The sequence below is a fragment of the Manacus candei genome, unplaced genomic scaffold (genome assembly GCF_025592945.1).
Source record: "Manacus candei isolate 608988 ecotype Guabito, Panama unplaced genomic scaffold, ASM2559294v1 h1tg000049l, whole genome shotgun sequence".
Taxonomy (NCBI): Eukaryota; Metazoa; Chordata; class Aves; order Passeriformes; family Pipridae; genus Manacus; species Manacus candei.
The window spans coordinates 16,863,484-17,007,662 of NW_026138097.1; the positions used below are offsets into that span (position 1 = coordinate 16,863,484).

Consider the following 144,179-nt stretch of genomic DNA (forward strand, 5'->3'; position numbering starts at 1 on the left):
CAGTAAACAGATGATTGGGATGGGTTGTGTGTGCTTGACAGAAGCTACTCCGTGAAGCAATAAAGGAATACTAGGCAACTAGTTGATCTGCTGGTGGGTTTGGATGGCAGAGATCTGTATGCAACCAATGTGGCACTTTATGGGAAGGAAAATGTACAAATTCTCTGAAGAAGAGGAATATAGACAAACATTGCATGACAAGCTTCCCCACTGCCACAGAATTATGCAGCTCCTTGTTTCCCAGGCTGTTACAGTGGAAACTGTATTGATATATATATATGTATTTTTAAATCAAACATTTAGTATTTCTCTCAGTTCTGCTTGTTACATCTCATCAATTACATTACTTCTTTCTGCTTCTTCTTTTGATCATATTTCTTACATTGTTTCCTCTAAGCATTCTTCTAGAGACAATTTCTTCATCGGGGCCCAACAAACATCTGCCTGATTTGCAGAAGTGTCATCTGTATTTACATACATGTTCCCGGGTCAAAACCCAAGCTCCGAATCACTTCAGCATTTGCCGGCAAGGCTTTGGTGATATCGACATACACCAGGGTTGGGCCGTGCACAGAAAGCATAACGTAGAGCTCCATCTGCTGCTGGAGGGGCCTCTCGCTTGGATCGTCACCGCACAGATTCTTCCCAATGCATTTAGGGAAGGCACAAATCTCATGCCACTGAATGGTTTTTGGCAATTCTACACAGTCTGCTGTTCATATAGGCTTCCAGCTGAGCCTATCTGCTTTGCTCTCATGCCCAGGACACTTGGGTACATCAAAAATACCCTCGATGAAATCAGCCTCTGCCAAATGAAATCTTCGGAATCACAGAATTGTTATTTTCTGCAAGGAAACAACTGCACTACTGGAAGATTTCTCATTCATTTTAACCAAAACTTTGGGGTGTTTTGGTGACAAAAGTCATCTGAATCCTCTGAAATGTGATATAAGAAAATGGTTCCCACTCTTCCAAGTGTCTTTGGAAGAAAAAGAATCATGCAGGCAAAAGCAAAACTGGTAACTAGATATTAGAGACTCACAAAATATTACAGTGGGAGCATGAATAATACAAGACAAAGCTAACCAAAAATTTAAAATATAATTTTTCTCTGTTAAAAAATTGTCTTTCTTTACAAGACTGTTCCCATTGTGTTACAGATGTCTGAAGTGAAATAAAAATAAAGCTATAGAAGTTAAAAGCATAGATTTGGGAGCAAGGTTTTTGTAGTCTAACTGGTCAAAGCAATATTATTGAGGGAACTAGATAAAGTTTTTCTAGGAGAACTGGCATTTTGCAAGGCTTATTAAGAACTGTGCTTTATAAATTATAGTAATAATAAAGACATACACCATACCTAAGCAGAATATTGTCTTCCTAGTTTGAAAATAATTGCAGTGTGAAACAATGATTTCAATATAGCTGAAACAATCTGTTGTCCTCCATGACAGTGTTCCAGATAATCAGGTAAACTTAAGATAATGTCAGGTTTGGATGAAAACTAACATTTCCGGCAGGTTTGACCCGATATAGAATGTATAAAGGGCTGCATATTCAGGCCATGTATTGAAAAATATGCATTTAAGCTATCTCATTTTGCAGTTAAGTTCCAAAACATCATTTCCCATACAACAGGATCAGGACACAGTAAGACCTCTTGTGTAGCACACAGACAGTCACTATCATAACGCAGGAATCTGCAGCAGAAGCTTGTGCAATACACCAAGAAAGGTAATAAAAAGAGGAGAAAGACCTACTAAGCTGAAATAAATGGGATAAGTACATAAATCAAATGCTCATTGATTATCTAGTTTGACCAAATCCAGGAAAGATGGAAACAGTTTTGCAAATGGCAAACCTCCAAAACAGTGATGCCTTACATAAGGTTCAGAGAATGTTTCCTTTGAAGATAAAAGTCACCAAAGTGTGAAATCTGTGATCAATATAGGAAGCAGAAGGAAAAAGCAAACCAGACACAAGCAAAAATTACTCATGGCATTTTCACTCATTCACATGCAATGGACAGCTCCAGGGGAAAAGACCAATAACTGTATGTACTTTAAATAAACTGCATGTAAAATATACAGTGTTCATCCTTGACAGAATACATGTGTCCCTTGTCAGTCAGGGACTACATTTGCATTTTCTCTTTATTCTCTGAAGTCTTGATAGAATGAGATTTTATAAAATTAAATAAATTTACTCTTCTTTGCTAAGGAGTGTCACTGATCTTTTTAAAGAACATTCAGGAGCTTCACGTAGCATTTAGCATGTGCATTTAGCATTAGCATGTGCATTAGCATGTTCATTTAGCAAGAAACATGTATTCAATTTTGAATTAGATGGAATAAAACTTCATACTACTCCTGCTGAAATTTCTTGGGTGAAATATTGGTTATGTGATTTCAAGAAGGCCTGGCTCTCACTCATACAAATAATCCAGGTAGGGTAAGCTTGGTGGATTATCTGAAGCTGCTTAAAACTAATTTTCCCACTGCTCTATCTTCCAGAAATGAAGTATTACCAATCTTGACTAGGGACAGACCTGAGGAACAAAGCCTGGCTCCAAAGATCAATTCTCCTCAAAACATGGCAAACATTTGTGTTTGTTTCTCTGATTTGTTTTCCAATAAATGAGATACAAAATTAAATGTCTGAATATGATATCTTCTAGCTAATGCCTGTTGTGTTGGCATTTAGAAATGTGAGTGCTTCAGCACCTCAACTGAACACATATTTAATATTCTGTCCATTTTTAAGCAGGTGAACAGTCTCATTGGTTTCAGTAGGACTACAGTCAAAATAGTATCTCTTGTGTCTTTTAACAAGACAAAGAGCAGAAGACTGGCTGATCTCCCAGGGCAAACTCAAAACATAGACAGCAGTCCTTTCCAATATGCAGGAAGTTGAGTAGGCATGGCAGGAGGCTGTTTTGGCAAATGTCACTCCCATTTGATGAAGAAAGATCTGGGAAGTTACGGTTCTTGAGAAGAAAACGCAGCAAATCTTCCTGAACATCATTGTTGGACAAATGAAGGAGACAAAGGTGATGAGATGACTGGTTCAGTAAATAAGGGTATGAAAGTGGATGTCATTCACCTTGACTAAAAGGCTTTTGACACAGTCTTGCAAAGTATCTTTTCAACCTATCTGGGAAAGTATGGTTTGTGCACGTGTAAAACTAGATGGACGACCAGCCTCAAAGGACTGAAAATTTGAAGGGTAGTTGATTACTAGTGATGTTTCTAAGTGTTGATCTTGGCATCAGTATTTCTTAACATCTGCCTTAACAAACAGGACACAACCAATCACTGTCTGTTACCAACACACTACTGGCAATAGGAACGGTCTTGGCTATAGGGATGGACACCATCCTAGTATAATGCTATTGACAGTGCCACCAGAGAGCACACACAATAATTGCATAAAGAAACACAACAGCACACATCCAATATGTAAAAAATGAACTTACTCAATATTGACTTCAATTTATTTGCTGTTCATCTGCCTAGACACTTCAGAGCAGGAAACAAATGTACTTTTCAGGTTTTTTTGAGAACCATGTCAGTTGTGACTAGGACCTCAGGGAACTATCAGGTGGAGCACATTAAAGTACTTACAACCACAGATTAGGAAACCTTTCTCATTTCCATAAAATGGCCTCCTTGTATATAAAATTGGGAATCCAGGATGGGATTTTTTATGGCTAGGCAGACTCATCAAAAATGTTTCCGATTTCTCATATTTTTAATATGTTATTAAATTTCCATTGTTTTAATACACTGTTTTGATATGTTTCTATTGCGGAAGTAAATCCTGAATAAGGTAGATGAAAATTATCACTTTCCCTTTGTCTTCCTTCCTCTATTCCAGACTTTTGGGTAACTATAGGTGTCCTGAAACTTTTCTAAATATGATTTGGCACTGTGCTGTGCAAGTCAGGGCATCATATTGAGTTCTTTCAAAATTTTTATTCCCAAGTTACCAAACATATTTGTCTAAGAATATATACTGTATATATGAAAATATATATGAAAACACAATGGATTTATTGCCATTTATCCAATTCTTTAAACAGTATTCTGAGAGGTCCTATCAAATATTAATGTAAGTGTTGGGAAATCTCTTTAGCAAAGTTCTTTTTTTAAAAATTAGAAAACAATTTGTCTGGGAATACTCTTTATTATTCATATGGAAGTATAAAACATTTATAAAAAACAGCCAAACAAACAATACCAAAAGACACTTCAGGCCTCCTGCTGTGTCTGCCATGACTGAATGGAAGTTGTATGAGACAGTCCTGCATGACAGATGGTGTTGGGCATCCGTCTTGACACATACCTCTTCAGTTTCTGACTACTGTAAGAAACCTAACTATACAAGGGTTTGTACCCTAATAATTAGTGTATGTCTGTGTGATGGTACAGGAGCACTGCAAGTTTTGGCTGTTCTCCTTGTTTCTGCCCTAAGCCTTCATGAAAGAACACATTGTGGGCATCAGATTAGCAGCTCTCCTATGCTATATGTATCCAGAAAGCCTTGAGGTGTGTGCAACTCCTCCCAAAGGCCTCCTTCAAGCCAAATACAGTCATCTACAATAACACAACAAATATCTTTTGATGATTTGAAGCTGGTGGAAGACTACAGCAGAGGCACTGTGGATGAGAAGTCTGGCATTCATATCTAGTTTTAGGTCTGCTTGCTGACTTTGTATCTCAGGTATGCACTAATGCCCTTATTGATGAGAAAAACCTTGGCCGCAAAACATAAAGCATCTGCTGCTGGATTCTACTGGAATGGAGCTCCCTTAAAATATAAAAAACCACTCCTCCTAATTTTTCTATCCTTTTTTAACTTGAATTCGTTCCTTAAGGATGAAATTGAGTCTGATCATCCTAAATGCAAATAAGACTCCTGCAACTTACCACTAACAGCAAAACAAAAGCAATAGTAAACTGCCCAGAAAAAGCAATTGTACCAATCTTGTGGTGCATTGACTAATACATATACTGTAAAATACAGATTACCAAGCTTGTGCAATGAATTTTCAGATCCTTTCCAACAACTGTCAAAAGCAGTTGCTAATACCACAAACTTCCATTGACTTTAGCAAAAGTGTAACCAGGAGAAAATGAAGCACATCTAAGTAAGTGTATGTTGTCTATCAGGAGCATGACTACATCAAGACTGGAAACAGTGCACTGAACTTCTAATCAAAGTATAACTTGTTACTGTTTTGTCCTTTTCTAGTATATGTTAAGTATAAACACAAATGGTTAAACAACAATATATACAACAACGTACACTAAATAGTTTTTCAAGAGTTCCCCTTAAAATATAACTCTACATTTTTATGCATGTAAACAATATCTTATTACCAAACTTACTATTTTAAGTGGGGTTCCTTCAGAAAGAACACCTAGACTTCAGTTGACAGAGTAAAATTTCCTGTAGAACTGAGGAGTATTGAATTTTGGATCCTGTACAAGGCTATGGATTTTTCTTTTAAAAATACTCAAAGGACTGACTGAAGTCACCGCCTTATTAATGAACATTAGGTTTTGTAATTACAGGTCAGAGATTCATTTTATCCTGTGAAGTCTGTTTTCAGAACAATGTCCTCTCAAATTAGTCCTGCAGTTTACCAACATTAGTACACTTGACCTTTAGCAGCTGAAGCTTGTGGCTTTTCTTAAAGGCCTTTCCTGTCAGCTAATGACTGGGGAGACAACATGCATTTGAATTTTACCATACTTTAAATATATTCTTTAAACTTAAGGCACAAATACCTTATAATTTGAAATATTGTCTTTCTCGCTTGCTCAAAAAGGATGCAAGGGCACAAATTGTGTTATGATTTGTTCATAAAACTATTCATATAAAATACAGTTATTACTCGTTTCAATAGCTGAGCTGGGTACAAGCCAAATTCTATTTAGTTGCATTTATGTAATCCTTTCAGAGTCAAGGGGAAGTTAAAGAATTGGGAAAGCCAACGAACTGGGCCTTAAATTTTTCAAAAATATTAACACTCCTGGAAAGATAAACAATAAAGTAATCTGATTGAATCCATGGGATCATTTATAATAAAGTCTGCTGGCTCTCAAGATCTTGGCTCTGATACACTTCTACCAGCACCAGTGATGAGTAATTCAACCGAAGGCAGTGTAAAATGGGCAAGAGAGACCACAATCATGCCTCTTGAGTTCAGTATCAACCTCTTCAATCTTTTATTTAAAACAAAAGTTTTTCCCCTTGATTCATATTACAGTTTTCTTCCTAGATATCCTGGCAGAAAACCAGTCTCTCTTACTCTTTCTTTCTCTTTTACTCTTTTTCCTTAGAGGTATATGGAAATTACATAGCACTTAGAAAAGCTGCCAAGGACAGTTCAGCTCTTAGTGTCTCAACAAGCATCACATTTCACACGTTTCTTAACCAGCCTTGATGTAATGCAGGAAAAATCAGATGATCTTTGGCATGTGCAAGTGAAGGACAGACCAATCTATCAGGTCAAAGCTACAGCAGAGGGAAGCTAGTGTGAACGCAAGGAGTTTACTTTCCTGGAAATATTTCAGCCTTGAATTTCACCAAAAGCACTCAGAAAGAATTTCAAATCTCAGAAAACCAGACAGGAAGCTGAATACTTACCTCTTTTGCACCTTCTGAATCTCTCTGTGGGCAGTGGTCTCTTCCAACCTTAACCATTCTGTGTGATTTACTGCCAAACTGGTACTGACTGGATTACTACACATCAGATTGGCTCCTCATTTCTGCCTCTTACCTTCTCATGTACAGGTACTGAATAAACAAGGGGCTCCAGGAATCAGGAGGCCTGCAAAGAGGACAAGTCTATTAAAGGCCAGGCTGCTGGGAATCCAGATCGGGACAACAGAGAACCATGGTCAGCAACAAAAAGGAAAGAGGGAAATGCCTGTGACCTCCATTACAACAAAGAGCAACTTCAACCTCCATAATGCTGCATTAGTGACAGCTAAAGGTAAGCATTTGCACCTGGAGGAATCCTAGTTAAAATAAAATACAAACCAGCTGAGCCCAGTCTTTTTTCTCATCACGCTCAGAAAACTGGACTGGATCCCTTACCCCATCACTTCCTCTGTGCCTGTCAGGCAGAGCTCCATCATCAGGCTGTACCTGCTGTAAAAGTGGATGAATCCTACATTTAAGATCAGCATCAGTTTGTATTGCTGTATTTAGGAGACCTCCTTGTCATTCCAGGAAGTGGCAATTACTACTTGCATGAAGACAACCTAAACAATTTTTCAGAAAATTTGGAAGGAGGGTAAAAAAATTAAGAAAGGACATTTTTAACTTTGATCTGTAAAAACCTGAGCCAAAGACCACCAAAGACAGCAAGCAAAACCTGATGCAGAACCTCTGCTGGTGCAGCTAAACAGTTAACATCTGTACTCTAGGCAGAGCTGCAGCCTGCAGACAAGAGTGGCTCAAAGGACTAATTTGGAGTTATCTGTGCTATCAGCAAGCTACAGATACAGATAGATTTTCAAACAGGGTTTTTCCTCTACAGTGGTCGTTAGTTGACAACAGCAGTTTTTTCCAGGAAACTGTATGAAAATTCAGGATAAAATAGGAGTGTCCTTACATTGATCTATTTGCAACATATGTCCCACAGCTTTTTTAGCATCTCCTCCCACTATAGATCTTACTTATTCATGTATCCAGTCTCATTATACTGCATCTCAGACTCCTATAAAGGCTTGTGCACCTTCTTAAATTTCATCATTCTAAACCCAGATTTTAGGAAAAAATAAGGTTTTGGTCTGCTTGCAAGGGTCTTCCTACACGAACTGAGATTTTTAAAGTACTAAAAGTTCTGCAAATTTTATTCAAGTAAAATGTTGAGCCACCCACAATGAGTTCAGAGGTAGCCAGTTTCTGTTGTGACTTACTCCTTTGCACAATGGTTGAGATGGATTGAGACAGAAAGGGCAAGTTCTTACTGCACCAGTTGGAGCAGCAGAGAGGCTTTGGAGCATGTACAAAGGGAGGGAAGGAAGGCAATTAAGAAGGAGTACAGTTTTTCAAGATGGGAGAAGGATAATAAACTCTCATCTCCTTTAGCAGAGAAACAGAGGACCAGATGGAACATTGTAAGTTAATGTATTCGAGTGCCCTGCTAAGGCATTCCTGCTAACATCAAGGTTATTCTATTGATGACCAACATATGCATTTGTTCCTGGGGCAAGACTGGGAAGGTACATATGCCTTTCCCTTATTTAAAGCAACAAAGTGATTGCTTGTTGATAAAAAAGGCAGATAAAACAAGATGTCTGTTTCATTCTTTTCTAAGCAACCCTTTTATCTAATTAAATCCAGTTCATGTGCTTTTCTTCCTCCCTCCCCCAAAATCTTAAGACAAAACCAATGTAGTCAAGACCTTCTTTTCATCTTCCCTTTATTAAAAATGTTGATTTAAAAAAAATTGGGATTTCCTTAAAATATCACTGAAAGTTAAAAATAGGAAGATACCAAAAAGCCTTTTATAGTGCAATCATAGCAGTACCACATCATTGTTGGGCACCACAATTAAAGTGATCCATTACGACAGTGATGTGATACATCCCTTCATTTGGTCTTTTGAGACATAGAAAAAAAACTAGTACAATTTTTGTTCTGTCAATCATTTTTTCAAAAGCGGTACTCATACACTTTGAGATGGTAAAGTATTCTTTTCCTTAGATGTTGTGATATGAGTATTTTTTAAACACATTTTGAGGTGGTGAAGTAACATTATTGTATAGCCACTAAATCTGCTAAGACAAGAAAAGGAAGACTAAGAGAGACTCTAGGATATATAATACTTCTAGCTGGGTCCAAGAACCACAGTTTGTTTGGAAGACTGTGGCCAGGATAGTTATGTTGCCTTCCGTGAATTACATAAGAGTTGCAGGTGTGAAATTACTTTTGATATTTAGATAATTAAATTAATTTAGGAGACAAATTCACGTTGACATTTGTGAATGTGGCTGCTGCTACCGTTCAGACTGATAACTAAATGTGAAAGCCCATTAAAGCTGAAGCATCTCAAGAGGCATTCCTGAATTATATGAATACTGTGTTTTCTTTACAGTGAAGGGCCATCACAAGAGAACTGTTTTCTTCAAAAACCAATCCTGTTACATGATGCATAAATGATTATAGGAGTCCACCGTACACTAACATCTAAGTAAGTTAATCTCAATTTATAATCAGCCTAATTAAGATATTCATGAATACTTTGTTCCTTTATTCTATGTGAATTAAGATCAAGGAAAATTTCAAAGTTAAAGGAATTTTCAGATGCATTTATTAGGTAGATAAAAGGCAAAAAATTTACAATTGCACCAAATCTTGAATACGCAATGAATTACGCTTGTGAATATGAACCTAAGTTCAAGCACTTACAGGTATTTGAAGTACTGTGTTAAAAATCAGCAAGAACCCTGGTGGCCAGCTGGTAAGACACATGCTCATGAAGCTCCTCTCCAAGTTGATTTGGCCATGGAGAGACCAAAATTGTGATGTTAATTGTAGTGGTAGGAATGACTGGAATACAGGACAGTATAAAGGCCATTTGTAGAAGGTGTACTACTGAAAACACACAAAAATTGACTGAAGAATAAACTAAAACTAGTAGAATTTGCAGTTTTTCTAACACCTAGACTCTGACATCCTGACCTGGACAGAAGATTGCTGTGCAAGACCTTGTCCTCCTGCTAAATTCAAAGTTGACAACATCCATTGCTCCTTCCTCATCCATAGATCTAGTCATTTCATTATGACAAGAATCGGGTTGATCAAGCATATCACCTTTGGCAAATCCACACTGTCTGTTCTCAGTGACCTTCTTCTCCTTCATGTGCTGAGAACTGGCTTCCAAGAGGACTTGTGCCGTAGTTTCCAAAGGACATAAGCAAGCTTGAGCCGTCTGGTCCCATGTATTTGTACAGGTTGAGATTTCTCAAGTGAATCTTGGCTTGATCCTCCAACACTACCTCTCCTATTTGAACCTGTCTCTGGGCAAAAACGCTTGGGAAATGCTGGTAAAGGCAAAGGCATTTTTTAATCTGCTGGCACCCTGCACATTCAGCCATGGGGCTACATTTTCATCATTTGTTCTTTTTGCAGCTTATGTAGCAGTAAGCGTGCCCTTGATGTCTATTGTCTGTTTCAGCTCTAGTTGAATTTTCGCTATCCTACTATGACCCACGCTATCGTGGGCAACTTCTAACTTCTCCCTGCTTCTAGCCTGCTTCTCTCTCTTGCATATGTTCTTTTTGCATTGGAGCTCAGGCACATGTTCCCTATTTTGTCAAGCCAGTCTTGTGATATGCATACTCATTTTCCCGAGTCCTGATATGGCCAACACTTTACTCCTCACGAACAATATCCTGAACTCCTTTGCTCTTCGGTGGTGCCTTCTACAGGATCCCACTTACCAGCTCCTCCTGAACAAGCCAAAAATCTGCTCTAATGAAGTCTGTGTTCTGCCCCTTGTTCTTTGCCTACCTCACCCCCTCAGGATCTTGAACATCGCTGCTCCATGGTAATGGGGGACAAGGCTACCATTGATCCCATTAAGAAACTATATGATCTCAGTTAATAGCATTCAAAGGGCTAAGGTACTCAATCCTACAACAGAGGTAGTAAAGATTACTCCTGTAAGGCTGAAGTCCCAGGACTCAGCATACTTGCAAAAGAAGGTTTACTGTGCAGCAGAAAATGTGTTAATTTTCTTTTTCTTCTTAAAAAATATAAGAAATAGCAAAGGCTGTACAGCGTGTTTGTATGGATTTCATTATTTAGGGGAATTTATTTCACCTTTTGCAAGATACAGTTATCAATTCTGCCATGCCACATAAATACATTTATTCTTTATAGAGTAGGGTACTGGAGGATTTTGAAGTCATGCTCTTATCCACTTTCCTTTAAATGCCCAGCCATGACAACTGTACCAGTCTCCTATGAATTCACTGGCAGCTGTTTATTTCTTTATCCCTCACTGTCTTTCTCCACCCCGTTGCCTCTTAAATTGTAAGCTCTTTGTGTCAGAAAAGCCTTTTGTTCATTGTTTAGTGGTGGGTTTTTCTGGACGTCACCCAGCACAATGAGGAATGAGGTTCCTAAGCTTTACCGTAATACTAAGCAACACGTTCATAATTTTTTCCCCATTTTTATATCTATATATGTGACATTTTAGACCCTTTTTACCCAGCTCAGCCAGATTCCAGAAGCTGTTATCTTCCCAAAGATAGCAGTTTCACCTACAGTGAGGAGATTGTTCCAAATACTCTTCTTCAAATAACATGTAACGTAAATGCTGACTGATATGTCATCTACAGATACAATCAACTTTCTGAGGAGAGACAGAGGCACAAAACGATGACCATGCTATGGGCTGCTTTTGCCAGAGAAAGAAAACTGATCTTTGTTACAGTGAGTGGTTTTGTTCAAAAATAACAGAAAGTCTAAAATAATACGATGTTGTTCTTCATGATAGAGGAAGACAGTTCTTATTAACTGCCACTGAAGTATTGACATATTTGTGCTTAAGTTTTTACAGCATGCAGTTAGGCCCAAAGAAAAGTTACTTTTCATTTTTGAAAGCTTTGGAACACCAGAACAACAGTGTTTCATCATGCCTTCAGTGGCACACAATCATGAAGAATAAGCTTCACCTTTAAAAAAATTACATACTCACCACAAACATAGGTGCACAATTTCATGGATGATGAAGAAAGTAAAAACAGTTTGTCTCTGAAGGCTTTGTTTCCTCTTTTCACAGGTTTTCATGAACTATTTCTTCTACAATTATTTAGTTAGTTGACTTCCTTCCAAAGCTTATCAAGTGCTACCTAAAATGCCACTGAAGTTAGAGGCATTTTAGAAGAGAAATAAACATATAACTCTTGCCTCTGGAAATGACACTACTCAGGCCAACAGAGAGGTGGTCCAACAGTACTGACAGTTACTCTCATGCCAAATGCTTCAGTGTTTAAGAATATGGTCTACAGCTACATAGTATGTTCAAGCACAATCAAAATCATGCAGGATTTCAGGAACACTGATGAATGACTCTATATTCTCATTTGTGCCTATATGTCAGACCTCTTTTGTTGGGCTGGTACTTTGAGTGGAACATCTTTTTGTTTCAGCGGTGACTATCTATTCTGAGCAAGATTTAAATAAATTAGTCTCTACTTTCACCTATGTGAATAAATTTGCCAACCCTTCTAAGCGTCTGTAAGTAAAAATTAAAAAAAATAATTTCATCTTTCGTGAAGCCTGACTTGCATAATATTTTTTACTTTGTGTGTATTTTTCTTGAGAGAACATCTTATGCTCTGAAACATGGATCTATGCCACATGAATCTGTCAAAATTTCAACTATTTAGTCCTGTAAAATGTATTAAATATGTCTGTAATAAACTTCAGAAGCAAATTCACCATGTTCACCTTACACTATGGTATTTTTTCAGAAATAGAAGAACTAAGAAACAAATATTATGTCTGAAGTGCAACTTTAAAACTCTTGTGGCTTACACATGCAAAACATTTAAGGTGTACGTCTCAGAATTTTTTTCTTTTATCATTTAATGTTTTTTTCCCAAGTCTGCTAGTTTTTCTGAGATGCTCATAATAACCACTTTACTTTAAGACACGGCTTCTTTTTATTGCATGTGAAAAAGAAATAGCTAGATAATTTGAGTTCATTTTTAGGGAATTCTGCAAATGGCAAAGGATTCTCGTGTATAATCTTACAAGGCTGGCTTTTCTTGTTTGTTTTAAAATGAGAAAGGGTCCCTCACATCTCTAGTACTTTGCAGTAGCTATTTCAGCTGATGACTCACAAGGGGAAAGAGACTAATGAAGCAACAGTTTTCTACCTCACCTCATCAGTACTGGCTGTACCAGGACATCATGTGAGACAGAAGACTATGCTGCCTTTTTACAGCCAAGATCAAGTCCCTTAGACTGATAAAAATACAATTAATCACCAGGGGTGACAAGTCAATTTATACGGGTGATCAGAGGCTTATGGTGGCTTTTCCATATGAACAGCTTCTCGGAGATGGTCACCAAAATCAATAGAATGTGGTAAAGTTAGTGTTTTTTCTGCACCTACTGTTATTTCCATAACACTAACAAGTAATTGATGCTGTTTACAATAATACTGAATGCAGGTTTGAAGGGTAAGTGCCAAAGGTATGAAAATAGCAATGAAAACCTAGTGCATACCATTCTAAATGTGAACATGTAACAGCTTCAGAAGATCCAGGTGTCCACCTAGTGTTACTCCAAAGCATTAATTTATGGGCTATTCTCCTAAGAGCTCCCAGAGCTCCAATCGCATTGTAAATCCACATTTTGCCTGAACATCTGAACTAGACTTAAATAAAACAGATTCAATAAAGTGCTGCATCCCTGTTCTTGGTGAAAAGGTGTTAAAATATTATTGTGTCAGAAGAGCAAGACAGTTGCAATTCCAGTTAAGAATAAATTTTTAGGAAGTGACAAATTTCATGTGAAACAACAACACGGAGACAAAATATTTCTTTTCTCAGACAAGAAACAAAAAAATTCAAGGTGCAAAGGAATCATGAAGAATTAATTACTTCACTGTTATAGTCTCCCTGAAGTGGACACTTCAATGAAGCAGCTGTACTTATGATGACATGTACCAAGAAAAATGTAATACTATATTTCAGAATTATTCATTTTCACAGATCACATGTTTACTGAAGCATTCCTTGCTTACCCATGAGATTGTAACACTGGAAACCTAATATTTTTTTGATGTTTCTTCTCGGGATAATGCCCATCATGACCGTATAAGTAGAGGCATTTAATAAAAAGAACTGGATGCTACAAGTGTAATTACTGAGAGGGCCAGACAAGCTGAACTATCCATGATATCTGTTTGTCTACAATGTACATGCAATATCTTTGTCAGCTAGTGATTTGGTTGCCTACCTGCATTGAAATAAAAGATTTCTGTTCAGACTGTATTTCAAAGCCCTTTTGAAAGTACTTTCTTAGTCCAAGTTCTAAATAATGCTTCTCAGACTTTAGGGGTATTAAAAGGGTTTATTTTTATGAGAGGAGTAAGTATTTCACAGAGTTGCTGACACCAGAGTACTTGTATATAGACATTTGGATAAACACAATACAATTGAATAATTATTCCGAACTCTTGCAGATGACAGAGGCTTGGGATTCAAAGAGACCAAGAGAACGTTGGAATCTTGTTACAAAATACTCAAGAAAAACTGGATGGATCCAGCAAGCAGTGATTAGGCAGCTAATCACTATTAGCCTGTGAAATTAGTCCTGCCATATTTTCCTCAGAGCAAAGAGACAGCTTCCAATACTGCCTAGGAAGAAAAGAGAAATGTTGTACTAAAACACCTACTAGAACTTTACATGGGCTTGAATCTCACCTGAGAGAAAAGGGTGCAGGGCTTTCAGGAAGTAATGCCATAGTCAAACAGGACAGGTTTGTTTGGATATGTTAAGTGTTGCTCTAGTGTTCTATTTATTGCTCCAAGAACCTCCTCCCAGTGTAGGTTCAACTTCTATAGATAGGGATTAAAAGCCCAGAATGAAGCAACCTCGGGAAAAGGAGCAGCAAAGAATGCAAGTTGTGCTAAAACCAGCCCCAGGCCAGGTTGGTATTATTGCTGGCATAAGTTTGAGCCAAAGAATAAACATTGCTAATACTAATTTGCAGTTTGTGGAAAGGGCCTGGTCACCGGCAAAGCAAAACAGTGCAAAAACCTAGAATTGATGTGGTAATCCATACATGCTGGGACACAGCAACAAAATGTGCTGACAGGTACAACAGAGGCTTACGAAAATGTTTGTTTTAAGAACACATATGCAGATCGCAATATGATAGACTAATACTTTCTTGCAGAACTTCATCAATAAACTGCATTTCATTAAATGCTTGACTAAAAAGGACAGTTTAGAAGATATTAAAAGCATAAGCATCACAGAGGTATCTGTAAGTATTTTATAGTACTTATAAAGTACTTAAAGCAGCTACTCTCTTTATGCTAGCCAAAGATCACTGTGAGGAAGCCTATCTCCTCAAATTATCTGTGGAGGAGAGATATATTCCTGTTATTTTGTTCTCAGTAGGTATAAACAAATCAGTCACTTCTGAAGACACAAATATCCCTGTACTCCAACCAGGAGAGTGCAGCAATGAAATCTTGTATAAAATACCAGAAAAAGAGGAAGCAAGGGAAAAAAGAAACCAAAGTTTAATAAGAGAGTATGCTCCCTTGTAATCAATACCTGCGAAGCAGTGATCAGCCTTTGCAGGATTCCTGTTTACAAGTTGCATCAGCAGTGCAAAGGAAAAATGAAAATGGTGTAGTTTTCGAAAGCAGGCAAATTTATCAGCAGGACTCTTATGAGCTTGAGGAAGTCTGGAGTTTACCCAGCTCTGTCTCAAAATTTGCAAGATTTCAAATGGTATCTGTATCATAGAACTATAGAATGGTTTAGGCTGGAAGGGATTTTAACTTCCAATCCCTCTGCCATGAGCAGAGACACCTTCTACTAGACCAGGTTGCTCAAAGCCCCATACAACCTGGCCTTGAACACTTTCAGGGATGAGGCATCCACAGCTTCTCTGGGCAACCTATTCCAGTGCCTCTCCACCCTCACAGTAAAGAATTTATATCTAATATGTAATCTAAACCCACCCTTTTTCAGTTTAAACCCATTTCACTTAAAGTGCAACAGTTTATATTAGTGAAAGCCATTAGCAACTCTTCCGCTGCAGAAAGTTTCTAGTTCACTCAAGACAGCTCCTGCTGTGAAAAACCTACCTTGTATCACCTTGCAGTCTATGCAAAGGTAAAGCTGGACTTAGGAGATTTCTGCAGTATTGGCCCATGGTATCAGTTCCAGACAACTAAGTGGCTGGCTTGCAGCAAATGGCCTAGAAGACTGAGCTGTATTAATGATAAACTTACACTGTTCAAATAAACAATGAAGTAAAAGGTGCTAAAGATCACTTTAAGGTGGACTGGTGGGAAGAGAATTAGTAGGTTGTCTCAAATTTACATTTAATTCCTTATAATTAACTTACAGTACATCTAGTGGCCTTTCTCCAAGAAGACAGATACATGTTTATTTATAAAACAACGGGCATGTGTCATATTTCTTAAATTGTGTTAAGAATCTCTAGTCACTAAAGAAGCATGGTTTAAGCATTTCATCTTGTGTTTGCCAGTAGGGAGGAGGGGAATGTCATTAAAAATACACATCAATGCTGCTATGTTCCAGGTTACCAAAGGCTACTAAATCCTGGAGGTAGAGTTGTATTTTCAGAGAGCATCATTAAATTTATGATTCAGATGTGACCGATTGCTAATGTTTCTGATTTTACTTCATTTACTCCCTGGGGTTGCATTGCATCTTGCAATGTGAAAATTATTCTACGGGAAAGCAAGCATGTACAACACTCTTATTTATCTCCATTCTGTTACTTTAAGTATTTGACAGACCATGAGTCGTTTGATTAGGTTGGTTTGGTTGGGTTTTACATTGTATTTGATTATCTGTGCTGCTCTAGTATAAAGGATACCACCTTATTATCTTCCTTGTCCTCATTTTCCAATGCTTTACCACCAGGAGGAGCTGTAAGGTGCCTCGTAATGAGATGGAAAACTCCCGGAAAATTTATCTTTGAACAGACCCGCAGCAAGCATTTGATCCAAACTCGGCCACTACAGATACAAGCATTTCACCAACTGCTTACAATTGCTTTTATGATCAGAATAAAAGCTGCTAGACTCTTGTCCTCTAAAATTATCCAGTGCAATTTCTGTCCCTTAAAAAAAATAATTTTAAGTTACTAGTAAAAAGATTTAGCTATTATTCCTAGCTTCCAATTCTACTCCCAAATGCAGGATTAGTGGAACTGACTGTTAGTGTCACAGAGTCACAAAATATGCTGAGTTGGAAGGGATCCACAAGGACTGTGAGTCCAATTCCTAGCCCTGCACAGGACCATCCCCAAGAGTCACATCATGTGCCTGAGAGCATTGTCCAAATGCTTCTTGAACTCTGTCAGGCTTGGTGCTGTGACCACTTCCCTGGGGAGCCTGTTCCTGTGCCCAACCACCCTCTGGGTGAAGAACCTTTTTCTAATATCCAGCCTAAATGTCCCCTGGCACAACTTCAGGCCGTTCCCTCATATCCTGTTGGGATTCATGCATAGTCACATGTGTGTGTTCATGCAAAGATCCCTTCTGTGTGGAAGGTGAGGTTTTTTTCATGCAGGGAAGTCTACTACAAGGTGAAGACTATACTTGAACTGGCTGAGTTCTCTCCAGAGAGAGGGAAAATGGATTAGTGTATATTACATTCTAATGTCTTTTAAAATTTATTTTACACATTATTTATAAATCTCATAGGAGAAATTAATCAAGAATTTTGTTTGAAGCCTATGGAATTTTGTTATTTCCTGCTCAGCTTTACAGTAGCTTTACTATTTAGTTATAGAGATGCAGAACACCAATAGCATACTGTGAACATGTTCTTCAAAGCAATAGTCATGACAAATATTTTACAAGCCAACTATACTCCAAAATGTTTTAACTATTTTTCCTAACTCAGGTTAATGGCACATTTCTTTATGAAGCAGAAAAGGATGAGAAAATTACTACAAATTTTTCACCCACTAACAGGAAATAAATATATAGATGAAATAAAGCCCCTCTATCCTTCTTAGTTTCATTCTATTTTCAGTGTTTCAACATCTAGCCTTCTCTATCACAGAATAAGATACTTCAGTCATTTGCTGATATTTCTTCTCTCCCTGCTATTTTCTTCATTCATATTTTTCCCAATGTATGAGCTGTAGAAATCATCTCACTCTTCAGGTCTGTTCATCCTTTTGCTTCTCCACTGCATGCTGCTGCCTATCAGCATGACAACCAGCACTAGTGACTGGTATGACCTGGACAGCTATTTGCTTGGAATTAGAAGTGAGCTTGATCCAATTCCATTGTAGGCCTCTTTAGATTTGCATTTTACTTTGCAAAAGAAATCCCTATTTTATATGTTGTTCAAATACATCATCCCAGGATATTCAGTCACAAGTAAACTTTCATTTTAATTGCAGGATCTTGACAGTTTTGCTTTCAGTGATATAGTAAACAGGATATTTTGGAGCACTGAGGTGTTTCACTAATAGCTTTCATTACTGAAATCAATGAATCACTTTCATCACTGAGGCTCTCTAGCCTGTCATAGGAATTGGAGCTATACATAAAAAAGCTTTTGTCATGACTATAACTGCATATACCATGTATTCTTTCAATAAACTAGCACTCTATTTTTGTGTGTGTGTGTATTGCCAAAACAGATCCAAAATCCACAACAGACAAATTTAGCATCTCCAAAAATAAACCAGTTCCAGTATTCTGAGAAGCAAACTATGGCTCTGCACCTTCCAAATAAATAATAGTTCAGTGTTAAGGCAAATAGCTGCAAAACATTTTCCACATATGACTAAAAGCACCTTTTGATTATGGACAATTAAAGGGTATTCACTGCATATTGGAGAAAAAGCACCATTATCCTTTCCTCAACTAAGCATTTCCACCATGACACAGAAAGAATAAAGTTCTACTGACTTACTGCAACAACTCTAAATTCTTTGTCAGGCGCAGTTTGCCCCTTTAAGCATGAGGCAATGCAGGTGGCTCACAGCATTTATAACACTGTTGGGATGCACAGATTAAATGTATATGTGTAGGAAGGAGGCATCATGTTTTTCAGCAAACTTTACCTTGTTGTTCAAGAAACATTCTTACTTATTGCAAGAAAATAGGTGCTATTAGACTGAAGGATGCTACCAACTTCTACTCCCAGCTATGCCAAATCCATTTTATGCAGCTTGGGTTTCTCCTTTGTGCAGAAATAGTCTTGACTTTCATTTCACCTGCAACTCAAGTCCATTTACTGGTGATGTTCATGTTCTCTCAATGAGAAGTACAGTGTCCCAGGATTGCCCCAGTTCATTCTGTAATCAAGTTGGTGCCCAAGTTTTCACTTCATTCATAATCATGAGATTCCTGATTCCTTAATGGTGCTTCCATGCAATGGAAAGGAAAGTAGCAAGGGACAGCCAGACCATTGCCAAATGGATAAATGCAGGTAAATGCTGTAGTGTCCATTACAGCTGCATGATTTAAAGGTTTTCCCTGTGATCTTGGCAGCCAGAGATTTGCACAAAACCCAAAACATTCCAAAACCTAATCGGCAAAAATCACATCCATAAATACTCGCCTCCATGTGGATAAACCTGCCTTAGATAAACATTGAATTAATTGATTTAAAACAGCTAGTAACACAGGGACAAGTCTGAGGTCAAGGAGTGGGGGGCAGATGGGAGAGGGGAGGGCAGGAGAATATAGACTGTGAGGGTTATTTGAGAAATGGAAACAAGATAAAAGGAAGAAAAGTCTACAGATAAAAAAGGAGATAATTTATGTAAGAAAAAGTGAAGGGAGACTGGATTTTAAGTATCAAGATTTGACATTTTTGACCAAGTATAGTAACTTTTTACTTAAACTGACTCTCAAGTTACAGAACTCTTTAAGGTGTATGGGGGGGGGGGAATTTCCTCTAAGAAAATACTCCTATTATTCTAATTATTAATAGATTCCTTGATATGAGCTGCTTATCAACCCAACTTAAAACAGAAATGATAACTTCAAAACAAATTAAATAAAACAGTAAGACAATTTACACATCATTTCAGAGTAATATATCCCTAGTAGCAGAGCGTCTAGGTTGCAGGTTAACTTCCTTAATCTCCGAAGATTCACATGATGTAAAGGCATTTTGATCCAAGATGCTAAGAGATTCTAGAGAAAATAAGCCTTGAGAAATCTTATCAAGGTGTATAAATGCCTGATATGGGATGTAAAAACAATTAAGCCAGACCCTTCTCAGTGCTGCTAAGTGATAGGACAAGTGGCAATAGACACAAATTGAAATACAGGAAATTCTATTTAAACATAAGAAAATATTTTTTTACTGCTACAGTGGTCAAACCTGGCACAAGCAGCCCAGAGATACTCAAAACCCAATTGGACATGGTCCTGAGCAACCTACTCTGAATTTACTCTGCACTGATCAGGGCACTCTGACTAGATGATCTCCAGAGGCCCTTTTCAACCTTAACAATTCTGTGACTCTTCAGAAAGAAATCTGCCAAAAGAATAGATTGTATTTATCTGTCTTTACAAATTCTATTTTTTTTAATAATTTCTATCAATCTCCCATAGTTAAGAGGTTTTTTTAATATGTTGTCCTAGTTTCAGCTCGGATAGAGTTAATTTTCTTGCTAGTGGCTGGTGCAGGGCTGTGTTTCAGATTTAGGATGAGAATAATGTTTATAACACGCTGATGTTTTAGTTGTTGCTAAATAGCGCTTACTCAAAGTCAAGGACTTTTCAGTTTCCTGTGTTCTGCCAGAGAGCAGGTGCACAAGAATCCAGGAGGAAGCACAGCTGGGACAGGTGACCTGAACTGGCCAAGGGGATATTCCACACCCCAGAATGTCATGCTCAGTATATAAACTGGGGGAAATTGGCCAGGAGAGGCCGATGGCCGCTTTGGGCTGGGTATTGGTCAGTGAGTGGTGAGCAATTTTCTTGTGCATCACTTGGGGCTTTGGGGTTTTACTTCTCTCCCTTTTTGTTTTCTCTGTTTTCCCCATTATCATTATTGTTATTATATTTAGTTTCAATTATTAAACTGTTCTTACTGTTCTTATCTCAGCCAAGGGCTTTTACCTTTTTTCCAGTTCTCCTCCCCATCCCATCAGCATGTGTGTGTGTGGGGCATACCTGTGTATAGAGTGAAAGGCTTCGTGTTGCTTAGTTGCCAGCTGGGGTTAAATCAAGACATACCTCCTGACTAAAATTGCATTTCAAAACCAAACTTGCCTTAAAGCAAAGAGACAAGGCAAAGAAGAATTACAAAGGAAAAATGCTGTGTGTTAGGGCAGCTTCCAAGAACATCATCAACACAGAAAAACATCACTAGTACACATTTAAGAAGGTATGACTAGCCTCTGACACCTGAGCTTTGCAGCCAGTTCAAGCACAGCTCCTGACATGGACCTACACCATACCCTCGTCAACAGGCTTGTAGTGGCTAGAGCCTGCTAGGTCATCTAAGCCCTGGGCTGTGGGAGGAAATTAATTAGCAGGACCCAGTCTTCAAATTACACTGGGTACCAGCTGAATGCCCCGTTGCACTTATCTCCAGCCCAGCTGTGATTTACTGCTAAAACTCCTTCTTTCCCTAACATGCTCTTAACTGTGTTCTAAGTTTTAGCTATATGAAGATTTTGATACATGGCTATAGTCTGGGAAGATCAATTATACTTATACTAGAAGGCAATTCTTTCACTTTTGGATAAATGTATAGGAAATGTCGATATTAATATAAACATCAAGAGTGAGAGAACATGATGGCAAATCAGCACTCAAATAAACCTAAATCAAGGCTGCTATGCTGCCATCAGACATGTATTTTATTTCGCTCTGCTGAACAATCCCACTAAGATCAGCAAAACTAGAGACCATGTTACAGCACCATATCTTACAAAATTGATGACTTCAGAAAATTAATCGATTAGGAAATGAGCTATACAACATAATTATGACCAAAATAAAAGACTGGTGTCTTTCAGTGAAAAAGGCTTAACCAAGATCTAGTGGCAATTTTGAGTTTTTAATGAATATTGAAATCCTTACCAAGAAGAAAAACAAATAACATTTGTCTTCTCTTGAGCTTGCAATCCAGGCCAAATCTAAACCAGCTATCACTGCCTGAGACCCTGTTGCCATGGCCACCAGCCAGAGGTCCTTTCCAACCCAGCTGATTCTACGATTCCTTTAACTTATCACAAGGGCAGCAGTAACTGGCCGGCAGGAGACAGGGCAGCAGCCACAGGCATCCTGCAGAAACCAGCTGTGCACTGCAAGCAGGGAGCTTGAGGGAGTCAAGGCTGAGAAGACAGCTCAGAACACAATTGCAGCTACCTCAAGACGTGAAGTTGCCCCATTCTCTTTTCCACCCACCTTATGCTATTTTTATTGCCATTAAAATCAGTGTAAGAGGACAGCTGGTACATGATTTAGGAGCTGTGGAAACTGCAGAATGCTTGCAAAGCAATTCTTAAATAAATTTAAGGGTCTTTTGTAAGAGACGCAGCTTGAACCTAAGCCTATCAAAACCTGGTTGGGTGCTTTCATATGTAAGTTACGTGTCAAATTTGGGCAAAGCCTACTTTTCCTGCTGTATCCCTTTCCATGCCATTTCCTTCACTTGGATGTTAAAATAAGAACAAGCTCTTTAAAACTGTCTCAAGAAATGAGGATGAGTACGTACCCTTGGGGGAATCCTACGGACACCATCCCTCATTGAGAGGTTATCCTGTCTGCAATATGTGTCACCTCTAAAGAGAAAAGGGACTGAAATGATTCCTCTAAACTTTGCAATTTGTACTGGTGAGATTTAGGCAACTCCCTAAAGAGCAGATACATTTTAATGTTGTCCTTCTGAGGTCTTATTCTCTTGGAAATTAAAAGCTGGGAAACAATAGGAGGTATCTCAATCCTTTTGAGGCATAGATTTCTCAAATGACAGCAAGTTATATGCCACTTTTGGATGCTGAGCCAAGCAGTATCAGCAGGTACATAGACTCATATGCTACTCTGACTGTAGTTATAGATGCTTTTCTATTAAGAATGTTTTAAAAGACCAGGGCCTAGAAGTTAATTTGTTGGGCGGTTTATTTTTCCATCTGGTGAAAAAAATAATTGTGACCATGCAGGCCTATCTGCCACCACTTCCTCAAAACCACTGTTTTACTAACTTTTCCTAGTATCATCACCAGAACACCTCAGAACGGATTCAGTTCTCAATGCAAAATAAACTGAGACTACAAAAATTATAAAATAGAAGTATTTCAATGCTCTGTTTCATGCCTGACAAATACGAAGTGCCTGACATGCTGAGACCATAGCCAGCTCCTTTGACTAATGTTGTCACTGCTATGTCGTTTCACTCATTAATAACTGTATGTAGTATATTGATTTACAGTTGTACAAGACATTTACTCCTTTTGACATGGAAAGTCTTCTTGCCTTGTGGCTGTACGAAACCTAACACTATGGGGAGGAGGCCTAGGACTCACACTACCACAAGGTAAGCATCAAACAATGAAAAACAAAGCTTGGGCTTAACTACCCTCCAGAAGAGATGAATGCTCCACATAGTTATATATTCATTATTATATATTATTATGTATTTAAAAAAATAAAAATAAAAAAATCCTTAACCAGAAATTCACTACCATTCAAGGCCGTTGCTAAGCACTAAATATCAAATTGGGAGGAATCTAGTAAGCTACAGTGCAGCGGATGAGACCAGAACATTCTGACAAACATTTTTTCAGAAAAAAAAATCCCAAATAACACACACTAATAATCATTATTTGTCACACACATTGTGTGTGATTACTTTGGCTACCAAAATTAACCAAAGACTTTTCTACAAGTAAGCAAGAGAGATGCTATCAAGGAATGTGAACATACTGGTGATACTCTGGTCTAGACAAAAGCAGAGAGAGACTAAGGGTTGTGGAGGTGCATTGTAGATATCAATGAATAACCATCAGAGGATAGTATGAAACCTGTTTACTGAAGTGACATTATTTTATAGTTTATTTAAAACTTTTTGGTTTTCACCTTAGATTAATTGTCTGAGTGTATTACCCAAGCCTTATGTCAGGAAAGGAGAGAAATGGTAGGAAAGCTTTGTAGCAGGTCTAGTAGAGTAATTATCCATCAGATAAAATGGGATAGTGGCATACACTAAAGATCAAAGCAATACAGATACATTTTGCTAGACTATGAAGTTACAGCTTGAAAGAATACCAACACTTAAACTTTGTTGGGAGACTGTGATTACCTGACTTCCTCAAAGCTAATGCAGATAGAGATGGAAAGGAGTCTGTGCTCCTTCAGATGAGAAGGCCATTACTATCTCAAAGAGACCCATGAGAGAAGTTTGGAGGTGAATTTTGCCTTTACTGGAACAGAATTGCCCTACATGAAGAAAATCAGACCAGAAATCTTCCCTTAACAGAGGGATATATTAAGTACATGCTGAAGCATTTGGGGAATGTGCAGACAAAAACCATGTTGAATTATTCAGCAATCTAATTGAGACCATCCTGCAAATGGTGCAGGATGCAGTCTGCAAAGCAAATTACACACTGAGCAAACAAAAGGCAGCATGTACCAGACTGTAGTCTGGATGCTCACTGGGTGAAACTGGGATTCTTGAAGTGCTGGAGCTGTAGGAGGTGCAGTCCAACACTGGCAAACCCGAGTCTTAGATAGTTTAACTGCTCTAAATTTATCCTGCCCTGAATTCAGCAGCTTGGTAGGAGTTATTAGATAATTGATATGTTTTCACTAATGTTCATGCTAATAAAGCCAGGAAGAGATCTACCATAGTTAGACGGGTCACCACGTGGAAAGTGAGATACATTAACCTACTGAGGAAACTAAGTCTTTCTAACATAGGACGAAGTCCAAATATAACTGTTTCAGCAATCATGGCATCTCAGACAGTAACTACACTCTGAGCTGTGTCAGCTTCACTATTTTTGTAGAGAGAGTAAATCAAAATGGGAAACTGGTCCAGCTGATGGGTTTTCTTGTGTGAGTTATTTTTTAACTGGATCAGTTCTCTGATCTGGTTCACTGCATGCCCACACAAATACTGATGTCAGCACTGCACAATGGGCTGTGCAACAGTGAACACAAACAAGCAGAAGTAGAGAATGCTGCCACTTAAAATACATCAAGGCCCAAAGAATCCCACACATGAGAAAAATGTTTACTACAACAATTGTTTGATAGAGGGTGAAGCTCATGATGCAGTCTTTTGCTTACTGGGACCATTAACAGTTTCACTTTGTCAACCAAAAAAAGTGTAGGGATTTAATATCTTCCCCAACCCCTCTCTCAACTTTCATTTTTACATGCTAATTGATGTAGATTACTATCGCTTTATAACATGCTTCCTAGAGGAGCAAGGTAACAGCCCCATTTATACCTACTTATAGATATACTTTCTGCAAAATAAAACATTTTAGCAACATAAACAGCCCAAGGGAGAAGGCATATCAAATCCCTCAAGGCTGTGACAGAAACTGAAACAAATCCCTCAGAGGTGGTGTGTTAATGCATTAATGTCATAAGCTGACATCTCAGCACTGCTGCTGAGAGAAGCAATCATGTTGCCTGTCAGGCTCCCTTACATCTCCGTCCGTGGCACCAGCAGGTGCATGCATTTATCTTTGTAATGAAAAGGATAAGGAGGTTGTTTGATCTGGGTCACAATTAACCTTTATTCATTTACTTACTGGTTTTTCCCTGGTTAATTGTAACTCAGATCAATTCCCTGAACAGGGTCAATGCTTGGTCATGAAAACAGCCATGTCAGCAGAAAAGAAGGTATGGGAGTGAACCAGGAGGGACTGAGGAAAACAGAAAAACTGCTCCTTTTAGTAGCACTGTTTGCTTATCCTGGTGTAAAGTTTAAACCAAGAAGTGATGGCTCAAAATACTTTTTTCATTTCAAGCGAAAGCAGAAAAATAGGAGTACCAGTTCTGTGGCAAAAGGGTCGGCCAAGCTCACAACCAACACCTGCATCATTTAATGGTTAAGGAAACTAAAAGGGACTCCAGCTTAGGAAGATTTCAATTCCTTTAATTAACAGCAATTCTGTCATTTGTTGATACATATGTAAAATAAGACTTCTTTAACTACATGTCCTTATTGAATTCCTTCCAATAATGTTTCTTTTCCAGGTGCTGTTAGAGTGAAAACCCAATGCAACCCAACATACTACTTTAGATGCATTCAAACAGAATTTTCTCATTTCCTGCATTCCACAGATTATTTTTAATGAATATCTTTCCACTATTGACAAATAGGATATGATATGTAACCTTTCACAAATAGTTGTAGCACTTCAGAATAAGAGGATGAGAATGTACACATTCCACAGCTTGCTAATAGGGGTTGCAAATCTACAACATTTTAAAACATATAGATCTTTCAAAAGCTAAATACACAGGTTTGCTGGTTACCATATAAACCTCTACCAAATATCTTTGAGATTGTTTTGTACGTTATTTCCTAAAAAACCATTTTTTGTAATTCTATTTTTGCTTCTGTTCTGGTTAAGTATCTTTAGAATTATATTCCTGTGTAGTTTAAATGTTCAGTCAATAAACAGAGCAACCTGCTGAGGAAAGGGTAGCAACACCAACACACTAATTACAGAGAGAAGTCTCACAACAAGATTACTAAATGGTTTATTTAAACATGCAACTATGACTTGTAAGAGCAGCCAACTGCTGGTAATAAGAAGCAGAAAAGTTACTGTGATGACTACAGAGTATATAGCCTTCTTCTGTGTCTGAATACTGAAAGTAAATAGTGAACGACCAAAGTAAATAGGAATCTGCCCATGTTCTACTTAAGGAAAATTGTACTATCCAACTACCCTGCCCAACACAGACACCTCCTGCAACTGTATTGTAAAGGGATCACAAAGACTGTACAGTGAAACACTGAGAGAAAATATTGAGAGACATTACAGCACATAAGAGAAGTACTAAGCAATAAAAATACAATCTGACAGCTGACTTGATGGCACACTTGAGGCAAGCCCTTCAAGAGCGGCAAAGTGCCTAAATAATTATAGTACTTCTCAGATAGGAGGCTTAGCCCCTCAGAACCTCATTTGTGAAAACATTTCAGTGAGGTAGGCCTAAACTTGTAGTCCAATACACAGGATTTTAATCAAAATTATATGTGTTGTCCAACTTAACTGAATGCTGAGAGTTTTGGAAAGATTCATGATTCGAGATAGAACAGATTATGTTTTTATTACATAAGAATGATCTGCAGCTAGATGGGATAAATTAATTTGCGTTCATGGTAAAAGAACTGCAATGGTTTGGAGTAACAAAGATGTTTTTGGATGGGACATTAGTACAGAGAGCTCAAAGCATGTACCAAGTGGTGAGTGGAGATGACTACTAAGAACTCTGTGTTAAGAACTTGGTATTTTAGATCCAGACTAAGCACAGTGGTGCAAAAAGGCTATTCCTCCAGAATTACTGATTGCCTGAGAATGAACCAGCAATCCAGCCAAGAAAAGTGGAGTAGAGCACTGTAAAATTTGTTAGCTCCTGATCAGAGCTCATGTTTGTATTTATTTGTTGGTAAAAATCTCTGCTTAAGTAAATAGGTCCAAGGCTAATTTCCTTTTGAGTTTCAAGAACTGAGCATACCTTTCATACTGAGGAAAGAACAGGACCCACATAAACAGAAGGTTCCAAAGTCAGACTTACAAAGATGTCAATGATTAATACCCTTTGCTAACATTGTAGTTTTCTACACTACAGCAGCAAAACTAGGAAAACCCCCTCTCATGTTTGTCATAATCAATACAAAAACTATGCTAACATCATCACAAGTAAGTCCTGCAGGATTTATTGAACTGATTTTCAAGAGGAAGGTGAACAAATCATCAAGCAATCTTTCTGCTAAATATGTATTAAAGTTCCCAGTAGTGATAATGCAAACCAATTTGTCATGGAAATCAAATTCTGAATAATAAAGTACATGACACATCTGCTTCCTGGATAAACAAGTTTTATTAAAGAGAGAACAGCTGCCTTGTCATGGTAAAGGATGGCAAATATTGAACTCCTTAATGCTGAGTTCAGTTCTGTGACATTACCAAAAGCATAATTCAGAAAATTTACAGGAAAAACTGTTAAACACCCAACACAAAGACTACAGAAATTATTGCAAAGATGCAAGAATTATCATTACAGAACAAAAAACAGAAAATACGATTGTACTGGTCAACTGTAGAATATTGTGCAATCTTGAAAAATGTGGAGATGCAAATGATACAGTTGTCATCTCAATGTATCAAAATCAGCTCTGATTATGTCAGTGTGGTTCCTCCTTTTCACCACAAAGTTACACAAAACACTTTTTGTTCAGGCTTGTATCAACATATCAGAGAACCTGCAATTATGTGAAACACATAGCACATTAGTATAGATTACAACAGCCAATCATTCTGCAACCAAAATATCAGGATCCAGTGGTCTGAACACTTACTGTATGATTTTGTGTTTCATAATAAGGGCACAATATTTTATCTAGCACACACATACCTCATATTTATTATGACAGGACATATATGGCAAAATGCACTTGCGCACATTTATAAAGGGACAGAAAAAAAGTGTGTAACATTGAGACACATTGAAAGCCCATCCTGTGAGGTTTGTGACTTTGCTCTCCCAAGATCACACTTTTATGAGTAATAATACATTGCAAAGAAGAAATAGTTAAAAACATGCTAAGAAAATAAGTCATATCACCTATGTGAGGAAACAGTAACACCACCAATAGAATAGAAAGAGGTTTATGTGACGTATTCAGAAAATGGAGGGTTTTATGTTTTAGCTCACCTGAGCAGCCAGATGAATCCTAAGTAGTTTAAAGGAAGACAAGAGAAGAAAAAAGAGAAAAGAGAAAAGAAAAAAGGAAGGGGTTATCTGGAGGTATAGGTTTCTAGAGACAGACACATACAGCAAATTGCACTCTTGTAGATACAATACATGGATTATGATATGTATCTTAGAGAGATGATGAGAAAAAAAATCACTGAGGTTACTATTTCTCTATGTCCCTCTCTGGTGAGCATTGAATACTGTTGGTGTCTGTATTTAATCCTAGAGCATACAATCCATCTTTGAACGCAGAGATGCCTCTTTTGCTGTCCTCAGGTAAAACTGAAAAATGCTGATGCTTTCTCGGAAGTTCCAGTGTGATTTTATTAAAAAGGCTGGCCTATTTAACCATCATACATTCAGCATAAAGAAAGCAGGCAAACTAAAATCTAAGTTATTTAATGTCAGATATTTAACAGCAAAAGCTTTCTGCAAGTGAGATTGGGTGAGAAGGAATCTCTCAAATAAAGCACAGCTGCTAAGCCTGGTATTGACCTGCATAGAGACAATAGAAAACACACTTCAGGAGACTATTTTTCCTTGGCATTTAAATGGGTGAGCTGCGTCTAATGGGTCTCTTTCATTACTGTTAGTTGTCTTCAACTAAGCAAATATAGAAAAGGCTTTTATGTTTTTAAAAGGATAATAATTTAAAGGCAAAGAAAATTCAGGAGAAGCACACTTTTTTTCCCCCCCTCTTGTAGCTTCTAGACAGTAGCATAAAAAAAAAAAGCATTACTATTTTGAACTAAAGGAAAGAATATGAGAATTTTACCCAAGGATAAAAGTGCAAGGAAAAACCTTCATTTTACCATTAATAACAAAATGCTAGAGAGAGCTTTGCCATTGGGATTTGTTGGTCAAACAATAAATCTGAAGCAACTTACTGAGTTCTCTAGGGAGCCCTCTCTAGATTCAGTACTTTAGTGCTAACAAGATTACTACAGTAATCTTTCAACTGATATTCATTACATTACATTTCTGCAATGATTTTTCTGGCCTTTTCAAATGACAGGACTAAAATCGTTGTGTGCATAGGGTTTCAGTAGAAAAAAAAAGTGCTATTTGACAAAACAAATGCTAGCATTACAGAGCTAAATTCTCCTCTTATTCACAGAAAACCTTGTTCCTATAACTCAGAGCAAAATTTAGCCTTTAGTTTGGCTTTACGCATTCAAAATACTGTCTCTAACAAGTTACGTACTTGTAAGACATGAGTTTTGCTTGATTTGGGGTAAATAAGGATATAGATCAACAAGAGCATTTCCTACAAGACTTTTGGGAGGGTGCTTTTAAAATCTTCTACAAATGTGAATGAATTTCACCTCACAGCCCTGTGTAGCAGAAAGGAAATTGCCACCAAGAGGCTAAAACACAATTAAATACCTCCTTTAAGCAGGTCTGCTAGAAGTGCAAACCAGTAAAGGTTTTAGGGTGAGTTTAGGGTCTTCAGCAGTTCCTGAAGTGCATTTGGACACTCACAAGTTTATGGGACTGGAAGGGATTCATTCAGGGGAGCTGGAGCTGAGGGAGCTGGCAGAACAGCTTACTAAGCCGCTCTCCATCATTTATTATCAGTACTCAAGGAGCTGGGACTTTTTAGCCCGGAGAAAAGGAGGCTCAGGGGTGACCTTATTCCTCTCTACTGCTACCTGAAAGAAGGGTGTAGCCAGGTGGGGGTCGGTCTCTTCTCCCAGTGACAGGATGAGAGGACATAGCTGGAAGGTGCACCAGGGGAGGTTCAGGTTGGACATAAGGCGGAATTTCTTCACGGAAAGGGCTGTCAAACATCGGAACAGGCTGCCTAGGGAGGTGGTGGAGTCACCGTCCCTGGAGGTGTTCAAGAAACGACTGGACGTGGCACTTAAGTGCCATGGTGTAGTCGACAGGGTGGTGTTCGGTCACACGCTGGACTCGGTGACCTCAGAGGTCTTTTCCGACTTCAGCGATTCTGTGATTCTGCGATTTCGGGCATGGCTCCGGAGCGCTGCCACACACCTCAGTGCCCAGCCGCTCGTACCGACGGACCACGACTTCACCGCCCACCCGGCCTCGCCTTCCCTCGGCGGCTCCCGTCGCAGCCCCGCCCTCCCAGTGTGGTGGAGGCGGTGATCCCCGAGGAAGGAGGGGGCGGCTGCCACTGCCCCAGCAGATGGCGCGGCGGCTCCGGCGGGGCGGGGTTTGCCGTCTCCTCCTCCTCCTCCTCCTCCTCCTCTTCTTCCCTTCCCTCCGGTTATGGCGTTCCCGGTCCTGACCTTCGTCCCGAGTCTGTGCTGGCGGTCGCCGTGCGGGATAAGGTGAGTCCCGATGGCTCCAGGGGTGCCCCGCGGAGCCCCTCCCGGGGGTGGCGCGGCCGGGGCGGGCAGCGCTGGGGCCGGGGCTGTCCGTACCGTGGGACTGGGCAGCCCCGTCTCCCCGCCGCCGGGGATCGGCGGGGAGACCTGGTGCTGCCCTGCCTGTGCCGCTGGATCAGCCGGGTTGACGTTCCCTGCATGACCCCTGCCTTAGTGCGCTGGGCCAGACGTCGCTTTCATCCTAAAAAACTGATGGGGAGATAGCTTTCTGCCTGAGCTGGGGACACCTCCAGCTGTACCAACCAGCTGTAACACCCCGCGTAACCTTCTCCTGTGGAGGGGAATGTCTGCTCTTGCTGCCGGCTGATCTTGGTTAATCACATTCCTGACCAAATTTACAGTTCCTAAACACTGGGAAAAATTGTAACTCAGTTCCTTCCTTCAACTACAATTTAAGCAATGCTAAGGACATTATTTTTAGAAAATGGTCAAAAATTAGATAGGCAAGCACGAAAATAATTCATGAAGAAAATTGTGTTAACATGTTTTTACATATTTTCAAGCTTACCTTATTAAGAAAAAAAGAAAAAACAAACAAACAAACAAAAACCAAACCAAACAAACAAAAAACAAAAACAAAACCCAAAAAAACCACCAAGGTCCAAAACTTTATTATTAGGCACACTGTTAAAACAATAAAGGCATGGATGAGGGGCAACGTTTCTTGTTTTCCGAAGCTTATTCAGTTACAGAAATCTTCCAGTCTGTGAGATTTTTTTATTTTTTTTTAATCTCACAGTAGTTTACTGAACTATTACACTTTTTGTAAGTGATCTTCTGATTTAAAAAATAATTGCAATTGAGGTCTAGTACTTCCCATTAACATGCACCCAAGCTCTGCATGTTCCAGATATTACAACTGAGGTGGTAAAAAGTTTTCCCTCTCTTGGGGGAACGACTGAATACTGGTGTGTTGTGGTTTGTCAGCCAGCATCTTTGAGTAGTGGTGTAGTAGCTTGTGTGCCAGCACCTTTGAAGAGTTTGTTTTGGGAGTTGTGAACTTATTGCTGTGTACTGTACTGTACAAAATTAAGGGCTTGTTAGCCATCACTCTTGTGGAAGTGTGCTGTAAGAATTTAAGGGCTTGTTGGCCAACACCTTTCCAGTATAAATAGTGGGCTGGTTGCCAGAGTTATGGGGGCTGTACAATAAGTTCCCAGATATGTGTCCAGTGTCTTTGCTCAGCCTGACAAGGATTTATAATGAACATCATGCCCCTGACCAGTGGGTCAGATCAGCTACCCCTGTCAGCAGCAACATGGTGGCAGAGGCCCATCCTCTGATATGGTGGCGGTGAATGGGAATGTGGGAATGTGCCTGTTCAGGCTTTGGTGGTCACAGGCTGCTGACAAGACCTACTGGAACCATAGGGCAGGTGTTGGAAATGGCTTCTCCATCCCTGCTCATACTGGTTCTGTGGGGACCTTTCCCACAGGTTGTGCTGGGAAGGGCTGCCCACTGCCAGCAGCCCTTGCCCTGCTGCCTGGGCCCCCCAGGGAGGGTCAGCCCACCCCTCTCTGTGACAGTGCTCAGCCTTGAAATCTGTATCTTGGCCTCCCTGGAGGGCTGGCTGCTCATGTGAAAGAGCAGCAGGACTACTGCACTCCATATACAGTTCTTCAGTCTCTTCTTGTTCCTCACCACTGCTGACCTCACGTGGTCTCTGAAGAGGCAGATTGAGAACTCTCGGATCTCGCTGCTTTCCTGGCAGGAAGGAGGAAAGGTGAGCTTCAGAAACCCAAGAGTGTGCTCAGGGCTGTATCCCTGGTGAGTCCAAGCTTTGCAGGGCCCTGTGGCCCTGTCTCCTGGAGCAGTCATCTGGGCAGCAGCCCTGCCAGGGAGAGCGGCAGGGAGAGGGGCACAGCATGGCTAGAGGGTTCCTAGGCTTACCTGCTATTCGGAATAGCTGTCCATCCGTTTGCTCAGTGTGCAAATCCTCTCCGTGGCTGCACCCTGCACCTCAGTTCTCTCATACCTTGTGAAGTCCAGCAGCACTTGAGCAAAGAGAAGCTGCTGCTGAGCCCCGGGAGCAGATACTCACTCCAACAGCAGCAGCACAGCTCTGCTCCTGGGTGGGACTTGCACTGTCCCTCAAGGCTTTCTCTGACCTTGAGCAAAGCCTGTAGTGGGACTCCTGCTTCTGGGGTCCCTTGTGGGCCCAGAACAAAGGTCCTGGGCCAAGCTTTGGCTCACCCACACAGGGTGAGGAACAGCCCTGGGACTCCCACTCTTTGCACAGGCCAGACCTGCAAGATGTTCTGCAGCTCCTTGTCAATTCTTGAGGGAGGAGTGTTCCACACTATTGCCTTCAGCATGGAGTCCGTGGCTGTCAGGGTCTGCAAGGAGGACAGAGAGCGGTGGCAGTGATTCTTCACCCCCAGGAGACTGATCTGAGCTCTCAGTGCCAGGGAAGGAGAGGTGCCTGTGCTGCCCTGGCGACACCTAGGAGCAGGCAGTCTACTGCAGGTAGAGCAGCCTGCAGGACTGGATGTGGCTGGGCCCTGGGAAAGGGATGACAGGATGAGGGCAGGAAAGCAAAGCTGAGACCCTGCCCTGCCTTGGACCTCTGGTCATGGGGCAGTGCAGGATGGCCAGAGAGCAGCCCAGAGGGACTGGTGGCTCCTGCAGCTCACCCAGAACTTACCTCCTTCCTAGGCTTCTGTGTCCTCCTTACTGATATGTTTTCTTTAGGAAGGAAGAGAACAGCTCTGAAGCAGGCTTCTAGGAGTCTTCTCTTTTTGCCCTCCAGCACCTTTTCCACTGGGCTGCAAAGAGAAAGGGCCCAACTGGACAATAGTGCCGGGGGAAGCGCCTTGAGGCCTTGTGCAGGGGGATGCAGTCCTCTGGGGAAGGGCTCCCTGGGAGTGATGAGTGTGTCCCTCAATCCTTCAATGGCTTCCACACCTCTGTGTGCATCTTCTTACGGGACTGGGCATCCAGTAGCATCTGCAGAGCACAACTGAGCTGGGACCTGGCAGCTGCCAGCACCCAGTGCCACCAGACCCTAGTCCTGCCCAAGTGCTGCCCTCACAGGGTGCCAGTGCCAGGAGGCTTTGCCCCCTTCCCCAGAGCACCAAGTGTCCCCTGACCTGTATCCTCTCTACCATCTCATATCTGCAGCAGAAGTGGACCAAGTGCTGTGATGAGCCGCAGACTGTGGTGTGTATGCACAGATCCACGATTTTCTGAAGAAAGGTGACCTTGCGGCCCACATTCTGGCAGCCAGGGGACAGAGAGACAAACAGGAGTATGAGTGGGGGGAAACATGGCCAGTGAGACTGGAACCCTGCGGTGCAGTGCCCTGAGGGAGCAGCAGCTCTGCCCAGCCAGCAGAGCCCCTCCCAGCAGATGCTGGCACAGCCACCATCCAACTTGCTATAGTTATCTCTTTGGGGCTGTCAAGGGCCTGGATAGAGTCCGTGACTTCCTGTTCTTCTCTGTACAGGGGTAACAAGCTGACATCTAACAGAGGGATAGAGCAGGTAGGGCTGCAGAGGGTCCAGTGACAGGAGAGAGGAGAGGAAGATCTGCCCTCTACCCAGCCCCATGCCCGCTGCCCTGGCATGGCCTTTCCTTGTGGCTCCTGGCTGGAGGGTGCCCAGCAGAGGAGCTGCCATGCTGGAGCACATCATGGCAGGGAAAGCCCCAGTGCCCCAGGCTGAGGAATGTGCTAGCGGGCAGACAGGAAAGGTCCAGCATCCCACTGCATCGCTGCCTCCAGCCAGCCGAATGCGTCTTTCTGCCCACACCCTGTAGCAGGAGCTGAGGCCTCTCTGCTCTCTCCCTCCTCCTTAGCAGAGGCTGTGCAGGGGCTGGTGTCCAGCCCTGAGCAGCCTCAGCTTTCAGGGATCACATCTACCCCCAGGATCTTTTTGGTGCCAGCATGCCGGGCAAACATGATCCTGGCATCATTGCAGGATGTCTGGAGAGCCCCAGCCCTGCCCAGTCCAACAGGGCCTCTCACCTGTCTGCATCCGTGGTGGTTTCACCAGGATCACCTGGTAGAGTTCTGATGGAGATCTGCTTTCCTGGGGACCCCCATCCTCCGTCCAGGCCACCTCATGGGGTTCTTCTGGAGAGCTGCTTTCCTGGGCAGCACTCTCCTCCACTCAGACCACCCTGGGCTTGCTGGGGGGTCTCTTCTCCATCCTGCTAGAAAATGACTAGGAATAGGAAAGGGGGAAGTGGGAAGCTTTGGGAAAATAGCTCAGCACTACAGAGCAACAGGGAAAGTCTTGGGGTGTGGTCAGAAGATCCACAGGGCAACAGGGAAAGCCTTGGGCTGTGCTCAGAATATCCTTGCGAGCTCTGCGCTCCTGTCTTGTTGCGTCACTGTCCTGCTGGACACTGTGGCTGGCACTGCAGCTGTGCCGACCGCATGTGGGGTTTGTAGTTGATTGCTTTGTATTGTACCTAAAAAAAAAGTAAAACAAAACAACATAAACCAACTCACGCAACTCTTTCTACAATAGCAGCAGCAAAACAGTATTTTGTTTAATTTTCTTCTAAATTGGAAGGAATGTGAGCAGAAGGATTGCCACTTTATGATCTTGTAATACCATTTCTGTGTGTGAAATGGCAAGGGATGGTTACTGTGCCCATCACTGTTCTGCATGAGGAATGTATGAAAAGAGCAACGCAAAAGATGAGAGCACCTTGAGATAGCGATCATGTCACAGAAGAGCTGTTATACATGTTATCTGAAGTATTACACATAATGGACAAAAGGTGCTCCAGGAGTCACTGAGTGACAGTTCATGTACTGCTTGCTTCTGTCTGACAACACTTCCCATTCTTTTTCTTCCTTATCTCTCTAAAGCTACTTAAAATAATGTAAAATGAGCATTTTCCATTTCCGTCAGGAGTTTTAAAACCACGTTTCTAGCACCACCCACTGCTTTTAATCCTAATAGGATTTTTAACTGCTTTTGTGTGTGCTTTATTTCCCCAGGCTCTACTAATGTTTTAAAGAAAACCTGTATTAAGTAAATGGAAGATGGATTTCAGGTATATCCATCCTTTCTTTTGCTAAGTGTGTCTGATGTTTTGTGTGCAAAGAGATCTTCTGGCTTCTGTTTAGTCTTGAGAAAACTGCTATGTTGCTTTAAAAGTTAGGAAGTGAGCAGTCAATATTTTACAAAATGTTGACATTTTTAACTCTATGAAGTCTTTATGCAAGTGACAGAACTATGTAGTAATTAGAAACCTGTCTTTAACAGGCTTTGCAGTCTTTTTATTAATCACCTAAACAGTGAAAAACTACTTTCAGCGTAACTGACTTTTAAAATCTGAAAATTAGGAGTCTTATGTTTGAATGTTTCTTGGGATAAGAGACATTTATGTGAAGAGCTAGAGTGAGCAGGATGAACGGTGGGCTTCCAAGATATCCTGAACGATTAAATGGCAACAAAGAGATGTCTGAAGTAAGGAAATAAATATGAAATGATTGTCAGCCTGGATGTTTCAGGTTCAGGTAGCGATGACCAGGATTTATTTCTTTTTTCAGAGTGTACAACAGGCGAACTACCCAGTGAATGATCTTGCAGGAGTGCGCAGGCATTTGTCGTGGACTGTCACTGCTCTACCAAGTTGTGACTCCTCTTGCTTCTCGCTCTCTCGTGGGAGCTGGCTTTTTACCCAGCTGGGTGAGGTTGCCGGGCCCTCACCACTTTTCTATGGGTGTCGCTACAGCAAAGGTAATTTGTGGCAGTGGCAGCTAATTGCCCATACAGGGTGCAGGGCAATAAAGAGGAAGGTTTGTGTTATAGTTTCATACTTTTTGGTGAATTTTCCACAGAGAGCCTAGTCTCTGCTAGGGTAAGATAAACATCAGGCTTCATTGTTTTTCTACCTCGGGCCTTAATGATTGTCCTATCGAAAAGCTAACTAACTTCGGCACACTGGCTAAATCGCTTAAGGGAAGCCCCATCCCCGCTGCAGCAGAGGAGCTCTTGTTCGTGTGTCCCCGCCCCTCTCCCCGCTCCAGAGAACTGTGAGAGAATCCTTGCGGTGGTCACCCCGGGAGGGAAGGGGGGCGAGGGCCGTCCCACACCACCTCTGCTGTCACGGAGGCTGCCATTGCCTCGTGGGGCTTTTGGGTCTCCCCGCTCTCCGCCGGCCGGGCCGGCACCTCCATCCCTTGCCAGCTGCCGCCCCCAGAGCTGAAGTGAAGGGGACCCGGCCCGGCGTGGACTGTCTGGAGCGAGCGCTGTGGGAGACGGCCTGCCTGGAGCAGCTCCCTGTGCGCTGTATGGGCAGCCCTGTTTGCCTGGAGCAGCTCCCAGTGCGCTGTGTGGGCAGCCCTGGTTTTCCGCAGCAAGCAGGAGCAGCCCGCGGGCGCCCCGTGCTGGTTGTGGTTATACCTGCGCCGAAAGGCAAAAAATGCTTAATTGTGTTCAGTGAAAGTTTCGGTCACGGTGTAGTTCTGTTTTGTTACATATATATGTGTGTGTGTGTATATATATATATATTTTTTTTTTCAGCAAAGAGCTGTTATTTTCTTTTCCACACCTTTTCGCCTGAAGCCTCTTAATTTCGAAGTTGTAATAACTTAGAGGAAGAGCCTGGTTTTTTCCTATCCCACCCTCCTTAGCAAGCATATTTGTCTTGTTAAATTAAGACACTTTGTGAAGGGAATTATTTAGCTTTGTTGCAGTGAGTAGATGAGAAGGGGTAATACAGAGGGTTTTTTTTGATTGCCTTTCCTAAGCTTCTTTTTTTGCTTAGATTAAAACAAGTGCAAGTTTGACACTGGTGGCTTGTAGGTCAGGTTCCAGGCTCTCTGCCTGCCTTGTGTGGTTTTGGCAAAGTCTTGTATGGCCACTAAAATGGGACATGGATTTGCTCAGGGAGTGACTAAGAAGGATTCAGTGTCACAACAGGGGAGCAGCAAATGGAGGGAGCAAGTCATTCCCATAGTGTACTTGCAGCCTCTCCTCTGTCTTTGGGATTCTGGCATGGCGTCACTGTGTAGTCCCAGAGATGGCAATGCTATTGTGTCTGCTGAGAGGTGTCAAGTCCTCTCCTCCTTGCTCTATGATCTAATTGGGGTGAAGGAGCTCTGTTCCTGCTATTTGTGTATGCCTCTGAAGAATGAAGTCCTGCCCAAGGTGAATAAAATGTGAAATAACTTAATCTTTCTTTTGTGTTTTCATCCTTTGTTAATTTAATAGAGAAATAATAGCATTAGCTTAGCCTTAACATTTTTTAACTAAGTAAAAACCGAACAGCAAAGGAAAGTCACTCTGAATCCGGACTTTCTGAAAGATCATTCCACTTTTCCCCAGCCTGATTTTTTTTATTCACTGAATTGTTTTTTCATCCTCTTCTGACTTGTCCACTTTGTATCCTTAATAAGGAAGAGAACTTGTGACCTGCTAAATGCAAGAAAACCTTTAACCATAAATATATGTGTGTACATACCTTCAGACCAGCTGCTGTGTTGTTCCCCTCTCCTCAACTGCTCATCCTCAACTTTTGTTAATTTTTGGTCATTATCAAATTGTATATAAAGGAGAGTCTTAAAGTCTTTTTATAATATTGACCACAGCCAGGCTGGAGTGAAGTCCACATTGTCAAACATGGTGTAAGCCTATAGATCCATTTTTAAACACTGAATCCACTTTAGTCACTGCCTAGATTGACAGGAAAATTTGTACTAAATACACAGATCATCTTGGGGACAGCAGCATTCAAGTAATTCCAAGAATGAATAGTAAAATTGGAGGAAAACAAAGCAAAACCAAAACAAACCCCTGCCCTTCCTACACTCTCATTTTCTTCTTCCCGTAAATGTGACTTTAAAAACATGTTTGGGAATAGGATCTGAAAGTAAGTGTCATGTTCTGGGCTTCCAGGACAGACCAATCAGAGAAATGCAGTATTAAAAACCTTGTATCTGTATCTGTTTAGGTACACTTCTTCCTGTTGAAGGTCTTTTATCGATCCTGGAAGTGAAGTTTCCAAGTTGGCTACATAGCATCCAAGTTGGTTAAGGGATGAACTTGTTAAACTCTGACACAGTCTTCCAAACACATCAGTTTGAATGTTAATTAAACTGGCAGATGTTTAATCCTGGTTTGTCTGGGTGCACTGCTATCTTAATAATTAAGGCCTACAGCTGATCAACTGAAGTAAAAGGACTTTCTGTTCCTGCAGCCATTTTTGATAGCCTAGTCCACTTTATATTGTTCAGATAGGTTTCTTTTTACAGGCATAAGATTTTGAAGCAGATTTTGGAATTCTTTCATTTTGAAAGAATTTCAAATTCTTTCCATGTCTGCCATTCAAACTTGGTATCTCCGAAATACCAGGAACTCTAGATTTTATTAATGCAGATGAGCTATAATAGGACAAAGACCCAATAGATCTTACAAGCATTTTTACAAGACACCTAGACAAGCTATCTCCATAAAATGAAAGAGGAATAAAAATGATGGCACATAGTTGGCATTCTTCGCACTGTCTGCCTGCAACTTTTAGGCTTGCAACTCATAATAAATTTTCTTTACAAAAAAAGAGCAACGAGGATATTTATGAGTAGGCAGTAGAATTTCTTAAATTCTCGTTAGGTGTGTATAAAAAGGGAGAGTTTTCATGTTAGGTATGATTTTTAAATGATGGCTCTGTAACTGAAATATTAACATTAAATAGATTAAGCATTCTATCAATCTTCATTTGAAGTAATCATTGATTTTTCAAACGTGACTGGTTATGAAATCTATTATATATGATGCTCTAAGACAACAGCTGTATCAGTGAGTTAGGATGGGAAAAGCTGGGCTTTTTTCTTCATTTTTAACTAAAGTGGAGGAATGTTGATACAAAAACTGAGAACATTTTAAAAATAGTAAGAATGCTTGATGTATATTGCAATTTAACCAAAGAAGGCTGTGATGATGTGCTTTTGCCCTCTTGAAATAAGCCAAAGTTATTAGACTTCTTGGCTTTTGATCCCTAACTGTTGAAGTAAACCTGCTTTTACAAAGCATTATAGAGTTGGGTTAGGTTTGGTCCTTTGGAGTGGGATTTGGTGGTTTTGGGGGTGATTTTGATGGAATTACCTTATTCTGATGGAAGGTTGTTCTCCCAGAATGTTTTGACCACCTTTTTTTTCTTAAGTGTCTACAGGCTGTTTTACAGCCAGTCCTTTTCCAAAGTACAGTTTGAAATTAGTCTTCACTTATGCTGCCCTGATTGGAGAACCAGGCTTTCAAATTGAAGTGTTTCTAGATAGAAGCACACACACTCGAAAAGATCACAAAGAACAGACAGGTTGCATACTGTCAATATGTCTATTCATAGGCATATAAAGCTGTTAATTGTAGAATCATTTAGGTTGGAAGGGCGTTTAGGATAACGAGTCCAACTGTTAACCCAGCACTGCTGAGTCCACTGCTAAACCATGTCCCCAGATGCCACATAAACACATCTTTTAAATACCTCCAGGGATGGTGACTCAACCACTTTCCTGGGCAGCAATGCCTGACCACTCATTTGGATATTAGGAAAATTTCTTCACCAGTCTAAACCTCCCCTGGTGTAACTTGAAGCTGTTCCTCTTGTCTTGTCAGTTGTTTTTTGGGAGAAGACACCAAGTGCCAGCTGGCTACAGTCTTCTTTTAGGTAGTTGTAGAAAGGTAGGTCTCCCCCAAGTCTCCTTTTCTGCAGGCTAAAAACCTCTAGCTCCCTCAGCCACTCCTCATCAGACTTGTGCTCCAGACACAGCTCTCTTGCCCTTCTCTGGACGTGCTCCAGCACCTCAGTGTCTGTCTTCTAGTGAGGGGCCCAAAACTGAACACATTCTTGAAGGTGCCAAGTACAGGGGGAATGAAATTTAAATAACTAATAAAAAGTGATAATTTCCAAAGGTTAATTATATTGCATTGAAAGCAGGCTTCTAAAGCAACTTTCTTGTAATTTTTAGTATCTTGCTTGTTGATGTTTTGATTAGTGTGATATGTATGTTTTATGTATATTTTAAATGTCTTAAAAAGCAGCATATTTGCTTCTCCCCTAGCCTTACACAAAAAAACAAGTAATGGGATTTTTTCCCCACTTACCCACAGACGAACACTAGCTGTTTGCGTTCCAGCGGTTCACCTGCACATGACTGCAGCCACCATGCAAGTCAGCCAGAAGGACTTTGAAAAGGCTCAGGAGCAACTGAAGCTTTTGAAAAAGGATCCTGGGAACGAAACTAAGTTGAAACTCTATGCTCTGTTTAAACAGGTAGGCTTGATTTATATCATTTTGTAAGGAGTATTTATAACCTGAGGGGATGGACCTGTAAAATATTTACTTGATTTAGGGACTGTTCAAATGTATTCTGTCTTAACAAGCTCTTCATTTCAAGTGCTTGAATTCTGTTCTTGAAATGCCAGCCCCTTAAACTCTGCCTAAATTCTGAGGGAAGCCAAACCTGTTTTTTCTTATAACTCATGCTTTGAATAGAAACCTGTTTTCAAAGAAATAGAGCCAAATTACATCCATTGTGTGATGCCTTCCATATAATAATATAGATTCAGCTTTGGAAAATGGCTTATGCCTGAGAAAAAAAGAGTATACTTCCTCTTAAATTTGTTGTATCTACAGTTAGCAGTGCTTATAATATAATGGTGCTGACATTTGAAGGTTGATTCCTGATGGTTTCTTCTCTCTTTTTTTTAGTATGGTCATTGTAGGTTTTGTTTGGCTTTTTTTGGTTTTGTTTTTAATTCAAGGAACCATTCCACCACACTTTGAATGAAGGTTATCCTTTATTACAGCATGGAGGGAGACCTTTGTAAAAATAGCTGCAGGTCCTTAGTGGGGTTTGTACTGGTATTTGGGGAGGTATTTGTGGATTAAGGTTGGCTGCAGGGTCACTACAGGCTGTGGCTTGTTATATTGAAGAAGGCAATTGATAGCTTATTTAAATAAAATCTTAAAGACAGGTGATGGTTCCAGGTAGCTTTACTAACTACTAATAGTGAGCTCATAAATGTATTTCTTTCTTTCTTTCCTGCCTCCCACTTGAAATATTTCTCTCCGATAGTGTACTTTTCCTCAGGAAAACAGATCACAGAATACTTCAGGATAGCTCAGAACTCTTGCAGTTCAATTGGTCAAACACCCTTGCTCACAGTAGAGCCAACTTTGAAGTAAGATCCAACTTAATAGATCCTATGCAATGGTTTCTTTGTTCACACAGCTTATGAGGCTGTAATTTTCTTTCTAAGTATAAAACTTCTGCAGTTTTTGAGGTAGGAGAGCTTAAGTGTTTTGGAAACCAGCGTCTCATACTGGGTGGCTACTTGTGAAAGCCCAGCACCAGGTGTCAGAAAATAGCAGACACTGAAAAGTTCATGGTATGTGAACTATCTGAATATTGTCCAACTACTAGGTATTTCTCCTGTCTCAGAGTTAAATTCTGTATCCAGGTCAGATAAATATTCTGAATAGTTATCGTCTTTTCTACCTAGGCATCTGAACTTTAATCATGGGTTTAAGTAAGTTTGTTTTGCTCTCTTTTCAGGCTACTGAAGGTCCCTGCAATGCTCCAAAACCAGGTATGCTGGACTTTGTCAAGAAAGCCAAGTGGGATGCATGGAATTCTCTTGGCAACTTGTCTCAGGTGACAATACCTATAATTTCACTTTGTAGATTACTCTACCTCGAAGTGCCTGATCTGTAAGTGAATGGCTGATGTCTGTTACATGCTAGTTGAGCAACTTTGCTTCAGCCATCAAAATGTTTTTGCACTGTATTCCTCGATCATTTCACTGCTTCAGTGTTTGGAGATTTTTGTTTAGTGTGTAAGCCTAATTCTACTTTATTACTACCAGCTTGTATCAATGTAAGAGATCTTACATAGATCGTGATTTCCAATGAAAATACTTTTTTTCACATTGTGATCTATTCTGCTGTTCTCTTTGAGAAAGATGGATTGAGCTTCTCAGCTCTTACAACAAAACCCAAATCTCTGAATCCAGCATATTAATAACTTTGTCATTTTAAAAAAATCAATCTCTTATGCTGTTGACTAAAAGACTAGAAAAAAGTGGTGTATGGAGAGCCTCTCTTCATTCTTTTTTTCTCAGTATATCTTGACCTCTTTAATACCTTTCATAACCTTTAGAGAAGTCAAGTGAAGCAAGCAGGAAGAATAAAGATGCAGATACACATAAGCATTCCTTTTTCATGCAGACTGTAGTAAGTCTGACATCACATATAGCTACCAAGGTTTCTTCAGTTATTCTTTAATGAAGGAAACAAGCTTTTCAAATCAGCTGTGTTACTGCTACATTAGGCCTGCTGTTCAGCAGTAGTTGTTGAGGTCAGTCAAAGGTATTCCTTAATACAGAGGGGGTTTTTTGCATTTTTTTTTGTTTGTTTTAAAAAAAAATGTATCTTAATATTTTTGTGGGTTTTTTTGATGGCCCTGCTTTTAGGAGTAGTGAAGAAACACTTAAGGAAAAGAATCTGGTCTTGATGTTAGAGTGGAGAGTGGATAGACAATTTCATGTGCTACAGATTATGGATTATAAAATTTTTCAAAGTATATTATGCTTTCAAGAAAATAGGTTGTAACAACCAAGAACTTAAAATTCTTTTAAATCACTGTTTAATGTAGATTCTTTAGGCTTCTGTGTGTCATGCTAGTGCTAAATGAAAACTAGTGTCTTCAAGCAATTTTAAAATTCCATAAGACCCATTTTAGCACTCTGATTTTCAGACCAACATATTCTAAAATAAAAGCTTTGTTGGAAAAGTGTTTCACTGGAAAGAAGAAACAGAAGATCCATGGAAATGTGTAAATTCTGGGAATATGACAAAGGTCATCCTAGATGTGGATGGGAGTACTTCACCAACAAAATAAATCTCATCATCCCAGCATTTATACACTTCTACTTTTGTAGATCTATCGCTGCTGCTTTTCAGATGACTTTAAGCTTGTTGTGCAGTGTTTAAATACAACATGTTCCCCTTGTCACCCCCCTAATTAGAATGCTTTATAGTTGAGATTTTTATTTTCTTTTGTCTTGAAGCACAGTCCCCTTCCCCCTCATTTCCCTCCAGGTACCCATTTTATTAGTACTATAACTGATTTACATTTTAGCCTTTCATAATATTGTGTGTGGGTTTTTTCCTATTCTTTTAATTTTTTTTCTTTATTTCCTTTTTTTCCTTTTATTACAGGATAATGCCAGGCAGAAATATGCCGAACTTGTCTCAAGTCTGGTCTCTGCAGAATCTGCTAGCCAGAAGAAAGATGCTTCTCCGGAAGAGGGCAGGCATGATGGCTATGAAACATTAATAGTTACTACCAAAAACAATATCACAAAGATAATGTTTAACCGACCTGATAGGAAAAATGCCATCAACCATCAGGTAAAGAAGTTAACTTGGGAGGATTAATGATTTTTTCTTTCCCGGGTAAACTATTGAAATTTTAAAGAATCCTCACTACAGGTTAAGAAGAACTGACTGAAACATGGTGGTCTGAATTTTATTAGGGGCTGGTACCCTGACTCCAGTGACAACCTAAGGAATAAATATCCAGTACAAAATGAAATCATTCAGCTAAAATTTTACAGATTAGGCTTTTTTGTGTCTCTTGATTTCATTCAAACTTAATATAGGATTGTGGTCTGCACTAAACTAAAATGGCAAACTGCAGGAAGGCTGGCCTGTTTTGTGCATGCAAGATTTGACTGTAATCTGTGTAATGAAGCATTTGTGCAGCATTTGGCTCTGCACCGTTGCATGCATGTGTAGGTAATCTTCCACTTCCCACAGTTATCTTCATGACTAAGTCCATGTTGGAAGCATAATGATCATGCTGTTTAACAACTGCAAAGATACCAGAACTAGGGTCTTTGCCCTACTGCTGCTAAATTTTTAGTATGTTATTTTACCCACTTAAACTACTTCTCAAGTTTTAAAATTAGCTTCCAGTCAGCATTTGTTTAACAAAGGACTTTATATTGTCCTTTAAATTTGCATTGGAATTTTTCAGTATTGCAAGTGCGTGTCTTTATGGTCAGAAGTACCTCACATGTAATACTTAACTTTCTGTGCATGCAAAATTTTTCAGTACTTTAAAGGACTGTAGCTAATCTGTCTCTTGAGTTCCTTGTTGTCAGTGTCAATCTCATTTTTGTGTTCTTTTGTAGCATCACATTTGTACTTTGTTGATTTTCCTTTTATGCAGATGTACAGAGAAATTATCAAAGCACTTGAAGAAGCTGGAAAAAATGATTCCACCATAGCAGTTATTACTGGTATGTTTTGTATTATACCAAAGTATAGTATTGACATGAACTATCTACATGTATTTAGGCTAAGATTGAACTGTGTGAGGAAATTCTTTCTTCTGTTAGAGATCAAAGATTTTCCAAAGTGCCTTGGCAAAATTACTTCAAGGTGGCATTTTGAATTCTTTAGCAAGCTTGCTGTTACATCAGATGAGAATATGGACATGGAATACTCCTAAGGGCTCTATTACTTTTGAGTAGCTGATATATTTGTTCCACAGCATCTTTGTTACTGCTTTTGGAGTTCATTGGTATGAGTTTAGTCAATTTTCTCTACCTCTGTGATACATTTGGAACACACTTAAAACAAGCATCTGAAATCCTGTACTGGCACAGCCAGTAGAAAGTTTGCACTGCATGTTTACCAATGATCATCAGAAAAAAAGGTATTTTACTTTCCTTCTCTTTTTTTTTTTCTATGGCTGCCGCAGGAAAGGATTGGCCAGGGAAGCTGCAACCTGGCCGAGCTGTGTACATCCCTGTCACCAGATGTATGCAGCTGGATGACTGCAGCACTAGTACTGAAAGGGCAGCCCAAACTCATGCTGCCTGTGAACTCTAGCTACTCTGGGAACACACCCTTTTGGTTCTCTAGAGGACTCTTTTGGTCTGTTTCTTATGCTGACTGAACAGCGTGGTGGCAAGGACAGTCAGCAGCAACAGAAGGACTGAGGGCAGGCACTGCCTGCGTGGCCCATCCTCATTGCACATATGTATGTCTTTTTAGGAAATTAGCCAAAACTTGAGCTTTGGCTGGCAGCTAAGTAGTGTAAATTCAAGGTGAATTTGGTCTTAAACCTGCTTACTCTGAGGTAATTGCATGCATATTTGTCTCCACTGTCTGCTTTACCAGCAGTTGGTTCCCATTCCCAGGCTCCTGGGTTTCCTTTCAGTAGCAATGACTGGGCACCACAGCCCTTACAAAATAAACAGGGTAGTTCGCACAACTGGAGTGTCTGAGTAAATAGCAAACACCTCTGCACAAACCTTTCTATTGCATTTTACATAGTGAATAAGAGCACTGCAGTGTAAAGTAATGGATGTGCCAACGCACGAAAGGTCCCATCCTGTGAATGTCCTCATGAAATATGGGATGATTTAGACAAGTCATGCAGTCTAGCTTTAAAATGCTCCATGCTTTTTTGGTGGCACCTCAAACTGACTTATATATTCACTAACAGGTTATATGTTTCTTGCTGAAGAAACCATCTTCCAGTACAATGATTTCAATGCAGTACTGCCAGTCTTATCCTAAATTGATCACAAATTGATCACCTTTTCCTAAACTGATCACAAAAAATGTGAAACTTCTACCTCGTATGAAGTAGGTTATTCTGTCTACTTTTGATTCCTTCATCAGTTTGAAGGTGGATTAAGGGAGATGCATCAACTTACATTTCCGTTGTCCTGTTCAAAAGAAAAAGATTCCCACATCTAACTGTTAGAATGATTGCGAAATGACAGAAAAAAAATCCCTGAGGAAGTATAGAGGGAAAGAAACAAAATATTTTTCCATCAGATGCTGTTAGAGAAAAAAAAATTAATTTTCTGCCTCAAATATTTCACAGTTAATATTCTTTGGCTTTTTACAGCCAAAGAATTTTTTTTCAGCAAATTGTCAGTCAAAACTCCGTTTTATGCTGCAGATGTCCTTTAAGATAGTGTGTATACTTTGAGAAAATCCCTGCAATTGCTTAATAATGTTAGACGGTTAGTATGAAATTTCTTTTGTAAATCTAATAAATGAAAGCTTCTCTTCTCTTACTTATTCAGAAACCACTGGTGCATTTACTCATATGTGTTCTCTGCAGGAAATGGAGACTACTATAGTAGTGGAAATGACCTGAATAATTTTGCTAATATCCAGCCTGGTGAAATGGAGAAGGCGGCAAAAGATGGAGCAGTATTACTCAAGTAGAACATCTTGGTTTCATATATGTATAAGTTACTGTAATGGGTTAAATATAATTTGCAGGCTTTGTTAGAAAACACAACTGCAGGGACCCAGTTATGCTACTGTTCGTCTATTTAGATGACTGTGTCCAAGAGCTCACCATGTGCATAAACAGAAAGATAATGTGGGAGGAACAAGTATTAATTGTATGAAATAAATGAGATTAATATTAGAAGTCTTTTTAAGTACAGTGATGCTGAAGACTTCATTTCATTTTTTGGTCCCCAAAGTACATCCAGATATAATGACAACATCATTGTTTTAAATTTATATGAAAGAAATTGTGGGTTTTTTGATATCCAACAGTGTCCACACTAGCAGGACATGTCAAATTCCTTCAATGACAGACTTCTTTTGAATAGAGACCAGCTGGAATGAACTTGTTCAAAATTACCCAGTAATTCTGAGATCTTGGCTCCATCTTGAAGTGAATTTATCTGTTTAACTAATTTATTTTCTAAGACCAAGTTGATCAGGGTATCATCTGACACAGAGGTTTTGGAGACAAACAGCATGTTTCTTTTTTCCCTACTTGAGCAGATTTTGTCTTCTCTTTTACTTCTGTATGTGATGATTGCATTTGGGAGATGCTTGCAAGTTTGATTGTTCCCTCAGGCACTTGAATTTGATGGAAAAGCTAAAATACACAGAAACCCAATGCTTTTTATTTATATTTTAAAGATGAACTGCAAGTAAAGTACTCAGCTTTTACTTAGACAAGCTGTCTGTGGATCACACTTACCCCTCGAAGTGATAACGATGCAGTGTGAACCTGTTTTGAAGCTGTTACTCAGTGGTACCTGGCAAGTGTTCCAACCTGCAGTGCTTTATAGGGTGTTCAGCACAATGTAGAGCCTCATGTGTGCTTTATGGTCTTTGATCTTGCTCTTGTGAGAAGCTTGTGTTTGCTGTGCTGTTACTATTACACAAACATAGTGCTTCATTACAGCTGATGCACAGAGATGTCAGGGAACTGGAGTTCTTACAACACTGTTTGCTTTTGGGAAGTGTTTTATTTTGAAACAAAAGGCTCTTTCTCAAACCTATGCAAAAGAGCAGCAGGGAATTCTGTGTTGTGGTAACATCGCAATTTTGGTTCCTCTTGGGGCTTTGCTGCAGAACAGTCTGTGAAGGGAATGGCTATCTCAGGGGTGGATTGGGATGGATGTATAGGCAAAAGAGTGTTCTTGTTAGTGAACTGTATTCAGTAACTGTAGCTGAAGAGGAAAACACTTTCATAACTTGATTGCAGGAACTAGGAAAGCTCTGCTGATATGTACATGTTTGATTCTTAGTTACTAAGGAAATGCAGGTGTTTCAGATAGTTCTTATTTTGTCAGGATTCATTTCTGAAAGGGTCAAAAACATATGCTACATAGTTTCTATCTAGCTCATGGATTTTGTTATGCAGTATCTAATCACGTGTTTTGAAAGTTGTTTATATTGGATGAAAACCACTTGAGATGTCTCTTGCACCTTACATTTTCTCTTTTCCCTTCTCTCTAGAGATTTTGTGGGTCATTTTATTGATTTTCCTAAACCACTGATTGCAGTGGTAAATGGCCCAGCTATTGGAATTTGTGTAACAGTCCTTGGGTTGTGTGACATTGTCTATGCTTCTGACAGGGTAAGTACATTGCATAGCTGATCCCAAGACAGTCTTTAAGCCTCTTTCTCTAGCAAATACTATTTGATTTGGGGTAATCTTGGGAGAAAAGAACACTTTAAAAAAGTCTAAATGCATTTTATGTCACATCAAGAAATGCCTGTATTAATTACCAGCACAGGGGTGCACCAACTAGTAGTTAATATGCATGGAATTTCCCTGCTGTGACTATGGTTATCAAGTTACTGTCTCCAGTTTAAAGGCTCTTTTCTAAGAGCTTCTCTTCTATCATGATGTGAAATGATGCTTGTAAGGTTGCTCTCAGGTGTGGGAGGGGGAGCAAAAGTTTGTTATGGAATAGAAGTTCAGTAGCTGGCTGAAGTGATCCATTACAGGATCACTCACGGCCGATGCACTCCTGACATGCTTGTATAATGTGTGGTTTGTTCAGTCTATTCTGGTCCCCAGATCTCTTTTTTTACTAGAGAATTGTTGGATTCTCCCTCTTTTGCCCCTCCCATCTAGTCTATTTTTGCTACAGGGTGAACCTATTGTTTCTTTTTCCTCAGTTTAAAGAACAGACTGTTTTCATCCTCCCTTACAACAGCTGTAAATATGCTTAGCCACCAGCATACTTAGGCTATTAGATATAACTCAGGTTTATCTTCACTCTCTCTGTCTTTTCTTTTTTTGAGCTAAACAGCTGCAGTTTGTTTAGCTTTTCCTCATGTGGCCTGCAGTCACATTCCTCTGGACTCCTTCCAGTTGTTCTGTGTCTCTTTAAGCACAGTGGTACAAGCTGGACACATCACTCCAGCTCATCTTACTCATGCAAAGTGAAGCAGAAGAATTTCTCCGTATTCTGCAGACCGTATTTCTGCTTTGACATCCCACATTGTTATTTGATTTATGTACTTGTGATCTGATATAACACCTGATATAACAACTGTAAAGTTGCTAGTGAAACAATTGTTCCTGTTGTATAACATATACTATATACTAAGTTATTCCTGACAAACTTTAACTTATCTTACTAAATAGTGTCTTCTGACTTATACCTCTCAATTTTATTAAGACTATTTGGAATTCTAATCACCTCCCCTCAGCATAATATCTCCTTACAGCTGTAAGTTAGTATAGATTTAATTGAAGTTTAATCCAAATAAGCATTAAATGTTTTGTCCTGTTAATATTATCCTTCTTTCTTGAATGGCTTGAAATTCATACTTGAATTAGTACCTTCCTATCTGCACTGGTTCAGCTTTTGCTTGTGCTCTTGGTAATAGTTCTTGGAGTATTTCTGTAGGGTCTAACCTAACCTTTCATTTAGGTTATCCTTCATGGAAATTTTCCAGTTAACCTCAAGTTTATCAAACCTTTCTCCAAGGTGATTGTTCTCTGTTCTTCCCTTTCCAGGATTGTGAACTCCCATGCAGTAAGGTCATTTTCATCCAAATTACTACTTAATTTCACACTCTGCAGTAGTTTCATTGGAGTGCCTTAAGCATTGACTACCCACTCCAGAAATGGCCAGCTTTGCTATGTTCAGGATCTGGTTTTATTCTCAGCCAGGTATTCCCAGAGCAGATCATTACCAGCCACCTTATGGGACACTGCACAGCCCAGTCTGACAACAGATCAGTTAATGTTGCCTTCTGCACTGGGTTTTGCTCCAGTGCGTGGGACACCAGTTTGTCCCCCAGAATATTTAATCTCCCATTGCTTAAGCATGTCTAATACCAGTCTGCATCCTGACAGATGTTGTCTAGTCTTTTTGTACAGTGTTATAAATGTCACTTTCTTGCTAGGAAGTCTGTTGATCTGTCTTACCATGTGGCCTTCTGTAGTATAACAAGGGATTCTTTTTCAATGAAGATTCATGAAGAGGATTCAAAACCTTCTGTTTCAGTGAAAGCTCCATTGGTAACTTTCGCTCTCTTTGTGATCAGTTCATATTTTTAAATGGAAATAAAGGCAAGCATTTTGTCTTTCTTGCCTAAAGTTGATGCGAGTTGTCAAAACATAAAATTCTGCTGTTCAGTTCTAACTTGCCACAAATGGTATTATTTTGTGTGACCCCATGATGCATTTCTGGCACAGGGTCTTTTTAGATTTTCATAAAATTAGAGGAAAGAAGATTCAGTGACTTGAATTCTTCAGGAGCAGAATAAACTTAGTGTGCCTTCAGAAAGGCAAAAATACTTTTTACCTTTTAAGTTATTTGAAATATGTATTTAATGACTTAGGGCAGATGTGTATGAGCATCCTTTCTGTAAAGATTTTGCATGTACATATTAGATTCTCTAAGTGCTGTATTCAGATAATGTAACTTCATCACTGGGGTTGTTATGATAAGGAAATTGAATTATATAGACAAAGCCAACTCTTGCCTGCATTGAGAGCATGAAGCAGTGTTAGCAGATGACATTTAAAGCCTATCATGGTAACAGTTCAAGTGTGGCTTTGATTGACTCTGTCACAATAGAAGCTTTAAAATGAAAACTAAATCCTAGTACTTTAATTCTGTGCTCTGTTGTAAGGTTTGCTTTATTTTGTTCTTTTTTTTTTTTCCCAGGCTACATTTCACAGCCCATTTAGTCAACTTGGACAGAGCCCAGAAGGATGTTCCTCTTACCTGTTTCCAAAAATCATGGGCTTAGCCAAGGTAAGAATATCTGCACTGTCTGTGGGATCATCTGACCTTTGTGTGTTGGTATCTTCTGACTGTAAGAGTAGATGTGGTCTTCTGTCCATACTCTTATTTTCTCTGTCTACTCTAGAAATAAGGAAACTAAATAAGAGTAATTAAAAAAAATGGAAAAAAGACAAGAGAGATGGCAGAATCTAAATTTTCTTTTCTCAGAACAGAGAGAAAACTGCTTCTTTTGATATCCCACAGAAAAAATCTGTATAATTTTAAATACTTATCTGATAATGCATGCATTAATACAGTGTATTTTTGTTGACCAGGGTTTAAATCTGTAAGGAGCAGAGCAAGTGCTTATAAACATCCAAGTATCAAGAGTGGTATGTTCAGTGAGACATAGCCTGCCAGTACATGTTCTAGAAATCTTGGAGTCACTGCAAAAGTGAACAAACACGTTTATGGTGAGGTAATTTCAGATTACATCCTTGGAGCTCTGCTCAGAAAGACATGTACACTCTTAGTGAACATTAGGAACTGTAGGCCAGTCACCAGTGGCATAGCCCAGGGGTTGATACTGGGTGTAATACTTACTTAATCTCTTCATTATGACCTGAATGATGGGACTAAGTCCCCTGCTTGAGCAGGGGCTTTGAAGTAGTCAGTATCTGGAGGTTCCTTCCAACATCATCCATTGTGTTCTTTTCAGAGGGCAGATATTAACGAGCAAGGGAGTAAAATAAATGTGTCATGGAAGTGTGTAGATTTCCTGTCAGATTACTCAAGTTTTGTGTCTTGTTGAATCACACTTTCTACTTTTCTCCACATAGGCAAGTGAGATGTTGCTTTTCAATAAAAAGCTGACTGCAGCAGAAGCCTGTGCCCAGGGACTTGTGACTGAAGTCTTCCCTGACAACAGTTTTCAGAAGGAAGTTTGGGCAAGACTAGAAGCTTATGCAAGCCTCCCCAAAAATGTCAGTATTTTACATTTTTCTCCACCTTGTAAGCCTGTAGCACTCCCAATTCTCCTACCAAATGAAACCACTTGGTTTCATTCCATCCTTAACTGAAATAATGAGGCTCTATATATTTTCCTTCAAGCACAGATCTGTCCCTGTGCTGCTGGGAAACGAATACCTCTCTTCTACTCTGTCTGCATCTAAGACAGTGTACTGTACACAGAGATTCAATGGCTGAAAATCCTTCAAAACGAATTAATTAATCCATCTGTGCAGTCTCTCTATGACTGCCTTCTCTTAGGTTTTTATTTTGGCAATAGTTTTTAAGAACCTTACCACTGGGTCTACAACGTTAACTGTACTGTGTGCACCCTGTGCACTCAAGATGACAGTAGGTGACTTTAGTTTTTGCTGAATTCAGTCATCCTGCTAGCTTAGGTTTTGCAAAACTACTTAAGTCACAATGGTATTAGGTTACATTGGACAAGAGGAGACACCTGTGCCAGCTGCTGATAATGTGGGTTCATTTGACACTGGAGACAGTGGAGTGGGTTTCACTTCTTATGGCATCTACTGTGATTATGAGCACTTAGTGGGCTGCTGTTTTGCTTTCCATAAGCCTCCTCCACCTTATTAGCACTTTTAGTAATTAAATGCAATTAATACTTCCAGTGAAAAGGTTGACTAAAAGCTAAGAGGTGCAATATTAATACAACTGGATTGGGATTCCAGTGTGGGTTTTGTGTTATGTTTCTGAAACTTTAAATTAAAGTATAGAAAAAGTATAGAATACTTAACTTCCTAATGTTCCTCTTTTCCTCCTCCAGTCCTTGGCAGTGTCAAAGCAACTGTTACGAAGTATGGAAAAGGAGAAGCTCCATGCAGTCAACAGTAAAGAGTGTGAAGTCCTGACGGAGAGGTGGTTGTCTGATGAGTGTTTAAATGCTATTGTCAGCTTCTTTCAGAAGAAATCAAAACTCTAATCTTTACCAGTAGAATCTGCACCATCTGGCAATAGCCTAATCTGCCCTTATCATTAATGAACTTTCTCTTCAAATAATAATTCTTAATACCTTTTGATGTGGTATATTTCTGTTCTCAGTACTGGCTTAAAACGGGTTCATAAAATTAATACACTGTTATGTGCCTTGGATCTGTTATGGAAATTCAGGCTGGGGTAGAAAAGGTTCATTGTTCTGTAGGCATCAGTGATGTTTCGGAACAATACTAAAGCAGATTTTCTTCCAAAAGAAGCGACAAATTCAATAGTACCCTATTTTGATAGCTCTTCAATAATTATTAGTGATTCTTTTTATTTATGTATGGGGAAAGAAATACTATATTAATGAAAAAATAAATAGAAGTATTTAATTACTGCTGTGCTTATTTTTATTCCTTTTGTAAAACATCCTCAGTGAGAGGGAAAGTAGTTTCTGGGAGGCATATTAATACAATAGTCTTACAAAAAAGTATTCACATGACAGTGTTCATCGCAAAGATGTTTGTTTTGAGCTTTATGGGTCCAATCTTCAATATATTTTTCCATTAATTCCCTCATATGACCCCTTTTCTGTGAAAAAGTGTGATGTGTTTGCTTTCCTCAAGGAGAAATGCAGCCATTGATAACCTGTTGATGGATGAAATAAGAGAAACAGGGTTTCCTTGACCAGTAGACGCCAACGTGCCTCTTACAGCAATGGGAGATGAACCATTACTCTCCATGAGTAATGGGAATAAAACAACATTACCTCTAAGAAATGGAACTCCTATGTGGTTTTAGTTAACTTTTTGAAAAGTTGAATCATTATCTCATGTCACTTAGGAATTTCACTTCAGAACTGTTATGTTCACATATACATTTTCCATCATTAGTGTAATTTCTTCAGTAGATACTCTGTATACTCTGATGTTGGTTTTTGTTATCAACGAAGTAGTATACAGCAGGGAGGGTGATTTTTGCTTGGCTGGTTTTCTTTTATTGGTACTGGGTCTTCCAATTTAGCACTGCAAGAACCTCATCAGTACTTTCAAGTACAAACAACAATTCTTGCACACCACATATTCTGATCTATAGGAAATATTTATGCAGATTGAAAACTGCAACCTGAACTTTTAAAAATTCACTTCCTTGTTTTCCCTGACTGCATACGCAAATAATGGTATCTCCAGTTTCTATCCCTCATGATAATGAGGGATAAAAAATATGTTCACCTTAAGATTTAGTGATGTGTAGAGTTTTATATTTTTCAGCCAGTAAAATATCTATGGCAAATGTATGTTTTACCTGGTAGTTTATATAAAAGTAGTATAGGTAATCTTACAGATATGAAGTAAGGAATTCTTTACCTACTGATATGAAGGTTAATTTAAAAATCTGCAAAGGATCTGCATAGATTAAAAAAACAAAAATTAAAGTACTTACAGAAATTCCATGGAGTTTGTAACAACATACCTAAAAGTAGATAACAAAACAATTTCTAAGTTACTACAATTTGATTTGAAGGGATATTTTTGTTGTCTCACAGCACTGCTGAATGTTGTGCTATTTCTTTTTGACATTTAAACTTATGAGATTTGTGGAACATTTTAAAACATTTTTAAAAAAAGTATCTGAGCAACAAAAAGGCAGAAGCTAAATTCTGATCTTACTGTTCCATTAGCCCTGATCTTCTAAAACTGTGTGACTTCACAGTTCTTTTGTGACACAAGGACAGAATACTGTTTTTTTAGCAATGTCTACCATTGTAAAAGAAGTAAAAGAAGGTTTCGTTAAGTACATAAAATTCTGCAGTAATAAAACAGAACAAAACACAGTCTGTATTTGTCAAGGACAAACAGTATCAAACCGATCTAATTTCCTTCATTAGTGTGCCTGGCTTGGTTTAGAAGTGGACAGCAGTGAACGTAATTTAACTTTAGTGAGGCTTTTGTGCTGTTCTGCTATGCAGCTGCTGTAAACAATTCCAGTAAATGGGATCTAGATTAAATCACAATTGTAGGGTTGTAGAATTGGCTGAAACACTCTACTAAGAAGTAGTCATCAGGTTATCAGAGTGAGAGGGCATAGACTGGGATCTGACAGGAATCACAGAACAGTTTGGGCAGGAAGGGAGCTTTAAAGATCACCTAGTTCCAGCCTCCCTGCAATGAGTAGGGACACCTTCAACTAGATCAGGTTGCTCAGAGCCTCATATAACACGACCTTGAATTTTGCACCACATCTCTGGGCAACGTGTTCTGGTGTTTCACGACCCTCATTGTAAAAGACTTTGTTTTTATAGCTAATCTAAACCTGCCCTGCTTCAGTTTAAAACCATTAACCCTTGTCATACCGCAGCCGGCCCTGCGCTTAAATCCAAGTGTGATAATGGCATTTATCTTAACATTTTCTGCTGTTCCTTTTTCTGAGTGTGTTTGTGAAGGATTTGGATGTCAGAAGAAAACATTATTTTACAAAATATGTGGCTAACACTAAGTTTTAACAATTATGAGCTGGACTATTCATAATCAAAAGTATGAATTTCAATGAAGAGAAGCACCTTTCCACTCATACTACTATGGCTGCATTTTCTTTCGATGATGCTACTGATGATTAGATTATCTTCTAGCAATGCTGAAATTAGATGCCCCAAGAACTGACATAATTGCTCTAAAATGGTTACTTGAGAACCATTTCAATAATGATTATCTTGTTTTAGCAAAACCTTACATATGTTTGTTTCAAATTTAGTTCTTGCTAATCTACCCATCAAGGACAAACTAATTCTGCCATATGGGGTAAGAACACAAAAATCCCCTTAAATTTAGCACTTCCTTGTCCCAAATCCTCTACTTTCTTCATAGTTCTTCGTCTCTGAGAATGTGCTTTCCCTTTGAGCTTGTTGGAAGAGATAAAGAAAGGCCAGACTAATGGAATGGAGAGGGGAATTGTCCCAAATTTTGGTACTCTGTGCTATAGCTAGCAGAGAGTACATGAGTAAGTTTTGGAAGGGGGTTTTATTGAAGTATGCTTTTGCTTGATTTTTGTAAACTATATATTCCAAAATATTATAAACTATATATTCCAAAATAACAGGAAGAATCTCTGTGAGATTGCTTTTCCTGTTGCAGGACATTCTTGTAGCAGTTGTGCCATCTGCTTCTATAGTAAATCTGGAAAAGGAATGAAAATATGCTTGGTTGTCTCTCTTGGGAGTCAACTGGAAACTGGGAGAACCATGATGGTGGCTTCTGCCAATCTCTTCTCCCCTACTTTGTAAAATCCTGTGGAAGTTCAGTGGCTTAAGCAGTGCTAAGTAAAGGCAGATAATATTTTACCTCTGAGGTAGATATTAAACCAAGAAACCACTAAAAATTTTTTTTAACTTCTTTTGCTTGGATTTGATGCAAAATCAGCTTAAACCAAATAACAGTTTCCCTTGTGCCTTTCAAGCTTCATTTCCTTTTACCATTCCTATTGCAGAGAGACACATTGGTATCAGTTTTCTTCTTCTGGCCAGTATTCTGGCCAATACTTAGGATATTCTTCATGGGGCACTGGGCTTCTCCTGGTTATGGGGAAAAGGAGATTGGAGATAGAATGCTTTTTAGACCAAAACCAGACTGCTGTGTTTGTTGGTTTCAGTTTATATATTTATTTCTTTTTGCCCAGTATCTAGCTGTGTTATGAAAGTTTGGATAGTTTTTAATTCATAACATTGCAGCACATACTCTGAACACGACCGTACTTTGCCACAGTAGAATTTCTCTCATGGAGGGTCAGCTGGGAAAAAGCAAGGAAGCTGGACAGTGACACATTGGCAATAGTTTCTTACCTGTGTTTTGATGTGGTGTGCACCTTCCTGTGGGAGTCCCAAACAAATTTGGAAGTTAGTGGCACACAATTAGGTTCAGTCTTTGGAGCAGAATGTGATAAGCAGATCTTCTGTGAGATGATTTAAATTGCTCCCAGTTGCATATATGCAACTACTATAAAATTTATTACATGGTATGAGAATCTCTGGATTATTTTTAGAGGAAAAAAACCTTAAGGAAAAAAGAAGCGTGATCTAGACATTATTTGGGATTCTTATGTAAACATAGCTGAGTTTTTTATTAAGTCCTTATAAACAGAAACAGATTGCAAATTACTTGCAAATAGGAATGGACTTGGTATATTAGTTTTCATGAGCTAGCAGTGCAATTTGGGTCAAGTTGTGAAACCACCCATTTCCTTCCTTGTCAGAGTGCTTGGATATTCTCTGTAAAAGAGGAAGGTACCTCTATGCCTAAATTTGCTCTGCCAGATTTATTTAAACCTCCTGGGGGGAGAAAACAGATAGGCACTTTGCACATTTCAGATTGAACTTAAGAACTCACAGAAAGAGTAACCAAATTGTCATTATCCTATGGGAAGGAGATAACCAAAGGAAGAGTTGTTGCAGGCAGTCCTCATGTTCAGCCATAATGTGGCATCTTCTTTCAAGAGGCTGAAAGGAAGAGTGCCTTTACTGGATTCATCCAGCTGGCTTAATCTGTCTGAATATGAAATCCAGAGTGAATTTTATCAAATTGTTTACAGAATTCTGTGCATTACCTTTGTAGTTGTTTAGTGGGTACCCAAATAACCATGCTGTGGAAGTCAGCTTGGTTTTAGTTGAGCAAAACTTTGTTCTTTCCCATGGAAAAGCTGCTGCCCAAATGTGGGTTTGTTCTACACTGAGTATCTCATGTGGATGATGTTTTTAGCATGAGCTTTGTTTTAACATAGGAGAAAGATTTGTAGAATGTCTGAGCTTTAGGCGTACTTAGATAAGCTAAAGCTCCTTTTACAGGGAACATGTGAAGTTCAGCTTCCTCATTTGAGAGCAGGGTTTAGGAGCAGAAAGAATACAGTTAATTCACAGACGAGTGAGTGTGACAGCTCAAAGCCACCGTAAATGCTATTTGCAGAAGAAACTCACTTTTGTCAAAAATCAAGAATATTAGTTCTGCTGTTCCTCCTTTTAATGTGTTCAGCACTGTTCTTACTCTTTCCTATAGTACAGCTCAAATTCAATAAATTGCAGGAAGAATATTTTCCCACTATATAACCACTGAGGGTTTTATACATTGGACAAGAATTATGGCAGCAGTGAGGCTGTTACGAAATGAACCTTTACAAATGACAGAAAACAACACCAAATTGTCAGAGTCCTCTCCAAGCTGCAGGTCATCTGTTCTTGCCCTGTGCTCAGAGCATGGCTAACTGCAGAGGGTTACTTGGTATCACATCCTGTTCAATCCTGGCTCCAAGGACAGATGTTTCACTGCCTGAGTAATCTGTTCGGTATGTTCTGCTGGCTTCATATCACATCACCTTCACTTCCAGCAGCCTACAGGACAGGCTGCTTTCCTCAGAGCCTTTTCCTTCCAGTGTTATCTGTAGAAGCTGCACCAATCCATTTTTAGATCCTAATACTCCAGTCAGGGTGCAAGGAATGAAGTGGCTGTATTTCCAGCTTGTGCTAATTACCCCCCTTCCACTTCCCATTTAGGCAAGGAGTTTTCCAAGTGGTAGAGCAAAGGGCATCAATGTCTCTGTTTGAAAACTGGATATGCAGAATGTCAAACCCAGGCTATTAGATACCCTTTATGCTGCTTAGACAGAAGATGACGTAGGGTGATTACCTCTTTTCACCAATGAAGAAATTCACCTGCATCCTCTAAGAAATCATACTTCTGCCAGGTAACGTATCAGATTCTGTGATAAATCTGCCTCTGCAAAGTGACAGGTCTATTGTAGCTGCAGGTTTAAATTGGCTTTCAGAAACTTGTAGAACATGTCAAAGAGAGTTTCACTAAGTCTATGAAAAGATCCAGTTCCTGTAACAATACGGGATTAGGTTTTTGACGTGTTACTGGAAATCAAGAGTGCTTTCTTTTTTGAAGAGCTTTCTCTGCCTTAGTGTGCCCAGTAACCTTTGTTATTAACTTCTTGTTTCTCTTTAAAGCTGTATAGCCTTTCTTTTCTTACTATTCTTGGTAGCTAGTATCAGTCCCACTCTTTAAACAGTTGTTTAAACACTCAGTTGTCCTCAGTGACCCTAGTTTCTTTTTACACGAACATAAAGCCACCTTTGTTGGACTCTCACTTGAGAAGTCACACTTTTAAGACTGAACCACGAACAGCTGTAGACAGTGACTGTATCAGTTATGACATATTTATTTCTACCTGCCCATAAGCAGCCTTAAATTGAACCTTTGTAAATACTCCATTTTCACTATTTTATGAATAATTATCCCATACCTACTTTATAGAAAGATCTGGGCCCCAATCATCAAAATCAATGTTTATGAAGAAATAATCAAGATAATGAAGAATTCAAAAGGTTTATGACATAAAGAACGGCAAAAGTTTTCATTTAGAACAAGTATTTGTCATAAATTTAAATTAAGTCTTAGTTATTTAAGGACATGAAAGTCTAGGAGATGCATTTGGTAGTCTTGCTTCTCTACCCCCACACAAATATAGTTAAGATTAATAATGTGATACATAATTGACAAGTTAATAAATGAAAGCACACACTCTATCCTACTTCAGCATGCTGCTACTCCCATTGGACTGTTTTTTTTTCCTTATAAAGATTAATCTGTATGTCTGACTTCTCTTCACTGTAATCCAATGCAATTCTTTCATCCCCTGACTCATACAGGCTATTATCTTGCTATAAAAGATAAAAAATGGCACAGGGAAAACCCAAAGTGAATCCACATGAATTATTTGGTGCTGAGAGGGCTTCCAAAACTGGGGGAGAGGCAACATAACAAAAGCTCCATTTTACATACTTAGGAAGCCTTCTTCCACAATTTCTTTAATGCCTCTGACACCTGAGCAGATAACCCCATTCAAAGAATTATACTTTATTTTTAGCATATTTAAAAATGGTTCATATATTTCACAGCTTTGTAGTAGGACATTTTTAAGCACAACAGAAGACAGGATGTAAGCAAGTTTCAAGCACAGTTTATTAATTTCAAGCAATTGCCACTTCCCAACATCCTCCACCCGCATTACAACTTTACACAGACTGTAGAAGATCCCTCTATCTCCAGCAGTATCACAGACTGGTCTGCCTTCTGTGTGGGGGTCAATATACACATAAAGGTTCTTCAGAGGTTTAATGCCACTTACCCTATGTACGGAGATAAAGTATTATTAAAAAGGTTTTAAAGGAATCATTATCTTCTACTAGAAACTTTTAAATGGTAATTAATTCTTAAACTATAGTAGTATACACCAAGGTAATAAAAACACATTCTAATTCCACAGGGCTGGAATCTTGTTTTTTCTGAATGCTTGGCAAACTGAGTATGTGAAATGTGAAGCTCCTTGTCACCATGAGGGAGAAGGAAACAGAAATCAGCACAGTAGCTTCAGCCAAACTTTCTGTACAGAGGACCTCTGGTGAAGATACGAATTATATCTTTGTGTACAGGAGGAAAAGATTAAGTTATCCTCCCTCTTAGATCAGCTGAGAAATAATTCACTCTGTAGCACAGCTGTTCTGCTTGCACCCAGCCACAACCATGAGAATTCAGCTGACTGCAGTGGCAGCTGCAGCTACTCTACTCTCCTCAGAGACCTCAGGCTACTGGGACAGGTATTGCCCAAAACTGGAGGTGTTCCTTAAGAGTGTCACAAAGTCCTCAATTCCAGAGATTTTTGAAGCCAGAGCTAAAGATTTTCTCTTGTTGCCAACAAGAAGCATCAGCTGCAGAGGAACTGAAATCCACTTGTTTTGAATAACCTCTGCCAGCTAGTCTCTGTATCAACAACTAAGTTTGACAGAATTAAAATATATAATGAACCTACTGAAGTCAAAGAAAAAAAGCACAAAATCTGCTTAAATATTTACTTAACGCACACATTTTAACCAAATATAATGGCTGATTTTTTCCTAAGTGTCATAGACTTTGTTCGATCATCCTATCATTTTAAGAAAACTACATTTAAAGGGTAATGTTTATTTACCTACTTTTAATCACAGTAAAAAGAAATATCTCCAACCAGAAATGAAACAATCTATGTAACAAATTTTAATACAGGAAGTATGTTTCAGCAATTATCAGTACTGCAGCAGTGTTAATCAATTCTAAACTGAAATGCTGGAAACTAAAAGTTTAAGACAGAACTAGATGAAGAGTATTTTTCATATCTTTTATAGGACAGAAACCTTTGTTCATGTCTTCTGGTAGCCATCATCTTCTTTTGAGCTGCACCTACAACACAAAGAACAAGTAAACGAGCAACTTTATGCTTCTCCAGAATAGCTTATAACAGTTCTGTAGGCATTAAGGGGCATCTTTTCTACTGCTTTGTTTCTGTATCACCAACTCATTTCATTGTTTCATATCCCTATTTTAAGAATAAAGTACAAAGCAACAGAAAGACTATGCTATTACTAATCTGTGCAAAAGTGCCCTCAGAAGTGCTGCCTATGTTGTAAAAGTGCAAGTTATACTTTCTGTATTTAACTACCAAGCAACTAGTGTTTCACTAAATGTGAAAGCTAACTTTTTTCATTTCCTGTATGAAAAAGATACCTTAATATGTGGAAATAAGGAGAGATTGTTTTTTATTAGGAATTTTACAAAATAAATTGAGAAGAGACAGGTTAAAGGTTCCAAATAGGCATACAAAACCACCCATCTCATGCTTGTTTTCGTAGTTAGTTCATTACATCTCCTCGGTGGGGTATTCCCCACCAGCAGAATGACCTGCTTTGTGGCATTTTTCCATTCTTGAGTGCACTAAGAGTGCATGATTGTTGCCATTATGTACCTAGATGGATACAAAAATCCTTCTTAGTTCAAAGTATTATAAAGTATGTGAAACCAGTGGGGTTTTCACAGCTTGTTAGAATATATTAATAAAAAATGAAAAGATGAACTTCTTAACATCATCAAAGAGAACATTAAAACAGCAGTATGGACCTGAAAAGTTTGATTCTGTTTTCCTCACCCTGTATAATCAACTCAACTGTCTCAAGCTTTTTTAACTCGTTGCTAAATGTTTATCTACACATGCTGTCAGAAATAACCTTGTTAGGAAGGTGAAGTTGGTGTCTCAGCAAATCAGACCCATGGAGTAGGCGTTGAGTGGCCTGTGACTCGCTTTCCTTTTTTCTCTTTCAGCACCATCAAAAGGAAAAGTGAGAAAAACAGCACAAACATTAGTTAAAGCCTGAATTTAATCCCACGTCCTACAGGAATAATTTCATTACAATGAAAGCAGACAGACAGTATCTGTAGGGTTTTTTGGCTTTGCTTTTGTTTAAGCATTGATAATTATATATCCAATTAACATAGCCTATAGCTCTCCCAAAGATCATAACATTTAATAATTCCTTTAATTAAATGATTAATAGGAAATGCAGGAGTGGGTCTTACGATTTACCTGATTTACCATCACTGAAGACAGATTCTTTTAAAAATGGCTACAAATGCCTTGTTCACAAAAGACTTTATTATCTAATGATGCATACTGAAAACATACAGAAATCTGCATGGTCCACTTTACATGCAGCAGAACAATCTTCACTTTACAATAAGTAAGTGTCAACTGTTTTATGCAAGAGACAACACTTTAAAGTCACATTTCTTAAAGAAAAGCTTCATTTACAAAAGAAATAAAAGGTAAAGAAGCAATTACCGCTTTTAAAAAGCAGCTGCTTTGTTCAAGAGTGGAAGGTTTATGCCTGTATTGAAAGACAACATGATCACAAATAATGAAAACAATGAACAAATGAAACACTTTTAGCATAAAGCAGTACACTTTCAAAATGACATACAAATAGTTAAAAATTTCTTTATGTTGTCTATCTATCCTTTAGATATAAGGTCTTTCAAATGAGATCCCAACATATGTAATTACTAAATGAAAACTCTTCTGTAAGTATTGGTTCTATGTCATAGTGAACTGTATTTAACAAAATGTATACAAAGTCTATAGCAAGTTGATTAAAAAAATTAAAGTAATAAGAAACAGTACACTGAAGGCGCTCTATCCATCAAGTGCGCTCTCTCCAAGTTTTATATGTGATGAACAGAACAGAAGTTGTAACTATGCCACGGTTGCAATGCCAGAAAATAAAACAAGATCATTTATCAAACATGCAGGGAATTCTGCCACAATGCTATTGTCTCTCATTTGTCAGTTGTTCCAGTAAAATAACAGCTTAAACACCGGTGATGTTGATGGGTTAGCTTACCTTCAGTGTACTGAAAGTTGTACACAACCTGCTTTAAAAGAGGAGACCATCCCTGCGGGCAGGCTCAAGAAGGAACAGACCCCCTTCGGCACTGACTACACCAAGGGCATGCTGCTGTGGCCTGCACACACACACCTAGGAAAATGTGAATATAAATAGCATTTATGCTGGCCATTTTTTAAAGACAAAAATGAAGCCAAGTCTGCTTAAAACAAATCAACCACCCAGTATTACTGCTCTCTTTTTTTTCTTTTTTTTTTTTTTTATAACAGACGCTTTTTTCTTTTTATAATATATACGAACTGCAACCATATACATTAGCATTGTACTTTTGTGCAGTCTTGGCAATTAAAACAGTTCTACAGTGAAAATTTTCACATAAGACACAAAACAGAATTACTCTAACATTTCTAAAAGAAATATCAGCCTTGATGTTAATTCAAATGTATCATTTCTTCCTCAACTTTGCAGGGGAAATATTTATGTTTATATACATTAATAACTGCTGTGAAATTTCTTCAGTCTTTGTGTCTTAATTACTCAAACCCTTTGAAACTTCTTCATCTGGTTTAGATTTTTTCCTGGATGAAGGCATGCTGTAGAGCCTGGTTGATGCTAATCCGTTTAGCTGGGTCTAGCATTAGAATCTGGTCCAACAAGTCCTTTAGCTGGTGTACTTTTTTACGCTGGTCTTCAGGGAGTCGTTGGCACCCAATCAAGTCTGCTAATAGGTCCTTGGTTGGATTAATGGTGCTCATAACAGTAACTTTCTCCTACGAACACAAAAATGGCAACCTTGTAGAACAGAAATAATGCACGAATCCCCATCCATCCCTTTTACAGAGCTTCAGCAGCAGCTTTTCTGCAGGCTTGTCTCGTATCTGAGCAGCAACACCCTTCCACCGTACAGCCTCACAAACCATCGTGTGGGCAGAGAAAAGAGCAGAAAGAACTTGGTCGGGGGTGGGCCACCAACAGCAGGTGCATACATGAACCTAACATCTCAGCTGAGAACAGAGGAGAAACTTTCCAGATACGGAAAGTTTCCATATCTGACCACTAATTCTGTGATTCTTGTTAAATATAATATGTTACAATGATACCAAAATTAATAGTGACCTCATACAACATAAGCACATCATACTGATGCTGGACATTCTTCTATAAAATGAAGGCACAATTTTCTTTATTAGTAATTTAAGAATAGATTATGTGGAGATACCCTGTACATCTACCAGATTAAACCTAGATTTCTCTTAATTGTTCTTACATGGTAGGAAAAAAATATCTTTTGGCATTTTGTAACTATATAATCTGTCCGTACTGCTGCAAAAGGACATATTATTAGTTTACGAAGTTTTTTTTTTAATTAAGATGTCAGGGCGTGTTTGAAAGACTGTAATAGTAGGAAAGCTTGAAAAAAAGTAATGAGTTAATCAACGCATTGAGGACTTACCCTTTCTGTCACTTTATCTACTTCTATATACATAAAGTTGAGATTTTGATCAAAGTGTTGATCTTTGAACACACCTTTTCGAATCATCTGGAAAATGAGGAAGAGGCAAGAGTTTCAGGCAAGTTCTCTGTGTCTTACGTATTTCGCAATTAGCATCCATGTCTACTAACTTATCACAACATGAATAATTAAATACTAATGAAAAATATATCAAAAGGACAGGAAAAAATCTCAAGATTGAGTAAAAAAACCACAGTTAAAACCAGTTGAAAAAGGACAGTATCTTCCATCGACTTACGTATTTTTTTCAGGTCAGTGCTTAGAAGGTTTCTGCTTTCACTTTATATTTAGTCTATGAAAAAGAAGCTATATACTTACACTTTATAAGATTTTAAATCAATATCAATTACACAGTCAGAGCAACATCTGATATTTACTTACTGTTAAGAGAAGATGTACATGATAAAAAACAGAATTCCAGGAGAAAAAAGAATGTATGTTCTACTGTTCATTGCAGCAGTTTCAGATATTAATTAAAATAATGCACTTATTTTTCTTACCTTGTTTGGCATCTTTCCTTTGAGATCCATGGCAAGTTTCAACATATGATTATTGGTTTTGCCAGGAAACAGTATTTTTCCTGTATAAAGCTCATATAATGTGCAGCCTACAGACCACATATCTATACCATAGTCATACATTTTTCCTATAACTGAAACAGAGCAATACCAGTTAATTCCACAATGGCAGCCATACAATATCACAAAAGCAGACAGATGAAAAAAATTATGATTTCTAAACTACATTGGTGCTGCTCCTCTTAGGAATAGAAAGTTACAATAAAAGCATGCAAAATTTTAAAGTATCCCTATTTTAGAAAGGGATACTTTACCTACCACCAAACTAATCAGCAAAAAACCAAGAAGTCAGAACAATAACTACAAATTAAAACAAATTAAAACTATAACCCATCAGAATGACATCTCCCCATCCTCACTGAGCTGACCACCACCACACATGAAAAGTCATACAAGTGCTTTCAAACTCTGAATTTCTGACTACCATCATATTTCCAGAGTCATGTTTTGCTAAGACCTGAGGGTAAATTCAAGTTGAATTCTCATCTGCTAGTACTGGTATGTCTTGCTATGTGATGCATGTAGAGAATCCAAAGAGTACTTACTGATTTCTGGAGCTCGATAAAATCTACTAACTAGATAGGGTGTGATGTCATTATCTGCAACATGTGAAGCTGATCCAAAATCACAAAGCTTTAGTATTGTTTTAGACTCATTCACCTGAAAATTAAACATAAATATCTATTAGCACTATTTGTGGACAGAATTGACAACAGCACTGTGAAAGTGATAATATATTTAAGTCAGAGGTAAGACAAATATTCAGCCTTTAAATTGGAAGTTTCCTTCCTGTCTGTGTTGTAATAAAACTGTAAAACTTTCTCAAACTGAAAGTGACAGTTAATGCCTTCAGGTCCTACAAAATACAAAAAAAAAAAAAAGGTCAGTTTCAGGTACTTTTTCCTGATCAAAATATCCTTGGTGGACCCAAATTTCATTCCAGATACTGAAATTTGATCAGTTTAGACTTGAAACTCCAGTATCCAGAGTACCACTCATAAAACAGCATATTATTCAAATATTTCATGCTTGCATAGTAAATTTTAATGCTGTGATGGTAGTACGAAGACATTCTAGATAAATCTGAGTTTGTCACAGGGATGACCTCCAAGAAAACCAAAGGAAATCTCTTGGATTTCTCTGATGTAGCTCTCATGCCCTAAGACAAAAGAGGAATTAAGGACCTTTCCCTGTTATCTCACATAAACAAAATCTCCATCCAGACTCAAATAACCTACTTCCATTTTACACAAAGGAAGAACATTTTTCAACTATCAATGGAAAACTTCCAAGTATTTCTCCTAAGAAAAGACACTGTCTTACTTTGGAAAATCTGTTTTCTATAAAGATACAAGTGGATTCACGTTCATTTGAAAAAGATTTTATTTAGATGTTTTATTATATTTCCTACTTACTATTTATATCACAATATCATTTTATATCGAAGTATAAACCTGAAATATTTTCAGTAATTTTTGACTTCACCTAAATTAACCGAATGATATAAATTTCAAATATGTCATTGTACACCATATACCGTGCAAAATAAACTTCAATTATTTCTTCCTTACCAAAATATTATCTGGTTTAATATCTGCATGTAGGATATTGCATCTTTTAAGAAGTTTTAAAGCCAGGAACAACTGCTGGCTGTAGGAACGCACTGCTTTAATATGGAGTCCAACATCTTTCCCATACTTCTTCAACACCTCTCGTAAATTCATACTGTTAAGAGAAAGGGAGAATGAAAGAATGGAAAGGATCTTAACAAAAAAAAACACAGCAGCCTCCTAAACTGTAAGACAAACTTGAACAAACCAGTTAGCTTTAAGTATCTTTTGAGAAAAGCAGCGTTCCACTTAACATACTCCTGTTAGCTACAGCAATGAAACAAAAAGGCTGGTCAAGATCTATCCCATACTGTATATACACTGGACTTACTTAGTTCAGAGCACATTTTTATTCAATTTTAGTTTGAGAGGATTGATTTGCACATGAACAGCATTTTCTTAACAACTGTAAAGCCTTTTTACTCATTTTCTTCAGAAATAAATGAAAAAGAAAGCATGCGAAAGTTGAAGAGAATTTTTGGCGACTTAAACAGCAGATAAAAAGACCATAATTCCAGGACAAAAGCATAATTGTATGTAAATAATGTACAAGTGTGTGTTATAAAGAGATAGTGCAGCATAAAAATATTAATTTGTTATATGGCTTATTAATGGAAATACCATAGTAATTTTATAAAATTTGCATTGTTTCACCATATAACTTATCTTCATCCCAAATATGGCAAAAATTAAAATATGACACACACAGAAAACATAGGATATGAACAACAAGCAGGAATGGAGACTAAGACAATTAGCATATCTGTATCTATCATGAAACTGTCTACAATTAATGTGTTAAAAGAGTTTAATTACTTAAACAGAAAGTGAATATGAAAAGAAACCACTGTAACGATTTTCTTCCTCAGACTGTTTACATATATATACATATATACACATTCTTTACAGAATATACAGCTTTTGCTAAACCTGCTCTGGGTTTAATACAAACCCTTAAAACAAAGAATTATGAAAACTAATAAACTTAAAGAGCAGTACTGGTGAGAGGAACCACCTTTAATACATTATTTTGTTTCAAATATTTTCCAGGCAGAAAGCTTACATCGATGCTTAAAGGAAATCAGAAGTAGCTCAGTAGTCTGTGGATTTGTGCCTCCAGATAATTTTTTTTGTTGTTTGAAAGTTCCATGCATTCTTGAATCTTGGCAATAGAACAAAGTATCAAAACAATAGCCAAAACTGGAAAGGTAAAGAACACTCAGTACTACTTTACCTTTTACAGAGAACCCCAAACATTTGTCATCTTACCTGAGCGGCTCAAATACCAGACAGAGATGTTGTTTGTGGTAGAAATGCCTGAACAACCGTAGACAATGAAACTTGTCATCAGGATCAGCATCATTGAGTTTCTTTAAAAATTCCAGTTCTTTTAGGCCAGTTTTTTGCCTGAAAACGGAGGAATGTGATTACAAAACAAAATCAGATAAATTCCAATAGTTTTTTAAATCTAGATATTCACTTGTGTGGTTATAATTATCCAGGAATGAAAAGTGTCTTGTCATTACTTAATGTACCACATATTAAAAAAACCAAAATCACAACAGGGGTTTGGTGTCAGTGTCTACATACTGGCTAAGTTTATTTAATTCTGATCTTCACTGTGCCTTGTAGCCTTCTTATCCCTTCCTCCTCACTCCCAGTTGCATGCAAAGCTAAAACTGGATTTCCTCTTGTAATATGACACTGAAATTTCAAATAGCACTCACCTGAGAAGTTTATTTTTTTTTTAAAATACTTAACCACATTATTAAAAGAAGATTTAAGCTGAATTGATTATAGATTCAATTACACACCCAAGCTTATTACCTATACAACATACCAAACTAAAAAAGCTTATCACTCCCCTTTAGTTTTTAAAACTTTTCTAGATACTTATTCACATAACTAAAAATAATCCAGTTATACAAAAAGTAAGACAATTCTCAAAACTTCCAAGGCAAAACGCACAGAAAAGATTTTCTTTAAAGTTGTCTGTAGCAGAAGAGGACATAATAAATGACTGCAGAAATACTGCAGCAGATACTGAAAATGAATATTGAAGACAAGTCCTCAAATAACATAGTTTAATAGATCATATTTGTTAATGTTCATTCTGAAAGTCCTCATTTTTTTTTTATTTCAACAGTGAGTCTCATCCCTTTTTATGTATCTTATATACATGCAAACATATAGAAAAGATACAAAAATAATTAATGTATGGAGGTCGTTTTGTAAATTGCAGATGATTGACAGGGATTCAACCCACAGCCTGCCACGTACAATTTGGTCCATCAAAAAAAACAGTTTCTTTACAGTCCAGGACTCCCATCTCAAAAAATTTAAGTCTGGGCAGGCCTCATAATTAACTGTAACCTTGTTCCTTGCCATGGCTATTCCCTGCAGTTTTGCAAATGAGAAAGTGCCTGATGAAAATGCAAGTACCCTTCTTCCTGCGATAGCTGTAAAGAAGAGTGGATACATAGTCCTCAAGCGCTTCCCATTATCTGGCTCAAACTAGCAGAAAAGGCAGGAATCACAGCTGTAATCTGTTACTTCACTTGAAACAAAGGGAGATTCAAATCACATCATGAAAAAAAACTTCCAACTCTCACACATGCTTTATTATTATCGAACAAAGCCATTACTTACATAAGTTCGTTGTTCCTGATGATTTTAACCGCTACTTCTTGGTTTGCTCTCGCCATGTCCCTGGCTCGCACTACGTTACTGAAGACTCCCTGACCAGTGTAACCATAGACATTGTAACGTTTATCTAGAACTTCACCTATATTAACACCTGAAGGATAAAATCAGGCAATTTCAAATTATGAGTGATACATGTAACGGAATGTTTCATGAAAACTTTCATGAAAAATAAACCATTCTCTATAATTACAAAAAACAGGGTAAATGGCAAAATCCTTTAATTTTATGGTGTACAGTCATCTAGCTTTGTGGAAATTATGGGGAACAAACGGCTATTCTGTAAATCTGGAGTCCTTTGGTAACTCAGGTTAAAATCTGCATGCTCATTTCATCCATTACATTACACGATTGGAGAGTGCTCTGTGGTATACCTACATTAGAATAACATTTCAGTACTTTTCCATGAGGATTTTCTCCATTCAGCACTCTCATCCTATCTGTCCCTACTGATCAACAAATACCACTTACGGTAATAGCCTTCTGCATCAGTCCAGTTATCCCTGAGATTGGGGTTTTCTTTGAAGTCTTTTCCAAACCCAGCAGCCCTTAGACGAGCACTCTGAAATAAAAAGAAAAGTAACAGCTTTGCTTGTGTGCTCTGTATTTTTTCTTGATGTTTACTTACCAAAGCCCTTTTCCCCCTACTGAAACACTGTTCCTCTCCACAATACAAACACATTTATCTTGTAGGAGGGAGAAACAACTTAACATAAAAAGCTATTTACATACCAGTATCTAAAGTCTGATGCAAGGAAAGAGGATGAGATCAACCAACAGAAGTATTATTAAACATAAACGGGTAAAGTTTCAATTAATACCCACAAGATATTTTTTACAAGTCACATTAGGATGCACATTTTGGACCATCTAAGTAAGACTTCTTATTTACAGTATGTTTATAATAAAAAATGTAGCAATTTGCAAGGAAAATATAACTCTTTGAGCCTTGAATTTTGGTTCATTCAATGGCACTTGTTTCACACTATTATACATAAAACTATAACATTACTACAACTGCTGCTGACATCTCTTAACAGACTTGGCAATATTTTATCACAAATTCCAAACTGTGAGTTGCAAAGAATACCTTCAATTGAACAACGGTTTCTGGAAGGGGGAACTGCTTACTTACAAGCCATATAAATCCCCACTTGTAACTTCTGAATTTTTAAAAATACACCCTCACACACACATTTGTTATAATTCGTTATATTGGCCATAAACCAAAATTAACTGGAAAATTTTTTAAGTTAAGAAGAAAGTTCCTGTCTCGACTTATTTCTTAGTGTTGTCAACCAGCAACAATGCAAGAGGATTTATAGAAAATGGCACATAAAGTCTCAAACTAGTCACTGGACTGCCAACATTTCCAGGTCACTTCAGCACATGTAGAGAAAAGCTGATGGAATAGTGCAAAAGTAAAACCAGGAAATATATCTTTCCATCCAAAAAAACCTCACCAAACAAACCACCAGATTACTCCAACATAGCATCATTAGACAATTAAAATATCTTATGCATTTTTTTAGTTAATCACACATGAACCGCTGAAAACAGAACAGTGCAACATGGTAACATTAACAAAAAGCTTAACTTATAAATAGGTTCATGTTTTTGCCCTATGCCATTATAGGTCCTATTCAAACAGCAGGTGAATTCCCCAATTGCTTCCTCTGGTAAAACTCACACTAATTTCAGCGGGTTTTATTTCAATGAAATACTAATTAAGAACCACTTTGTCCAACTTGGCTGATAAAAAGATTCAGAACCTACAATCCATTTAGCTGCACATGCTTTTACAAATCAAAGTTCCCACAGCACTCAAGCGACAGTGACTAACAAAAATCAAGCAGAAAGAGATTGTACATTTAATCTCCAAGAATTACCTACATCAAAGTATGCAGCGAACATATCATCTGATTCTGTGAACATATCAGGAGCTAGCAGTTTCTTCTGAGATGAACCTTAAAATGAAATTTAGATTACTCAACATGAAAAAGCTGTTGAATGATAACTTTGTTGCCAGTATAATTTGACACTTGGTATTTTTACAACATAGACTAAGATCGGCATGTTGGCAAACAGGAAGCTCTATTAATGTTTCTAGCAAATACCATTTCACATATTTCACATTCTAGAATATAAAACTCAGACTAGTTCTTTAAAACATTCAAAAATTTTACTTCTGTGAAAAAACTATGTGTAATAGCTTTCCAGTATTTCACACAGCAGAAAGGAAAAAAGCTAAATATGTACATGATCCCTACAAATAATAACTATATATATATATATATATATATATATAAACAAGTATAAAATGATTGTGCATATATGTAAAAAAAACAGTCATGTTTTCAATATACAACTTCAGGCTTTTCTGCTAATCACATGGTATTTTGGTAAAAACCAAAGTTGTAAAGCCCAGACGTTGCTTCTTTGGAAAATGTTTTCTCCAACCCTGCCAAAAAGGACCTGGTGTGTAGCTTTTTGCCAAATACAATGTTTACTACTGTGTTAAAGGGAAACATTTTTAATGTGGGCAAGATTATCCCTTTCTCACCTTTTAATCATCTTTAAATCCCACAGACATTTTACTTGGTTGATAAGATAAAAGCAAAGAAATATAAATTAAGTACATAGTAGCAAAAGCAAGCAAACTTCAAACTGTTTCATAACACACATTATGGCAGCAGCCCTTCCTGAACATGGCAAATCACAGACACTCCCTTCAGGGTACTAAGCAATGGAGAAAAATAAATGGTTAAGCTCAGAGGCTTCAGGGTCTCGTGATGCATGTAACCAACCACTTCCACACAAAACAACTAGACTGAAATCTGACAGCATCAAAAAATCAGCCATCATGCTGATACTGCTGTTTCAAGATATAGACCCATCACCTGACACTTGTGGGGAGACAGGTTACACCACTGTTCTGAGCTACAGACCCTTCCAGAAACTTCCTCAAATTTTCTTTTTAGTTCCCATTACTCACACTTGCATTGGGCTACAATGAGTTTCTTAGCAACTTATTACTCTGGCCCTGTAAAAAGTCAGGATAGAAAAAGAATGGTTTTTGCAAAGAAAGATACTTCACTGCTTTCAGTTGTTGTTACAGCCACCTCTGACCCAGGATCCCACCACTAAATGAAAGATTCCAAGACTTGAGTGTAACTGATGTGTTTTTAGAAACCTTTTTCATGTGTCTATGTGGAAAATGTCTATGTAGTTAAGGGTTATATTTTCATATGCTTTAGTACACACAATTAGAGAGCAGTACATGCTTAGACAAAACTCAAAAAATTTATTGTCCGTTACACATAAGAAGACTAAGTCTAAAGTTGTGGTATGCAAATAAAGTGCATAGGACAGTTCTTTTCACAACTGTTGTAGGAGAACAATCTGAAAACACACTCCTCAAGGGAACACCAGGACAAACTACAGAGCAGTACAGCAGTCCCAAAGAGACACAGCTTCATTAATTGGAAGAGAAGCATCCAGTAGAAGACAGTGTATTTAGCCCCCAAAGATATGTGTGGTGCATGACATGAAATACAACCCACTATCCAACTATTTCCCTCTGAGGGGCTGGGCAGGTTCCACAGCCCTTGTTAAACAGTGCTCTTGCAACTAAACTGTAAAGAGAAACTGCAGTAGTTTAAACTGTCTCATGTATGACCACACAGCAGCTACACACCTTTGACTACTTGGAAGATGTACAGTAATCCACTTTCAAAAGACAAAAAAAGCAGCAGATTTTCAATATTACACTGTGCACTCGGAGATGCTCCATTTTCCCTTTGCTGCTGCTGGCAAAAGGCAAGTTTTATATCAAGATTTATTTTATTTTAATATTGCTGTACAATTGATTATATGAAGGGAAGCATAATTTCCAGCTCACCCAAAATAAAGACTAGGCTACATTAAGCTTCTAAGAAAACAACGTGCATGAGTGAAAAAAAAAATTTGGAAGGGTGATTCTTAACTATAAAGACAGACATTGCTATTTGCTCTTCCAAAGGCATAGCACAAATTGTGTTAAGAGTTATTAGAAATATAGAGAACAAGTTCTACTCATATTATCCTTCCTAATGAGGAAGCTTTATTTTAATCTTTTATCTTTAGTACCATAATATTTGTGAAAACTTTCATAAATTCCATCCAAAATGTCAACCTACTTCCAAGTCTGGAAGTATGTAAAGAAACTAAGCAAACGCCTGAGCTTTCATAAATTGCATTAGACAGATTTCAGAATCTTACCGTTGTTCTGTTCAACTGTCATGAGGTTGTGCTTGGCTTTTACTGATGCTTCAAACGTGTCCACGTTTTCCCGTTCGTACTCCTTAACATCAGCAGCTACTCTTTCTAGTATGTCGTCAGGAGAATTCGAGCGACTACGTGTACTACTTTGAGGACTGCTTGGTTCAGATGGTACAGATATATTACTGTCTTCTGTCTGGCCCTTGTATTTCTAAAAATAAGTTTAATTTTTAATGTCTCCATCACAGCTTATCACAATTTAAGCATTTTCATACCCACCCTTTCAACGGCTTGTGCTAAACCTTAACCTTTGCCTTCAGAATCACCTACATCTCTAAAGACAAGACTATTTGCAGAATGGGATACAACTTTTGAAAATTGACTTTTTTCACAATGCACCACAGCCCAGACCATAAGACTGAAAAATTCATGGGTGTCTTTAGGACTTCACATTTCTATAAAAAGCGATTATTATTGAAAATCAACTACAACAAACTGTCAGCAGCAACAGACTTATTACTAAGCCATTCAGGTACACAAACGTTGAAACAGCCTCAGAGGAAAAATTAATTATGTCTTGCATTCTAGAACCTTTCCCATTTTTATTAGTGTTACGATAGAGAAAAGCAGTTTTTTATTTGAATTGGAAATCCTATTTATTCATTCAGTCATGTTGAAAAATTTCAGAAGCATTAAAAAAATTCAAACATCTTTACAATTTTTTTAGCCTTAAGTACTACAAAATTATACAAACTTCACTTCCTATCCCAAAAGCTAAAAATCAAGTTGAATAAACGCTGATACCACTCAGTTATCAAAGTCAAACTATTCAATAATACAAGCAGAGGTTTTCATTTAGGGAATGCAGCTCTGGAATTTTCTTCCTGCATACACCAACATCAGGTGTAACTGGCCTTTAATAAGAATTTATATGGTTTTTCTCAGTCATAGTTTTGAAGGATTTTACAGTGGGTTTTGCATAAAGCTCAAATCATGAGCATATTTTTAGTGCTACTTAAAATAAGCAGTACACTAAAACCAGTGGTTTTGTACATCATTAAATAAATATGCTACAGCATTTTGCTTGCTATGTTCTAATTGCGTGCCAAATTCCACCTTTGAAAAGAGATACCTGACTTGTGCTCTACAATTTCATTCCCTTTGGTCACAGCTCCCTGTCAGGGGTCTCAATCACGTATTACATCTGTGATTACTGATACATATTCTACCTTAAGGGAGGAACCCACGCCAGTGGCTTTATGAAACTTTGGAAACTGAGAAGGACAACTTCTACTTGAAAAAAACCAATATATAACTTAGAGCTACACTGACATTATTATATCAATGATGTAGCTACGAAGAAACTCTACAAATGAAAATAATGTAAGAATATTTTTAGCATGTCGTCCTAAGACTGTCAGAGATGTTTAAGTGAAGCAAAGAATGACTCACAGAAGAATCACTTCAGTCTTAAAAGCAATGCTGTTTCAATAGAAGTGTAAAGTTTAACAGAGACTAACATTACAATTAATTAATTGGAAAAATACAGAGACAGTAATTACTATTGTAAGGTAGCCATAGGCAAAGAACCTTACTTTATCCCAACATTCTACACTACAAACATAAAATTAGTGTCTGTAACCATATACCTGAACAATTGCTTGTCGCTGTAATCTCCTTTGTCTTATCTCTGCTTCTTCATCCTCTTCTTCCAAATCAAAGTCTTCAAGACTAGGAAAACATGATTATTTTTTATATAACCTCATAAACAGAAGATTATCTACTGAATGTTACCAAACGCAGTTCTTTGGTGTAGAAAGCACAGAAGATATTGAACAATATTGTTCAACTGACTCAGAAAGCTACTGTGTATTGAATCCCAGTGTGTATATTTACATTTCCTTACAGAGAAGATTTCTCTCTTAGATTTATCTCATTGGGACATTCTGTAGATCATTTTTAATTGCAAATAATTAACAGCAGCCTTTTAAAAGAAAACAAAAAACCAAAAAATCTTGTTCATTTTCACTGCAGCATCCTTAATAATTTGATTAAGAATGCATAGTCTTGCACAATTGAATAAGTAGATATTTAGCAAAAATAAACAAAATTTGCAGATAGCAACGAATCCTTTCAGCTATTACAGTTTTTCCTTGAGCAGTAAGCTTTAGTAATCACACCAAAAGTTTTCACAAGATACTGATCAAGCTGAATTAACGAACCTAGTGATATATCATCCTCTCAGGTCTGCCCACTAGCCAAGGTCTTGATATTTTTCGCATATTCCAAAGTTTTTCAGAACATCTCAACAGTAATTTGACAAGATCACAAGTACTAAAACATGATTAAGGTATTAGGTAACAACTCAAAAACTACACCATGAAGATAAGTATTAGTTCATTTTCAGTATCAGTGGAATTATAGCTTTTAAATAATCAATGCAAGTTAGAAATTAATTCTTACTTTTCATCTGATGAAGACTCCTGTTCAGCTTTCATACCCTCAGAAAGACTACCTTTAAATTTGTCTTCTTTAACTTTGCTTCTGCTCCTACGTCTATGGCCACCACGTGACCTGGACCTCCTTCGAAGGCGAGATCTACTTCTTCGGCCTCTATCCCTGTTGATAGTAAGAAGGATTTAGATCTTGGGGTTTTTGGTTTGTTTTTCTGAAGAAAAGAAGGAAAATCTATTCATAAAACATAAAGGTACGTAATGACTCCAAGTAATAAAACAATTCAATTCATGGAGAATAAAATGAATTCAACTATGTTAACACATATAAACATGGACAAAAAACCCCCATAGTCTTTACAGACAAGACAGCAGTCCTTACACTTCTAGCAATACTTTCCAAAATACACTTGAAAATACAGGGCTGTGTTTACCTTCTCCGAGGAGATCTACTCCGCCTCCTTGGAGATCGGCTGCGTCGAAGGGGTGTGCGAGATCTCCGTCTAATGGGGGACCGAGACCTTCTTCTGGATGGGGACCACCTGCTGGGCGGGCTAACATCTTTGGATCTTTCACGTCTTGACAAAATATCATCTCTGGTCCGCGTTCTTAAAACAGAGGAAGAGAGTGGTAGTAAAAATCAGGAGCAAGCTGAAAACAACAAAAAAATCACAGTTCCCTCTAAATACTCACTTGAAAAAGTCTTACTGCAGGTGAGGGACCACCAGATGGGCTTCTGAGAGAGAGATGGACAAGTATGCCATAAAGGTGGCTGCCCTTCCTGTGTGTCTCTCCCCACCCTGGGAAGTATGTGCCCACACATCGGACTAGTTCAGGACAAGTATGGAAACAGCTTGCTAATTACTACCATGCAACTAAGAGAGGTTTTAAAACAAAGCTTGTTTTTTAGGACTTACATGAATAGTGGCCTGTTTTCATGTTTATCAGAAACAGTATTTAAACAATACATAAAACCCAAAACCTTATTATTGAGAATTATTTCAGCATCTTTACAACATAGTATTGAAATTTATGCTTAGGATCATGCTACTTCACCGTAGTGACATTGATTTCTATTTCAATTGGGGCACTAGAGCTGCATGGCTTCAACATTTCACATATTCTAATACAGCAGATGAAAACTAGAATTCTTAATTAACATGTAAACTAACCCTTCTCAAATTAAAAAAATAATTCAAGCTTGATTCTATATACTACTCAAAATTTGTTCATTCTTGTGAATTCACAATTATTCAAGAAAAAAAATCCTTGATGGGACAACAACATTAAAAAGCTTAACTGCGAGACAGCAAGACTTCAATCAAAAACCGGAATGAATATAAGTTAAAAGTGTTTAAGAACTATTCTAATGAGACAGTATCAGAAATTCTTGGAAAATAGGTCCACACTATTTCAAAGAAAATGCTGCTACTCTATTTAATTTTTTTCCCCCACTCCTTATTTTTCGATTTTTTTTAATCAAATTGGAACAACTTATTACAGATGCCATATCTCATCAATGAACAAAATATCTTGGGTCTGAAAGATTAACTGCACTCAATCTGTAATTTTGTTTGTTTGTTTTGAGACAGCTGGATCAGCTTCAGTTACCTTAGCTATATATAATGATCAGGCATACAGAACTGATGCAAAATAGTAAACACTGGGGCAGAAGGAAAATTTACACATATGCAGAGTATTGGCAGTTTCTACGAAAAATTACTGTACTCAAATGTTTGAATAGGCCGATACCTTTAGCCCAATTAATTTGTATTATGTTCTTGTGAACAATATTACACGAAAAGTCACAGGATGAACTGAGTTCCAGGCTTCCTGGCTAATGAAGTGGTTGTACTGCCAAAACCCAATCAAAATATGTTACAAAAAATAAACCAGTTCAGGCATCACAGGGATGAGATAAAAAGTAGAAGCTGATTAAGAATTCATAGTAACATCATATAATAAATAACTTCAGTCAAAGACCTGAGAAGTGTCGTACATGATTAGAACACTGGAAACAAACTTAAATTACTGGGATTTTTTTGTCAAAACTCTTCATGAAAGCTCCTGAAATTCTCTGGCAGTTTGAGTAATCACAGGTAGTTAAAACTCTAACATAGCTGGAATTAGTTCAGATGTCCCACAAAGAAACATTATTTCTGCAGATCTGCAAACACTTCCAGCAGAAAATATTTCTTAGTCCCCCACTCACATGCTGCTCACCACAGAGTTACAGGATTTGACAGCAAAATTCTAGACACATGCATCACTTGAAGTGTCTAGACAACCAATTCAAACTGGCTGCAATGCAAGCTGTCATGAAGAATGAAAACTGAAAGATGCAAAATGTTACAGAAGAAAAGTCAAATACTATGCCAAAAAAATAGGTGGTTGTGCCAATACATTCCTGATGCACCAGAAAGCAGCCAGATAAACTGCTAGCATTTACAATATTTACCTAATCTGATTCACACCACTGGGGCCATTCTCCAAAGAACCTGAAGATACCCTGTACCTGAAGATACCCCATACTTGAAACCAGAGTAACCTTCAGTGATTAGGGCTGAAAGACCTTCACATTTTTTTGGTGCTTATTTACTGAGCTCAGTCTTTGTGGTTCTAATTCCAGTTTAAAATTTATACTTCTTCGTTCTTAATTCTCAGACTCGGTGAAGCTAAATCCCATGATAGAAAGTTTCAAAACATTCATTATGCACTGCTGAACTCTTCTGCCTCTTGAACTTTTTACAGTTAATAAGTTAACTTCCAAAAATGCATACACTTATATTGTTCTCTTCCTGGAAACTTACCATCCAGGCATTATTAGCTTTCATAGCAATTTCAAGGTAACTGCTTTCTTAGGCTTAATTGTCTTCTTTAAACAATGCCAAGGCTAAACCCATACACTAAATAGATTTCCATTCTTCTCCTTTAAGTGTATGCAAAGCATGTTAATTATATACAACAGTCTGATAACAAAGCAACACTACCATCCCTCTAGCAGATGAAAAATACACAGTATTTTTAAAAGGAAAAAAAAAAAAGAGACTGAGAGGGACACCTTGATACACAAGATTTGCTTACATTCATGCATACTGACTCTATCTTAGGGTTTTGAGTCGAAAATGGGGTTAATTACCCACTTTTAGCCAACAGTAATATGTAAAAGTAGAGAGGACTCTCACTCCAAAGAAATTTCTGAAAGCAACAGAACTACTAACAAAGAAACAGAATAGAAACCAAATTCTGAATCCAACTAAGTGATAGAAAGGAGAACATCGAGTTATAAAACTTGTTCCCAGTAATGGTGTGAGCAGAAAATAACTTAGCACTTTAACAACCACAAGCTGCATGTGCCTGTCTGACAGCTGGGAGTATTTTTAAAAAAACTAAGTACATACAAAGTAAGCTCACAATATAACCTGATTACTTTTTTTAATAGCTATTTTCAGAATAAAACAAGGAGGTAAGCACTGAACTAGAAGATATTTCATCCCATGATGCATTTTTGCAATGGCTCATGACATCTTTAAGCTACCTGGGAGAAGAAAGACGCCTCCTTTCTGATTCTCTTCTTTTCCTTTCTGCAGATCTACTCCTCAGTCTTCTAACTGGAGACCGGGTTCGAGAGGGGGATCTACTCTGTTTAGATCTACGATCATTAAAGAGAGGGGATCTGCTTCTTCTTGACTTTTCACGTTGTTTGGGAGATAAGCTTCTTCCTTTTGGGCTACGGCCAGGTCGTCTGGGGGACCTGTTTTCTTTCCCTGAAGAAGCATCTTTAGAAGGAGATTTAATTGGCTTTTTTTCTTTGTCAGTCTCTGATCTCCTAGGTTTTCTATCTTTGGACCGTGATCTTCTATCTTTGGATTTGCTTCTTAGTTCTGTTGGAGATTTAGATTTTCTGCCACGATCTCTGCTTTTGTTTTCATTAACAACTGGAGACTTTCTGCGATCTCTTGATTTACTTTTATCATCAGCCTTATTTCTATCCTCTGGAGGAGATTTAGACTTTCTGTTTTTCTCCTGAGATCTCCTCTTAAGCATTGGGGACCTAGATTTCCTTGTCTGATCTTGAGACTTACTTCTCTTATAAGGGCTTTTGGATTTCCTCCTTTCTTTTGACTTGCTTCTAGTTGTCTTCTCTTTGACTCCATCAACTCCTGTCTTGCCTTTCTTTTTGTCAGACCTGTGCCTAGTCCTTTCTTTTGATTCACTCTTACTTGCTTTCTTGGAACCAGTTTTATTGTCCACAGGTTCTAATTTCCCCTTAGTGTTTGACTTTGCTGTAGGTCTCGTTCCATTTCGTGCTTTTTCATTAATCTCCCCCTCTTCTTCAGATCCTGACTCATAACCTTGTAATATTAATCCCATCCCAGACTGGACTTTTCCTTCCATTAATTCATTTTCAAGTTCAGCTTTCAATAATGCTCTTTGTTTCTCCAAGTCTTCCAGAGGAGCTAAAAAATCAATTTTAGTTCTTTTAGCTGGTCCATCTTCTTTGTCAGAGGCATCAGCCACCTCTTTCCATTTATGTTTCTTATGTTTGTGTCTGTGTTTATGTTTTTTGTCCTTATCTTCTTCTGAAGAATGTTTATGTTTCTTGTGTTTACTTCGGTGTTTGTGTTTCTTTTTTTTGTGTCGGGTGTGCTTGTTCTGAGGTTGGTCTGCCTCTGATACTTCCCCATTTTCTTCATTTACACTTTTCTCGGATGCCTCAGCATCCTCAACCCTGCAAAAAAATAAAGAGATCAGTACTATCAACTTGCTGCAGTCCATGTTAAGTCAACAACCTTTTTTATCACAAAAACTAACTGGCATTTAATCACTTACCTTTGGGAAAATTAAAAATGTACGACTAATTTAACTAAGTTGTAACAGCAGATACAGTTCCTCACAAACAGACAGCTACTGCTGCACAGCAAAATACTACGGAAGGAAGATACAGCAAATGCACTGACAAAACAAGATATGTGGGTGGAATCAATGCTCACACCTTTAGATTCAATGCCGACAATATCTGTTAATAACATACAACAGTGCTGCATATTTACTTATCTTGTCAGTCCATCATTATCTTTTTCACTTGCTGTTCCACTCCAATGCCTAACCCAAGCTATGGATTTTAAAAGTATTTTCCAATGGTAGAAAACAGTTGTGCTCCAAAGATCAAAATTTATTTCAAGGGATGATGCTGACCAGCTAACGAAACCTTCTTGTAAAATCTCACTCAGAGCTGACTGACTCCCTTAACTGAATCTTCTTTCTGTAAGTGTACACACCTGTTAGAAAATCAAGAACTCTTCTTACACATTTGTATTATTTATGCAAGGCGCAGGGAACACTATTGAGGAACAGTATAAATTAAGGAAGTCTAATTTCAGAGCAGCTTTCTGACACTAGACAGCAGATAGCAGCTTCGAAAAAAGTGTGGTAATCTTTCTACCTGTAAAATGGCATTGAGTGAAACAGCTGAAAATAAGTCTGCAGCAGGTTATTCAAATAATAATAATATGCAGTGTTTCTTCTAAAAAGAATAGTTTCAATTAAGTATAATTTCTTCAAGTAGAAACTTTGAAAATGACAAAATTTAGACTTGATGTTACACATTCCCTTATATTATCTTCCATAGACAGTGAAACTGGCTTAACTACAGGTTTTTTACACTGTTTAGCAAATACCTCCTGATCTCCTTCAGAACATCAATCAAGTTACTGTCTGTGTTAAGACAGACATTTGCCTTTTGAAATCTGTTTCCAAATATTACAGGTGCCAGAGCTCACCTTTCTACAAACTAAGCTAATACTAGCTTACTAAGCAAACTAGCTAATACTTTAAGAACTTAAATGTTGCTCTTTCTGTATCCCAGGCCTCATTAGTTGAAAACAAATCCCCTACACATGACAGTCAGAAGCAGGGGGTGAATGTACACAGAAATGTCAAAATTATCTTCTGAACTCTACTAGTTTCATATGACAATTGTTTCTGAAGGTTATGATCAATGACCTGGTAGAACAAATGTATCAGAGATACTGTAAGCCAGGTCTAAAGGATAGCACCTCACTATAAATTTGGTTAGTGTCATCCTAATTCAGGACAGGGTCTTCAAACAGCGCACAGTTACTGACTCTCTCCAGCTTGAGTTAATGCAAATTCTACAACTAGTAATAATACAGACTTTTCTGCAACATACACTAAAATTATTTGCTAAAACCATTAACACTTTAGTGCTCAGAAATGAGAAACTTCCTAAGGGACTGTTTGAGTTAAAAACATGCAATATTCAGAGACTTCAGTCAGAATGCAACATGCCTTTTCTTTTAGATCTTCATCACTACTTCTGCTTATTCAAGGTACATAGAAAGGTTTTTTTCTTAATTGCATCCTCCTGATACTGCACACCATTATGACAAGAGAATATCAGAACAAAAGAGGAAAATCTGCCTTAAAAAGAACTTACTCTAAGTTGCATTGGGCAGAAAAGAAAAAAAAAAAAAAAAGGAAAGAAAATGTATTAAATGCAGAACTTCCACTTGTATTTGCAGTCCCGAGCAAGTATGTCTGTGATATAAGTTGGTTAAAGGGCAAAGAAATGTCACAAGGAGAATTTTAAGGGTACTGTGCGTCTTTCAAGATTTCTTTTAGTTGGATACAGGATACTGTAGCAAAGTCTTCCTTCTCTTAATAGCAGAAAGTGACACTGAAACCTTTAAGGAAGTTATTTTATTATATCGCATGTATCTTAAAGTTATGTAATAACCTCATCTTAAATTCTGGAAAAGTAAGCTGGCAGAGAAGGCACCAGATGAGATATAACACCCTAGCAATATCTCAGGCCATTACAGACTGCCAATACAACTGCCAGCTGCCTCTGTAACTCAACAATAAAATTACTATTAAGTTCATTAATATGCATGAAATAGTTCGGATTTTCTTCATGTACAGGAATATGTTCATTTCAAGTAATTCCATCAAAATGTGGATAAACTTTTACTTCATTTAAACGCTTCAGAGGTGTATTGACGTGGATGAGAAACCTTTTAAGAAGATTTTAGAAGGTGATGAGGTAGTTTAGTATGTGCATGTTTAGGCACTAATGGCTTTAAATAGAGACAAATTGTGACATGATCTTGTTATAGCCCTACTTTTTCCTACTTCAGAATTCAAAAAGAAGAATGATAGGAAGTTCATAAGGATTTGCAAAGAGACTTCACCCATCTTTTCCTACATACAAGGTTCCTATCGTCAGCTGCTATCTTATCACTTAGTTAACTTTCTCTATGCAATAGTAAACACTCATGTGTTTTGCATAGTTCACACGTACACTCACCCTATTTCCTCACTCGTTTTCCACTCCCACGATCAACAATAAAATCAAGCCTCAAATCAAAACTTTTTAAGGCAGAAAAAATACAGAAAGCAGTTTATACAGCTAAAATATTTATATAGCGAAGAAGAGCGGTAGAGTAATCATTAGGATGTTAACTCCGGGCAAAATTTCCAGAAGACTGCGTTCACGATCTCCTGAGTGGGGACAAACCCAAACCACACGGCACTAACCAGGGTGCCAGGAAAACGCACGCCCGGGAGCCCCGGTCTGGCGGGGAGGCGGCAGCTCGATCTCCGCTTCCCAACGGGAGCCGGGAGTTGCCAGTCATTTCGAGGGCTGGAAGGAGGGGCTGGCGGCAACAAATCGCTTTCTGCTTCCCGCAGCACAGGCACTTTCCCTACCGCGAGAGCGGCGGGGCCCGGGGGAAGGAAGGCGGGCGGGAGGTGGGCTCGCCGCAGGGCGGGCAGCGGCTCCGCGGCCCCGGGGCGCCACCGAGGCACCCGCTGGCCCGGAGCGCCCCCGGCCCCGCTCGGACAGGGCGTGTAGGGGGGTGGTGTGGTGTGTGAGTGGCGGAGGGGGGAATCCCGGGCAGCGCCGGCCCGGACCCAGCTCAGGATGCCCAAGTCCTGCGCGCCGGGCGGCGGCGGCCTCGCAGCCACGCGGAGGAGGCGCCCCCCCAACACACCCTCGTCCCACTGTCCGGCAAACCCGGTTCCCCGGCGGCGATCGCCGCTCCCCGTGGCCGCAGCGCCCCTGGGGCGGGAAGGCGCACGCGGGACTCCCGGGGACACGCGCCCGCCGCTCCCGGCGCCGCTTCCCTTCCCTTCCCCCTCCCGCGCGGCCCTCCCGGATCCACGGGCGAACGCAGTGTCCCCGGCCCCGCCGGGTCGCCTCGCCGCGAGCCCAGCCGCTCCTACAGCAACCACTCTGCCCCGGGGCGGCCGCCTTCCCCCATCCTCCTCTCCTCATCCCCCCCTCCTCCCTCGCCACTTCCACCCGGGCCGCTTCTCGTCCTCCCCGTCCCGTGTGTGTATTCCCCCCGCTTCAATCCCCTCGCCCGCGCTTCTCCCTCCGCCTCCCTCCTCCTCCCCGAGGAGCCGCGCCGAAGAGACTCCCCCCCAGCCCCAGCTGGTCCCTTACTCGGGCGGTCGCTGCTCGGGCTCGGCCGCGGCGGCCATTTTGAACTTCCGAACTCCTTCGCTGCCGCCGCCGCCGGGAAGGGGGGGGTGGCGCGGGGCCGGAAGTGAATCCCGCGCGCGGGGCCGCGAGCGCGGCGGAGGCTCCGCCTCCTCCCCCAGGGGCGTCAGGGGGGAGGCGGCGGGAATGGAGGCGGCTGGGGGTGAGTGGCGTTGGCTGGGATATCCAGGGGTGGGGGGGCGCTGGAATAGGTTGTTCAGAGAAGCTGTGGATGCCCCATCCCCGTGAGTGTTGAAGTCTGGCTTGGCTGGAGCTTGGAGCAACCTGTTCTAGTGTCCCTGCCCATGGCACAGAGGTTGGAACTGGGTGATCTTCAAGATCCTCTCCAACTCAAACCATTCTGTGATTTCATGGTCTTGTTGTAAGGCGTTGTTCCGCTTGATTTGCCTCTCCAGGCTGCTGGGAAAAGGCTGGTGGGCTTTGGTGGCGGGACGTTGTGCTGTGTTTGGGATGTGCTTGTGATGATGGCTGTTGGGTTGGAGGGGTGCAGATTTCTCACCAGCGTGCTTGGCTTTTAAGATCACTATTACCTTTAAAATTACTAATTGCCGTGGTCTCTTAATAGGACCTGCTGTAAACTTAACACAGAAATGCCGTAACATTATTAACCTGTGACTTGAGTAGTCATTTTTGGCATCGTTGTTCTCATGAAGACTTCTCACTTCTTTCAGATAGTCTTAAAATCTGTGGATATCCTGAGGACTGGAATCTGAATTTGGATTTCACTGCACATTAGCTTTTTGGTAGGATGCTTAGAGTGCCTTAGAGACTCCTTAGAGTTTGGATAAGGGAATTTTAACTCTTTTGCTTATTGTCTTTTGTAGATTTGTCTACTAGCAACTACAGAAAATTAATGAATTTAACTACAAATACCAACGGTTTCTGTCAATGCACCTGCCCATCACCTCAAGGACATCACAACATGCCACTGTGCTTTTTTAAAGCCCAGATTGCCTGGTATGGTGGAAATATTTCAGGTGGAGATATACAGGTGCAAGCTGTGCCATTTAATAAGGAGGATCAAAAGTAAGATCAGGATGCACCTGATCAGGATGCTCAAATGTGTGAGACAGATATGGCAGGTCAAATTTCAGGGTATCCTAAAATGGACGAAAGGGAAAATGAGTCATATAGCATGGGAGATGAAAATAATGAAAGCAAATAAACTCTTGCAAAAAATAACTGTCCAGTTGCCTGTGTATCGGATACCTCAAAATATGAGTCCTCACTATTGTAACATGAGCCTGAGCATAATCCTCATGCCTCTCACTTCTGTGAACACCTTGTTTGGAGAAGCAGCAGCTCATTTGCAGCTTGAGGAACCCTGCAGTGCTGACTTCTATATTCCAAGATAAAGGATGGAGAAACCCAGTCTGTGAGTCTTAGCATCTCTATCATTTTACAGTGTTAGAACTCAGACCTTTGCTAGGGAGGTAAAAACCGCTAAAGCTAAATTGAGGTGTAAATGTTACAACAAAAATAGCTGCAAGCTTGATGTGAAGGGTCAGCTCATTCTGTGGAAGATGCTTCTGCCTTAAAGCTGGGTTCTGAGAGAAGGCAGCACTTTTGCAATATGTGCAATAGAGCACTAGAGCCAAAAGATGCTGAGCAAATCCATTGAAAGGGTCATGATGTGGATTGTGGTTTTAAATGTATTTATTGTCCCATGACCATGTGGATCTTAATGGAAAATCATTGAAAAATCACACAAGCGGATAAAAGAAACCTACCAGTGCCTCATCTGCGAAAGTGCTTTTATGTCACAAGATGCCTGGAGAGTGAATAAAAACAACCATTAAAGGAAGCCTCGTCCCAGTGCTTGGTGTATCTGTCGTCTTCTGAAACTGAGCAGATAAGAAATCTTCATGTAGCTTGCTTACCATTATTGAGATATGGTTAGATGTCCACACAGTGATTTTGCCAGTAAGTCAAGTTTTGTTTTTCATTCTCATACAGTTGCCTCCTCAACTATAAACTTATCTGTGCAAATAACTTTATTTGGTCAATACAAAATTTATTACAGAGTTTCAGTGTGAGCTGTAAATGTTACCATCAGAAGCTGCTGTAAAATATCTTCATGCTAGTTTAAGCAAAGAAAATGTAAGAATTGCAAAAATTCTAAAAATATGTTGTAAATGTTCACATTTAGATGATATTCCTTCATTCTGAAAAATCCTATCTCATTTTATATTTTGGATTCTGAATGTTTCTAGGAGTAGTTGACCATCATATTCCAATTATTTCAATATTATTAGCTTTTTAATGGCTCTAACATTACTGTAAAGGTACTTCTATCAAGGTTAATGCTTTTTTTAGCTTTTTCAAGCTTTGTGACACTGCTAATAGCTAAATATCGTCTCCATTTATAAATGGAAGACCTTGACTGAGTAACATACTCTGTCTCTCCTAAATCACAAAATGACATTATTCCAGTATTCTCGTACTGTTCACCTTTGCATTAACTATTGATGTTGCTTATTTACTTATTATACTTTTTTATTTTTTTTTCTCTCATTAGTTAAATAATGTTTCTGTTACTAATTCCAAGTGTTTTGCCCTCAATAAAGCTATGGATTTAGTCAAAAAATCTTGAAAAATTGTGTACAAAGGTAGTCTGGGCATTGTTCTGGTTAACCTTTCAGTGTTGTGGGTGATTGCAGTGATTAATTGATTTTAGCAAGGTTTCCATGCCTGCTTCTGTTAATATGAACAAAATTCCTGCTTTATGCTTTGAACTACTGATTTGGTTCTGATTGCTCAGTAGGGCCTAGTGAAAAAACAGGGAATTGTGAAATAAGGTGATGTCTCATGGGTGTGCTCTGGAGTTTGTGGCAGTGGTCAGGTAAGAAAACTGACAGTGTTAGGAACATTGGGGAATGTGCAATGACAGGGCTTCCAGTAATTGTAGCCAGGCCAAGCATTGCATCTGTGTCGCAGTAAAGGTTTTGAAGGGTTTAGATTGGTTATATGTTACACAGTCTAATTTTGATGTCTTCATTGTCTTTGGCATACATTGGGTTGTTATGAGGCTTTTTACTGTTTGAAAGGGCCAGAGATAGAATTCTTATAGAAGGTTATAGCAGGCTTTCTGGTGAAAAATTGATTGAAAAAACAGTAATTTTTAGATCTAAAAGCAAAACAAGTATTTTATTTGCTTCACAAGGACTTACAGCATCTCCACTTGACTGTGTGTGACTGCAAGCCAACAACAAGGCTACAGGCCAGCATAACTTCTTCTCTAAGGGATTGGGAAGGAAACCACATGGAAAGACAGCTGCAATTCACAGTATTTCAAAATAAAGTTGACTACAACAGCGAAAAGATTCATGAGTGTTTATACAAACTATGCTTTTGTAAGTGAAAGGATATCTGGTTTTTATTAACAAATTATAAATTGCCTCTTGAATGAGTAATTTCATTCCTTTTGGATGGGAGACGTGGGGGTCAAAAATCCGTCTCCCTTACAACTGAAGTGAGAAAACCTGGGACTAGATTTTTCGAGATACTCTTTTGACAATTTCCATTATGTCTGGGGGCAATGAATTTTGAAAATTATAACTTACCATTCACTGTTATGTTAACATGCAGAAAGTTTACTTAATTTTAGCTTTTTGGTGAAAAATTTAATAGGTTAAATAATATTTTTTAAATAGTCGGTAGTAGTATAGAATTGTAAATATTTTATATTTGTTCTGATTATTGTTTACATTTTTATGATAAATGTGAACAAAGGAAGCCTTTCTAAATATATCTTTAATGCATGCTAATTTCTATAAATTTTTGAAGTGGAGAAGAAACATTAAAGAAACTAAGAAACTTTCAAACTTTTTTCAGGTATTTCATTCCGTTAAAGGAAGCTTCCATTAAAGGAAGAATGTGTAACATGATAAGGAACTGTCCTTTGCTGATTTGTTGTGCTTGCAGAGCTAATACAATGGGTGTAAGAGCCTTCCTGCTTGCTATGGGGATAGTTTTGGAAACAAGTTTTAAAAGTAGCTTTGCACTTGCGTAAGCTTGTGTTTAACTTAGTGTCACCTTTCAGCTGTTAATTGCTAGTTATTGGTACAATATACTTGTAGCTTTTGACCTATGTGAAAGCCTAAGTGGTTACTGGGAAAACATGTACAAATTGCTAAAATACTGAAGTTGCTTCCTAATTTCTTACTTGGGACAAAGTTATCAATTTGTCATTCTGGGAGATTCTTGTATGAGATTATGTGATGTTTGTTTTTCACTTTCCTAAATTAAAACAGTTGTTGATAGTTGTGTAGGCTGTATGATGACAGTCTTCTATCTGCATCAGGGATAGATGCAAAAGACTGGAAACATTATTCACGCTGCCTGTCATAACTTTGGGCCTTTGAATCTCAAATCTTAAAAAAAAAAGAGTTCAGAAGTTGCTACAAAAGTTGAGTGATTTTTATATTAAAACCTTTACAGGAAACAATTAGTGATCTCGCTTCCATTTCCCGCTAAACTGAAATCCTTTCTGCAAAACTGGCAACCTCCAACCAGTAGTTTCTCCAGACCAAATTTAGACTGTTAGCAAATGTACTTAGAAGAAAATGGACATGTAAAGTACATTGTGTATGCCACTAAAAGTAATCCTTTGAAGCTTGGGTATTTTGATGTTTCCTAAGTATCTGTTCCTTCAATATTTTTCATATGCTTTATATTTTACATCTAAATAACTCCACTGTAAGGATATATTTTGCTAACTCATTTTAAATTGTGGTTTGGAATCTTTGAGAGCTCCTTGTTATTGTGTTTTGGTTTGGGTTTTTGTTCTGTTTTGACATTGGGAGTGCATTAAGCATTCGTAGAGCTGAGCTAACCTTGGATTTGCTGCCAAAGGCCCCATGGTCAAATTGTGTCTTCATAATCAATAATTACTCTTTATTCTGAAATACTGTGCATCTCAGCCAAAGTTGGCGTCATGTTATTTAATAAACACAAAATACTTTTAAACTACATAGGAGTTCAGTTTGAATGTTTATGTTAATAATTGTTTAACATGAATAAATGTTTTTCTTCTATTTTAAATGAATGTATTTACTCTGATTTTAACCTGTTGTAACAAACTGTGGCCCTTAATACAGCCAAGGAGTGGATTAAGGTCTGCAAACATCTGTGGAACCACGGTTACATTTTCAAACTGTATCGATGTACTGAATGCAAGATGCCAGAGATGATTTTTCCAGTTATTTTCCCTTTTTCCCCCACTGCTAAATGTTTGCTTAGTGCAAGTGTACGTACAAGTAAATTTGTTTTAATTGGTGGAAGAAGGCTTTAAAACTCATTAAGGTAGATTAGAAACTGTGTTTTGAACGGCGGGGGAAGGACTAGGAACTTCTTACAGTTCTTGCAGTTTGCTGGAAGGCACTAAACAAAGTGGACTGTGGGCTGTGGCAGCTGCACTGAGCTAGCAACTGAGCAGCTAAGTAGGTAGAGGAAAAAAGAAGGCAACAACACTCAATGCAGGGAATCTGGATGCAGGACATGATGAGATGCTTGGATTTTTGATAGTTTTTATGTTGATTTGAGTTTCTGATGGGCTTATTTTGGCAATTGGTAATTGCTTGGTTGCATAGCTAGTTGTCTGTTAGTTTAAAAGGAAATTCTTCCTTGTTGAGTTAGTAGTGATAAGTTTATCTTCCTTACTAGTCTTGCTTCATCTTACTCAGTGACAGCTTTATTTCCATCTGCAAGAGGCAGGTATCCTTTCTTCATACAAGGAAGACTGCATTACATCACACTTTTATTGTTTGTTGTATTATCAGACTGGGGGTGGGGATACTGTACTGCTTAACATGTCGAAGCTGAAGAATGCTTCATGTCTGAAGCTTTTCTGGATTTAGCTTTGTGTCAATGTAACTGGAATAACACCAGAATTGTAATACTCTTAATGATGACCACGTTCTATATTCAATTTAGATCTGTTTTGACCCAAGAGTTCAGTCTCTTTCTGATTCCTTTTTGGACATTTAACAATGTTGAAAGTGCATGTTGCAGTTCATGCTGTTATCAGTTTCAATTCCTCACATCTTGACCTACAAAGACCTAGACTTGTGGTAGAACAGAGCTATGTGAAGAGACTTGTCCCCATGTCTCTGATTTCAGACTACTGTCTTCAGTTTATCTCATCAAGTGAAGCAAGGTGAATCTTACTGGGAAATGTATAGCAGCCTATCAATCAATATACATTAACTTCAGCTTCATCAAATGAGCAATTCTTATACCTAGCTTCAATACTTCTTAAGTCCTAAAGCAACTTTCAAAGAACTCTATTTAGCTTTGTCTCTTGGAGGGTGAACAAAAATGGAGCGGGGGCGAACTGTGCATTCTTACACCATCAATGTTTGATTTTCCAAGTTTCTTTAATAGTGGTAAAGGCTGTACATCTCTAGCAGCAGTTCTTCTTCATGCTGATATATACATACCCTCCCCAATATTATGTTAAAGGTGGCTCATTTCACTGAAATCAGTAATGAATTTATGATGTACCTACATATCTTACTTCTGTATTATAACTGCACACTTTGTGTTTAGAGTTATGAAGCCACACTGCATTTTTTTTAACTCTAGATGATCTGCTGTTACCCGTGTTGTTATTTGTTTAAAAGATACTGTTTTCACTGGTTCTTCTGTCTTGCTTTTTTGTTTGTTTGTTTAAACTGTTTTGACTGAAATTTCTCACCATGTTCTTTGCCTACAACTAAAACTTTTCCTTTAAGAACAAATCAACCAAAATGTTTCAGCCAATTTTCTAGAATACATATGGAGAAAACCTTCTGTTCGTAATGTTTTCAAGAGGAAACCATAGGACTGTGGTTACCTTTTATTTAAAAAACCGTAATAGTCCATGGCTTGCAGGAAATATATAAGCATTTTTCAGATGGTGTCATCTATTAGAATAGACAAAAGGCCACATTCCTGATGCAAAAATCTGTTAAGATTTGGCGTCTCACAATCTCTGAAAAATGCAATGAAGAAAGATGATACCTTACTGCAGGAAGCTGGGTGTGACAGACTATTTTAGGAAGGTGGGGACAGGATGTGAGAAAACTTGCCAGTTTTCTTTGATACCTGGCTTGCAAAGATTTTTAATTCTTTTGTAGACAGCATATAAAAAAATTGAATACTGAAGACTGGTGGAGCTAGAAAACCTGTGAGAAGTTACTAGAGGAAAAGGCTGAAATAAGGAGATGAACTTAAGCCGAATTTGGCATGTTAGGAAAATTGCTACTGGGACAGGGCAAAGTGGGCAATGAGTAAAATAATGAGAAGTCTCAGAAAATGAGAATAACTTGGGCAGCAGTTTGGTCTGAAGTGGACAGAAAGGATTTAGTCTCAGATGTGTGAACCAGCACTAAAATAATAGCCTACACAATCAATTCTGTGTACTATTGCTGCCGTTATTCAAATGACAGTCAGTTCAAGCAACAGGGGTTTCTGGCCTATACATGTGATCCCCTTTTGTGAAATCTGGAATTTATGTTTTAACTTCTTAGGTATTTTGATTTAAAAAATAAAGCCTAAAACCCGTTAAACATTTAAAAGAAAACAAAACCACAAAAAAAAGTTAAGAAAACTCTTGACACAGGTTAAAAAGCCAAGTACTCATCTGTGTGGGTGGGTACACTTGAAAAATCTTCAATTGCCTGACTTGACTGTATATAAATTTCTGCTTCCAGTGATCCTTTTGAAATTCAGTGTGTAGAATGGGTACTGCTTCATTTTTATTCTCTAGAGAACAGAGAAGATACACAAAAAACAGTGAAATTAAGGTTACCAAGGCAACTTTAATTTTGGCAATTCCTAATTTTTATTTCTTGTTTTAGCAATCTCAGTGGATTGAAATTTTATTTGAGTTTTTTTAATATAGATTGTATTTTGTGTTGTGGGAGATATGTTATGAGTCTATCTTAACATACTAAAATAAATTACAAAAAATGGCATCTTCTTTAGCAGCTACTGTGTATTCTGAGTTACTAGGCTGTACATTGCTATACACCATGTATGTACCATACAGAACATGGCTATGTAAAAGTTCACCTATTTCTTCCTTAGGTCCTGTTACATGTAGACCCTTTAGGGTCACTGGCTTCAGCTCCATCACAATATCCTTACATGTGTTGGTGGTGCCTTGACCACTGAACCATGCTGGAGAAACTGGTGTACACTGAATTAGAGGGTCAGGTAAGTGTTTGTTTATTCATAATGCTGTCTTGTATACAACATATGAAAAGAACCCATAAGATTTTGAATAATTTTTTAATCTGTAAATGGTCACAAAATCGGCAATTTATTCTTCCTTTTCTCTCAGTCTCCAGAGACTCCATAATCCAGCAATTCTTGTAATCTGATGCTTTCTGTGTCATCACATTAAAAAGAATTGGCAATTTAATACATAAGGCTTGATGAAACTGGGTGAGGAAAAGAAGTCTGTATTTTTTTCTTTCTGTAAATAGCAGTGTGCTGAAATGTCTCACATTACCAGGTTCTGGTTTTTACCAATCATCTTCAGAGTTGATTTATTTATATAGATGATATGTTTTGAGATTGATTTATTTATGTAGCAATTAACATCAGATTTTATATCTTGTTTATAAACTAGTGGGGAAGGAAAAGAGAATTTTGGGTACTTTGCTACTTTGTTGCTAATACAAAAACAGTAATATACAAACTATGTCAAATTAAGTGATTCTATGCCAAATAATGCTGTGGATTAAAGTATTTCCCTTACTCTGAAGCAAACACTGGCTTTCTTCTCAATCATGTAATAGATTTTTTTTCCCCTAGTTTTATGAAGTATATATGCAGCACTGTGTTTCTTAAGCTTATATTTTAGGTTGGAAATGGCTGACATTTCATTGATGTTTGTATTAGTCTTAACAGTGTAATTAGAATTATATGCTATTTTAACAATATTTGGATATTCATGACATAGGTCAATTCCTTGCAATATAGTAGCTGTATTATGTAAAACAGTTGTTTGTTCTTTATCTACACATATAGTGATCATTAGAAGTTTTGCTGAGGAAACTTAGAAAAGACAACCACTTAAAATGTGTGTTGTTGGATAAAGCTTTTGGATGATAAATACATAGTAATCTGGTAAACCAAATGGATTCAGGTCAGATGAGATACTTGAAAATCACGCTTTTTCTTCCTGCATTGTCACTTTTGAAAGGAAAGGGATATTTATTGTCGTGGCAAGTATGTCAAACACAGTAGTGACTTTCCAAATGCTGTCATTTTTATGATTATAATTTGTGTTTACCTAATTTTGGTTTTATCTCTTGTTGAGCCAAGCAGAACTTTAGCAATTTTATAATGCAATTGTACATCCAGTAATGACAATCTACTTCCTGGGTGTGTGTGAATGGCAGTTAAACATTTCTCTAAGTCACTTGCCTATTCATTGTATTTGCAATTATATGCAAAAGTAAAATAGAGCAGTTCTTTCCTCAAAATCACTTCTATTTAACTTGGATCTAACTTTGTCCTAAAGGGTAAAAAACAGACAACACAAGAAAATGAACAAAAGACAACCCCAAAAAATGGCTTTTTTTGAGAAGCTCTATTTTATGTGTGTTTCACAAACATAATACAAAATGAGGAGCAAGGTTTATTTTCTCTACAACTTTGTCTTTCACGTGAAAGTATAATATCTGAGATTTTTAAGTCTTTCCATCACTGATGGTATTATAAAATATTGGTTGATAGTGTATTTTGTGTTTCTTTTTTAATTAGTTTATGTAATTTATTTGTTAATTGGCAATCCAGAGAAGCATTGAAGGAGCGTGGAAAAGGAGTTTGAAGGAGTATGGAAAATCAGAGAACTTCTACATCAGTTTTGTCTTCATTTTGGGACCAAGTATTCAAAACCAGACATCAAATGAGTGGACATCACAAACAAATCCATCATAAAAACCAAACCCACAAATGAAAGAGAGGGACAGAAGAAAGAAGCCTGAAGATAAATCTGTGTGCTCCAACACAAAAGCAACTAGAAAGAAGGATTCAAGTTAATTTAAATGCAATACCTACAATAGGTACCACCTCTATTACAGCAAAACTTGCTGTTTTGTTCCTTCATTGGAGAACTTTTGATAGTCTGGCCCATTTATTTGTTTGCTTATTTACTTACTTATTTTTATATATTTTTAAGAGGTATGCCTGACCTCAAGTGCATCCTTTCTTCCAAGGAGAAGTTGAGAAGGCATTTGATGCTTCCCTATTATTCTGAAAAGATCTCTCTTTTTGATGAAGAAATAGTAATATCTGGTAGCCACCTATCCATGAGTTGACATTACAAAATATTCTGATAACTTTCCTAATCTTTAGATAGAGAAGTTTGTGTGCATCTGTTTCTCTAGGTTTCTTCTAAGTATGTGAATTTGGTTTTGGGCGTGTTCTTTTCTTTGTTGTTGTTAATGGCCATACATTATTAGAAAACGTTTTCACAATAGTTTAACTAGAGAAGTCACTTCTACAGTTGGGTATTATAAATTAATTCAAGTTGTCAAACTTTTTTCCCCAAATAGCTTCTTTATCCCACTGTTTTCTAGGGCTGAAGTATTTATCTATACTGAGTCTGGGTTTCCTGGTTTGATGTTGGTATTGCTTGCATGGAAAGAAATAAACACATGGTTTAGGAGCTTGCTGAAATTGGTACAATTAAAAAAAGAGGCGAAAGTGGAATTTGGATTTGGTTAGTCAAAGGCCTAATTACTTGAAGTAAGCTAGCAACTCTGTTAGTAGGTAGTGAGTAGACCAGAGTGCTGCTGATATACCTTTCACTTAGGCATCCATCTTTTGTTTGTTTTTTTGTTGTTTTTTAAATGAAGCAGTCAGTTAACAAAACTTGCCTCTGTTTTAAGTTGGAGAAGTATAAGGTTAAGCACATTACATTATTGTATCATTGCCACAGTTATTTTTGAACCAGTGGAGTATGACCATCCAAATTTTTTCTGAGGTTACATGTTAAACATGTCATCTGATGAACGCACTTCCTTTCTGTTTCGAAAGCAAAGGGCACATTTTGGACTGGGTCTCTGGACCTCTCCCTGCAATGCTGCTTGTAATTACCGTAAAGATTAAGAACTTGAACTGTTCATACCTAGTCCTGACTTGAGCTTTGCTTGACTTAGTTTTGTACAGCAAAACAAACTTCATGCCAACACTGTTTCTTTCTTACAGCCCCCCTGAAGTGCAAACTCCTGAAACCAGCAATTAGCCGTAGTACCTGCCCGTGGCTGTCTCTTAATTCTTTCTGCAGAAGGCTCTGACCCCGCGGCAGAACAGGATCTGTCTCCAGTTGTGGCGAGCTCAGTTGCACACAGCTCCAGCCAGCTGTGTGTCCTGCGGCACGGAATGAGCAGCTGATGGCAGAATGGCCTCGAGACAACATTGCCATGCTGACTGTGACTCCAGGCACCCGGGCTGTGCTACCACACAGAGCTCCAGTGTGCCAAAGTAAGTAGCCTCATTTTCTCTTTGTCCCGGCAAAGTAGCCTCATTTTCTCTTTGTCTCTTTGTCTCTTTGTCTCTCGTTATGCCTCACGCAGTCACTTGGGAAGCATATTTGAGAGTCTATTGACGCTGTAAAACTTTAAGAAATTCTTTTAGACTGAGAAAGGTCTGCCGTCACAGGGTTACCAGTGAAGTGTTCCTAACGGGACTTGGAAAACCGGCTGTTTTTCCTTGTTGTCTTGTTGCGCTTTGTTTGTTTTTCGCCAGGAGGGGGCAGCAAATGAACAACGTCCGAGGGGAATTTTTCCTTTTCAAACGCTTTTCTAGTGTTCTTTTTTGCCTGAGATCCTCAGTGTGAGCTACATACCGATGTGAGAGTTTAAAATGATGATTTCTACCTATTTTGCTACAAGGATAGCTGGAATGTACGAATTGGAAGTCTTCATTCTTTTTGATATTAAGCAGTAAAATTTATTTAGCAAAATCTATGTCAAGTTTATAAAAAGCGCAGTTCTGTATGAAGGTTTAAGATTTTTATGACTGTGGCAATTAGTTCTGGGTATATTTTAAAGGATAAAATAACCAAACAACCAAACCCCATGACAATATTAATTAATGTCACCTAAGTCTTACTTAATGTGTTTCAAATATTTATTTTCTATGTTGCAAGTTAATGTAATATCACAATTCAGAATAGTGTTCTCACAGACGTTTTTCTCTCATCAGAAAATAAATCTGAGGATACACTAAAGCTAATGATGCTTTTAATTCATGTATAATTAATGCATTCATGTACAAGGGTGGCTTGTGTGTACTGCTGACAGAGCATGGGAGTTAAAGTTCTGAATTCACAGGGAATTCTAGTGATGCTAAACAATATAACCAAATTTTATTGCCTTATTTCAGCCACAAAGTACAGTTTTGTCATCTAAAACTTTATGGAGGCATACCACATTACTGATTGGGAGTATAGTGGGGTTTTTTTGTGACTGTATGGGAAAATGCTGACTATTACCTATCACTGTGAATTTCTTGAAAATGTTTGGCTGTGGTTCTGTTTAAGTTAGAGATCAAGTAGTTAGCAAGAAGCCACAGAGAGAGGGCAGTCTATTCTTTTCAGTTGCTGAGTTCTATCCAAGAGTTCCTATAAAAGAAGGGCAGATCATAGTGGCATCTATGAATGTCAACTCCTGTAATCAGCGTTCAAAAGCTAACTGGGAAGAATGAAGCTGATTCCTAACAGGACCGATTTATTGATAGTCTTGCCTTAATGGTTTTCATTAAAATCCTAAGTGTTATAATGCTTGTGGGACCTTTATGGAGTCTAAAACTTGATCAAGGGAATTCAAGACCCTTTGGTCTAAATGGGTTAGAATGTCCCACTGTATAGATGGATACACCTTATCTATATGTCAGGAATGAAAGGCTGAATCATCCATATTCCAGGTTCCTTTGGACTTTTGTCCCTTAACTTTAGAAGACTTAACCAACCTTCCTTTTCTCCTTCAAAAAAAGAGAACATGTCTATTTCTGGGGATTTGGCACTGCTAGTGCTGCCTACGATGGTAACTTTATCAGAATTCTGAAATTTTCATTTAAAGCTATTAAATGGGCTGGAAATAGGCAGTTGTGCTTACACTTTCTTTTTAAAGAGTAATTGAAATAGCTAGAAATTCCAAAAAGCATTACTTTTCTACAAAGCATTTCAGAAAGGTTGTTCTATGAAGTCATTATGAAATGACTTTAAATGCATTGAATATACAGTTATAATTCTCATTTAAATGAGTAGAAATGGAAACAAAAAGTATTTTCCAAGTCCATGAATTGGTATGTTACCCCTTTGAACTACACTTGGATTCACAAGAGTATTACAGAAAATAGCCTCTGCATTTTTGGGCTCTGCTTTGTAGCTCTAAAAAAGTTCTGCCTATCGTGTAGGAGTTAAAACTCTAGATCTTTGACTTTTTGGGAGGTTTTTTGTGATGGTTTTTCTACTTTAAAGATGACAAATGTTCAGGGAAGCGGGGGAAATTATTACAAATAGTTACACAGAATGGCACAGCTTGACTTTCAGAGTTGGCTTTCATCTTGAAGCCTGCTGTTTAAATCCTAGATTTTTCCACATTGGCCCTTGGTTCTACTGAGGTCATTGTTTTAGCACCTTCTCTTCATCAAACACTTCAACAACTCCCCTGAGTAGTTAAGTTCTCTCATGTAAGTTAAGGGCTTTTATTCTTTGAGCAATGTAAGCTTCGTTTTTGTTGTGCAAGAAAATGTTAATCCACACAAACAGCTGAAGATTAAATCCCCTTTTGCATCTTTCTTGTTTGAACACTGTTGCATAAAATATCAACTGTATGATTCACTCTTACTTTAGAATTAGGAGAAATACTTTTACCAGTAGAATTCTTGAGTATAATATCAACTAATTTCCTTGTTTTTTAAAATGCTTTGTTTTCAAAATAGCTGGACTTTAATTGCCTTCATAAATGTTGTGAAAATAGCTGTGTTTTCATTACAAAGTGTTTAAAGAATGAGTAATCCTGTTTATTACATCCAACATGTGAATGTAATGCATGTATTTAGAAATAGTATTTACTCAGTAATTAATTATTTACAGGTATGTGTCCTTTTGCTGAGTGCTTGTCAATAATCTGGGTAGAGGTGCACCTTTTCAAACCTGTTATACTTGACTTCCACAAGGCAAAGATTTTAAACTTCTGTGCTTGTCTTTCTCCCTTTGAAATTACTGTGTGTTAAAGATGTGACTTTACAGCATTAAAGACTTGTGTTTGAATTTGTGAATAGCCAGTGCTTCCTCTGTTGCTGAAATTTGAGGAACTCTAAGTGCTTAGATCTATATGGTTTTGAGGTATTCTAAGCATGGTATGGGGAAGAATCTGGAAAATCAAGGAATTTGGAACACCGCATCTGTGATCTGCATCGGTCTTTTCAAATGTTTTACAATTTTAATTCCTAGGAATCCTCTTTGTGTATAAGCACATCCCTAATTTTCGTATGCTTTCCCCCCCCTTTTAAATAAATTCCACTTGCAGACCTGAAAGAGTAGCAGATTACACAGCAGAGACAAATAATTTCTAGGAAACTTAGGTGGACCATTCAAACATAAAAATATCACAATCTGATATGATCATGTTGCGTTATGCAGTATTGGCTGCTAGTAAATTAATTTGACACAGCAAACTATCATTTTGGGAATATAAGTAAATAATTGAAAATTAATAAACTAGTGACTGAAGTATTTCGTTGTATATAGGTTTGATAGGAATCTTTGTGCTCTTCTCCATAGTGATATCAATCTTTCCTAACTAATAGCATTAAATACTCATGATAAAAGGCATTAAAAGCCTAAATTAACACAGTAACTGAGAAATGTAATCCCTTCAGACCACTTATACAGGGAGAATAGATGATGATTTTCCAGCTGTGACAAGGTTCATTTCCTTTTTGACAGGAAGCATTCTTAGAGTTAGCTCTGCAGAAACACATGGGAATGCATGCTGGAATGAAAGCCTTTCATTGCCAGCACTGTGTGTAGGAAACAAGGTCTCTCTGATACAGCAGATGCAAATGCATACAGGTGGATTACATATATGTCTTCTTTATGTTACCACTTAGGTAAACTGCTTAGGGAGATAAAAAAAAAGTACTGTACAGTTGAATATTGAATGCTGTGTAGGAGTGATTCTTTTGTGACATGAAAAAAATTTATAGAGAAAAGGGGTATTTTTCCCCTACTGGTAATTTTCCCTCTTATGTTGAATATGCAAAAACCAAACACTGTGATCCTGATTTAACAAAATAGGCAAATTTTTAACAGAAATGTTTTTTGGGATTTTTTTAATGGCAGTTAGGCATATTGATCTTTAAGGATATATTTGATCCTGGTTTAGGGTTTGTGTTCAGAAGACACCTATCTAAAGATATAGATACTGCAAAGACAAGGATAGCTTATGTTGCTGGCTTGTTAACTGAAAAGGATGTCTCTGCTAGTTCAGAGGGATGTGGACTTTAACCAGTTCATAAGTCTTTTTCTGTTTTGGTAGTCCATGACTAGGAAAGAAATAGGAATGTCTTCTCAAAACTTTTAAAATTATCTTGCACATAATGGCATATTTCAAGATTTTCAGTATAACAGAATTGTTTTACCACCTTGACTACATTCCCTTTCATTTTCTGGAAAGCTTCCTGCTTCAGTTTTTTTGTTTTGAAATTTAATGTTGAATCTCTGTCAAAGGCCCAGCCTCTCTGTGTCTTATGCTCTGGGGTTCTTTCTGCCTCAGTCAAGTGATTTGTTTACATAGACTTTGTATTGCCATGGTTATATTAAGTCTACCGTTCTACCAGAAAAGGCACTTGCATTAGAAATTCCGAATTACACTGAAGAAAGTACTTTGTAGCACTGTCTGCTTGGAACTGTTGGATCTACGCCATCTTGTTGGTATTTAAAAAGTAAAGCCTTCCTCCTTTCTTCTGAACTGAGCATTTTATAGGATTAGAAAATAAGTTTAGCTGAACGAATAGGATGGAAACGTGCTATGTTGTGTTAATGGCGTTGTGAAAACTGCTACTTGTTATGTGCAGTGGGTGGGTGGACAGGATAGTGGGGCCAATTCGATGCTTGTGGTAATATTTAAATAAAATAGCTTGTGGAGAACTTGTCCTATAGGACCTGGCAGCGTAGTGAATAGGGAATATCCACCTTTGTCCACATTGGCAGAATTAACTTCCTGTCAAGTTGAAGAGATGGAATACTCTTGCAGGCGTTTGGCAGGAGTGCAGCGCTCCCAACACTTGAGCATTGTGGGTGGTGCTGCATCCCATAGTGTTGGAGACATGGCATCACACATGGTGACAGAGGAGAGTAGGCAGATGTCTGGCAGGAAACATAGGTGTGAAGGGGGCTGATAGACGTCTCATGCTACTGGGACAGATGGCTCTCAATCTCTGTGGTGGCAAGTGTGCTGTGTCTTCAAAGACAGACAGTTGCTCTATTAAATATTCTTAGCTTATGTGGAAGGCAACTGACAGGGCTTCTAAAGGTACAGAAGAAGGAGAGTGATGGACAAAAAAGTGCCAACTGACTTATGCTGGGAGCCTGGCTAGGCAGTGTGGCTAGGCACTGTTGATGGTGTTTAGGTGCATAAGTAGACAAGTGACCAAACCCATACAAAATAAATTAAACTTATGCAAAAAATGAAGACATTAAGTTACTGACTAGAAGAACAATTGCAAGTCTAGAACTGCCTCCTATTCCTTGTTATGCTGATGACCACTTATGTGACCCACAGCAAACACATGTAATTCGTTTTAGGAAGCTGCTTATTACCTATGAAAATATAATTTATTGTCTAGATAACCAAGCCATTGACAATTGCTCCTGAAAATGTCATCAGCCCTTTCCTGTTTACTTCCCTGTTGACAACTGGGGGTAAGCATAAAGAATGCTGGCTATGCAGTAGTCTTGCAATGTGATATCCCCTGCAGTAATTCTTGAAAGATAACAGTAATAAAATTGGCACAGTAGACTTTCTTGTAATAATGTTGGTGTGAAATGTCTTGAGGAGAATTGTTACTATACCAGGGTTGGAGTTAGGACTTAACACCAAGGATTCTTAAAATTTGTTCATTTCTCACTATTTATTTTTTTTGACTCAAATGTTTTCATTGGTATTTATTTTACTTTTGGCTATAAAAATGAAAATAAGTTTGCCTATTTGGAGGCTGGACTGAATGATCTCCATTCAACCCTGACCTTTCTGTGATTCCATTTCATTTTTTTAGTCTGTGGTTAGGTTCATTTCAGGTTTTCCACTGTAAGACTGATTTTTCAGAATTATCGTATAAATGCGAAGTTAAATATTGTAAATTAAAATTTATCAGTGGGAATGTAAATGAAAGGGGAAGCTAGTTCTTTAAGAATATACATCTCAATGTTTTTATTATTGAAAGTCATTGTTTTCCTTTTTCATTGTGACCTAAATATTGTCCTTGCTATCATTAGAGAAAATTCTTCATGTGTTTTCTTCATTAAGTTAAAATGCCTTTACCTTAATGTAATTTCCTATCGCTTCTTGAAAATTTCCTGTTCTGCTACATTTCCCCTTTGTGGGGGATTTGTTTGTTTTCAATTTGTGACAGAGTACACCAAAAGTTGTCCCTCTGAACTTTACAGAAAAAAAGATCAAAACTAAATTTTGAAATGGTTCTGACCAGTCTTTCTCGATCAGACTTATGGTTGAAGCCAAATTTAGATGAGGTAGGTCTGCTACTGGTAAAACAGACTACGACCTTTTACTGCCCAGACCATTATCTAAGATCATGCTTCATTAGCAACAGGATCATATAAAAGATGAGCTGTGGCTTGGAGGATGTGCTATAAATGCTAATCTGGTGATACCTTTCTGAATTTCCCCCACACACTTTGTGTTCCCCTGGAAGATACAACGTCCTTTGCTTTCCATTTCCTGGAAGGCAAGAAAGCTTTCAAATGTGAGGTCTGCTCTTGTGCCTCTATAGTGGCACTTGCAAACACATGCTAGTGAGACACCATGTGAATGTTGACTTCGTTCATGTAGTTAGTAACTGTAAACAATCCCTCTGTCAGACAAATTCTGTACATTTCTTGGCTTTGAAAAAACAACAACAAACCCCCACACTTTAAGGTAGGCACTCCTACCGAAGTCAAGCATTTACATTTACATATACTGGTGTTGGGACCTTGGCTCTATGAAGGCTTTTTTGTTTAAGGGAATTGCTTTCTGCCCCCTATTTACAGCTCTTTCTGTATTTAACTACCACATAGACTGTGCTGCAAGATGTATGGAACACTAACAGGGTAAATACAAAAATATCCAGTAGAAGGTGACAGTACCTGTGCCTGTGTGTGAAAGGGTACTCAGACTTAGGTAAAAAACCCAAAAATGTGTTCATTCACTAACTTTGTCTTATTTGGTGTTTTAGGTGCACCACATTGCTTTTTCACTCTGATTTTGTCTGCAGCTTTGTCTGTAGTGTTTTGATTCCACCCTCCCACAGATTGAGGAAATGATCACATTTTTTGATAGTGCTAGCACATCTCATTTTGCAGTGGTAGCAGAGTGTGTCATGTGATAAGTGGGAGCATGAGCTGGTCTTAGTAAAACCAAAGTACATGTTGAAAGTATGTGCTTAGCAGCCTTTAAATGTTAAATTTGTGTGTGTCTAAACTCTTTACACTAAATAATGTACTCTTTGCTTTGTTTATTTTTTTTTGTTTTAAAGCTAAAAGGTTTAAACTAAGATAAGCTAATGCCCATGAGTCACTTCTTGAGTGGTTGGTGGAAAGACAGCTTGATTAGTTTTGGTTTGTTACTTGTGTAACAAAAAAAAAAAAAAGGTTAGTTTACTCTGGTTCTTGAGCTCTTATAATAAAGGTAATTCTGATTACGAAGCCAGTGCTCCTTTTGGAGAGCCTTTTGATGCCAGAATTAAAAACTGGAAATGCATCTATCAAAAGTGATAAAATACCTTGAGCTTAAAGTAAGTTCTCTCTTCACCAAGAGGTGTTCAGTATCTGGTAATGGAATAACAGGAAAAAAATGCTTTTTCCTAGTTTTTGTGGGAAAATGCAGAATTGTAAACATTATCCAAATGTTGTAACAAAAACCGAAGGAAATTCCTATAATGAAATGATCACTTACTGGCCTTGTTGCAATGATTTGTTTAGTTATTGGATACAACTAAGCATGGCAGGGAGCTGTCATTAAGTCCTGTACTACTAAGCATCCTTTTTTGAGACAAATCATTCTGTAATACCTGCCATGATATTTCGTCTCTTTTTGCAGTGTTACTTTAAAAGCATATACTTTTTCACTTACTTGTAATAAGCCCTACTTACAGGAACCAATGATTTTGTTTCTTTCAAATTGTCAATATGCCTCCTTCCACCAACCTACTTTGCCCTGTTATATGCATGTTAGCTGTCATATTATAAACACTTGCATGCTAAACTTTTGCTGTAAAACTGGTTCCATTTGAAATTAATAGAATTCTTCTTTAATAAATTTAAAAGATTATATAAATTTAAAACATTATATAATGAGAGTCTATGGGATCAGGAAGTGAATGTTTTAACCAGTGTCTGTAAGAGTAAATGATAACACCATCTGAAAGTACTCTTCCATTGTATGTGAAATCTATACTTAAAAAATATTTAGTTCATTTCTGCGTAGTGTTCCAGACCTAAATAGTTTGGATGTTTGAAATTGCCACTTATGAAACAATTTGCCCAAATTGGTTAAATACAGTTAGGGTTGTTTTGGTTTTGTTGTTTCTTAAGTAATTTATTTTGGTTCTGTAATAGTCCTAAGATTTTTAAGCACAATAGAATGTAGCACTCTCTATTTCAGAAATTGTATCAAAAATACAATGAAGTGTAGGAATAATAAATAAAAAAAAAAGAAAAAAAAACCTAAACAAACCCAACTTAGCCCCTAAGCATATTCTTTACACCAACACAGAACCCATTTGCTGATTCAGTGTGCTGTATTCAACAGCAAGGTATAAAGGGTCTGAATGTAAACAAGACTAAGGATGGCATAACTGCAGTGGTGAAATATACAGAGCAGTGTGATCTCTAAATCTTTACTGTATTTTGATATAGTTCAGGAATAAATATAAATTGCTTACGGATACTCAGTTACAAAAGAATGTATCTCTACATGTACTGACAGGTATATATATGTACATGTTTGCAACTGGGCTGTTCACAACAGTTAGTCTTTAATGCTTTTGTCTTATCAAGAGGTTAGAGCTATGTAGAAGAGGAGACGTAAATTTGCTTGAGATATCTGCCTTACTTAGTGACTTGGAAGAGGCAGATGACTGCTTCTGATGGCACAGAATCCAACGGGTTCACATTTTTTGTAGTCTTGCTGTCAAAGACTGCAAGAAGATTTCATGGAAATTGTGCAATCCTGATGATAGTAGAGATAGGGAGGGTTCTGTGCTGCTTTAAGAATAATTTATGGGAAAATGTTTCATCCTTTGTATAAATCTTAGCTTGAAAATGCATGTTTTTCTATGCTAGGTCAACCAGTTAAATTTCTTGTTAGGTGTGAGGGAAAAGGAGTGTTAAGGTATGCTTTTCTCTTAAGTTAAGCATACTTCAGGGTGCCTCAGGTCTTTTGCTTGGTGCATTCCTGTAATAACACCACCACCAAACACCACTACCCCAAATGTAGAAAACCCGTAAATATTGGCATCACCAACCATGAAGTTTTTAAACTGATATGGTGTATACATTGCTAAGTCTAAAATTTAGTTTTAGCCAACTTAATTGTTTAATCTGACCTCTCTGTAGATTCCATTCTGTATTCAATGGAGAATGATGGGCATTCCTACAATATGTCTTAATTTCATATGAGATATTATTTAAATGTGTGGGCTAATTCACCTATTAGGATTTCTTACTGCCTGCCTACAGTTAAGTTTACAGAGGAAATGTAGAAGATAATACATCTGTTGACTATGTGGGTTGAATCCTCCTGTAGATGAATTGTTTTACTATCTTACCTGATAGGTCTGCAGAGAGTTGCTGTCAAAATAAATAGATACTCTATTTGTTTGAGAGAAACCCAAAATTCAGAGAAGCTTATGTCATAAATTGGTAAGTTTTGGAGTCTCATGTTAGGTAAATGCTGAGATTAACCCAAAAGTCTGAGTCTGGGTTCTCTTGTAGCCTGTGTACAGCTGTATTCTTGGTTGATCTTGCATGAGGGAAGTGTCAGAACCCAAAGGTTTAGATTTTAGATTTGGTATTTCCTGAATCTGATAGAACTGAGGTTTTGATTAGTATGAGATGATAATTCCACTGTCTCAGGGCACAATTTTGACCAATAGTAAGTATATGGCAGACCTCACATTTTAATATAGAATGAATCCTGGACAGTATTTGTCAAGGATTAACTTGATATGGTTAAGTTCTTTAGTTTGAGGTATGTCCCTCAGTCATAGTACAGAATAGGTAGAATAAATGCCAAATGCAAGTTCAGAACTTTTCAGTATATTCCGAGCAGTTCGCAGCTTTCAGTACGTTGAGCTAGAATTATGTGCACATGCAAATATGTGCATCTCTGGTGTATGTGGTTGCATGCTGGTGCAATTTTATTCAAAGTGCATGTAAGTCCTGTTAAGACTAAAAAGTAAATTGGGACACTTTTTTTGTAGGAGTTTAGCTCTTTTGTTGCCTGTATAGAGGTTTTATTTTCAAAGAATAGATATATCCAGAAGAATATCCACAGCTGCACAACTGACACTGAAATAGAAATACTGCTGAAAACATGGTGAAAACTCCACTAACTTACTCCAGTGGTAGGGGAAAAATGGTGGAAGGTGTCACTTGCTTGTGTAAAAGGAGAGGTATTTTAGGTCTAGAACCCCTCACTTGTGAATACAGCTAGCTATAACCAAAATCGAACAGGAGAGCTGTGTTCTGGTCTAGCTCTGCTACTGGTCAGGGCCATGAGATCTTGAGAAAGATGACCTACTGTTTGGCTGTTTTGGATTTGTGAACACTACAGCTAGAGACTGACTGCTTGTGCTTGTGTGGTGTTCGTTCACTGCTACTGATGGTAGTAATGATAGATACATTTCTGTTTTATTACAGCATTCAGAAGAAGAGCTTGGACCTTCACATACACTGACCTCACGCTGGTGAGGTATTTGGCTGTAGTTTTTGCTGCTCTTCTTTCCCTGGCAAACAACTTCTCTGAAAACATATTAGGAAATATTACCTGGGTTCAGGAACCTCATTAACCACTTCCCAGCCCATCTTTACCTTCAAATTACTCCTCGTGGAACATTAGGTTCTTCATGCTTAAACTTCCACCTGAGCATCCCAGCAAATAAAGAAGCTGTTGGCATGGTCAGGCTTTTGTGCTGAAAGCCAAGGATTATCTGGAAGAAGAGAAGAAATGGCCCTTATGTGGCAATTAAAAGAACTCAGTATGGTCTTTCCAAACTACTTTGTGTGCGGTATGGTACAGGTGGTAACTTCAGTGTGCTGAGAGTATCGTGGAGATTTATCTTGCACAAAGGTTGGACATGTTTATTTTTGGTCTGGTTACCTCTTGCTCATACATTCTGCTTACTTACTAATGAAGAGTTTGATATTTCAAGACAGAATCTGTTGAAAAGCGTCAAAGCTGACAGTGAACCCTACAGGTGGTTTGTGTATTACATCTTTCATTTTTAATACAGTCTGTATAAAACAGTAAATGATTCAAGAAAATCTACTGATGCTGTGGCATTCAATGTGGTAAAAAATATTCACTAAATTTCTTCCTGGTTACTTTTTATAACAAAATGTGTCTATTATCATATTCTTCAATGTTGAAGTAAAAATAGAAACTATTGAAATATGACATCAAATAAACTTGACTTGAAAATTCAGTGGTTAAGTACATCTGAACCTTATTTACCCAAACAGAAATTGCTCACTTTAAAATGGTTTTACTCCAAGACTCCACATTTATTATTTGCCTGTGATGGTTTAAAAAACCCGTGGGGATAAAGAACCTAGTATCTCAACTTTCTACCAGACAGAATCACTGTTCTCTTACACACAATTGTAAAGAACATACTACTGCAACAGGATAAAACTTTCCCTTCAGGTAAGTTGTAGATTTCTTGATTTACAGGAAAATGTTAGTAAGAGAGTTATGTGGAGAGAAGATACTGGAAATTTATAGGTAGAACCTTTATTAAAGAATTAAAGAGAAACTTTTTTCAGAGAAGAAAATTCTTATATTTTTAGAAACTGATGAGCAGAACAAACCTCATCTTCCTCTACATTTGGTACAGAAGAGGTTGGAGATGCATACAAAATATAAACGCTTTGTCCCTCTCCATCTGGAAGCATAATAGTTGGACATTTGCAACTGAGCACATACGTTATTACTAATGAGAAATATTTCTTTCCTTAAAATACTGCAATGTAAATTGCATTAACTTGTTTGCACAGCAATCTGATGGTTCTTTAACTTGAAATTGCTTCAGTGGCAAGTACTCATTTATGACAAGAGCAGTACTTTATTCTGAAGGATTCCAGCTGCTTTTCACTGACTTTGCACTGGGGAAACGTTTTGATCCGTGTTGATGTTAGGCCCAGGGGACACTGACGTAACACGTTGGTTGTTTAATAGCATTTAGCAGTGGCAAAGGGATGCAAAGGAGATGCAGGTATGGAATTCAGCCAAAACTCAGATCAACAGTCCCAATCTTGCAAAAAGCACAACGAGACTTGTAATAGTTGGTAAGTGAACTGAGCTTTCATTTTGGTGTCACCTTGACAATCTGCTTTTCTAGGGAATTTATTCAGTAAAGTTGTGAAGGATGATCTATATCACTTACTAAATTACTAGTAATTGCTAGAGATTATTTCTGGCAGCATTCTGCCCTTGGTTTTATATCTTTCACGTAAGCACCAAGCTCAATCTTAGCATTTGAGAACAGGCAAGAGTACATCTTGGAGTAGCAGAGCTGCAGGCATAGCATGGTGCAGTTGCATGCCCACTAGAATTTTTAATGTGCTGGATTGTTTTTTTTTTTTCTTTTTTTTCCCCACTGTTGCTTGAGGAGGCTGTATAATAGGCTTGATAAGTTAATTAGAAATGGGATCTTGAATACAAAATAACCACTTTATTTTTTTTTTGCATATTTATTACCCTGTTGTAAATGGGCAGAAATATTCAGCATTAACTAGTTTACTGAAAAGACTTGACTGATGATAGCAGGTTTTGTATGTATAAGGTATGATTTATAGAGCCAAATTCTAATCTGTTCTTTATACCAGCCTCAGGCAGTATAGTTATTCTGCAGTAAATTGAGGGATTTTGGTATGTCCTTGTAAGTGATCTTTCAATATGAATATGACATGTTCTATCAGAATTATTTCTTTGCTCTCTGAAAAAGGAAGAAAATTTAGATACAGAAACTAATAATCTTGACATGTTTCTGTTTCGTTTGTAAGACATCTTGGAATAATAGCTTTTTATCAAAAATCCACACACTGGAAGACTAATGTGGCTATCATGTAAAACTATCATTTAATGATATAAAATATTTAAATGCAGTTAGATCAGCACACAATTAGTTTCTAGTCCAACTGCTAGGTATAGTAGAAATCTTCCAAGCCTGCTTCAAACTGCCAAGCACAATTTTTCAAGGAATATCTGAGTTGCTGTGCTTTATTTTCTTTCTGTGTCATCCAGCAAATGGGAATATGTGTGGGTTTTTTGTATGTCAGTTTATGTGAGTCTGAGGGGAATCTGAGGTAGGTTTTCTGTGTGACTGTAACAAAGGTGTTAACTGCGCTTACTCTTGAACGAACTGTCCCCTGTATTCCCTTCCCTTCCTAATTTCCTTTGCTGTCAGGAAAGACCTGTCATAAAGCAGCAGTTCCACAAAGTGCAGGCTCAGCATAGGTTAGGGACTGTAGCATAGTTGACAGAAGACTCTTTGTTGTTATATTAAGACCAAGGTTCTACTGCTATAAATAATGCATGCTTTAATTGGAAACTGCAAATGGAAATGTCAGTCTCTAAAGGCTTGTTGATTTCAGTGTAATCTCTGGGGGCAGATTCTGCTTATGTGCTGAACATGCAACACATTCTCCAAATTTGTGGTTGCTTTGTTTCATTAGTACTACCTGTGCTAGTGAGCTTCTTCCTATAAATTAAAACAAATGTCATATCTAGATAATCGTCTGGAAATTCCTACGACCGTATATTGTAAAAGTTGCATAAAACACCATTACAAGACTGGGTACCCACTGATGTTAAAGAACTCAAGTTTCCATTTCCCTTGGTCAGTATTGATTGGATCGTGCACCATACCTGTTAAATTTCACTATTAGTAGGGGATGAGTTTAAAAGCAGATAATAAACATATTCATTTCTTGCCAGATTTTCCTGGGTTTAATCACGCTGTGCCTGATGTTAGCCACAGGTTAAGGCCTGCATGTACAATTGCAGTGGCTAAGCTGATGCTTGGCTAATTCATGAATCAGGAACACTGATCTCATCTCAGAGGATGAGCACAACTTTTTGTACCATTTTAATTAAATTTATTTGAAACCACACCTTAAGGCCTCTTCTAAACATAGTATCCTACCGACTTCACTAAGTCTGTCCGACAGTTAACAAAGTGGTGTCTAAGTGTGTGAATACAAATCTGTGTGAAGGCTAGTAGTTTGCTTTGGGCTAGGTTGACTTTTGCATTAATTTGGATCCTTTCTGTTTGCATGCATTTATCAGTCTTGGTTTAATCCTGTTTAACAGCATCAAGATGAATTTTGCAAATTTTAGAAGTTTGTAGATATGAAAATAGTAAATGAACCCCTTCCCCCCAGCTTGTGGAATTGTAGAAAAAAGGGAAACAGATTAGGGTGGCCAATATCATTTTATTGCTGTCCACCCTGAGCACCCTAATGCCCTGTTGTTTATGGGCAAGCCTGAGCAACTCATACCTAGAACACATCTAAGGTGTAGAATTTAGGAATACAGTAGGATTTAAATGTGTAGAACTCTTAAGCGATGTGGAATCCTTCCACAAGTGCCTGAAAGCTGATTTCAGAAAATCCTGTAGGAACACCAGACTTAAAGCTTTAAGTGCCTGGAGCAAACCAGTATCCCAGCATGGGTATGTATTGAGTTACAGGTGAGCTGGGTGCCTCAGAGTTCAATCCAAAAGATGGTGACATTGAGTAGGGAACCTTCAAGGTAAGAGACAAGGCTGAATGTAGGATTGATTTTTATCCCTGATCTTCAGACTGAAGTACCTTCAGCTGGTCATGATTAACTCATGAACTCTTACCTCCTTGTTAAATAGCTGAAGTTTGCTTTGACAAAACACAACTAGGGAAAGTTCTGGCACCTCTACCTTAACTTATCTGCTTGTGTGAAGTTATTGTATAGTGGTTCAGAAGACTTCTTTGCACAATAGGTCAGTCTTTCATTTTCTGTGTTTCCCAAGGGAGTGCAGAGGGGTTAAAACCTTTTGGAAATGAGGTTTATGAAGTGCTCCTATGAAGATGCTGTTTATGCATGAGAAGACCAGGCTTCTAATTTCTATTTCAGAGAATATGCAAATATTCTGTATTGAATGGAACAGGGTTTAGGTCACATCATTCCACATAGCATGTCCTGAGTGCTATGTTGTTGTATAGACATTCTCTTCTTTTTCTAATGGCTAAGAGTGACTGAATTAGTCTGTTTGCTTAGCAGTGGCTTCAGATGTTCTTCTGGCTTTATAGTCAGAGCACTTTCTTTAGGGATGGTGGGGATAACATAAGACAAAAGAGATTTTTTTTCATTTTTCCTTCACTGAGATTTCAAAGCAAGTCAGGGACAGAAGTCAGGCAAGGAAATACAGTTCTGTCTCATGCATGAGTCTTTTCAAATATACCTGTCCTCTTTAGGACAGTAGTAGAAATAGAGAAGAAAAGTAATTTCCTTCCCTTCTCATAGAAGATTCTTCTTGAAAAGAAATTCAGGATAGCTAATAAAACTAAAAAGGTAGGAAGGAGAAGTCTGACTCAGATAGAACTGCTCAAATCTGATTTTTGTTGGAGAACCAATAGTTAATGCTATTATATGTAGCTAATTCTACATTCTGCAAAGCAGTGCATTGTATTAAGTACATTATTCTTTTCTGAATCATAAATATACAAGACTTAGTGCTGTACATGATGTACACTCTCGTATTGCATTGCACCTAAATCAGTATTTTTAACTTCACATTCCTGTTCTCAAGGTAATTCTGCATGTAACAGGAAATCTAAAAGGCCAACAGAAATAAATTGGCTATAAACACAGCAGCAGTGTTGGCAGAAAATATCTTGAAAACATTTTATGGATTATGTTTTTTCATTTACAGTGTACTTGTTATTTTCAAAATAAGCAGCTCCCTGTGGACTCTTAGATGCAGAAAAGATGTGCCAAGAGATGCGGTGTGAAGATGAACCAGCAGACCTAGGGAGGCAAAAGTTCCACACTGTAGACTGCTATTCAGCATTCTTTTGGGTCATTGCCTTGATAACTCCACACCCACTGAGTAATATGGTCATACAACAGTGACAAGCCACTATAGCCCCAGGAGAAGGAAGCTCTTTTTAAGTTCCTAACCAGGCATATGCAGAGGTATGCCCATAAGCTGTTGCTGTAAGTGCTGACTACATCTAGCTGGTGTTAATTTATTCAGGTCTGAGTTGTACTGACTAATAGCTGTTAGCAGGAGCAGAGGAATTTTCCTCTTTATAGGTGGGGCTCAGAGCATTGTCAATTCAAGTCTTGCTGGAGAACAGAGTGTGCTGCTGTAATTATTAGTAATTCTTATCCCCAAGGAAAAGAATCTGTAGCACTCCTCTTGGGTCATGAGAAATATTTTGGCCAGAGTTTTAGTATTCTTGCCAGTATGAGTTGGCAAGCGATTGTGGCTCCCTCTCCTGTCTATCTGTTCAGTAGCCCTGCCACTTGTGTTATGTGTGCTAGCAGCCCTTGTCCAGAATGAGGTTGGTCAGGGAGTCATTCCCACATTTTTGCTATTGACGCATTTGCTGTGAGACCACGTCTTTCTCTCGCTCCTAGTTTTTAGGAGTGGCTGTGTTCAGTGTTAGAAAATGCCCTGCAATGGTAAATAGCTACATTACTGTTTACTGACGTTCTTCGTTCATACGCAAATACAAGGAAGCAACAATCAAATGTAATCTTATAACCGAACACTGAGAAAGCTTCACTTCCTTAGTGATAGTCGGTGTGGCTGGCTCAAGGTGTTTGATTGTTGTCTGAATTTCGGAAATGTTGCCTTGGTGATTGAAATGCCCTTTCTTCACTTGCCAGCTGCTGCATGGAGGTGCAGCAGTTCCATTTTCATGTGGCAGCTTTAATTTCTTTTTTCTTAACAGAAAGTGAGTAATGCAGCACACCTTTAAAGGGTTGCAATTAAACCTGCCTTAGTCACTGCTGGAGGAACAGGCAGAAACAGGTCATTTAATAGAAACTGTCTCCAGTAAAACTGAGGAGAACATGTCCTGTTAAAGATTTGAGGAAATCTCTTCAGGCAAAAAAACCTGCTTCCTAAGGATGGACTTTGCGTGGCCTTCCTTCTATTGTGCTTTCCTTCCTGTAGATGACAGATATGGTTAGATGCTGGTACGAGTCATGTTATTCAGAGTAAAGCCAGGATTCATGCACCATTTCTGCAGGCAATGACTTTATTCCACACCCTGCTAAAGAGTCATGCTGGCTGCTACTGAATCTTCTCAACCTGATCTTATATTAATTTTGAACTCTTCTGGAGCCAGATCCGTGATTGATCTTTCCAAACTTTAGTAGCCTAAGCAGTCATGCGTTCTATCTAAAATTAGGCACTTGGATTCCTTCTAGAGCCGATGGAGGCAGTATTTATTTCCTGGGAGTAATTAATCCCACCCTGACTGGGGTGGGGGGGGTAGCAGGGTGATTTCCAAGATGTAGCCACAGCAGGAAGTGTTCTAACAGCTAGCACCTCTGCTCTCTACAAACTTGACCTCGTGAGGATCTACCATGGAGTCTTTTTCAGGTTATATTTTCAGTAAAATGAAATGCTGTCAATAGTCAAATGGGTTATCAAAACTCCTTTTTAGGATCTATCTGAAAATTGCAACAGTATTTAAAATACCAGTCCCTGCAGCAGTCTCATGCTCAGTGTGGAGTTCAGGTAAGTAAGAAAAGTGGTATTGTCCATCATATTTTTCTCTACTATATTTAGGAGAGCTACTTAGAGTACGATTGGTGAAGGATGCTTACTACATGTCCGATCTGAAGGAAAAGTGACACACTGGTATAGATTTTAAGGCCAAAAAGAGGTCATCAGATGAACATCTTCCGGAGAGTATACAGGCCACGTTTAGCTCAGAAAATAAGCTACCTGTAGCCATAGCATAAAATTGCTTTTGTAATATTCTCACTTAAGCAATTTCACGAACAGCAAAACTATTGAAGCCTTGTTCCTAAAGTGTGTGTATGCGTGTCTCATGTCCTCCCATGTGGATTCTTTGATGTCTAATTCTGTGGCCTGTTCCTCTGGGAGGAATAAGAGATCCTTGGGTTAAGAGGAGATCTGCTGGGTTAAGAACTGGCTGGATGCTGGGTCCAGAGAGTGGTGGAGAACAATGCTGCATCCATTTGGTGTTCAGTAGCCAGTGATGTACCCCAGGGATTAATGTTGGACCCAACCCTGCTCGCTATCTTCATTGATGATCTGGATGAGGGGATTGAGTCTTACCCTTAGTGAATTCATGGACAACACTGAGTTGGGTGGGAGTGTTGATCTGCTGCACGGTAGAAAGGCTCTGCAGAGGGACCTGGACAGGCTGGATAGATGGGCCAAGACCAGCAGTATGAGGTTGAACATGACCAAGTGTCAGGTCCTTCACTTTGGCCACAACAACCCCATGCAGTGCTACAGTCTGGGGGGCAGAGTGGCTGGAAAGTAGCCCAGTGGAAAAGGACCGGAGATGCTGAGCAGCTGTGGCTGAACATGAGGCAGCAGTGTGTCCAGGTGCCCAAGAAGGCTAATGGCATCCGGGCCTTTATCAGCAAAAGTGTGGCCAACAGGACCAGGGCAGTGATTGTTCCCCTGTACTCAGCACTGGTGAGGTCACACCTTGAGTCCTGTGTCCAGTTCTGGGCCCCTCAATACAAGAAAGAGACCGAGGTGCTGGAGCAAGCAGATCCAGAATAGGTCAATGACACTGGTGAAGGGTCTGGAGCACAAGTCTTGTGAGGAGTGGCTGAGGGAGCTGGGGTAGTTTAGCCAGGAGAAGAGGAGGCTCAGGGGTGACCTTATCACTCTCTACAATTACCTGAAAGGAGGTTGTAGCCAGATGTGGCTCAGCCTCTTCTCCCAGGCAACTAGCAATAGGACAAGAGGACATAGTCTTAAGCTGTGCCAGGGGAGGTTTAAGTTGGACATTAGGAAGAATTTCTTCACAGAATGGGTGACTAGACATTGGAATGCACTGCCATTCTAGTGAAAAGGGAGGTGGTGGAATCACCATCCCTGGTGGTGTTTAAGGAAAGACTGAATGTGACATTTAATGCCATGGTCCATTTGACATGGTGCTGTTCACCGATGGGTTGGACTTCAATGATCTTAGAGATCTTTTCTGACCTAATTGATTCTGTGATCTTCTCTTTTGTCTGTCTTCACATATTATTTAAGCATTTCATATTTTAGAAACCCCTGTACCTTTTTGCTGAATTTGATTAAGTTCCAGAACTGCTAAGAGACCGTGGACAGACTCATCTCTGTGTAGAGCACAAAGACACATTTTATTTTCATAGGAAACTTGGCAAAAAATTTAGAGTGAGGGGTGTGGTGATGTGTTGGAGTGTTGAGAAATGACTGATTTCAGTGTGGTTGGCCCCAAAAAGCACAGAAAGGTGCCTGTGTCAGATCTCCCACCTTGCCTGTTCTCTATAGTACATTCCACAGAACTTCTGTGTGACAGCTCCTGCCAGACAAGAGGTGATTTGTGTTTTATGAAAAAACTGTATCCTTTAAAACTGAAAAAGCAATGTACTGCTTCTGTTCATAATTGGTCTCAGCAATGGGTCACAGTAAAAATGCTACTTATTTTATTTCTAAATTGGTTTTATTTTTAACTTTATTTTTTTACTATTGATTCTTGCAATGCATCTCTCTGCGAGGTTAGACAACCGTCTGAGACTAGCTGTTTTTCACCATGAGGGGTCTGTGTGCTGTAGCTGGATCATTCTTGATTTTATTTTTGATAATTTGTGTTCTTTGGGCCCCTATGGTAGGGCATTTTCTCTAGCCTTCACATTATTATGGCTCTTCACTCTGTAATTGCAATCAGTATGGTCAAAAACAATTTCTAAATTACTTGTCAGATTCTGTCTGTAGCATGGTTTTTGGCTGGCACAGAACCTGCAGAAAGAGAGCAATATCCAGTTTCCTATCTGCTTTGCACGATAAAAATTTATGATAACATAAAGATGGCAGCATTAACTAGTTTGTTGGTTTTTTTCTTTTTTTTTTTTTTTTCCCAATGTGGCTGGGAAGATGCTAGTTCAGTACAAGCTGTAGAACCAGCTAATTCATGAAGTTGCATTTTTATATTTATATTTAGTTTTCCTTTTACAACTCTTGCATTCATTAGCAACCGTTTGTCAAACTGTGCTGTTCCTTTCGGATCCTCAAATGCCCTGCTCAAAACCAAGCAGCGTGTGCACTCATGAAGATGTTGGTCTATCACAACGTTTCCATTTTTCTCTCTATGAAGATCAATTTAAATTTATTATTGCCAGCTGTTTCTTTCTAGAGTGTTGTGCTGGTTTTCTTCTTATGTGATTAGTGATCCTGATTGATTCAACTCCTTGTCCTGCACAGGGATAGCATCAGGACTCTTCTGTTATGTTAACTTGCCTGGCAAGCTAGCATCACGAAAGATTTAAAACTGAAGGAGCATATGTTTGACCAGATTTTAAGCTTTTAAAAATCCCCTCTGGAGGAGTAATTTATTTATTTAATAATTACAGTAATAAACAAATGTGAATAACTTCAGAGTTTGTCTTAGTTTTATCTAGAGTGGTCATCCTATTGTGTTTTTCTTGGGTAAATGCACCAGTTTTGTTTGCTTGCCACTGTCTGACACATGAGAGCATCATCTCATTGACTGCTGAAAGCCTTTGCTCACTGAATGGTGACTGTTCCACACAGACAGTGATATGCTTAATCCTTGGTCTCTGAGTGTGATCAATAGAGTCAAGTTAACCATTTCACCTTACTGCTAAACATTAATTACTCAGAGTGTACTAGTGTCCTTTTTTTAGAAACATTTTAACCTAAAGCCTTCAGTGGTTAGTGCTGACAGGTCATTTTTTTCCTGTGCTGCTGCAGAGCAAAGTTAAACTTCGCTGACTGCAGCTGTGCCTCTAGCTGGGTGATGAGTTGTGTAGGTTTAAGACAGCACTACTGACAAAATGGATGGGTTGAAAATCAGATTCCTTTGTTGTTACAGAACAGTCAGGCTAGAATGAAATGGCAGTGGTGCAAGTGCATGCTAGACAGACCATATGGTCCTTACAGTGAAATGAAGTGGTGTTGTACACATGTATTGCTAAGCATAAGGACAACAGCTCCAGCTTTCAGAACTGCTGGCAAGAGTCCTACATAGAAGAAATGTTCTCTTCCTCTATCCCTTAAAAGTCATTTAGGAGTGAAGCCAATGTCCCTGCCTGTCTCATGCTAGAGCAACATGTCCTAGGAAAACATGCCTGATTTAAAGGAGTGGACATCATTAACATATTTCAACTATATATGCAACTAAGTTTTAAAATGGTCAGCTAAAATCACCACAAAACTATCACTTCTGAAGTACAGGACTGTAAAGGATCTCTTGGGTCATAGAGTCTTATCCCTCTTCTCCCAATAATTAAATGAATGCTGATTAATTTTTCAAATTCAATTTTGAGAGTTATAATTTTCCTTCCCTATTGCTCCAGAGCTCTTAATTTTCTAATTCTATCTCAAAATTCTAGATCTGTTTTCTATATTTTGATATCTGTTTGCATCTACTTTGATATCACTCCTTTCTCTCCCTGGTTCTTCTGCTGAAAATGCTTTTCTAGAGAGCATGCTCTCTTCTACAGAGCTTGTAAGCACACAGAAGCAACAAGAAAACTTCTCTGTGCTATCTGGTAAACTGGCGTTTTGGGTGAGACTTCTGTTACAAACCATGCTTGACACCTCAAAAATGATGTTAAGTTCAAGAAAAACCCACTCTTAAGAACATGTTTACAATAAATTTAAATCCATCTCTCTGGATTGGAACCATGTGGTTTCCCTCTAGGATTCTCGAAGTATTTTTGAGTTTAGAATTGGAACTGATGCTGTTTAACATCATTTTCAGTGATGTGGACAGTGGGATTGAGTGCACCGTCAGCAAGTTTGCTGATGACATCAAGTTGTGTGGTGCAGTTGACACACTGGAGGAAGGGATGGCATCCAGAGAGACCTGTACAGGCTTGAGAGGTGGGCCCATGTGAACCTCATGACATACAAGAGGTGCAATGTCCTCCACCTGGGTTGGGACAATTCCAGCCACAAATACAGGCTAGGGAGAATGGATTGAGAGCAGCCCTGAGGAGGACTTTTGAACACTGATTGACAAGAAGCTCAACGTGACCCAGCAGTGCTCAGTTGCAACCCAGAAAGCCAAATGCATCCTGGGCTGCATCAAAAACAGTGTGGTCAGCAGGCCAGGGGAGGTGATTCTGCCCCTCTGCTCTGCTCTGGTGAGGTCCCACCCGGAGTGCTGCATCCAGCTCTGAGGCCTCCAACATAAGGACATGAATCTGTTGGAGGAAGTCCAGAGGAGGGCCATGAATATGATCAGACGTCTGGAGCACCTCTCCTGTGAAGACAGGCTGAGAGAATTGGGGTTGTTCAGCCTTGCCAAGAGGAGTCTCTGGGGAGACCTTAGAGCAGCTCTCCAGTACATAAAGGGGGCCTGCAGGAGAGCTGGAGAGGGACTTTTTATAAAGGCGTGCAGTAACAGGACAAGGGGGAATGGATTTAAACTGAAAGAGAGTTAGTTTAGACAATATATCGGGAAGAAATTCTTGCTCTAAAGGTAATGAAACACTGGGACAGATTGCTCAGAGAAGTTGCAGATGCCCTATTCCTGGAAGTGTTCAAGACCAGGTTGGATGGGGCTTTGAGCAACCTGGTCTAGTGGAAGGTGTCCCTGTCCATGGCACGAGTGTTGGAACTAGATGATCTTTAAGGTCACTTCAACCTAAACCATTCTATTATTTCATGATGATTTTATAATGGTGAGGGAAAATAATAATGGGAATGGTCAAATGAAAGGTTGCAGATCTGCAAGAGGTCTTCAGTGGAGAAGAAATGAGGGACTCAGTGAGGACATATTATGTAAGCCTGTGGGCTTTTGTGGACCTCTTGGCTGAGTAAAAACACAGGTACAAGCCCTAAGACAGTTACTTGTAACCCAGTATAAGTTTAGCTGACAGCAACTGGCAGCTGATTTGTCTCTTTTCTAAAACTGTAAAGTCTGTACTAGAACTTTGCTGGTAATGAAGAGGATAGGGATGTTAAGTCAGTGGTTTAAGTGCAGTGTAAAGATTGAGGAAATTCTGGCAATTAGGTGTGTCATCTCTGTTCTAGGCTGTCCCCTGGTAAAACGTTTTCTACCTTTGTTGCTGTACGTTGAAAACTTGGTATGGAAGGTGCAAACTGACTCCTGTTGTTTTACTTGAATGTTAATATTGAAACTAATGGAAGCCTAATTTTAGTCTAGTCTTAAAACTGCATTTTACTCTTTTCCAATTTAAGTTACTCAAAATCTTAACTCCACAATAGTACGTTCAACATGGGGTACAAGTATCTCAGGTCTTGTCCAGACTGTATAAGGAAGGTAAGGTGAGATAATGTGGATTAGCAAAAATCAAGGTGAAAAACACATTCCCTGTATCTTTTCTAAGCAAGGGCTTCTTCAACATTTTAGCTAAGGCTGACACATCTTCAACATTTCTTCTTACTGTATAGAAATCCTTAGTAAATAGCAATGTCTTGTTCTCATCTGAGAGCTCCATTTCAGTACCTCACTGCTGGCTACTTGGGAATGCCATTAACAGCATTTGAGATTTTTGAGATAAATACCCAATTGCTTTATGTCTGGGAGAGGAATTTGACATGACAAATGGAATTTGAGTAAAAAGTGTTGGTTGAACACCTAGCTGTTTGTGACTTAGAGCTATGTAGTAGAAATAGTAGTATATCTGGAGTGCAAGTGGTGAGTGAGCCAAGTCATCCTCAGGCAGAGGATCTAAAACCGAAGCCTTCCAGGAAATGTACTTCTAAAGGCTTTTTTTCCCAGCTTTACAATTTGCATGACCTTAATTAGTGACTATTCACACCTGCATTGATAGATCTCCATAGGAGATTTTCACAAATCCCATTGCCTTTTGTGTGGTGCTCTAACTAAATCAGAACAGGGATAAAAGCAAACAAGCCCTGCTGTGACTCAGGCACAGGTAGGGCAATGACAGTGCAGTCATATGCTGAAGCAAATTGCTCAGACTGTAAGAAGTGTAGCTCTACACCCTTCCTCACCAACCCTCCCCTATCCTTGTGCTCCCTCTTTCCTCCTCTGGATCTTTCTCTGCTCTTTTCAGATCATGATGCTATTAGCTCTGGTGCTGTGCTCTGCCTACCTGAGTAGCAGAGTGAAGTGTCATGTCAGAAGGCAAATCTCATAGGTTTGCTTTGGCTTTGCTTTTTGACTTCTGACTCCTGTGTTTGGTTATGAAGTCATTTGCTAAAAAGCAGAAAGGATTAAGCCATTAGCAATAAGCCATTTCCTTCTTTTTTATTTTCCTTTCATGAAATGCTTTCACACTCTTAAGCAGAGCATTGGTTCTGCATCGACCCTGCCTGAAATTGTGTGTTATGCTGGCTGCCATCCAGGAAAGGAGAGAACAATTTAAACACCTCTCCATGCAGTGACAATGGAAAAAATTGGGAACTACTGGGGGAGTCTGGGAAGTATGAGAGGCATGTGGTATAGTGGTTTTCTCATTGCTGCCAATGACTATAAGGGACTGGTTTACTGCTAGCTCTGTGAGTAGAGGCAGAAGTAGTAGGAAGCCCACTTTGTCACTGCTGAGTCTCACAAGGGAGTAAGAGAAATACAGTGCTGCTAGAAGGGAGCTTGGAACTGTGAGAAATGGCATTGTGTTGTGCAGTTTGACTTGCACTCTGTACATTAGTGCGGGGTTTTGACGTTAGGTCTGCAGCTGGTAGGAATCATGACAGTGAAAACAAATGTTGATGCAAGTTTCCCTTGTAATTTTTGACTCATTTTTGTAAATCATATGGCAACTGCAAAACAATTTGTCTTTGCATGAGGCAAAAATCCTAAACACTTGGATACTTTAAGTAAAAAAAGCACATCTTCAGATGAAGATGTAACTTAGATCCAGCTGCATAACACTCAACCCAATCACCTTAGTGGAAAGTAGCTCAGAATTCTGTACCACTAGCACCAAACACTGCAGCAGCATTAGATTTAGAGCTAAGTGTTTTTTGCTGTTGCACTGGTGTAAATTTGGGTCATATCCAGAGAAATTAGTGGGCTGGCACTGTTTCTACACTTGTGTCAGTGAAGAGACCAGTGGTCTCCACTGGAGTATCTGGGCCTCTTCTACAGAATCACAATTCTCTCTCTAGGAAGGGATCTATGCTGCAAACTTCTGTTGACACAGAAATATCAGCTAGGGATATGAAAAGGTGTGCAACCAGGGCTAGTGCAACCAGGCTAGGAAAATCTCCTAATACAAGTGCAGTTATCCCATTGTAACTATTATATAGTTACAGGGTGACTTTCAGAAGGGTTGCCAAATGCAGTGGTCCTGCTGCTCTTCATCCATACAAGAGGTGCTTTGCTGGATGCATTGGCTGAAATAGTTACTCTAGCAAAAGGTCCTATTAGTATAGATAAGATGCCTGTCTTTTAAGACCTACCTTCTTTAGCAGTTAATGATTGGCAGGCTTTAGGCAAATGGGGGATGTGGGTTTTAGGCAAATTGTGGAAGACAGGTTAAAGCTGCCAAAACCAGCCTGTATGTCATGACACCTGTGAAACAGTAATTACAGTCCCCCTTGCAAGCACAACATTTAAGAAAAATTTGTGTTTTACTCATAAACTATTAGGTTTGTTGTTTTGGTTTGTGGTTTGTTTTTTCTTTTGGTTTTGTGGGTTTTTACTTTGTTTGTTGTTGCTTTTGTTTGGGTTTTTTTGTGGTAATTGTTGTGAAGAGGTACCAAAAGACGTGAGGTATAATACTACGTGAAGTAGAAATGTTTTGCAGAGATTTTAAATCATAACACAATGTTTGGATTTGACTGATCAAGGAGAAGCAATACTGCATCTGATCTGGATATAGACGTTTATCCTGCAACCTTACTCCCAGTGCTTTTGGAGCCCGTCTATGAACCCAATCCCAAAACCATGTACTTCCTTGGAAACAGCATATGCTTCACATCTAACAGGGCTCTTTTCTCTCCTGTCTTTCTTATTTATGGAGCCTTTCTCCTGGTCTGGTAATCTTTTGCCTAGTTAAAAATAAATAAGGTTCCAGAAATGAATAATAAACAGGGCTAATAATAATATTAAATAAGCAAACAGATCTCTTAGAGGAGAAAAAAATAAAAAGAAAATCTAACCTTTCTAGCTATTTGCCTTATTTTAGCAGCATCATTTGCAGTAGTGCTTCCAGCACAAAGATTCTTAAAGAGTCATAACTCTTCTACTCTGTAATTTATTGCAGTTTTGGACAATCTAGGTGTTGTTGCCAATGGCAGAATGGGGAAGGTGGGAAAAATTTATTCATATATGTACACTAGCGCTTTTATTCATCTCTGGTTTATATGTGCCTGGAAGGAATCACATCCCTCCCCTCCAAGTATGTGGCCTTCACATGTTTGGGATTTGTAACATTCCAGTCAGTGCAGCATAAATCCTTATTAGGTAGGTCCTAATGATTCTTTCTATTCAGCTGGGTGTGTATTTGATGACTCTAGCCATTTACTAGTAGAATTTGAAATAGACTTGTACTGAAACATGTAATAAAGCAACCTTTTAATTTTTAATACCTTTTATTGCATGTTAGTTTTATTTCTTCTGCCCCTTCACACTGACTTCTTAAGGCATCTCCCTTAATATGTTACCAAATCAAGATATTGCAGAGAAAAATATCAGAAAAGAAGGAAAAAATCTGTAGAGCCAAAGAGAAAGAGGAAGAAGTTTCTGTATGTGTGATCTAAAATGGGACTGAGAACTAGTGAAGCGAAGTACCACCAGGAAAACTGCTGCTGTCAACACTGCTGGAAAGAGCTGTGATGGAACAGCTGGTTCTGGTAGGCAGATGCAAAAACCTTGAAACTCTGTTACTCTGCAACACATCTGGGACACTTAAACCCATTTTTAATTACATGAATGCAAAAGGATGGAAAACCAGGCTCAGCAGTTTGTTTTAGTGTAATGCAGTAAATGATCCAAGGGTGATGTGGTGAGTCTTTTCCAACATCATCCAGAAAAAGCAGACAAGAAAAGTGACCTTTTTCTAAATGGACTCCCACAGATCATGCACTGCATGTCCAAATATTTCATAGGCAAGCCCCCCCAGCTAATAACATTAGAGTAAACAGCAGCAAGATTATGAGCTCCTCTCACTGATTCAAAACTGTCATCTCTGCTATGTTTTAAAAAGAATCTTCTCTAGAATTTCTACCATACATCTCTTAAGGAGGTAGCCTTTTGGGGGCATGAATTCTGATTTTAGCCTTCAAGTTTTCTATTTGCTGTTACAGTGTCTCTCGTGAGAGCCAATTGAAAGTTATTATTAAATAATTTGATATGGAGTATCCACTGTGGTTTGGCATCTGTTGTGTTGCTGATCAGACTAGCACCATTGAACTGTTTTGCGTGCCTATCACAGAACACAAACAAGCAGACTTCCAAAGATCAAAGGAGATCTTTAAAAAGACAAACTCTGATTATGTCAGATGGGCTTTGTAGAAAATGTTACAACTCTGCACAATTATTGAGGAAAGGACTATTTTATTCAAAAACTCGAGACTTTCACCTGAATCTTACCAGTTGGTTAATGTGGTTGTTGTTTAGTAAGCACTGCAGAATTAATGATTCAAATAATTGTACAAGTTGCAGATCTCTTTATTTACTGTTGAAGTCTCTAAAATCTGATTTACTGGCAGTCTAGTAAGTCCTCTTATTACCAAATTTACTCCCTCCCTTGTTATTTATGGAGGGACTTAAAACTAGGTTCACTGTGAAAATGTAAAATACAGAGCAGGAATAACTAGCTACCTGGCATAGACAGGGGAGTTTTATATGAGGATGAGATATTTTACTGCATCAGAAGATACAGGATTTAAAACTAGTAGCAGAAAAAGCTTTTTTAAAAGAGCTTGTGATGATCTGATATGATGAAAAAACCTGACCAGCTCACCTGGATATAGAAAGCACCTCTAAAAAAAGTTCAAGAGGCCACTCCAGTTTGTTGACTTTGAAGGTACAAGATCTTCCAGATATTTGAGCTGTTTTGTCAACATTTGGAAGCATTTTCTTAAAAGGTACCGTGTAGTGCTGAATTACTCTGCTTGGAGCAACTCTGTCATTCTCATTAGCTTGAGAAATGAATAATGCAAGCTGGAGGCAGGCATGATACATCCACCTTTATGAAAGGCCCTGATGGTTCAATTCATAATTTTCAGTAACCTCGTTATAATTTATCTTCCGGGTTTCTCCTTTGAGGGCTATTCCTGGTGCATCCTAACTCAACCATCTAGAGTAGTTTGAGAGCATCCAGTGTGGCTGTACGGGTGAAATGGAAGACATATCTTGGAGATTCTTGTTAGCTTTTGTAAGTTTGCATTAACAAAACTATCTAGTTGTTCATGGTCACTCTAGCAGCCCTGCTTCCAAACTCTGCCCTCAAAGTCAGTGAGGTGGGATGCCAAGCTTCAACCCCACCAGGTCATGGCTGTTGGGATAGGCTGCATCAGTCAACCAGTTTTCAGACCACGTATTGGTGAGGCATTTGCTCTGGTGGTGCTGCACTGGGTGAGTTTAGTGATGGATGGAAAGCCAGGGTAGAGACAACTCTGAGACCTTGCTGTCCTGTGTCTGTCATGGTGTAAGCATGTAATGTTCTACCAAGGCAAAACAGTGGAGAAGATTCTGCAACATAAGGCAACAACAACCTGGTCTTAATTCTCTTTCTTTTTCTCAGCTGTCATATTTGCTTAAGTCAAGTAGACAGTTGTATGGATAGCTTTTCGCTACATCTTCTCCTGATATTAAAAAAAGAAATTTTAAATACTATGCAGCAACCAATTTACTTCCTGACCTGATATGAATTATCACCCTGGAACTGTAGGATATAAAGTAATTAAGTTTCAAACTCAGGCTTTCTGATCCAAAGCTTTTAGGAGTGAAACACACCTGCCTTTACAGACAGCAAAGCCTGGAGGGACCCAAAGAGATTAGAAGCTGCTGGAGCTTCACTCCTGTTGGCTCTCAGCTTAGTTTCCTGCCCATGGTGGTGTCAAAAGTACAGTCGCAAGGAGGTCCAGCATAAGGTATTTGGTAATTCTGAGTCGTTTGGGTTTCACTTCCAGTCAGTCAGTTTTTACTTGTTTGTGCTGAATTTGTAACAGCATGTTTGGATAAGAAACAATTCCAGAGTAAATGGCAAACAGCTGCCAGGTGACCTACATGTGTAAATACACCATCAGTGGCAGCAGAATGGCAATGGTGCCTCTACTGTGAGAGTGTTTGCCACTTCAAAGGGGTCTATCTTCCTTTAGTACCACACATAGGACAGTTTGGGGACCCCATTGCAAGTAAAACGTTTTCTATATAGGAAGTTGATTTACAGCTTGCAGTGATTGGAATTGAAGCACACAGTATTGAGCATGTCCTCAAAATACACGAGTCTTCTTCAGAGCTCTTTCTGCCTTGCAGACATATGGTTTAATTGCTGCTGAGCAAAGTGCTAGAACTATGCTAAAGGATCAAATTACTCAAGATCCTTAGTACTATGCAGTAGAAATTAAATTACATTTTCTCTTGGTTTAATGCAGATTTTTTTCAGTGTTTTTGCTCTTTGCTATTACTTATTTTTAAAAAGATGTAATCAGAAGGGAATGTACAGTTCCCATTTGAAAATGAGGAATGGTAGGAGTGTTATTTGCTGAAATGTGGAAAATGAATATTCTGTTCTGGGCCAGTTTATTTTGGCATCTGGGAGCATGCAAGTTCTCAGCTGGTTGCTAAGCATTATTTCATGGTCTTCAGGTAGTCTAATCCAGCATTTCCTTCTTTGAATTACACTTCTCCCACTTGTTCTTGGTGCACCAACTTTTTTTTTTTCCTCTCTGGAGCAGTTTAGTAATTTTTCAAGAATAAAAAATGTTTGATTTTCTTCTCCAGAAAAACAAACAAACAAAAATCCACAAAAAACCAAACCAAACCAAAAAAAAACCCAAAAAACCCTTTTATAGCATTTTTATACTGGTATTTGACCAGAGCAAGAGACAATGGAAACATGTTTGACAGAAATAAAGATTCTTATTAAGAAAAACATTAAATATCATCTAAATTTTAGTTTCTAATTGTAACTGGACTTGCAGCACATTGGCATAAACCCAAAATGAAGCATAAGCTTGAATTTTTTACTGAACTGTGATTTCTAGGTAGCTGGTATATCTTCTGGTGCCAGGGAGGAACAAGTTCTCAGAGGACTGATTAACCAGTCTCTTAAAAATCTGTTTCTTTTGCATATACTGTTATTGATCTTACAATAAAGCAAGTTCTCTCTGCATTTCATTAGCTTTGCCCATGCATGCGTATATAAATAGTATGGCAATGCCCATTGAATAGACAATCTCTCAGTACTCCATTGTGTTTGCACATGCATGCATAAGAATGTTGCGTTTTAATATATAAAGGCTCTTGTTATGTGCTCTATGATGATGTTTGTCTAAGTAAGCAAGCTTCCTGGGTCGTTTTATCTCATGCTGCCAACAACCCTCTCACCACTTGCCTGCACTGGGCAAAGAGGTTTGGCTTCCCAGACCTAATACTCCTGTTTCACATGATGGAATTTCTGTATTAAAAATTATCTGCTCTCTTTCATGACTTTCCTACTTACCCTGTTCAAAAATAAATAATTTTTCTTCCTTTGTGATCTGTGTTGCGGTCCAGTCTTTTTCACTTAAACTCATAATTTTAATTCTATAGAAAGAAGTGTTCAGGTGGGCCAAAATGACACAGATCTGTGCAGCAAATGGTGATGGCAAATCTGTATCAGTGTGACACCCAGACCACAAAGAAATTTAATTATTTTAATATGTTACTGCATTTACAGACATCTTTTCTGCAGAGGGAACAAGGCCAGATTCTTGTGGATTAAACAGCCCATGGTCAAATGATTAAGACTATTGTAGTGTATAGTGTGGAGGAAATATGATTGAAAACCCCTTTTGGACTCTTAATGGGGATTTTTGTGTAGGAAAAGAGACAGGCAGTATTTAGGAGTGTGAACCAGTAATTAAAGTCTACATAATATATACATCGTTACACATGTATTAAAAACCTGTGTAGTGGAGTACATAAGTGATGGAGATAACCAGCAGAGTAAAATGATGCTAAATAAAAAGTTTACAACCTTCCATGAAGTGAATGTGCTTTGGCTGGTAGCTAAATGATATATCCCTCCTCTTCTAGTCTAGAGATGGCTGTGGAGTGGTGGTGACCCTCCTTGTTCATATGATGGAGTGAGGTGTTATCAGTGAAGAATTAGATCAGCACTGCCTCATTCAAGTCAGACTTTTTTCAAATTCTAGTTTAAACATCAGTTACAACAGAGAAAAGCATTTTATTGAAATGCTGAACCTGAAGTTTCTTCCAGACAGCCTTGCAGACCAGCAATGCCACTCTCCTCCAACTTTCCTCAGTATCTCACTTTCCCCTGGGCTGTTTCTGTTTCTTCCCAGGGGAAGCTGATCATGCTGAGTCCTCTGCAGGAGCATGTGCTGATGCCTTCTGAAGTCAGTGGGCATCTGTTTATTTAATCAAATGATTATCAAAGCAAACCGTCATCTGAGGCAGTTGCAGTGCTTCCTATAGCCAGTGGGGAAACATTAACTTTGATCTGGCAGTTTTTGGGTACCATCTGCCCTGCCTGGCTGTCAAAAAGTACAGCTCAGTAACCCAGCTGATATTGTGTGAAGACATAGCATGGATAAATACGAGCAAAACATGATGGTTGCTTCTCCATCCTCAGTTGTTGTTCTAAAGCAGGCTTTCAGGAGGTTTCCAGCTGACATGGAAAAGTCTTAGAACCCAAAGTAAATACACCAGGGAGTGATGATTCTCCACATTTCCTCTCATTGACTCCACCATTTTTATGAAGACACTGCTCTTGGAGCGAAGCAACTGGGTAAATCCTGGCCTCTGCCAAGTAAAGTCCCAGCTAGTGCCAGGGACAGATACATGAGCTGACAGATAGTGCTTGACTGACCTGACCTAAACTCATGCTCTAATAATCAAAGCCACCATTGGCCATACATCAGTTTCCTCTATTTGAAATGGAATTCTTGAAACCATTTGGGTTTGAAGTGCTCAGAAAATTAGACTTTATCTGCCTGTAGAGAGAGATGGGACGGGGGGTAAATCAATGAGCTTGATTATTCCTCTGCTTTTAGCTCTACAATTCTGTGTTATGAATTATTCATGGCATCAGTGTATGGTACTGCTGACATTTGTCATTGCAGGTTTCATTATATGCAAATATGCAAGCCCCTTTTGCAGACACTACATGAGACTTTTTTTCATTATGCGAAAGAGTGAATGTGTAATTAACAGTGCACTGGTGAAACCAACGCTTACTTGGCCTATCATAACAGGAATCAGTTCTTCTCTAATAGCATTTTCAGTTCATCACACACACCATATCTCCTTGCAATATGCGTAATAACTTTTCTTGAGTCAAATTCAAATGGTGCTTTTTTTTTTCCCCCTTATTGCTGTAAAAGGAGCCTGAACACTGGTAAGTATGTGGTAATTTAAGCTACTCCTGTTCAAATATTACTGGCCTCTGCTGGTACATAAACCTCTGTGACATCAGGCTTTCATTAGCTATAAGCGTGAGAATTTAGCTCTGAATGTGGTTATCCTGATATATCTGAAATATGTCCACTGAGAGCCACAGCCTGACTGCAGATGTTGGATTGTACCTGGGGTGATGGATTGAGCATGCCTTGGGAAACGAGTCAAGGCAACTGGTACCCTGTGACTAAGGCCCTAGATTTATGTGTAAATAAGAGAGGGTTTTGGTTCCAGAGTACCAAATTATACTCAGGGGATGATGTTTTCATTGCATTTATTTTAAGAAAAATCTGCTTTTGGAGAAGGAGCTATTTAACTCTTATTATACTCATTTCTGTGTGACTCACTGAAGTATTCCCTGCTGGAATATTATTCAGAGGTGGCTGATCCCCGTAAAAAACTCCTCATTTATTTAAAGTTTCTTAGGATAAAGCCTCATATGCTACAGAAATCATTATAGTAAGCACTTTCTATATGTCAGAGTTCACCCAACCTTTCAAACTAACAGAAGAATATTGCCCTTTTCCCTGCCCCTTTTTCTTTAGGTCAGTGTTCACCCTTCCAACACAGCACTCAAATAAACAGATTCTGTTTGCAGCTCTTCGATGGAACAGTGGGGGAATAGAGAAAAAATGATTTATACAAGTTGTCATTACCTCAGTGTGGAGGAAAAAACATCACAGTGCTGTGCCTGAGAATCTTTCTGGTGCTGCTGCAGTCTGTGTCAGTGACTGAGATGAGGACTAATCCAGCCCACGAGGATCATAGACATACTTCACAGAGTTTTTTTTCTCCCCTCAGCCTGTTGTTTCTGCAAGCTCAGCAATAAAGAGGGTAAGAACAGGGAAATTTAAATGTATGCTTTTTAAAACATTCTGTGTATACTATCTTAAGGTCTTCCCCAGAATATTTGCAGAAGTTGCTCAAAACCTTTTTTTCTTCCTTTCTCAGTCGAAGTTTTGATTTTGGCCAAAAAAGGAGATTTTTTCAATAAAAATGAAAATGTTTTATTCAAAAGCCCTTACAGCAGAAAATCTTTTTGTTTAGTAAATTAAAAACAAGCTATTTTACTTCAGAAAATCCATCCTTGGTTTGTTTAAAATCTCTATGGAAAATAATTTGGGGTTTTTTTGGTTTTTTTAGGGGTTTTTTTTTTTGGTTGTTTTTTTTTGTTGTTGTCGTGTTTTTTTGGTTTTTTTTTTTCAACAGCTAAACTAATAATATGTAGTAGACTCTTAGGAAAATTATATTGTTGTTAAAATGCCTTAGCAAATGAAGCCTTCCCTAATCTGTGATTTCATCTCATTACCTCTGCACACACTGGCCCCAGCAGCACTCAAAAGCCATTCACTGTACTGAAACCAGACTGAACACTGCTGTAACTCCTGCAACTCAGCAAGTGAATTTGCCCCCTGAAATCTCCAAGGCAATTTAGCAAACCTTATTTGCAGAAGGGATCAGGTGAGAAATTGTTGCTGTTCTATTTAATCTCATTCAGTTTTCCAGTTGAGATGGGACTGTTGATCCCCCTGTTCTGCAGCAGGATTTTCAGTGCATTGTGGAGATCAGGCACATGAAGGTCACGCACACCCCACTTCAGCTGTGTGTTTTTACCTCTGGAATTACAAACTTCTCAAAAAAGGCATGATTGTTATTGCTACTTATATTTATGCCTTGAAAGAGCTGCCATTATGTAGTAAATTACAGTGTTTATACATGGATTTGGGACCTTGAACAAAAATAGAGAATCTTCTTAATCCTGTTTGTCAGAGGCAAAGATTAAGTGTAGATGATCCACTCTAAGAGAAATTGAAAGAGTGTCTGGATTTGATCCTGGCCTGACAGAAGTGCTAAACCGAGGATGAAACTATTCAGTTTTAAAGCCAAGCCAGTGATTCTCCTGGAAACCATTATGACTATTGATAAATTCTATAGAAATCCCTAACAGATGAAAATACAGCACACATAACATCCAGAGAGACATAAATGAAGCCAAGCAGAATTCCTGAACATTCCTGGAACTGTTGCACAGAGAAGTCTTTGTGGTGGTGTGGCTAAAAAGTATTTAACCTCTGGCAAAAACAGTTTGCAAGTACCACACACGTCAGAGTAGATGATAGCTTTTACAACTGCCAAAGGGAGAAACTTGACATTGCACCCACCATAACCCCAGATATTCTTCAGGGATTGGGCAGTGCATCTGGGACTCCTGAAGCATCTTTTGCATTGTAGCCCGATGCCATTGCTGGGAACGAGCTTCTGCCAGAGGTGGAGCTCAAGTTTAGAAGGTGCAGCTAAAAGAACAAGTGCAGGTATATTAGTCGTGTCTATTATCAGGGGAAAAGTAGGGCAGTGATAAGACTACATGAGTTCAGAGGTAATAGGGCTAAAGATAATGGGTCAGATCTCTGTCATTAGTAGTAGAAGTCTGGGACTGGTGTTGTATATGTGCAAAATATTAACACGTGTTTTATAAGATAAACTCCAAGAAAAATAGGCATATGCACTGATTCTTTTTGCCTAAGGTGAAAAGGAACTCTGTGGTAGTACTCGTTCCCTTTAATATGGCATATCAGAAGGCAGCCACGAACTAGATAATTTATTCCAAGGGGAAAAATTATAGAAAGGAGGCAATATTTTTGTTTAAGTGTTTCAGTGTAGAAATTTAAAACCCAGCACTATTTAGATGTCTCTGAGCTATTACGGGCTGCTCAGGCTGAAGTGAAGGAAGCTTCCTAAGATTAGTTTGAGTACACAGTGGGTTTTGCCGTATCTGACTGTAATGGAAATTGATCTCCAAAAATTTATAGTCTGTCTCAGGGTTCAAATCTGTTTGACATGTATGAAGAGCCTGGATGGTTAAATGAAGCTTCAAAGGTGACAAGTGTGTTTTGAACTTTAAAGCCACTTGTAGAAGTCCAGAAGTAAGTCTTCTAATCAAAGCATTCGAGAAATGTGACAGGAAAAGGTACATGATTAAGTGTTTATTAAGAGTTTGCAACTTAAATTCACACACTTATGGCAGAAAGGGAAATGTGTTGCTTGCTTATGGCTGAGACTTTGAAAGCCTTACGGTCAGCAAATGCTGAAATGTAGTTTATGTTATTGCCTCTGGAAGTGATTACTGTGAGAAGGCACTGTAATCAGCAATATGTAGCCTTACTCCCAGCAGGAGGGGGAAATGCCTTTTTCGGCTTTAAAAAATTCAAGAGTTGACTTCAAAACAAGTTGTTCTACATATATTGCTGTGCAGGAGTCAGGATTTGGCTACCACATGCTCTGTAAAAAGCCCCAGATGAATTTGCTGTGAGTGTCTAAAACTTTGTTTTTTTCCAGGAAAAATATCATAGTGAATAAAAGTGGAACAATACAGATAGACCATACCTAATAGTGCTGCCAAAATAGTTCCCTGTTCTTACCTGAGAGAGGAGCAGAAGGACAAAAAAGGGTTAAAAACTTTGCAAATCTATTAGCCAGTCCTGAAGTACAGCTGTTCCATACAGCATGGTGCTCTCACCACCATTTTTGCTCTGCCTTTGCTGTCTTTTTCAGCCAAGTGTAGAAACAGACCCTTATTTACTCTTAGGTATAGGAAAATAGTTGTATTAAGAAAATTATAGTGGTAATTTGCCTGCTTTGATATGTACAACCTTTGAAAAGGGACTTGCTTCCAGAAAATTATATGATATTCTACCCAATGTCCCAGATTTTCCTACCCTAGAAGTCAAGCTAGAAGTCTCCAAACAAAATAAAATTCATAAATAAACATCTTCCCTTGGGAAATGCCACACCAAGCATGGCTCCTATTCCCCCCAAAAGGCCACTGCTGACATTCTTTGGTAGGCACCGACATGATTTGAATGTCTTTGAATGTGTTTTTCTATTTAATTCTCTTTTTTTTTTTTCTGCTGCTGAGCCCTCTCACTATCTGCGACTCTGGTCTTGCTCATCTGAATTCAGTTTATTTTGTGGTTTTGAGAACTGCAGTAGTTGATGCTGAAATCTGTGCAGGCCAATAATGAGTTACAAATCCTTTCAGTAAATTCTTCTGCAATGAGCACAGTGCTTGAGAAAGGTCCTGAGGAAACAGGATTGGGCCCCAAAGTCTACTCCTGCCATGCTTGTGTACAAAGCCCTACCAAGGCAGTATTCCCCTTATTTCAGCTCCCTTGCATGTGGCTGACTCGATAGGATGTGGCCACAGCTCTTGATGCACCTGGCTGCTCTTCTTGGCTGTGCTGATGAGCTGCTGGCCAGCTGCTCTACCTATCCATGCTTTGTCTTCCTCTGCAGAACAGGGACAGTGCTACCAGTCGTCACAGCATGCCTTTGGAAGGTGCTCTGAAGGGAAAGGGAGAGCAGCTGAACAGTTATTCTAGAAATCCTTTAAATGACAAGATCATATTAAAATTATTTTTTTAATGTGCTTCAGTGTAAAGCTTGATTACCTAGTAGTCAGAGCAATGCAAGGGAGGACTGCTTCTGAATACTGCTATTAATTATGTATTAACACTTATTAATAATAGATACTGCTTTTTTAGACAGGCAAAGGAGCTTGGAGCTCGTTAAACGTGCCTAAGAAAACCATCCCTACAGGGAGGGGTTGAAATTGGCGGGAATTGCACTTGAGGATCAGCACAAGCACAGTCCTGCAGTTTGTTATTGTATCTGACAGTGAAGCTTTTGTGGGCCGTGAAGGGAGGGAAGGGGAAACACAACCACATCTGGAATTTTCCCTTCTGCACACTGCTGCCTCCCTTGTTGTGCCTCTTTAGAGCTGGCACAGTTACCGCAGAAGTAAGTACTGGGTGCAGTAGCCTCCCAAAGGTTGCTCTGTAAGGGTGAATTTCAACATCTGCTACAGCAGCAGCTGAACTGGGATACCAGCTTTTTCACTTGTGTTCATGTGAGCATTGCTTTCTTTTTGCCTGACCCTTTTGGACTGGAGGAGAATCCAAGTTAAAATCCCATTTACAAGCACTGTCCACTCTTATGGTCTGGATGGAAAGAGCCTGTGTCTCAGACATTGTGGAAGGGATGCCTCTAGAGCTTATTGTGGTTTGGCACAACCCTACATTGGTTTTAGAAGTCAGCAGAATGGCTGAGGGGCTTAGCTATAGAAAAAACAAAGTTATTAAAGTAATTTGAAATTTTAATACTGAGAATGAGGGGTAAATCTAGAGGTGTTTCTGTCGTCTCTTTCTAACAAGCATTAATAGTAACCAGGGAATCCCACTCAGGCACAGAATTCAACCCCCCCAAGTGGTTTCTCATGATCTCTTGTTTTGGATGGTGACTTTTAGCCATGTTTTGGTTAATGTTCCTTTTAAGTTACCTGTTGCCTTTCAAGAAACTTAATGGCTTTGTGAAACTATCAAATGAATGACAACTCCTAAAGCCCCTGATGCTCTTCCTCTGTAAGGTTCAATGATTGTTAACAATGCAGAATACTGGAAGAGGTCACTGCAGACTTCACTAATCACATATATCAAATATTCAACACCCTTTCTTCCTGTAAGGAACTGACAAGAGCATCCTTCAAGTTAGACTGGATAAATAATGAGAGCATTGCTTCTATTTTTCATGAGTCAATATAATAATGTGTCAAACAATAAATATGTTCTCTATAAAAAATTTTATTGGTTGTGCTACAGGGAATTTATTACTTCACTAATAATAATATTTAAGAGATGTATATACTATTTTATAATTGCATAAAGTGCGATAAAATAGCAGTGTAATGAAGACAGTGCTTTTCAGGGCTAAAAGAGAGCTGTGCCGTAAGAGATCTGAAGTAACAGTATTATCATGAGACATCAATTAATGTGTGAGCCACTACCAGAGTGGGATTGGAGGCAGGAAACATGTTTTACAAAAGCCAGTTAAAGGTTTACACATTCTAAGTTTCAGGTAGATTCTGAAGAAGGTAGCCTAGAATACAGGTGGTATTTCTGGTTCTTTCATGGAGATATGGAGGTGTTTTCATGAGTTATCATGGTGCTTTGTTACTCAAGTGAAAACTCTCACTCTCTACAGAAGCATTTTGTAATTCAAAAAGGTGGTCTTGCAGCCCTTACGTTTTGTACTATAATAACTTCAGCATGTCTGCAACCATTTCCCTCTGAGAACCACTCTGGCATCCTTGAGGTAAAGCATCATGGACATATGGTTGTTCACAAGCCTCAAACTGAGAATTGCTACCATAGGTGAACATATATTTCTTGTGTTTATCCATCCCAGCTAATGATTTTGGAGGGAGGTGGTCAGAACAGAGAACAAAAGAAGGAACAAACAAAAAAGATAAGATGTATTTTGAAGGGTTTGTAGCATTCCAAGTTTGAGTTTAATACTGAAATGAAGATTTTTTCTTTCTTTTGGTTTTTTGATTTTTTTTATTTGATTAGTTGGTTGGGGGGTTTTTTGTTTGTTTGGGGGGTTTGTTGTTGTTGTTTTGGTTTGGGGTTTGGATTTTTTTTTAAAATTAATAAGAGCCCTGCAGACATTTTACTCTAATTGGAAGCTGCAAATAACTGAGCAAGAAAAGAAATTAAACAGAATAGAGAGCTGCAACAGGGAACCAAAACTGCGGGTGAGCCTTTCACAGACCTAAGGAAATGAAGAAAAAAATTGAGAAAGTCAACTATCTCTGAGGGATTTTCCCCCCAAAAGCTTTCATGAGGTGGGAATTCAGCTACCAGCAGTTAAAGAGGCAATAACCTGAATGACAAATGTACTGAAAAAAATCTATGACTCTACTTGCACGATATTGCTTTCTTTGTGCTGGAAGCTTCAGAGACGGAATTCTGTAGTGTTATTTTTTGGTGACAGTGAGCTTTGTTCACCTGATGTGGCAGAATTTGCAACTCATTTTGGAGTAATAAGGTTCACGTTGGTTCACTGCCATGCAGCGCCTGCCTGTGCTGGCCTCAGCTCTTAAGGCTGTTGATTCACTGGTGCTGCTGATAAAATCAAACAAACAAGAGGGATCAGCAGTACCTATCCAAATTAGGAAGCTCTTCAGAGAGGCTTTTGATTAGTAGTTAGTTTGATTATGGTTGATTCAATTATTACTATGTTTTTACTGTATTATTTTCCTGTCTATGATGGCTACGCTTTTAAAAGCCGATACCAAGAGTCTTTTAGATGCCATATTACATGTCAGAGATTTTAAGACTTGAGCAGTAATAAAGACATAAAACTGCAGTTTTATTGCTTAAGCGCTGAGCTGGTGTTTTGATCAGATTAGCACTATATGGGCCTTTCTTTTAAAACACTGACAAATATGACTGCAGTGGCTTATATCACAACTGAATTATATCCCAGGGATCAGGATTTTTGCAGAATAGTTTGGACTATTCTTAGAATGACCAAGCTCAAATAGCTTCTTTAATGTAATGCTTTATGTATGGGTCTCTGACAGATACATAACTCAAGGCTAGGCTTTTCCTGCTGTAGCTGGACTTTTAAATAAGCATTTTGAAGGTGCTGAGTTGCTTAGGGGACCCCCTGCACTTCATGTGAACTGGAGGCATTCGGCTGAACTGATAGCACTAGAGGAATTTTGAAAGTGTGTTTGTGTGTTTCCCTAGTGCTGATCTTTTCTAACACATCTGAATTTTAAAATCTTGAGTCATATTTATTTACTAATCTCCAAGAGTTAATTGTTTCCTTGTGGCAATCCCAGAACAAAATGTACTCCCTACGCTGTGCTTGGAGAGAAGCAGAATACACATTTCTTGAGCTACCTTTCTTTTTCTGAGGCCTTTTATTACTGATGGTGTCATTCAATTAATTTTTTTCACTTTTCACTGGTGCAGGCGAATGAGGAAGAAGTAATGACCTCCCCTCAAACTTGCCTTAATCGCAAGGGCAGTTAAATAAACCCATGAACTGGCAATTAGAAGGCACATTTGTGGAGTGGCCTCTATGGCTGCGGCCACAAACAACCCACGCAGTTGGCCGCCTGTGTGGGACAGCTCATCTCCAGAATAGGCTCATCGCAATAGGAGAACCCTCTTCCCCTCCTGGGAAGGGTCCACTAGGTCATTCTAACTGCCAGACCATATCTGATGATGGTTTAGGGAGAGTGCAGCTGAAATTGGTAAATCTGGGGCAGAGATGATGTTCAGGTAGTTCAGTGGTGGAAAGGAGCATGTTGGAGCAACAGGGAATGCTCCTGGACATGGATTATTAATGAGGCCTAAATGGGTAGTGTGTGCTGATGCTCTCTTGCGCTTGACAACCATATCTATATGGCAAGAGGAGTCAGAAAAGGTCATCTCTAACTCTGCCTCAAAAGCAGATAGATTGTTTGATCCTCATCAATGTAGCTGTCACTGTACCTCTGGCTGAAGACATGGGGAAAATTACATTTCTTAAATGACTTATGATCATATTGCTTCTCCTGCTATTACTACTATTTAGGAGCAGTCTGTCGGTCTTCACAATCTGGCTGTAGCCACTACTGCTGCTCCAGACAAGGACTCTTGCAATTTCAATGTCACCTCATGGGCAGGAAGCCAGTTTGACAATGTTAATTCTCAGAAGTTTGAGTACTCTTCCCATTATATCAACATACGCGAGTGTTAGTAGTGGTTGTAAAATTATGCAGCCTTAAAAAAAAAATCCACACACATGCCAGTTCTATTATAGACCCCATCTGTGCATCTACTGGTTTAAAACAGAAAAAAAAAATCCCTTGCCTAGCATGTTGATCAACTAATTATTATAAACTACATCTCGCAGTAACATTCTGTTTCAATGGTGTACAGCTGTTTCTGTTGCTCTCTGTTTCTTTCTCCTTTTTGTATCTTTTCCCAGCCATCTTTTTCAGTGCTTTGTAGCCAGGGGAAGAATTGATGAAGTCTTCAAAATATTTGATCTGTAGTCTTGATTCAGAACAGTGTGCTAAGTAACAGTCTTTCAAATGAATTCAGTGGACTTCAGATCAGTATCTAATCATAAAAGACAAAGAGCACTGAAACTTACCCTCTGCTTTTACCCCACAAAGCTACAGATTTTTCATCTTCTTTTGAAGGCCCAAAGGGATTTAAATGTACTTCTCAGGCTGTCCTGTGGTGTGGGAGGATCAGACGGGTGCTTCAGCAGCATCAGAGCTGTCTTATGGAGCTCTGGTCCCTGTTGAGTCAGGTCAGGGTTTCACAAGCTGTTGTGCATGGCAGCCAGACTTACTCCATCTCTGCCTACATTCCCCTTCTCCTTTCCAGGCTCCTCATTCAATTGGACTAACACAGTGACTGGTAGAATCCCACCCTAAATGGGTTTAGAGAACCATTTTGGGTTGTAAGTCCTTATTTCCCTCCTATCCCCCAAATTTCAATGCTCCTTTTTTAAGCTCGACTCTTCCCTTTACTGATTTTACAGTTTATCCATGGAAAGGGCCGTATTGGCAGACCGAAGACAAACATCATGGGGTGAGAAGCAGCGCAGTGAGAGGAACAAGCCAGGAACTATTTGCAGGGTGTTTTCTCCCAACCAGTCAATGCAGAAACCGAGGAAATGGAGTTTAGCCAAAAGACTAAATCATGAGGCTCAGGGTTCAGTGTGAATATTTCTGTGAATATTTCCACTGAAATATTTCCACTGAAATTGCTGCTGCTGCTCCCAGGAAGGAAGTGTGAGCACAGTCTAACTCTATCAGCCCCCGGCTCCCAGGCAGGCCCATCTGGTGGTGGAACTCTTTCAAACATGAAATAAATTGGGAGTGATTTATGCTGTTACCTAAAAATCATGCAGTACTTCCAGAGCTGAATATTCAGTTGACTCTGAACCAGGCAGCATTACAGCTATGTTTATTTTAGTTGTTTGTCTTTGCAGATCAGCTCAGACAGGAGGCAGAGAAATATCTGCATGAATGATTGCAAACAAAAAACTGCTGATTTCCCCAAACTCTAGTTAATTGACCATCCACCAACTCCAGGAAAAACAGATGGGAACTGTGGCCAGAAAAATACTTTTTAAAATACAATCCTTGAAACACCAAAAAAGAACCTGCAACACAAGTCTGTAGCAATGGCTGTCTTTTGCAGATCTTTAGTATTCAGTCAGAATAGTCAGCAGAGCAGGGCATACATGACCCTTGGACCTCACTTCATGTTGGTTGAGAGCCACCAGATTGTTGCAAATTATAAACATTGCCTTCTTTACCCTGGCACTGGCAGGTTTTCCCATGGTGGGTCAACACTAGCAGCACCAAAAGCTTTCTGAGGGTTTCTCAAAGAACAAAGTTGTATCTGAGAACTGGAGTCCAAGTAGCAAGCCAAGGAAAGGCCTCTGCAACAAGTCATCTGCAATAAGTCATCTAGAAAAGATAGAAAACCCTTTGTCTGCGGAGGAAGCTCTTTGCCCTGAGTTTCAAAGAGTATCTCTGAGGAAATGCCTGTGGAGTCTAGGAATCTTTCTCCTGTCATAATATTGCAATTTGGATTGCAATTATATTGCAGTGTTCAAATCAAATCCTAGATCTAAGACTCTGTTCCCTGTTGGTTTCTTGGCTGTTCACGTAAGAGGGATGAGGAAATGTCCCTATTTGCACTTCTTGTTTGAAGCCTGTATTGTGCAGTCTAGACAATGGACGAGATTAGTCTGCTTGAAAGCAGTATATTAAAGATAATCTTCGAGCAATGGCTAGTCTTGAGGGTGGGATCTGAAGCCTCTGTCAGTGCCTGAGGAAGAGAGAGATACTTGGTGTTTCACTGGAGACTAACCCTCAACATTCATCTGCTGGCCCTAATCTCCAGGCTGATGATGTGATACACATTCCTCTTCAACTGACGGAAGAAAGAGGCAGTTTTGTACAGTGACTGTACTGGTGTTGAAACTATTTCTGAATTTGGTGACAAAATATTATTACAGAAAATGGTGGGATGCTATTTTTGAAATGGCTGTTTTCACTGTTTCAAGTAAGAAGATCCAAGGAGTTTGCCCTGTAAAGTGAGGCCTCTGAGTAAGCCTGTGCACTTAAGCCTAATGATTCTTTTTTTCTGAGACAAAAGTTATTTCAGATACCCTGGGGGCCAGAGAACATTGTCTTCACTTGCCCTTACATATCACAGCTTACAGAAAACTTCCCTACAAATTAAAGTTGTGACAGCAAACATCAAAAGCCATGACTACCATATGTGCCTCAGGAAGAGAACATGAGACATCAGGGGACATCCCTTTGATTATTTTTTTCTCTACAACTTTAAATCACTCCACAGTTTACAATTGCAGGGGTACTCCTGCAATTACTAAGATACTTTCTCTATGAAAATAGTTCTCCCCACCATTTCAAAGCAGACTCAGATCTTCTCCTCTCCAGTTCCATCAGTAGCTGTAGCTGTTTTAGGTTTCACGGGGAGCTTTTCTTCCTCTGAGAGTCTTAAGATATTTCTCTATTTGAGCTTCACAGATGTGACCTTCATACCTTTACCATCCAGAAGGTGTATGTAGCAAGTGCTTTCCATACCAGGCAGTGATTAAAAATTAGATAGCTTAATCCTCAGCCACAAGGCAACCAAACAGTGATGTGTAAGAAAAGGAGAGGCATTACATGGGGCATCCACAACTTCTCTGGATAACCTGTTCCAGTGCCTCACCACCCTTAAAGAATTTCTTCCTAATATCTAATATAAACCTATCCTCTTTCAGTGTAAAGCTATTCCTCCTTGTCCTATCACTACATGGCCTTGTAAAAAGTCCCTCTCCAGCTCTCTTGCAGGCCCCTTTTAGGTAATGCAAGGCTGCTCTGAGGTCTCCCTGGAGCTGCCTTTTCTCCAGGCTAAACAACCCCAATTCTCTCAGTCTGTCTTCACTGTCCTGCCTTGGGAGCAGGATGTTCTGTTGCAAAGTTCAGAGTAGACATAGCCAGCCTCGGGATGTAAATTCAGATACTTTGGTCTACTCTGGGACAGCTGAGACCATTCTACACACTTTCCTAGTTTACCCAGCAAGTGAGGTAAAATGGGAACCTCGCTGCACAGACGGCAGCTTGCTGGAGGACAAACAGGTACGGGAGCGGCTGAGGCTTGCTGACTCAGCTGTAGCAACTCCAGTGCTTCCTCACATCCTGCTGCTTTGCATCCTCAGAGCTGGAGTCACAGCTTTCAGCCACAGGCCTATCACCTCCTGCAGTCCTGAAGGGCAGGCAGGGAGGTGAGCACACGCACACACAAACACACATGTGCTCCGTGCCGTGGCAGCCACACCAGCAAGCGGATCCTGGCAGTTGCACAGCAGCAGTGCCCTTATGGCTCATGCAGCTGCTCTGCATCCAAGTAGGGATGTCCCCTGTGCTGCCATGGCAGATGTCAGACACGGCAATTTAGAGGACAGGGTGCCACCGCAGCCCCAGCCAGGAGGCTGTGAAAGAAAGGGCACAAAGCAAGGCCGCATCTGTTCTGGAACAAAGGACATCTGTCCCTGGCCCGAGCAGCTTTCTGGCATGATTTCACAAGGACAAAGGCTCAGGTTGACTGATACAAGGCTGGTACTCTATAAAACAAGCCATAATGTCTTAGGCTGTCCAAATGTGTGCTACAGTGAGACAGCACTCTGGCAGCAGTGAGGTTTTATTCTTCCATCTGAGGGAAGAGGGTAGCATAGTCCCCATCCTGTGTACTGCCTTTAACCACACATCTGTCCATGTTTTAGGATCTCTTTGAGCTGCTCAAAACCTAGATTACTATCAGATTATAGACAACAGATGTTCTGTTCAAGTAGTTTTGTGTGTGACATCCTTGTAGCAGGAAAAGTTCTTTTTGTCTCTTTAGAAGCTGGGTTCATCTGTTGATTTCTCCAGGTTGTTAAATTTTACTTGTGTGCAACTTATTTATTGAAAGGCTCCAAACTACAGATATGGTTTGCCTGCTGCATGAATGTGAGTCTTTCAAGGGAAAATCTTTTAGAAAAGACAGACTTCTAATGTGCCTTCAATAAAATGTTCTGGAAAGAAACTGATGATGGCAAATTCTAATTATTCACTTGCTTAGCATCACTGTTAAACGGTATGATCTACCTCCTTTCCTTCTCTGCTGGTGCCAGTAGTGGCTGTAATGCTTTTTAGCTGATCAGAATCACAGCAGAAAATTTTGTAGCCAAGTACATGTGCACATGTGCACAAAAATATAATGTAGTGGAGATTTAGTAAAACAATATCACAAAACCAGAACAGCCTGGGTTATTCATTACTCACATTGTATTAACAAGATGAGTTTATTTAGGTTGTTATATACTGAAAAACAGAAGCAAATGACCATTAACATTTTACAACCTTGTAACTTTTTCCTATGCATTCCTTTTTATGTTCAGCCCAAGTTGCTGCATGTCTGTCTGTAAGAGTATGGGTGACAGCCAGCAAAATCCTCACAGTGGGCTGCTGCACAAGTACCCAAGTGCATGAGAGCTCTGTAATGCATTTAGTCATTTTAAAAAAACCCAAATGTAGGAAGCTTTTTACATGGTACTTCTTAATCACATGCCGGATCCTTTGTGTTTGCCCATGCTTGACGGTGTTAAGAGAGAATAAGGAAGAAAGATTTTAACCTGGTTTATAGAGCTCTGGTAGGGATGGTGTACTCACTGTTCTTGCAGGTAAAAGCCTCTGACCTTGCATCTCATAGTGATAGTTGTTCAAACTGTTGGCTTTGCCTAGCTGTTTAAGAAGCTGATTTTCCTATTCCACCTCTGAAGAAAAAAGAAAATAGAATGTATTGCAGGGAACAAATACCAGGGATATGTCTACTTACTCTGCTCATCGAATGGGAACTATGACTGAGAAAAAAAAGAAGAAGAATTTCAGAACTGTAACATTCTACTAGATGGTTTTGAACCTAACACCTGCTGATGTATTTGCTATGTCTGTACTTTTAACAGAGAAGTGTGAGGCCCAAAATTCACACTGGGATTGAGATGAATTCTGTATATCACGAAGTACAGAGTTAAAATAAAGGCAGAAATCGTTCTTGTGTATACAAGGGTATCCAGATAGAATTTCAAATGTCCAGTGATGGTATGAGAAACTGCAATAAGAGAATGGTTTAAAAATGATCCATTTTTCAACTACTAACAGAAGATTTTCCTCTGCAGAACAGTTTGTTACCTACTGCTGCTTGATGTCTTTGGCAAACACAAAAGTTTGTCCGGCTCTTGGGCACCTCTGGTTAGAGGAATGACTCCCAGCTAGCACATGCTGACCATAGGAGAAGGCAGAGCCCTCTGCCAGATCATCAGGTTTTCATCTGAACCCAGTATCACTGGCAAAGGATGAACTCCTTGAATGCTCCTCCTGGTTCCTGCTTGGGAAGTTGATATTAGGTTTAATTCATGGCCTACACAAATGTCAATAGCTATCAGCAGGCAAGGTAAAGACATCAGTTTTGTCCTGAAGCAGCTTAGTAGAGGCTTGTGGGCATAGGGAGAGAATTTAAGACATCTACGGATACTCTTGATGATAGTGCCACCTTCAGCACCATCAGTCTCAATTTTGTTTCGTTCTTCAGTAGTTATAATGATGAATCAAATCAGGGGACTTGTG

At 38.8% G+C, this 144,179-nt stretch overlaps 2 protein-coding genes, 1 long non-coding RNA gene and 1 pseudogene across 16 annotated transcripts; 3 read left to right on the forward strand and 1 right to left on the reverse strand.

Moving 5' to 3' along the window:
- Positions 1–30,646: 30,646 nt before the first annotated feature.
- Positions 30,647–53,877, forward strand: ECI2 (enoyl-CoA delta isomerase 2). 6 transcript variants are annotated; one of them, XM_051799079.1, is made up of 12 exons: positions 30,893–30,985; positions 35,994–36,049; positions 36,549–36,738; positions 41,136–41,272; positions 42,558–42,656; positions 44,222–44,413; positions 45,237–45,306; positions 47,151–47,253; positions 48,800–48,920; positions 51,475–51,564; positions 52,374–52,517; positions 53,330–53,877. In XM_051799079.1, exons 2-12 carry the CDS (start codon positions 36,032–36,034, stop codon positions 53,483–53,485), a joined length of 1,320 nt encoding a protein of 439 aa, XP_051655039.1. In that variant the 5' UTR covers positions 30,893–30,985; positions 35,994–36,031; the 3' UTR covers positions 53,486–53,877. The 6 variants fall into 6 exon arrangements, with proteins under 6 accessions (XP_051655037.1, XP_051655040.1, XP_051655042.1 ...); XM_051799077.1 differs by lacking the exon at positions 35,994–36,049 and having other exon boundaries at positions 30,647–30,985; XM_051799078.1 differs by lacking the exons at positions 30,893–30,985; positions 35,994–36,049 and adding an exon at positions 36,389–36,465.
- A 6,593-nt stretch (positions 53,878–60,470) lies between these two features.
- Positions 60,471–85,440, reverse strand: PRPF4B (pre-mRNA processing factor 4B). Of its 5 annotated transcripts, none has more exons than XR_007906539.1 (18): positions 85,324–85,440; positions 80,392–81,585; positions 77,288–77,461; positions 76,864–77,019; positions 76,050–76,131; positions 74,401–74,611; positions 72,034–72,107; positions 70,612–70,702; positions 70,087–70,234; positions 68,707–68,844; positions 67,399–67,552; positions 66,373–66,487; positions 65,750–65,901; positions 65,190–65,276; positions 63,734–64,506; positions 63,175–63,220; positions 62,564–62,650; positions 60,471–61,742 (listed from the first exon to the last, which is right to left on the reverse strand). XR_007906539.1 is itself a non-coding variant. In XM_051799065.1 (15 exons), the coding sequence occupies exons 1-15, from the start codon at positions 85,359–85,361 to the stop codon at positions 64,303–64,305; spliced, it is 3,018 nt and encodes a 1,005-aa protein (XP_051655025.1). In that variant the 5' UTR covers positions 85,362–85,440; the 3' UTR covers positions 62,969–64,302. The 5 variants fall into 5 exon arrangements, 1 of the variants encoding a protein (XP_051655025.1); XR_007906540.1 differs by having other exon boundaries at positions 60,471–60,655; positions 61,697–61,742; positions 63,175–64,506; XR_007906541.1 differs by lacking the exons at positions 60,471–61,742; positions 62,564–62,650 and having other exon boundaries at positions 62,969–63,868; positions 64,228–64,506.
- LOC127476322 (uncharacterized) lies at positions 82,895–109,472 on the forward strand. Of its 5 annotated transcripts, none has more exons than XR_007906555.1 (7): positions 82,895–85,209; positions 86,052–86,123; positions 86,205–87,303; positions 93,451–93,579; positions 95,137–95,438; positions 96,586–96,861; positions 107,528–109,472. It is a non-coding gene; the product is annotated as an uncharacterized LOC127476322 (long non-coding RNA). The 5 variants fall into 5 exon arrangements; XR_007906554.1 differs by lacking the exon at positions 82,895–85,209 and adding an exon at positions 85,443–85,522; XR_007906551.1 differs by lacking the exon at positions 82,895–85,209 and having other exon boundaries at positions 85,750–86,123.
- Positions 109,473–114,310: 4,838 nt separating this feature from the next.
- LOC127476519 (uncharacterized) lies at positions 114,311–116,139 on the forward strand (annotated as a pseudogene).
- The last annotated feature ends 28,040 nt before the right edge of the window (positions 116,140–144,179 follow it).

Excerpts from the sequence above, each read along its gene's own strand:
- PRPF4B (XM_051799065.1), bottom strand. The coding sequence starts at position 85,361 with ATGGCCGCCGCGGCCGAGCCCGAGCAGCGACCGCCCGA. Across the intron at positions 77,462-80,391 it reads AGGCGTCTTTCTTCTCCCAG|AACGCGGACCAGAGATGATA; the intron begins GTAGCTTAAAGA and ends CTCTGTTTTAAG. Across the intron at positions 72,108-74,400 it reads GACAGTTGAACAGAACAACG|GTTCATCTCAGAAGAAACTG; the intron begins GTAAGATTCTGA and ends TTTCATTTTAAG.
- ECI2 (XM_051799077.1), top strand. The coding sequence starts at position 30,662 with ATGGCTCCGGAGCGCTGCCACACACCTCAGTGCCCAGCCGCTCGTACC. Across the intron at positions 30,986-36,548 it reads CGGTCGCCGTGCGGGATAAG|AGTGTACAACAGGCGAACTA; the intron begins GTGAGTCCCGAT and ends TTCTTTTTTCAG. Across the intron at positions 52,518-53,329 it reads ATGCAAGCCTCCCCAAAAAT|TCCTTGGCAGTGTCAAAGCA; the intron begins GTCAGTATTTTA and ends TTCCTCCTCCAG.